This window comes from Xylocopa sonorina, chromosome 8, assembly GCF_050948175.1.
Source record: "Xylocopa sonorina isolate GNS202 chromosome 8, iyXylSono1_principal, whole genome shotgun sequence".
NCBI lineage: Eukaryota > Metazoa > Arthropoda > Insecta > Hymenoptera > Apidae > Xylocopa > Xylocopa sonorina.
Window position 1 is genome coordinate 7,067,585 of NC_135200.1, and position 135,434 is coordinate 7,203,018.

The 135,434-nt window shown below is 47.5% G+C and overlaps 2 protein-coding genes across 4 annotated transcripts; both read right to left on the reverse strand.

Annotated features, from left to right (window-relative positions):
* Positions 1-25,333: 25,333 nt before the first annotated feature.
* On the reverse strand, positions 25,334-30,258 carry LOC143425867 (uncharacterized). The gene is made up of 4 exons (XM_076898917.1): positions 29,934-30,258; positions 29,460-29,606; positions 29,285-29,374; positions 25,334-29,214 (listed from the first exon to the last, which is right to left on the reverse strand). The coding sequence occupies exons 1-4, from the start codon at positions 30,114-30,116 to the stop codon at positions 25,891-25,893; spliced, it is 3,744 nt and encodes a 1,247-aa protein (XP_076755032.1). The 5' UTR covers positions 30,117-30,258; the 3' UTR covers positions 25,334-25,890.
* A 1,109-nt stretch (positions 30,259-31,367) lies between these two features.
* On the reverse strand, positions 31,368-115,145 carry LOC143426178 (ras-related protein Rab-37). Of its 3 annotated transcripts, XM_076899416.1 has the most exons (9): positions 115,127-115,145; positions 108,211-108,325; positions 102,661-102,918; positions 90,420-90,530; positions 36,738-36,848; positions 36,484-36,592; positions 33,315-33,425; positions 32,569-32,710; positions 31,368-32,382 (listed from the first exon to the last, which is right to left on the reverse strand). In XM_076899416.1, the coding sequence occupies exons 2-9, from the start codon at positions 108,271-108,273 to the stop codon at positions 32,265-32,267; spliced, it is 1,023 nt and encodes a 340-aa protein (XP_076755531.1). In that variant the 5' UTR covers positions 108,274-108,325; positions 115,127-115,145; the 3' UTR covers positions 31,368-32,264. The 3 variants fall into 3 exon arrangements, with proteins under 3 accessions (XP_076755531.1, XP_076755532.1, XP_076755533.1); XM_076899417.1 differs by lacking the exons at positions 36,738-36,848; positions 115,127-115,145; XM_076899418.1 differs by lacking the exons at positions 90,420-90,530; positions 102,661-102,918; positions 108,211-108,325; positions 115,127-115,145 and adding exons at positions 38,128-38,762; positions 56,010-56,183.
* Between the last annotated feature and the right edge of the window lie 20,289 nt (positions 115,146-135,434).

Here is a 135,434-nt window from a genome sequence, read left to right on the forward strand (position 1 = left end):
ACTAGTTTTCTCGGTTTCGATCGAGGATTCCTGGAGGAGGACGAAACGGGCGAGACGGACGGCTTCAGCAGAGAGGAGCAGACACCGAGGACCGGATCGCCGTCGCGTGGACTCGAGAGGAGAGGCGATAGAGGGAGAGAGAGAATGAGGACGAGCGAGAGTGAGCGTGAGACTTTTGTAGAGCGTGGATTAGGCGCTTATCAGAGTCGGTTCGGAGTTTCGGTGCGCCTGTGTGCTGAAGCGTGCGCGTGCAACGCGTCCGAGGAGGCGATGAAGCGACAACGACGAAGAAGAGGACGAGGGAGTTGTTCGATGCGACGGGACCTCGCGAACGCGAACTTTGCGAATCGACCGGCGGAGGGTCCGCGTGTACCAAACCGTTCCTCGTCACCATCGGGAACGCGGACGTCTCCGATCGCGATGGCGCTAGGCGTCCGTTCGACGCGTGGCTGCTCCCTGTGTCGCGTTGGACCTGGATCAGCCATCTTGTAGCGGACAGGCTTGCCCGGGCAAGCGTACGATCGCCTGAAATGGAAACGGAGACGGAGAAAAAAAGAGAACGCTTTCTCTGTATCCCCGCGGGTAGAACGATTCGCGTGGATTCGGTTGCGAGAAAGATTTTCGAACGAACGAGGTCGAACGAAGCGCCATGCGGCCACACCTGGGACAGCGAAAAAGCCAAAAAAAAGTGAAACATACGGACACGCACGTGCGTGAGATATTCCACGCACAGGCCAGATTCACGATGCAAAACGGAAACACTCGCTCCCATCCATTTTACCTGGCTGACCCGTACAGATGTACTCGCTCTATACACACGCGCCCATATTCACGGATACACACACAAGTACACGTCCACATTTGTCACGGCCAAAAGACACGGAACGCCCTGGATCACTGGTGGCTCTGGTGACACCCACGATTTGACACGCAGACACAGAGACACGTATGCAAGCATAGACACGCGTCCCCGTCCGAGGGAGAAGGAAAAAGTAAAACACGAAGACAGACACAGAGACACGCGTACACTCGCACGCGACACGTACACCGACACGTAACACGCGCACACGTACACAAGAGGGCGGAGCGTGCGGACACCCTTAATATCGCGCACGACTTCACCAACACGTACACACAGATATTACCAATGAGTAATAATTTATTTTTTCACTGGTATAGTCGGAGAATTGATAATGAATATATCTGTAGAGCCTATGTATTGTATATTCAAGATATGCACTCACTTCGCGGGTTCTCGCGAAACGGTGTAGGGACTGTCCGTAGCCGACTCTGTCGAAGCGTCGACGAACGAGCATCCCGGGTACGCTGAGAGTTGTACACGCACGGAACTTTTCCTGGTATCCTTCTTGTTCATTATTCAAACGGACAGCGCTATCGAGGAATCGAACAGCCATAAAAAAAAAAGAAAGGGAGAAAAGGATAAGAAGCAACGGATACATGTAAAAGAAAAACGTGAAAAACAGAGCAAAAAATAGAAGAACGATCGAGACGTTCGAGGAACCGCGGAAAAGGGATTAAGAGGGGGGGATGTGGTAACACACGGCTGCCGGTGAGGCCCAGGGATTCTTTCTCGATCGAGTCGCAGATGGTGCTCGCGGTTCCATACCGTTCGGAAAACTCGTCCTCGGTACGATTTTACATTTTATTTTTATAATAAATGCAGTAGAGAGTAGGAGAGATAAGAAAAAAAAACGTGAAAAATGTAAAGTAAAGGAGAGGAGAAGAAGGGAGTAGAAGGGAAAAAGGTAGAGTGGCGGCGTGTTCGCTTCGAACGAACGGGAATATGGCCGCGTTGCGTCGCTGCGTCGCCGTGTCAGCCCCGCTGCCATCAACCCCACGGACGCACCCTCTCGACGCGCCGATTTCTCGACTCGCGACTTGACGTGGAACAACGTCCACACCGTGGGGCCCAAAGTTCGCGATGGTCCTCGAACTTTCCTAATTCGAAGCAATCGAGCTCACGGCTCGTCCCGTTGCCAACGACTCGAGCGGATCCACCATTCGCATAACGTACCCGTCGCACAGTAGGTACATACGCGTTTCATCCCCTCTCGCATCGCATTAAGACACGTTATGTTCCACGATATACCTTCACACGAATCGAACGAACGTATATTATAATCTCGCCTCGAAATTTTGTAATTTTTTATTTTTGTAGAAACGAGAACATTTTCATCGCGGTTACACGAGGCTCGTCTCGTTGGCAATTGGCTGGTTTCGCACGCTCCCCCCCAAATCGATTGTCCGACACAGGATATCCCACAGGATGTTTGGCGATCGCTCGCGGTCGAGCGATGTTCGGAAGATGGCGGACAAAGGGCGCGTCGAGTGGGCGATGACAAAGCCGCGACGACGGGGGCTGTGGGAGCAGCGCGCGGCCGGCCGGTTCGCGTTCGCGGGATTAATTAGCCGATCACGTCATTAAAGGCCACTGTTACTGTCCTCGACGGACGGGCGCCGCGCCGTGATTGCGGCCTCGAACACGCCTGCGAGCGTTGATTTGCCACTTGCGTGGCCTCCGCGCTGAGCGACGAAACGGAGAAATGCGACGATGCAACAACCATTTTCCAACGTGAACGCGACAGGTCTGATCAATTATTCGTCGACCCGAGCGACTCGATAAACGGTTAATCAAATTCGATCGATGTTGCTTTTAGAAAACCCTTTTAGCTCAAGCAGTCACTCGATCAGGCAATTAAAATTCTTCCAACGTTGCTTTCAGGAGGACTGTTCGATCAGGATCGCATTTAAAATTTTCCAGCGTGACCAAAGAGTGCACGGAACTTTTTCTCAAAACCGCAGTAATTCTTTTCTATTTCTTTCGATATCAAGGGTAGCTTCGGATCGCTCTGAAACATATCCAAAAAGATAAAAAATCTCCATCCGTGTCGCTTCACGCGAGAGACCTCCAGCTGCGGAATCGAAAAACTCAGCCACTGCGTTCAGCAGTTCAGCGGTGAATCGATGATTTCTCCTTGTGTTCGATCGTCACTCTGGTCTTGATCGCGTCACGCGAGGCCGCGTCCGTCGAGCAGCACGAGAAACGCGCGACAGCAACGATGGCGGAGGTGCCGCGAGCCGCGGGCCGGGCACTAGGTGCTAAAAGTATTAAAAAGTGTTTAATCTTGTCGTAGCGGGACAAACGTACGGAATACGCGCGGCCAGAGACCGTCGACAGGCTCCCGGACAACGCTCGCGAGCAGCCAGAGGGTGTGCAGGAGGGTCGTATGTTTGAAACGGTCGATCAGCACGGTCCAGCGCGTCCTCTCTCCTTTAGACTAGTTTCGATACCTTAGCGTGACTTTGTATCGTGTAAGTGTATAAGTAGCATAATTTTAGGCGTGACTTTCGTCGTTCTTTCGTACGGATTTTTATATAGCCAGTTTTGTATAACGATCGACGCCGGGCAGCAGCTTCCCCTACCGCGGTCGTTCCCGCCTGGATCGCGACCGATCGACCGTCACGGTTTCAATCGGACATCCTCGATACGATCCCCGAGAGCAACGGCGTCTCCGTGTGACGCTGAAACTTCGACGAGCGAAAATTTCCTCCAAGGTGGACGCGAGAAGGTTCTTCGAACTAGTAGAAAATTTCCATTCTCGATGAACTCGCGTGGGTCAGGCGTGTCTCCGCTTCAACTCGACACGTCCACGCGCGCGGGACGCCACCGCGCGAAGCGAGTCGTTTCGCGTGGAATTTAATCGCGAGAGACGTTTGGAGCACGCCTGGATGCGACCCCTGGACGATTCTCGACGACGCCTCGCGTCGAAGAGTGTAGAATAATTGAGAGGAGGAGGTTCGATCGATCGAAGGACCGGCGAACAGGTCGGCAGATTCTCTCTGGTCGCGCGGGGGGTGCTAAAAAAAAAATACAAGTTTTTAACTGCGGAACTAATAAGGGTAGAGACACACGGGGGGTTGAGAGACCGCGGGTAGATAGTGTCGAGAGGGGACATTGCGGGAGATAAAAAAAAAACCAGTACCCTTTAGTAATATCTAAACTTAATTGTAACTATTACAGATACGTACGACTGTGGTAGCTATGCTAGTACCTGCTATTGTTAAAGAGAGAGAGGGAGAGAACGAGCGAGAGAACGAGCGAGAGATATCGTCTGAGAGAGAATGATGAGTCGAGGTTAGGTGGGAGTGATAGTAGTCGCGACTTTCGTGGTTTTGCCGCGTGCCGGAAACGCCGGTAGTCATCTCCATCCGTCTAGAGAGACCCAGACCCGTGGGTCTGCTCTTCGACTGTGGGTAAATCGATCGTGGGTTCATCTACCGCGATGAGAAACAACTTGAACGATGGAAGGCGATCGTGATGGATCGCGATTTCGCCTCGAGACGCCATGGACGACTTGGCCGCAGAGAAAGAGAGAGAGAGAGAGTGAGAGAAAGAGCTCCTCGCGCCGATTATTTTTCTAATCTTTGTAATCGAACGAAAGGGTTGTAAACAGACGAGACCCGCGAGAAATGCTCGACCCAAATCGGATGAAGACCCCGCGGAGTGAAAATGGCTTCTCGTGATTTTTCGCCAGTCGACGCTCTGCCTCGATGGCGTCTCGAGGTCGAGTCGCGGAGGATCGTTTGGTCCTCGTAGTGAAGACGGAACAGTAACGAGGAGAGATAGAAAGAGAGAGAGAGAGAGAGCGTGAGAAAGAGAGAGAAAGAGGGATGAGAAGGGAGGCAAAAGCGGAGCAAGCGTTGCAATAAGTTGCGAATCAAATGTGGATCTCGGCTTGAGACGAGAGGCTCAGCTCAGCTAAGAATCAAACACACATACACGATGTATACTCTTGTAGCAAAACCAAAAAGAAAAAAAAAGGAAGAAGGGAAGAACGACGGGACGGTGATGGATTGCGGACGATCGAGACGAAATGGCGGACGCGTGGTTAGCGCGAGATGGAGGAAGGGTGCGGCGGCGCGTATGCGGATGGACAGTGGAGAGGTGGAATTGGGCCAGTGAAAAAACGGGATGTCGATATATAGAGCATACATTGAGAAACACAAAGCTAGACATATAGTATTATACGATTACAATAAACGATCGTAACGAAACACTTTGTAAGCAAGGAAACAAAAAAAAAAAATTACGCATAGTTTTCCATAATCTGTAATGGATGTATTCGTTAACAGAAAAAAAAAAACAAATATCGAACATGGTGAGTGGTTAAGGTTAAAACACGTACATGCACACACGACACACGACCGTAACACACGTACACAGAATACACACGCTGCGAACCGTTCCAAGCAACTCGGGTACACACGACACACAAGAACTAAACGAAAAAGAACAAAAAAAAAAATAACTTAATAATTAACTAAACACGAAGTAACGTGACGACGTAACAAACGGTAAATCTGTCTTTTTAAAGTATCATGTGTCTATAAACTATAGCGATCGATATTGTCTCTTTAACCGTAAATGGAGAAACAAGTAATCGTGGTAACGTAACTAATGTCATAGCGATAACCGAACACTGCAATATTAGATATAATATATATTCATACATTTATAGAAGGTGAGAGGTAACGTAAAGCGGATGGCGTGGGAAGCGAAATTGTGCGTGGCTCTGGCACACGCGTGACTAAGAAAAAAAAAAAAAAAAGAAAAACAACAACAGCAAAAAAAATAGAAAAAGAAGTGGAACAGAAAAAAATCATTCGAAGCAACGCGAAACGATGTATATCATTATCGGTTCGTACCCTCACTTCTCTTCTTTGTCCAAAGTCGAATGCAACGAAAAAAAAAAGAAGCGAAACGATAACAATAATAAGAAGAAGAACAATGCACGCATCAGTGAGAGAACGATCTGAACAGCAACGGCGTGTGTCAGAGCGGAAGCGAGCAACAACGGTACGATCTCCAGGCACAGTTGAAAAGAGAAAGCCGTTTCATGCTAAAACAGCAAGAGAAAAGCAAAACGATGCTGAATGGTCGAGAACAATATTAATATGCGTTTTGTGTATCGGACACACTCGAAGTGACATGCGCGCACACACACACACACACACGTACAACACACGTACACACTTTTACACGAACACACACACGCACACGACACGCAAAAGAAAGACCCAAAAAAAAAGCTACGGATTATTCTACCAGGTAATGAATTAACAAGAGGATGATCATTAGATTTGTAATTAATTATATATATATTTTTCAATACTTTAACTACTTGCTGAATGTAAACTATATATATACATATAATTATATATTATATATATTATATATATATTATATATACACACACATACCGCGTAGGGCTGTACCTCGGTTACAGCATGGCGAAAAGGGGGCTGACCCGTCGGCTTCCAGTCCCCGACGGGGTCGCAGCTGGAAATCGGAGACGAGAAACAGCGAAACACGAGGGGCATAAATCGATCTCCATTCGGCGAACGAGTGCCGAGGCGAGAAACGAAACGGAACGGGGCGAAATGACATTTTCGACATCGTCGTCGACCGGAAATGGACGGATCAGCCCTCGGCTGCGGGACCGGAGGGCGCGCCATGTTTGACTCCAGGCGGCGTCCCCCGGATAGGAAAGAGGGAGAGATCTAACGGAGAACGGGAGAGAAAGAGGGAGAGAGAGAGAGAAACGTAAAAGAAAAAAAAAGTAACAAGAACCTTTTTGTACCCCACCCAAGTCACACTCTCGATGTGTCGAAATGGTAAAGAAAAACCAAAAAAACAAGCAACTATGTTACTCGTGTAAGTGCATCCTAAATGTAACAGTTACGAAAATGCCCCTTCTCGGAAGCCCCACCCCAGGCCCCAGTCTTCATCGTTTCGTATGTTTAGCTAAAACCAGGGATGTGACAAGCGGCAGAGTGAACGTGAGAAAACGAGAGACAGAGAGAGAGAAAGAGTGAAAGCAGCGCGAGAGTGAGTTTCGTGGACAGAGGAGAGACGAAATGGGAGTGCGTGCGTGTGTACGCGTGAGAGAGAGAGAGAGAGAGTATTTGCTGATCGATCAAGGTGAATTCGGTGAACGCGTGGATCGGCGGCGAAACGAAGCATCCGTGGCAAAAGGGTGAGATCCGTTTCGTCGCGGGCGCGGAAGACGCGCTCCCTTGTTTCTCGACACCCTTGCGCGAACGCGCCGTTATCCTTTCGTTCTGTTTCGCTGACGAATTAGACGCGCGTACCGCGTGAACGGACGCGCGCGCCTTTTACCATTTTTCACGTACGTATGCACGCGTATTCGGTTGTTACTCGGAACGAGTGCGGTTACGACGAGAGAAAGAGAGCGTGCACGGTGACGAGCGGCGGAGGAAACGAGTGTGAGAGGGAGAGAGAGAATGGGGAAACGTGGAAATGGGTGAGCCTGCGTGTGCGAGCAAGACGAACAGCGAGACACTGTGCGCCTATATATGTATATCTGTATATAGGTACTACCTTTTTCACCCGCTATCGTTGTTTCCTTTATACTTCTACTTCTCCTTCTTTTTTTTTTATCGCTATTATTTTACATACTATTACTATTAATTGCATACATTACTACTGTTATTACTACTATTATTACTACTACTACTACTACTATTATTATTATTATTATTATTATTACTATTATTATTATTGTAATCGAGATGTATTTTCTGTTGGCTTTAGATTTTGTTCCTTTATTTTTGTACGAGAACCGTTTTACCTTTACTACGTGTGAGTTATTGTAAGCTATATAAGAACACTTTTTCTTACCGTCGATCCATCTTACAGTTAGTGGATTTATCGATCGCACGGGCGACGCTGATCGTTGACCAGGATCGATCGTCAGGGCGATGGCAATCGTTCGAGGGGTGAATCGTGGGAACCGTCAGCGACGTCCGCGATCTACGTTAGACATTTAAGGTGAACCCTTTTCACGAATCAATATTTTTTTTCTCCTCCTTTTTTTGGTCCTTTTACCTTTTATTTTCACTTTTTTTGATAGTTTGTTATTGTTGTTTTTGTCTTTATTTTTTTTTTTGTATGATATATTTGATTATACCAGCGTGAACCGCTCCTCCAAATAATATAATATATACTGCTATATTATATATATACAATATACATATACATATATATATATTTTTGTTAATAATACAGTGGTTTGATATAACTACAGTGATTATCCTGTTGTAACGGATTTGTTTTCTATATCTCTTTATGGCCCGTGAATGCGTCATTAATATAAAAGAATAAACGAAAAAAAAAGATAGAGGACACGTGCATATATATAAAAATATAAATATATATGTATAGAGCATTATACATACTTATATGAGAAAATATCGATTATATATACATATATATATTATATACATATACATACACTGCTACATTATATTTTGTTTAACGACGAGACAAACCAAAAGAGCAACAAAAAAAAAGCGAAAAAATCTAACAAAAAATAATAAGAATGCGCTACGAACGAAGGATAGAGAGGGAGAGAGAGAGAGAGTGAAGAGAGCAGTGTCACGTTTTAGGCGTGTTACTTGTCTTAATTTAACTCTTTGCACTCTGAAACTTTTTCATACGATCCGTCAGCAAGTTCGACACACACTTTTTATAACGCCTTTATTACGTCTGAATTAAGTATACGTAACGTGTAACAACTAGCATCTACTGTCGTTTCGAGAAGAAAGATGATTAGAAATAATTACCGATTCTTTTATTTCCCCCGTTGTTAATTCGCTTCGTTATGGAATGGACCGAGGAAAGTGAACGGGGTAACGTTATCCGCGATCGAAAGATCGAGTGCAAAGGGTTGAACGTCGGGGGCTGGCGAGGGTGAGACCGGAACGAGCGAGAGAGAGCAGGAGAGTTTGTCGAAGGAAGCGTTTCTTGAAATTTTTCGAGCGTCCGGGCCGAACCCCTCGACCCGAGAAACGCAATTAGGAAATTACGAAACGGCAGGGAGGGTAAAGGGATACGAGTAAATGCACACGCGCATAGACACACGAACTGGTCGATGAACGAACGAACACGCACCGACTAAAACGGTGAGAGAGAAATGCTAAACAGAAACAGGGAACGAGAGCGAACGAAGGGACAGAAGAGAAACCAAAAAACAAAAAATGAAACTCGCGTGTAATATACTTATAATATCATTTTGTAAATTATTTTTTGTATTTTTATATATATATATATATATACATATATATAAATATCGAAGCATACGAGACAAAAAGCGGAACAGTGTTTGTGCGTACGAACCGGAAGAAAGAGGGCGGAGAGAAAGGACGAGTGGAAGAAACGGTGGCGAGTAAACAATAGTCGAAGTCGAACTCCTGGTATGATTGTGAGAATCTTGAAAAATCGAACGACAAGTGAAGAGAAAAAGGAAAAGGGAAAAGAGGCATGATAGACTCTGTGAGGGACGGAATGAAAGAGCGAGAATGGGAGTGAAAGGGTGGCGAGAGAGAACGTGAGTGAAAAATCTCGTAACGCGTTGATAACACTGGCGATACTTAAATCGATCGTTGATCAAGAGGTGAATAGACAAAACGAGAATCGTCCTTTCGTTGATCGAGAGCGGCGCCAGAAAAGATGCTGTTCGTTTAACGAGAGCAACGGTTTAAGAAAGGAGGGAGGGAAGGAGAGAAGCGAAAAAGACGCGTGCGTAAAACTGTGCGCCTGTATTTCAACCTGTTCGTGAAGGAACAAACGTATACACACACAGACACACACACACACACACACACACACCTCACACTAAGAGACACACAATCCCGCAATACATATTATGTTAATTCGTGACACAAGTCCCGAGACGATATGGATTTTTGTTCCCTATTATTTGTACCTTTGTATTGTATTCTGCAGCTTTGTCAATGCTTTGTTTATTACTACTATTACTACTACCACTATCGTTATTCTTATTACATCTTACAGTGATCGTTCTAATTGACGTTATCAACCGCTGTCGCTGTCGGTGTTCCGACGTTACGCCGTGCCGTCGACCTTTAACTCTTTTGTACCGCCATTCTTTGCGTCGCGCGTTAACCCGCGGCGCTTCTCATTTCTATCGCATTATATCCGCCCTTCCGTTTTCGTCCCCCCCCCCCCCCACCACCCCTCTAATTTCCAATTTCGAGATGAGAAAAGACGTGGCGCGGATCGCCTCCAAAGTGAACGACTGTGCGACGACAGTGGAAACCTCGCAGCAACCAGTTTTAGTCGTATTTATGTAGAGCCTCGGAGAAGCAGCAAGCGCGTCGTTAGGTTTATTAATTAAGAGCACCGTGGACGGCTGTGCGCACACAGTCGTTGGGTCAGGCATGGGCCGACTTTCCTCGCCTGGTCCCCGTCGACGTTACCGACCAAGCAGCCTGGGGGACGGATACGTGCGGACATCCCACGGAAGTAGCAAAATGGAGCAAAAGTGGGACGCGCGACGGCTGATCTTCGCCGTGCGAGTACAGTCTCCGGCCTCTCGTTCCAAGTCACGATCGTGTGTCCCGTTACAGTGAAATTTCTGTCCCCGTCCCGTGTCTATCGCGAACGAGCACGAGGGACGAGAAAGGAAAAGAATGATCGAGAGCGCGCGCGATAGTTGCGAGCAATTCGCGTGCAACGATACGGTCGTCCGCGTCGCACTTGTCAACGTAACGATTTCGTAACGACGGACGACTTTTACCCGCCGGAAGCGTGACTTGAACAACGAGACGACCACCGTGCACTCGGGCGTCTGAAACGCGCCAAGTAATTCAGACGACGGCACGGCCCTGTTGTACGACTAATAAAGCGTCCCTGTCACGGAAAATGTGGCAAGTTCGCCCATGCCTGTGTTAGGTGAACGGAAGCGGCACGCGCTTCCGCGGGACGCGTGCGTCGAGCCACGATCACCGGTCGAGGGGGTGAACGCTTCGAGAATGGACCAAGATGGTCGAGAGAAAGAGAGAGAGCGAGAGAGAGAGAGAGAGAGAGAGAGAGAAAGGGAGAATACGGGAAATAAGAGATACGGTGGAGAGAGATCCAGATCTTTTATAATTTTATAGAAAAAAATACTAATATAATAATATATACTCTGTCGATTCTGGGCTAGCCACGGAATCCTGCGGGAAAAAAGACACTAGATCGCTGGTTCCTTTCAATCGAAAGCTTCGATCGAGCTTCGCACGGCGACATCTCGCGATCGCTGAGACGATACTTTGGGGGGACGATCACTCCCTCGACGATCGATCGATCGATCGACGTGTTCATCGTGGCGTTTGAAATGGCCCGCGCAGACTGGGACGTATAATAGATCACGATCACGTTGGTCGTCTGATTGAACGCAGACCAACGGTTAATTAGCGAATCCATCGATGATAAGTACCATCGACTCGTAGATCGTCTGGCGTCGTACAGTCACGAAGAGGAAGAGCCCAGTCTGCGGCAAGCTTGACGAATCGATCGAAGGTGCGCCGTTTCTCGCGGTGTTGCTTCGTGTGTCCCCAGCCCATCGAACGAATTTCGTTTTCACGCGTACAAGACACGAGTGAATGGGGCTAATCCCGAGTAGAGCGCGGAGGATGCGAAAGTGAGAACCGAGAGAGATGAAGAGAGCGTGACGTTTCCTGCTTGCTTGCTTGCTTGCTTGCGTGAGCGTGCGTGCGGTTACGGAGGGAACCGTTTTTCGTTTCTCGCGAGAGGGTGTCCTTTCTTACGATAGTTTCCCGCGCAACTACGGTGGACGAGGGTGGTGCCGATCAATCTCGCCTCCATGGATCCGTGACCCTCTCGACCCGCGCCGCTTTCTCGGGCAGAGTCCAATTTCCCCTTCCGGTGAGAGTTTGGTTGAAGATTGGATGACACATATCTCTCTCGAGGGAACCTTCGACGTCACTGGAACCCGTATCGAAATTAACCTCGAACCATTTCGTTTCGTAACAATTTATCCCGACTAAGTTCAAGGCGTTCCCAGCCGCGCCGGGTAAACGCGTGCGAGGAGTCGATTCGAGTCGACGACCACGAGAATTGACTCGCGAGGAATACCTTCTGCGAATCAATTCGAGCAACCAGCGGATATCGCGTGAATCGTTTAAATTGGACGAAAGAAACGATCGAGACTCTGCCCGCGGCGAACTATTAGACAATTTCCACGCGTATCCTTTGGGTGAAAGAGAATCGAAGAAGAGAGAGAGAGAGAGAGAGAGAGAGAGAGGGAGAGTGAAGGAGAGAAGGAAAGAAGGAAACGGGATTCGAAGGGTGTAGGATCCAGGACGGCGTCGGTGAGGTCAAGGGGAGGGCGCCTGGTATTAGTACACATTAGTTTCTTCGATAGGAGGCGCCCAATTAGTTGTTGGAATTTTGTAGTCTAGGCGATAATTCTCGATATAGAGTTCAATGTTGTCGAGTTTTTATTAGTTGAGCGAGCGAACGCGCGCGATCGTCGTCGGGTACCGGAACGGCGGCCGTGCGAGGCGCGCGGCGGACAGAGAGGCCGCTTCCGGTCGAGCGTGTGGGGTCGAAACGATCGCGGCCATTAAAGCGCTTGCAGTCGATACGCTCGTCGGCACCGGTCGAGTGTGCGTTTCTCCTGGCGAATCGAGCTAACTGTTTGTTCCTAGATCGCTCGACGAAAATTATAGACGTTAATATTATTATCAAATGAATTTAATACGAGTTTAATAATATCGATAACCGATTTAATTTATATATTTACATAAATGATTTCAAATAAAGGATGGTTGTGTCTTTCATGTAAGACGATCTCAAACTTGATCTCTATCTGCGTGCTCAAACGGTCTCGCGCCACGGGAACTCGGGTTTTCTGTTTCTATTCGCGTGGGTCGATGGTAAATCGGTTCAGAGCGGAAACAAGAGTTGTTCGAGCTTACCAAATCTTAGAACGAAGCGATGGACCGCGAAAGTTGACGCGCGTCAAGTCACGGAAACGTACAAGCGATCACTGGACGATCGACTGAAGCCGCTCGTTGGTACTGTCCTCTAGTTTTGATAAATACCTCGGGGAGTGCGACGCGTCCGACAGACACGCTTTGGCACGTTTCTTCCGACAGAAACGATCGTGGCGATGGTTTGTAGAACGCGAGGTCTGTCGGGGCCCGTCGTTTTCCTCTGAAACGATTGAAAATCGCGAGACTCGATTCTGTGAAGCATCGAAGAAGCTTCGAGTTTCTTTCCCTCGAAGAAACGAAGACGGTCAGAGTTGTGCTCGTTGGACGCTCGGTTGTACTCTCGTCGGATCGGTTTCACTTCCGTCTCGACGCGAGTCCAACGAAGCGAAACGATTCAACGAACAGAACTCGGACGCGAACGTGTCGCGGAAACGTATGCGAGAGGCTTTAAACGGTTGCGCACCGGTTGGAAGGACCTTATTCGTTGATATTCGTTTTGATACAACAGCGCAGCATAGATTTGCCGATCTAGACTAGTTTTCTGAACTTTTATAGAAATTTTATACAGACCTCAACGCAGCGTCGGTGTCCTATCCGACTTCGATAAAGCCATACCGTACAGTTCCGAAGGGGGTTCAAGAGAAATCTGACGTTTGGCGAAGCTCGCGTCAGCTCGTCGACGAATTTCGTCGGTGTCGCTCGAGATACGCGCGGTAATCGGAGCGATAGGAGTAACAAACTTCTGCGAATCGGTTCTATACTTTAAACGCAACCAAAAGAACGAACGAAACACGTGTATTCTTCTATTAAGTAAAAACAAACTAACATTAACACCATTGTTTCTGTAATAAACCACTTATTTCAACCTGTGCAACATTTCAATGATAGATACGTTCTCTTGTTCGTACGCTGCTTAACTCTTATCGTCACCGTCTTCTCTGGTCGTGGAGAAAAGAGAAGAAACAAAAAAAAACCGACGAAATTCTCGGATGCGAGTCACGATACTTCCATAAATCGATCGAGAACGAACCACGAGAGCAGCGAGATGTTAAAAACGTTTTCAAGCGAAGGAGTAGAAAAAAGGAACGAGAAAGAATCGAGTCTCGAAGAAAACGATCGAGCGGACCCCGTTCCCCGGCCCGACTTCCGGTTTCCCTCGAGGCCCGTCGACTCGTCTCCGCGGATCGACGAGTGGCCAGGTCCGTTGAAAGGTGTCGCTTCGCGAGTCGAGGTGGAACCTCGAGCCTGGCGAACACTTCCGCGCCTCGTTCGGCACGCGACCAACCGAATCGTATACCAACCCCGCGAGCCGACGGACTTCCGTTCCGCGTCCGCTCGACCTCTCGCTCCCTTCGACGTTAGCGTTGTTTCAATTTTTATCGAGACGTTCGGTTGAGGGGCGGTTGTCGCGTCGGGAAGGGCAAAAACGGAGGCGAGAGAACGAGAGTGGACGAGTGGCGCGGTGTCGGTGTGATTCGCGCGGCGACCGATCGAGGCGATCGTGTACGCGCACGGGGACACGAACGTGCGAGGGATCGAGGATGGAAGCCCGTCGGATCGTTGGGGCGAGCGCGAGGGTGAGGGATAGGCGCGTCCCTGTTGCACGGTCGCTAAAATCCACCACGACGTGTGAAACGTTAGATGAAACCTTTATCTATATATATTTGCCACGATATTCAATACGTGAATGAGTATATCTAGTAAAATAATATTGATATAAATACATAGAGACAAGAGAGAGAAAATGAGTGAGGAAGCGTGAAAGGGAGAGCGCGAGAGAGAAAGCTCGTAGAAGAGAGAGAGAGCGTGTAGTGGGAGAGTGTGCGCGCGCGAACGACCGAAGAGAGAGAAAGTATGGTAATATCATGAAATTATTATTCTTTGTTACTTCTTTATAATTAAAACAATAAAAAAGCTGCTGAATAAAAATGACGCGGGACATTTGTTATTTCCGAGCCAGTTCGGGGGTGGTTCCCGCGTGGACAGCGATCGAGCGACGATAGGGTGTCTATGTTGCAGCAAAACCTTCGACTCTGGGAGCAATATTAAACGGTCTTTAAATATCAACGGTATTAAAATATACAGACTTCTGAACTTTCTAATTTTAAATTAGAATTTTTATTCAATTAGATTTTCTCGATCATTTCTAGAGATAGACTTTTCTTTTATAGATTTTATCGTGTATAATTTATTCGTTATTAATATTATACCGCTATTTTCATACTCGAATCGATGCTATTAACAAGACACTATATTTATATTCTTCTTAAACAATCGAACGCTACGCATTTACCGACGCCAAGATTTACTTTCCTTTTCCACGATTAAACAGAGTTTCCAACTCCCACCCTCAACCCTCCTTCGGTTGCACTAAGATTTCATGACTTCTTCTCCAATCTTGTATCCAATTTGTTTCCTTTTTATTTGTTGCAGAATCAACAGTGAACGCGCGTACACCTGTGTAACGATCGACCGGTAGAATTATACAGAGAGGCGGACATTACGCGAGGGAATAAAATCGCGATGGGTATCCGATGAACGAAGCGCGGGCGGCGTTTCGATCAGATCGGGCGGAAAACGTATCGAGAAATTTATTTGCGTCCGGTTGAAAACACTCGGGACGATACCCGGCCGCATTAATTCACCGGAGATCGGTGCGTGATACGTCTGCAAATGATATTTTCTAGTTAGAACGCGATCGTCCGCCCGTGATACACGTTCGTCGAAATATTTCCCGTTCGCTGTTTATTCGCGCCCCTTTCGCTGTGAACGGGTGGAGGAGTTTCGAGCGGGACGCGCGCGCGACAAAATATTTATTTTCGAGCGTATCGCGATGGGACAACCCCGATTTCCTCGTCCATCGTGCGTTCTCCTTTTTCATCTCGAGAGCTCGCAGCACGGCGCGAGATTTTGTTTTCGTTATTTCGCACGAATTTGTAGCGATGATAACGCGATTCGAATATTTCGCGCTTACTTTCCTTCCTTTTTTTTTTGTTCTTTTATCACGCATGAAAGTGTAAAAGCATCAGATTAATACGTTCTATCGTTAAACGACAATTAAACGCCGCACTTGACTGATCTTATCGGAATAGATAGCGACACCTCGTCGATTCACTTCCGGTCGCTCGTCAGCAGCGACTCGTAACGTCGGATCGAGTGTCGCGATCCACGAACGGTTCGCGTTCTCCGGGGTTTCGCGGCCTCCTCCGCCTCGCCGCGTAAATTCTTTTACGTAACGCGCGCGGGACCTTGAAATTGGAGAACGAGCGCGAGACGCTGGCGAACGCGCGCGCGCCGCTCGAACGTGGAACGTTCGTCGTCTCTATGGTTTCGCGCGTGTTCGACGCGTTACGTAAATCCGATTCCGTCGCAATTGGATTCCTTTGACCGATTTGCGGACGCCCTCGAAGTTTGGCACGCCAGCGGCCACGTTTCAAGCCGCTCGTTCTCATTCCGGTCCCTCTTGGTTCCTCGAGGATCTCGCAAGCTCGCTGCTGGTCTTCAAACGCGTAATCGTCGTTTCGCGACGCGTTCTGTAGTTACGATCGTCTACGATGGCTTCCTTGACCGTAATGACGTTTGTCGCGAGTAATTCGGTACTTTGAGTAACGATTAGACACCCTCTGCGTAGATATCTGTAGTAAGTATGTAAATTTGTCGCAGCACACGTCGTTGCAATTGTAAAAAAGATTGCAAAAATTAAAAATTGCGATTAAACGAATGCTCGTACCTGAATATGTAATAGTATTTACTGAAAGCGATTTATATAGCAAAAAAGAATTTCGCAAAAGAAACTTATTAACGCATAAGCGAATGTACAATAAAGCTCTCGATCTACCATAAATTCTCATTAAATTTGAATAACAAATTCTCGTCGTTGCGCAATTGCGAGCCACAGAAAATTCAATGGACGTTTCTAAAACACGCTCGGCGAAATCGATTCGATAACCCAAACAGCCTCCTCGCGAACGACCGTGCGAGACCCGGCGAGCGTCCGCGTCGCCATTTTATGCGCTCGCCGGTCGACCAGCTGCGAATTCGTTTCACAAACGCAGCGTTGCGAAACGCGATAGAAATCGACGGGATAAAGATATGGTAAATCGATATTAGGTTAACCGACTCGATTTACAGCCCCTGCGATCGTCGTTAACCGCTACGTTAGGCGGTTTCGAAAAGCGAACACGAACCAGGCGCGCCAAACCGTACCGCTCGATAGTCCTCGCCGAGCGCGTCAATTTGTTTCGCTCGCTTCGTGAACTCGCGGGACACGTATCTCCGCCGCGGAGGATTTATGCGGATAATTTCGGAATTTTTAAGACGCCGCGCGTCGATTTATCTCGCCTCCGCCGTGAATTTATACGACGCCAGTCACCGTTTCAGGGAACGGTGGTCTCGACGATTTCTCAGCGCGCCTCGGAGGCAACACCGTGATCGCCGATCGTCGAACGGATCCGCATTGACAGTGCGTTAAAACGGCGACCGTTAGGGAAGCGTCGCGCGCGTGGCGATAAAAGGAAACGCGGAGGTTGGAAACGATCAACGGGAATAATAGTCCACCATAAATCGAGCGCGGCGCAACGGCCAATGGGAAATGATCATGCAATTGCGAGGAGAGACTGAAGTGCCTGTGCATCACGCGGTGATGCATTGAGAGCGAGGTCGTTCAAGTGTCGATCAACAGACACGAAACTGGCTCGACGTGAGCAATTTTAATAGCTGATTCTCTGCTTCTTTTCCCGCGAGTGACAGGTGCGCGGACGACGCGAGTTGATAGTCGTTGTTAAGGAAGACTTTGATACAGTTCCAGCGATTTGCTGCTGCATTCCGCGTTTCATACTTCATCGATACTGAGAACAGTGGATTTTACATCGAACGAAAGTAATAGATTTGTCGTCTTTTCGTCGTCCTGGAAAGTCGAAAGGATATTGAAAAGCACCGTGTAAACCAACAGATTGACACTGATAAAAATGGTTTCTTAAGTCGATTTAAATAATCCCGACCATCGTCCATTCATCTGCGCCGGAATGCTAGAAACCAATGTAACAATCCGCGTAGCTGGGTGTCGAACGAGGATAATTCGATTAGAAGCCGTGTCGACCGTGACCAAGTTTACTGGTCGCGTTATAATTGCCGATCGCATTATCGCGCGTCAGAAAATCTGCGGATGGCGTTGATTTGCTCGGGTCTCGACGCTAATTCAATTTGCCTCGAGGCCAAATCGCGTCGCGACGAATCACCATCGCGAAAACCCGATCCCAAACGTGAACCTTTCCTCGTTGGAATAATCCAAGATCGATATTCGAGTCCGTATTTCGTTTTGAAAAGCCAAAGTAAAAAGGCCAGCTACGATCGACTCGTTTGGTGAAATAAAGAGAGCTCAGCGAGACGATGCGTACGATAGAATTTAAAAAAGAATCGACACGGATCAGTCAGATTTTCAGCCTTAGAACCGCGCCTCGTTCCAATCGGAGCGCCTTAATTGTTGAAAAAGCGCTGCGATCCTTCGAGAAGGATATCGTACCGCAGGTAGTAAGTGCATGTCGCAACGAACGGCGGTTTGTGCCACGGTTGATCAACACTCGCCTTGCCACCGTATCGGATGGCGGCAGAGAAGAGGAGAAAAAAAAGAAAAGGTAGACGCGAGAAAAGCGGGAACGGGATCGAGTTCAGTCGTTCGTGGCAACTTTTCTTCTCGGAGCTCGGTGCTTCAACCGAGGGTGAAAACTCTTGGGAACTGCGGCCGGGATCTTACGCGCGAACACCTTCCTCGTCTCGACTACGAAAGTTTCTTAGGCTAAGCAACCGTGGTGCTCTTAAAAATTTCGTAGGAAACTGTCGTAATTTTCAGTTTCATGGATATTGGGATCCCTCGAATTTTATGAGAGATCGAGACATGGCTGGAGGAAAGTTAAATTCGATATCGAGCCTAATTTTATACAAACATCTACCGAACGTTTACGTTCAGATTCGTTCGGAGGAAATGAGATTAATCGAAAGTATCGACTGCTGACGCAAAACAGGAGTGTCGTTATGTTATCTGGGTATTAAAAAAGCTTGATTATGCTGTCACTTCTGGTCCCGAGCCAGACAAAGGTCGTTACGAAACGCGAAAGCTGCGTGGATGCTAATAAACCGGTCACCTCGGGCGGCCGACATTTTTTCCTTGATTAAATCACCGATCGATCACGCATTTGCATCCCGGCGTCCCTCTGAGTAAACGCCGCCAGCCAGCGGGAAACCTTTCTCGTACACCGGTCGACTCGATAAAAAATTACGTTCCCATCGTCGCTTTATAGACAGCGACGAACGTTTAGACGCGAGGTACGTGCGATTCGCGCGGAGAAACTCCTGTAGCAATGGGGCTTAATTTTGATTGACGTTTAAACGCGAGAACGTCGAACGCTGGACTTAGGCGTAAAGCGCTGTCGACTACTGTCGAACACTGTCGCCTCCTTCAGCCAACAATTTCTAACTACATAATCATATTCCCTCGATGCGCGAGTTAATTTGAATGCAAAAAATATTGGGTTATGACGATTAACCCCTTGCACTCGATACCTTAGAAACTATAGACGCCAACAGAAAATTCCATTCGAATAGAAAACTCGAGAGAAGCCACTTGTTCGTTCGTTTCGTGTAATTTAATTATGCCCAGAGTAACGTGGAAGTATTTATTCGACTTGTCGCCTGTTCGAGCGAACGATTCCATTTTTGCGCCGCGACATTCGTCATCGCGCCTTCATCCTGAAAGGACGAGAGCCCCGATCAGCGGGGATGGCGGGCGTAATCGATTAATTAAACGGCCAAGGCAGCCGCGCGTCGCTCGAGGGTGCCTAATTAATCGAGCAGCCTCGAACAACGCGGCTACACCGTCTTATCGACTGAACCACGGGCCATTGTACCAGAAGCGAACGGTTAAGGCCGGCCAGCAACGCGAAACGAACCGCGTCCCGTGTCGAGCGGGCGTTGATCGATGGATCGTCGATCGAGCGACGCCCCGTTTCCATTCAATCTCGCCTGGTTACGATCGACCGTGACGTAATCGTGGCGTACGAGGCGGTCAGTTGTTCCACGCGTCCAGGAACGCCGCCTTCGATCGCGATTTCGGCGCTCGTTTCCATTGCGCCATTGAATGATCGAGCGTTCATCTCGAGAACCGCGGTTGGGCCAACGATGGCGTTGGTTTCGCTGTCGTAACGCGTTACTACGAGATTTCGGAGGGAGGAACTACGGTGGGACTTTAACGTTTGAAAAAAGAAAGTTTCGTTATTTAGAGCACACTTGCGTACACGGATTACGCGGTCTTGCGAGATGTACCTTTGGCGCGTGAAATTGATAAATTTGTGGCGTACCTACGGGGAACACTGGAATTTTTACTAAGCTCCAGAATGAAATTTTTGTGCTAATTAATGCTGGACCAGCTGGGCTTGAAGAAATGTGCACGATGTACCGCGAAATCTCATCCGTGCATACGAATTCGAGGATGGCCAATGCACGGACGAGTAAACTGGAAAGTGTACTCGACGCAATTCGTAGCGCAGCAAATGTCCGCTCTACCCTAAAAAATGAAACACAAGAGTAGTGAAAAGCGAACCACTCGCGTCTACAATGCCCAAGCACTGGACGTCCGTAGGCGGGATTCACGTCAGCGCGTTAATTAAAATTCGATAGCCGATTAGCACGTAGACGCGTAAAAACAGATGCGACACTGGCAAGGCCAGCCATAGTTTAGGCCTGATTCATAGAGACGTTGCGATCGCGATACGGTCATGGTCAGATCGTTCGAACGGACCGATACGTGTCAATGCCTGGCTCCGCAGCGTTATCGCGAGCGGATCGGTGTGTTGGAAGTTCTGCCCATTATGGGACGGCTGCGTTCCAGCTGTGAGTCAATCTAATTCAATATCCATCAGCCGCTCGGATCGTTGAATTCCGAGTTCCTATTACGAGCCACCACTTTTACTACCCCTCTCTTGATTAAACTTGAACGTGAACGATTTTCCTACGAATTCTCCCTATCTTTAAACTTTCCAGGGATACTCTGTTATCCTTTCGATCAAATAATTAGTAACTATGTTGTATGTTGTTACTCCAATCGCAGACTAAGAGAATCCTTCGTAGCGTGTAACTTTATTCGAAAAGAAGAACTCGTTCACGCGTCAGGTTGCGCGCCATTTGAAACTTCAAAGAGGGCTAATTAATCCCTGATCTGTTATGGCGAGAAACCATTTTTCACTGGTAATTAAACGATCGTACGTGCACGTGTTTATCAGCACGATGGAAAAGGGGATCAGAATCCTGGCAACGTGAGGTACGCAGGCCGAGCTCGACACAGCGATTAGAAACTCCACACGTGTACGGTGGTCGAGCTAGTTAAAAATCCGATCGATGAACAGCCTGTGACCTAACTTTCGCGTGCTGAATAATTAACGTCGTTACAGATACCTGCGCGCCTTTGATTAAAAGGGTATCTAAGTCAGTCGGATGAGGTATCATCGCGAACAATGCAATCAAAGTGACTGACATCTGACAACGCGTTTTACAACGCGAGCGAAAGAATTCTAATTAGCGATTACATATGTAACGTGTGCTCGTTTCCTCTTCGACTTTAACGCTTTTCTTTTTTATCGGGAATCGATGTGAGAATAGAATTCCCCGTTGTAAAGGAAGTTCTCTAGTTTAATTAATCGAGGATGTTTCAATGGAGTACAAGCAAACGTTTAAGGGGTGAAATTTATTTCCTCTTTATTTATACATGTAAAAAATTCCAAATGTTTCTAGTATTTGTACAAGTGATCGAAATGTAGTTAAAATTAACGACGAATCCGAAGCAGAGTCGAAACTAACAGTGTCTTCCTCATTTTCAACCCTTTTACACCGATAAAACCGATAACGTTCAGAGATGGTTGTTGCAACGAAACAAAATTTAATTTACTAGACGAGAACGAAGAAGAGGATTCTGAATGCTTCGCTTTAAAGACTCTGTGGTGATAAAAATTTGTAAGACGGGATAACTGGATGAGAGAGCGGTGAAGTGAATTGATAAAAAATATTGTCTAACCCGTGGTTCGTCGTTGTTACGTGTCTAGCACGTCTGTTACACCATCGTCGAAGCTATCAAACATCTCGCGTACGTTTCGGCTCTGAACATATGCGTGATTGTGTCGCAAGACTAAAATGGATCAGCTCGTGTGACCTTCTAGCTTGCTCCGGTGTCGTTCGTTTCTAGTTAACGACCCAATTTCTCGCTCGACCGGAACGCAGAAGAACGGCATCGGTTAAGAATCGTGAAATCGTCCAAGTAGTGAGTTATCGGCGAAGAATCAACGCCGCGAGTGCACCTCTGGCGCGTGTCCAAGCATCTAAACACTGGAGATGGACTAGGGGTGGCGAGGATTACATGACTCAACATTTCGACTCCGAAAATAATCGATACCGTGCCATATGGCGTAACGCATTTCATTTAGTAGCTAATATCCATTAATTTCGTCCTGGGGGGTTCGATATTTCAATGGCGGTCGCATTCTGTGCCCACTTAGAAGATTGCGCGCACAAATGATTGAAATTAAATTTGCATAAAAGTCTGAGAAACGTTGCGACCTTTCAGTTTACCTCGAGGTATCTCACGGTAACGTGTAAAACTGTTTTCTGCTCTTCTGCGGATTATATTGTAACTGGAATCGTGTATTACAGACACGCGTGATCGTGTTTCTAAAGAAGAGGCTCGGATACTCGGTTCCGTCACAATTTAATTAATTGCGTCGAACACGTAGCGGACGTAAGTTCGAAAATTGAAGACGTTCAACGAGCCGCATCCTGCTTTAGAATTCACAACAGGTGGCCAGCACAAAAAAGTCTTGCAACAATTGGAAGACACTGGCTGCACGTGTGCATCCAGCGTTCACACGTGCGACGCCTCTTTCGACGGTGGAGCCGGGTTCAGAGCCGTGTAAGGAACCCGATCGTTGCACGCGGCTCGGTAATTTAACGGCTATTCGCGTGTCTCTGACACCATAAACGCCTTTGAACAGCTAAGCACTGGAGTAAATCGCGGTTCTTCCGGTACCCGTCAGCAATGACATTACCGCACACGCTTATACATTGCAACGCGTTTATAAACCTAAGGGTTGGACCAAGCAGGCAAAATATCGATGCGACGAGTCGTTTAATATTCTCCATTCCTCCTACATTTAGTAGTTATTGCTACCTACGGATATGTTTCTCGTCTTTCGGAACATACATTACGAAAATACTCGTTCCAAGAAAAAATTAATTTCTGTTTTTTTAGTACAAATAGATTTCTGTTCATATATTGATTTTATGTTTGTGATCCGCACGATTTGAACTTAATATTGTAAAGAGGTGACAATGGGAAATCTGATCATTCCGTTAACGAAATGAAGGAGAAATAATATGGGCGCGTACCAAAGGGGCGCTTAAACCAATGAGGATAGTTATAATGATATAATGTACATACATATATATTTATATAAAATCAACCAGGGCACATGCATGTCTTTATACATCTATACGATCATCATTTTTTACAATCTCGTTTTGAAAAATCCCATGTCAAAATATCCTGTACACTTACGGTTAACAAGAGAAAGGAAGGAAATAACAATTGTCTTCCGCTGTTTCTTGTTCTCTTCGAGGTCTAGACAATTTCAAACGGAAGAAACATTCAACGCATCAAGCATCCTCGTCCTCGCGATCTTCTCCCAGGATCAGTCACACAAGAACACTCCAGGTACAGAAAAATAGATTCTTATTCCTTCGTTACGAATACTAAATTACGTCTGAAAAGTTCCGAACTATCGTAGTTACGTGGAACGATAACTGCGAGAGCGTAATTATCGTTTCGAACATCTGCTGTAAGAAACTTAACGGTAGATGGAATGGTTCAACCTGCGAATTTCTCAGAACAGCACTTCAACGTTTCTATCTCGTCCCCACGAGTTACAAAACACCACCCGTCTCTGGCATTTCGAAATAAAACGGACGCCATCCCGTACATACTGTAACCAAGTGACTGCTATTGTGGTATCGGAGGTATCGGATATAATTTAATTAACCAAGTTCAGCAAACAAGATGAATCATTGTGTACACCTTCTAGATCCACTAGAGGTCCTATCGAAGAAGCCTATATACTTGACAAACGCGTGTCACAGATGCATGAACGTTGTGCAGTTAGAGCAGAGGATCTATATCAGTCTAATCTAAATCAGTCCTAACAGTCGATTCGTCTCCCTTCCACCTTTGGCTACGATAGCAAGAACAGAAAAAAAAGTTAAAAGAGAAACCAAGTCGCTGGACAGAGATTCTAAATTGGACATTTCTTATCCGCAAGACGAGACCTGCCCTGACCAATCGAGCTGTCCATGTCTGGTCCTTGTCTGGTTAGACTCTTTCTCTCTAGGCCAGCAGTTCAATATGGCTGCCATCGGCACGAGGCGGACATGATAACTATTGATAGAGGAGCACTGTACAATCAATATGATTGTTCTTAGGAAAATTTATCGACAGACATCTTTATCGCTTGATGCTGCGGGTGTGGCGCATTTATAAACCTAAACAAACGGCGATCAGCGTAGAAGACTGAAAGGTTAGAAACTGATGAGGCCAGGCGTTGTTTATAGCCCTCTGATGGCCAACACAGGAACTGTTCCAATAGACTCTAGCTGAATTACTCAGCATGATCCGTCAATTATTGTACGCTAACAGGCTTAAGAATAGAAAACAATAATTGATAACGCATGTACGACTTGTGACGCTTTGCCCGTGAACAAGGGCAGCGTCGAGTGAGACTTGGAAAATCGAGGATCTACGATTATTGGTTCTCCCTTTATTGGTTCACTATATGCAAAAAACGCTACAGCTTATACATTGCATATACAAGTATGCGTTTAATAATAAAATCTAAAACAACAGAGTTCTCCATTCCAGCGTCCACGAAAACGATCGTTCCGATAAATTAAAGTGCAAAGTCTGTGCTGTTGGTTCTCACACCCCTCCGATCATTCATCGTCCACGCTCTTTTGTAGCCACCTACACCGCTAGGAATCATGTCAATCCCCTCGACTGCACCGTGCACAGTCCAAATCTTGGGGACGCACAATTTCCCAGTTACCATGTAAATGCATTCGATAGGATCGCAATGAAAACAATCGTCGTTGCTCGATAACGGAAAGAAAAGTAACAGAGAAAAAAGGACACACTGTGTATGCGTGCTTCGTGCTTTCATTCTTCATTGAATGCAATATTCGGATCAACGAGTTTCGAATCGATGGCCCAAGTCAAATAACTTTTCAACCACCTGACAGTAAAGAAGACGTCTCGCAATACCGCTAGAGCCCCGATTGATCGCACTAATTCTCACGTGGATACGCCAACCGCCTAGCTGTGAAAAAGAGTAAGGTAAATCTTGCCGGTCGGTTCGAAACACGTCAGTAAATGAAAGATAATATCGTAATATTCACAACTTTCTTTGCGCGCTCTGTATCAGTGCACGCTGGAAGAGCACTGACATGGCATCGGACAAATCTGCGAATCGTCCTGACAAAAACCACAGTAACTCTGGTAAAAACATCAAACGAAAAAATGTATAGACTATCTGCTTCCCCCATGTCGTAACTTGATTACCTTTCTAATAATAATGCAGTTATTTACAAAGCTCGTCATCTCAAGTCAGGCCGCCATAGACTGTTTCCAAACGGAGAACAAGTCAGCTACCGCGGTAGCTGAAGAGAGATAGCGTCTGTAAAAGTGTACTTGAAACGTTCACACCGAAACAGAAGAACCTCAGAAAACACTAGGTATTCCTTGGATTTTTGCAAACATCATTGCCGTCGTCGTCGTCGTAGTTATCTGGCGAATAGCTAAACATGTGACTCGGTGGTGCGATAAAAAACTGCAGCAGCTTCAACAGCTGTCTGTACAACCAAATATTTATCGTATCGCGCATATTCGATCTGCTTCGGACACCTTATTAGTCTCGCTTGAATCTCTCAAAATTGTTCCAAGGAATGGAACGGCACACGGTTCTATTGATCCTTGCCCTCGTGGAATTTGAAGTAATGTATCTTCATGGCTCTGTTGTTGGGGTACTTGATCTTGCAGCGAGGACAGATCGCGTCCACCGCGCCCTCCACCGTGTACGTGCTCAGGTCCATCTCCCTGTGGAAGTCCTTGGTGTTCTCCGCGTCGTAGACGGTGTTGTGCACCGTGAGCATGTGATTCGACATCGCCGGCTTGCTGAACACGTGTTTGTCGCACAGCGTGCAACTGAATATCATGCTGGTGTGCGACAGTTCGTGGTTCTTCAGGGTGAGGGCGGTAGCGAATACAGCCTTGCAACCGTCTATGGGGCAAGCGAGCTGTGGTACCAGCGGGAACTTGTGCTTCACGGTGAAATGGTGACGTAGATTCGACACACCGGGGAATTTCTTGAAACAGATATTACAGGCGACCCTGCCATCACCGCTGGGCAATGGGATGCACTCGGTGGTCACTTGCTTCGCGGCGTTCCTCATCGCGTTCGACTTGTGCACCAGCTGTTTGTGCTTGTACAGCACGCTCATGTTCGGGAAGAACTTTCTACAGACGTGACACATGACAGACTTCCTGCCCGCGTCCAGTGGGTCTATCACGAACGGCGTTTTCTTCTCCTCCTCTTCCACCTTCAACTTCTTCGGTTTCGGTTCCTCCACGAACGGTTTTCTCGCGTTGTTATACACCACTTGCTGTCGCTGGTTGAATATGTCGCCGTGTAAGTTTAACCTGTGACGCTGCAACGACTGATTGCTGTGGAACACTTTGTGACAAATGGTGCAGAAGGGCTGGTTGGTCTTGGACACCGATTGCAATTTTATAGCAGCGATGGTGGTAGCCTTGTGTAACTTTTTGTGTCTTAATACCGTTTTCCGGGAACTGTACAGTTTCCCACAGACGTCGCACGGGAAACTGAGTTGCCTGCTCTCGCAGAGTATGGGATGAGCCTTGTGCCATTGCATGTGCATGTCTAGCGTCTCTTTGTCAGGGAAAATGTTTGTACAGAGCTCGCACTGGAATTCGTCGCCCGAGAAGTTCTTCTCGGCTTTGTTGCGGGCGCAATGCACATCCCATAAGTGTTTCCTCAGCTCTGTCACGTCGTTGAACTTGTCACTGCAGACTTGGCATTGGAAGTTGCCGTTAGGCTTTACAGGCGGTGAGTTCGGGAAGGATTTCCGAGCTCTGGCGGGTCTGCCTGTGTTCGCATTGAACGTCTCATTGTTCTTGGTGGGCACCAACGGTTTTTGGTCCTCGTCTTTCATGAATCGAGTGCTTAGTCGGGAGTTAGTTCGATTGTGCCAACTCCTGTGTATCTTAAGCGACGGTTCCTCCGCGAATTCCTTGCCACAGATGTCGCACTTGTGGGTACCGCTGTACGATTTCGCGCTATGAACAGAACGGAAGTGGAGATTCAAGTGCGTGCGCAAAATGAAAGTCTTTGGACATTGGGGACACTGCACGGTCCTCGCCTTGGTGTGCTCGTTGGCGACGTGCCGATTGCGTATCTCTTTGCTCTTGAACATTCGCGAGCAGTGGGTACAGGCGACGTGTGCTTTTCCGTATTTATGAATATTTCTTATGTGTCTTTTCAGATTCGCGGTATTCGAGAATATTTTACCGCACATATCGCACTCGTTCTTAGTCGAACCAGGGTCCGAAATGACGCTCGCGTTTACCGAGCTCGAATCCAGCGACTCGTCCTCCACCGTTCTGTACTCTACGCAGGAAATATTCGCGTTCCTTTCGTTCGCGTCTTCTATACCGTGGTCTTTCATGTGAACCTCTAGTGCACCTGCGCTGCTGAACATGCTGCGGCAGATCACACAAGAGTAGATCTTTACCTTCAGATGAAGGTTTCTGTGCTCCGTGAGTTCTGCTCTGGTAGCAAACTCTAGGTTACAGAGTGCACAACTGTACTGCTTGGTGGCCATCAATTTGTTAGCGTTCACTTCAGCTTCGAACGTATCCCAGTCCTTGATAGGCGTCGAAATGCTTTGCGAAGACTTCACAGGATCGCTACGGCGGTCGTGTGATGCCTTCTTAACACGACCCGTACGATGCCCCTCGTGATGCTCTAAATAATCGCTAGGGGACTTGAACTTGGCGCTACATTCGGAACACGCGAACTCTTTCTTTTTATGGTCTTGCGTAATGTGACTGTGGAACTTTTTGAAGACGAGATACGTCATGCCACAGTGAATACACCTGTAGGACGTTCGGACTTCTGGCGCTAAACGCTGACAAAGGTCTCTATGCTTCAGCATATTGGGTCTGTATCTATAGATCATGCCACAAAGATCGCATACGTGATTGTGCGCAGGGTCGCCGTTTTTGTAAGGACGAGGTATACTTGAATTATCGTCGAGCGATTTTTTCACCACCTCCTGCTTCGGAGACGGTAGGGGTGCCATTGGCTTTAGTTTTGGGGGAGATCGCGTCGGAGACACTAGTTCTTCGTACTGTTTATCCGAGTGTTTCGACAGATGACTAAGTAATTGTCTTCTGTCTTGGAGAGAACGCAAGCACATGTTACACGTGAAGTACTTCTCCTCACCTTGCTTCGGTATGACAAGTGCGATTTTCATCGCGCACTCGAACGACGCCCCGCAATGTAGCTTGTACATCGACCGATCTGGGAATTCTGTCAGACACGCGATACACGTGTACGGTCTCAGATCGGGCATATGCTGACGAATATGGCTGAGCGTACTTTTACGATCTGTGAAAGCTTGCTGGCACGAGTAACACGAGAACGTCTTTAGCTGACTGATGATGCTCTGTTGCACTTGTGTCAACGGAGCATCCTTCTCCATGCTCATCAACTCGTCTTCCAAATCTTCGATCAACTCTTCGTCGTCTTGCAGTTCCGACGTGTTAGCAGTGCCATTCTGCTTGTCACTGTGAAATCGTTCCATGTGCTTTGTATAGGAATACTTGGAGTGCAAATTAATTTGGCAGTGTACACATTTTTGTTTGTATACACGCGCACCCCTGAAGTGTGTGTGCGGACCCCTTCTGAACTTTTTCTTACCCGCCGACATAGACGCATTGGACTTTTGAGTGGAGTCTGCCTCCATAACCCTATCCTCTGTGTTCGAAAGAGGATTCAATACCAGTTCACTACCAGTAACAGATTCTATTTCTATAGTGCAGTCTGTGTCGTAGTCTTCTCGAGGTTCAGTTTTCACGGATATATTCATATCCTTTGTAATAGGTGAATGATTTTCTTCTACAGCTATTTCATCATCGCTCATTGACTCCTCGACCTGAACAGTGTTCGCTAAAGGATTTATACTCTCTTCAAGATTAGTAGCTTCCTACAAAATGAGATTCCATTGAATACATCTTCATTTTATATATCCTAATCGAAAGCGTACGGTTACTTACCATGTCCGAATCGTTGGTGGATTCAGAAATGACCTCGATGTTATTTTCATCGAACTCCAGATCAACGGGCTCATCTTTAATGGTCACAACCTACAGCATATTACAGCGATATATCAATTATATAATCCATCACGCTGTACCAAACTCAAACTATCTATAGCCCATTCGTACTTACCATAGGATTCGTTTGTAAATGCTTCTCCAACCATTGATGCAACTTCTCTTGGGAACGAAGACAAGCCTCCTTGTAATTATGCCACCGATTTACATTCTTAACACACTCCCCGCATATTTGCGTCGATAATCTGTCCGTGATCGAAATCTACAAGAGAGACATAACCAATGATAATGCAAATATTTCAACAGTTCATTCGATATCAGTCGTCTTCGGCGGTACAATCGTTATAAAAACGCATCCCGTCGAACATTTGCCGAAAGGACAACACGGGGGAACAATAAAATAGCAACAGAGCTGATGGACTCGATCCAGTCAGTGGTTTCTCACCTCAGACATGATCTGCTACAGACTTAACCTCAAAACACTCTCGTATCGCGCATAAAAACGAACCGCGGCGGGCGCGCAAATAAGCGAAAAGAACGGGACACGGGACAACACGGGATAAGGCGGACGGGATTAGCTAATACGCACCTGTATCGATAGACAAGCTTGTATCTTAGCGGCCAGCGAGACAGAGGTGTCTTGCCCTCCAAAAACTGATGACTTGGGCTCCTCGGCCGAGAGGCAAAGCCTGCACACCTTTTCCATGTTCTCCAACTCCACCACCTCGTCCATCGCGGACGTGCAAGCTCGCGGCCCTTCCTCGCGGGACATCAGCTTGTTGTTTTCCCTGGCAGCGAGAGACACGCTTCCTCAGGAGCAGGTTAGGGACGCAGCGTTTTGTTTGTACGTCGACATTTGAAACTGAGTCCGAGCGGTCCGTTTCGACGCGTTCCCCGCGTCCAAGGAACAGGTTAGAAAGGGCGCGCGCGTCACGCGGCAGTGTAAAGCGGTGCTCCGCGTTCCCGGCCTGATATTTATTTATCAAACGCGTATTATCGCGATTCGCGAGCCCCGAATTAGGGGGACGTGTGTGGTTAACGATAAACGAACAGATGCCTCATCGTGGACGACGGACGAGCGATCGCCGGACGATGTCGAGGCTTTCTGGCGTTAGGATATGAACGTCGACTGAATCTGGGGAACAAGGGGGCGGCGGTGGTAAGTTAAAAGACAATGGTATTATGGTTGGTCGAGTGGTCGTTTATTTTTTATATTTTTATATATATATATATGTACTTTTTTTCAATATACATTTGTGTACGTATGTGTAACGTGTAACTGTTTGTCGTTTTGTACATCTCGATACATTGTACATATATACTGCAGGTAACGTACATGATTGAATCGCGTTTGATTTTCCGTTAGTTACGGACGAACTAGTCGCTTGGTTCAAGCTGCGATCGGCAGAAATCAAGTAACCGGCGTCCCTTAAGTTTCGTAGTATCGTTGGCAAATTATCGACATGCGTTTATAAAAGTAATATACGGTATACAAAGTCGAGATAGTTGAAATGTAAATAGGGTTGATCGAAAATATCGTATCGTGTATAGGACCGCTACATAGAAAATGTTGGAAACCATACGTGGTGACATGACGAACGCGGCCAGTTAGAACAGGCTACACGATTACACGTATACGCGAGTGCCACTTAATCGTGAAAAGAAACTGGGTGTAATTCGAAAAAAATTGATTATGCGCGAGAGTCTTTAACCGATTTTTGATCTAAATAATTGTCATCGTGATTAAAAGTTTTTACGCATAACGAATCCACGTGTATACGTACAGAACAATGCGAAAGTCCTAGACCACGTTCCAACGAAATGGTTTTCTCTATTTTTTTATTACTTTACAGATGAATTTAAGAATAACCACTGTTATCTCAGCAAGATTCGGTTCAGTTTCGAATTTCTTATTAATTTTGTGAACTAAATAGAAAGAATCGTCTGGATCTAAAAAGAGTTTACCTTCGCGTGCAATAATGTCTATAATTTTCCAGCTAAGTATTAATTGATCTATCACTATGAAATTAGTCAGACAAGTGGTTCAAGACTTTCGCACAGCCCTACAACTTCAACATAAACGGTTCAATCAACCATAACTGTGCTAGAAGAAAAAAGCAGCTCAACTAAAATGCATCGAGCGTTTTCGATCCACGTGTTGTATGTATGGCAGCTATGGAATATTTTCGGGAAAGCTCTTCTACAGACGACGGTTATTCTAAAACCACCATTCTACTTGGTACATATCGAGCTTTCGCGCGGTATCTCATTAATTTCTCGATACCAATTCGAATAACGGCTATATTTATTTCTTTTCGTTTCCCTAACACAATGATCGCAAACGGTGTGCAAATTAGGACCATCGAGACATATCCTAAATCTATGTTATACCTCGCGGACCTCTGTCTCGCGTCATCTATTCACATTAATGTACAGCACAGTGTTAACCATCGATAAATAAATTTCTATACACGTATCGTCAACAAGTGTGTCCCGCTGGTCGCATTCAAAAATATCAGCTTCCTTTCCGTGTATACCTATATTATTCGTTTATGCCTCGACGAAATTACCATTCCGGTGGAACGAAACGTTCTTTACGACGTTGAACGATATCCTTGATTTACCCAACTAAAAGCACAGATTTTTGGCGCGTTCCCTCGGACGTGATGGCGCTGCGATCACGCGTCGAGGATCCCGTGCCATTGAAATTAAATGTAGTCGCGAGTGAACCGTAGAAATGGCAAGAAAAATCGATATCCTTTCCCGAATGGAATCTCTAATTAAGTGTTGTATCCAACTATTTTCGCTCGAACGGCCACGACAGCCTCGCACCATTCTCACGGCCAACCATTTCCGGTCCGTGTTCCACCATACACCCGATCTATCGCTCGGAAGTGTGCGCGTAAGACTGACGCGCAATTCAGGTCGTCAGGCAATTGGAGTTGAAGCAGGAATTCCGTTGCGATTGCTGACGAACGTAGTCCTGCACGTTGAACTTCGTCTCGTCCGGGTTGTTGCTCTTCTTCGCCTTCAGATCTCTGAAATCGGACGAAACACTGTATTGGCATCGAAGCAGATCGTTATAAATGTACAAACGTTGCAGCTAATACGTTGCACAGCGTTCCTATTCGAAGCTTCGATCGGTTAGGGTTTTCATATTTTCCCTCTCTCGTTTTTCATTGATCGATAATGCCGCGTGATCGATGGAAAGATTCAGGAGGTACCTGGCAACAGCCAAGAAGGCCAGTTCAACGTTCAGGCCGGTTTTAGCCGAGGTTTCCATAAAGGGTACTTTATACTCTTGCGCCAACCGTTCGCCGTCTTCTCTCTTCACAATTCGTTCGGTTCCGCAGTCGGACTTGTTACCTAAAAAAAACCCAACACTCGTTACAATTTGTTACTTAGTAAGTCGCGGATCCAGATGCTTCTTCAACGCAAACTATTCTAAGATACGATCAGTGAAGTATTAGTAATAGGACGTTTAAGTCGTCACAGATGGCTATCGACTGATCATTAGATATTTTGCTTTAGAAGAGTAAACGTCACATTGTTAATGCGAATTAACAAATTTATCCGTCGCTCGATCCACAAATTCCTCATAACTCAAAAGTTACAATGAATTCTCCCTTCGTTACGAATGAACAAAACTAGTTACACTGTAGTTGTACTCTGAATGATTCAATCTTCAAATAAGAACTCTCGGTAGGAATGTTAGAATCGAGCCAGCGAGCAGTTTTCGATTGACTTTCTTTCGATTCTTTCGAACAATAGCCTACGGAAGCGTTCCCCACGACTTTCTACGAAAGCAAGAAGTTTATCGGAACCCTGTGAAAACCAGTCGACGCGTCAACTTTCTCGAAAAGTGACCAGCCCGGAGATACCGACGATTCATTCGATTTTCTCGTTTCGTTAGCTAGTGCCGCTTTCAGCAGGCAATGCAGGCGTTCCAATGTAAATAATCGAAACTCACCCAGAAGCATGATGACCACGTCCTCGTTCGCGTGTTCCCGGATTTCGCTCAGCCAGGCTCTGATGTTGTCGTAACTCGTCTTGTTCGTCACGTCGTACAGCAATAACAGACCTGAAACCAATAATGATCGTTGTGCAACCGGCCGTGATCCTTATAATTGGTAGACAGGCGGAAACAAAAGTTTCTACGTGACGTTGTCTGCGTTGTTACTGTTGCAACGTCTCTAAGGACCAACCGATCGTTTGTTCTACCGTTTCTTCGTTGAAGAAAACTGAGGAGGAAACCCGACGAGGAAATTTGCATGCCTCAGCTTCGTTATTCTCGTTTGACTGCGCTACAAATGCGTATTATTTAATTGTATTCGTATAAAATTTCCTCGACCACTGATATAGAATGGCATAACGTTTTCTAACAAATTGCGAATGAATCGAAACGTAGGAAAGATAAGCTCCCTTTGTCGCTTTAGACGTAATTCCAAGAATATTATTTCCAATGCGTTCGATTCCCCGAAGAAGATATTCTTTTGTACGAATGATAATTTCGTTCGCGTATTTTTCATGCTGGCATCTCTGTTGGAGTGGAACATCTTCACCGTTTGTCTCATTGTTTAGGCTAAACGTGTATACACACGTGCGTCTGGGTATTATGTAGAATTGTAATACACAGTATTGTTCTCCTCTTGCGTGGTTTATTACAAAGATAATATCTTTGCGAGTCTGTTTCTTATGCAAATATCCCTCCCAGTGTATTCAGTTGCAAAATGATTCTTTCCAATTTACAAACTATTCTTATTTTAATGGGTGACTTAAGGAAGGCTTTGTGCTTAAATTTATGTTGCCTTTAACTCGATCGGGTTATTACAATTAATCGCACAATTAATTAAAATTATTTATTGTTATTTAATTCAGTTGATTAATCTAAATGAATTAAGCAGTTAGCCTTAATTGAATCAGAAGGTTTCAGTCGCGATACTTGTTTGAGATAGGCGTATTAGGGAAAGAGGGGGAATCCCGAATTCCGATAGTCACGCATCGGCACTCATGCGTGAACTAGGGGACATTTTCTGCGTGTCGATCGTCGTTCCAATATATTTCACTTCATCCACAGGGTTAAATTTAACCGTTTTACAAATCTACATGTCACACTCGCGCTAAATCAAAAAGAAAATTCGTAACCTTTTCGTAAAACGCAACGATAAATTTCATCGTCCAGGAAAAACGAGTAAACCAGCGAAATCGTTCGAAGTAAAAAGTGTTCGAGAATAATGTGGGTTGGAAAGATAAGCAAAGGAAGGGAAGAACTTTCCTAAGTCTCGATACAAACGAGAAAGGAGCTTCGTTTTATCCGACGTGAAATAACTTTGGACAAAGCGAACGGGTATTTGCCAGCACTTTCCTTCGCGATTCGACAACATCGCCTTCATGCTCGCCCCACTTTGAATTTCGATCAATTACCGCCGCAAGGAGCGGACGGTGATTTCTTTCGCGAAGGCCGGAAAGGTTGTTTTCCCACGAGCGTTCCGCGCCGCGTTTAAAGATCACAGGCCAAAAGCTCGTGCAATATCTGGCAACGGAGGCGTCCATTGTCGAACTGTCTCCGCGGTGTAATTGTTACACGTCAAGCCTTTTCAACCGTTAAACTATTGTCGCCGTGACGGCGTCTCGCGTTGAAAAGAGGGTTTCGTCGCGCAAACAATGGCCGCCCCCTCGACTGGAGAACGCTACCTTTCCTCCTTGTTCGCCTCCTTTTGCCTCGAATTCGCTCAAGTGGCTTTCCAAAATTAACGTTCTCCATGAATTTCGTACCGTTTCGCCGAACCAGTACCATCGTGAGTGGACGAGAGAAAGGTTGCTGCTAAAGTCAGAGAGGAAGAGAGAGAGAGAGAGAGAGAGAGAGGAAGAAAGAGGGGATCTTGATTGAATTCTATTTTATTCAGTCGGTAGTGAATTTGTTATTCTTCTGAAGTCTTGTTTATAGAGTAACTTTAATATTCGGATGTCAGTGTAACTTTCGTTCCTGCGAGGTTCATGTTGTCTGAGAAAATAACGTTTCCATGGAGGAATGCGTATTTGGGGGTGCATCGAGGAAGTTTGGGATATATGGAAACTTTTGATGTATTGGCGCGTTACTGTTTAAATATTTGAACAGAAGAGGAAAGAATTATTAATGTAAGTTATTATTAATGATTTTTACGTACGTACCGTGAGATCGAAACGAAAATGCTCGACACGGGAATCGAAACTTCTATTTCGCACTTTCCGGCAAAGAAACCGTTTCCATGCACAGTATCTATGCACAGTACAACACAATTTACATAACGCCTAGCCTGTTCAAAGTTCTCGACTTTTTGCCTCACCATTTACCGGTTACGTGAAAAACTTCATAAGCATCTCGATTATCTGGCGCACTGTATCCTTTATATCTACTCTGTATCCAATTTCCTTCACGTTTAACGCGCAAATTAAAATTAAAGGAACGATATTCGACGACAGTTTATCGACGATAACGTTCAAGGAACAGTGTAAAAAGCAGGGTAAATAAAATAAATAAATAACAGACAATAAATCAATGAAAATTACCTAGCAGGTACGATCAAGTTCGTACAATCTCGCGTCATTAGAATTACATCCACGAGATAATCAAAATTGAAGCTCGTCTACCAACACTTGTTGAGCCCTGTCGTTGTAACTAACTCATACTCGTGTCAGACAAACGGCTAATTTATGCCACGCAGTGAATTGTCAGTTATTGTCTGGTATTCCTGTCTCATGCGAGTCTATCCAACCCGTAATTTCGCTATCGTCTTGTCCCATGATTACTGGATGCGAAGCCGTTTGTAAATGCAAGGCTGATTGCGCGCGAGAAACGAAAACACGTCTGTCATGACTTTTAATTCCGCGCTTTATACACGATTCCCGTTGGTGCGTGGCGATCGTGAAAAGAAATTTAATTTATGCATAACTGTTTAAGTTACCATCGCGCGCATTAATTGGCACGTCTAAATGCATGAGATTTAAAAATTCCATTTCGTTTCGATTCAAATTACGTTCGCTATGCTGATCCCTGGAAGCTTTCATCGAATTTTGCTTAACAATTCGACGAGCAATGAATTCGTTCGATCGCTTATGTTACTTTGTGAATAAAGGTAGGAGTAATTAATAACAATTACCGTGAGCATCTCTGTAATAGGCGTGCGTGACACTCCGAAATCTCTCTTGGCCAGCAGTATCCCATATTTGAAGTTTGATAGGCGTATCATCGACAACTACGACTTTATTCTGAAACACACCAATTAATCAATATCTTTCGCTCGATAAATGGTTATCATCGTCTACATTCGATTCGTGACAGTCACTTGGTTTTCGCAACGTTATTGAAAACAAAATGCTTCTCGACACGTTAGAATAGGTACGATATTCTCACCCTAAAATCAATGCCAACGGTGGTTATGTAGTTGCCAGGCAGGAATCTACCGTCCCTGAACCGCGTCAGGAGGCAAGTTTTCCCGACGCCACTGTCGCCAAGTAGCATCACCTATGTTCAGTGAAAATCTTTTGTGAAACATTTATTACTCCTTCGCGAATGTATCCTCCCTTGATACGTTCATTTTCATTATCCATCCAATCTGACTGCAGAAAATTTATACGAGAACTTTACCAAAATTCCTATCACTTTTATGGAATCGGTTAATTTTCTATAAAACCAAACCGCCATGATCATATTCATTAACGCGAGGATACGGTATCGAAACGAACAGAATGGCATAGAAGAACGTCCGTTTCAGCTTTACCAACAAATATTAACTGTTAATCCCAATAATGCAGTCCGGTTTGGCAAACGAAAACCAGTCGCGATCCAGATTCGAAGCGTATCACGCAACGAGTCCGCGTCGAAACGCGTCGGCGAGATCATTTTATTCGTGGAATCCGGGTAAACGAAGAAACGCGTAATTAATGGTGTCCCAGCGATACCGCGGTCGATTAATCAAGTTTGATCTACGATCAAGCAGAAGGCATAATTTCCATTTAGATTGCGGGTTCTACGTAGAGGAAACCACTCGCGCGCAATTAAGAACTGGAAGTGATCGTTTCCGTGCGATCGCAAATCACGCCAGGTAAATCCGGAATTTACTTACGCCGCGCCTTAACCAGAGTGTAAAAGGGCGCCCAGGGACGATACAATTGGTAATTAGGTTCCCCCATCTTAAGAACGCTGGAACTTTCCTAAGGGGATCCCGCGAACGTCGAAAAAAGTATAACTTTACCGCGTTTCTTTCCTCGGTAACTTAGTTAAAACTTCAAAGCTACGAGTTCTGGATTCAAGAAATTAGTTTCTCTTCTTAAATTCATTCCGGCAGTAGGGGCCGAGCTCTTCGAAGTGTCCATTCGTTACTCGTCGCTGCGTTCGCAAACGGAGAGTACGGGTAAAATTGAACTTAGACTCGTCGTTAGCAAACCATTTTGTACTATACATACGCATTACGCACGCGAGACACCAATTTATCAAGTTACAAGCTACACCTAATATACGATAACGATTAAAGTAAGCTTCTAACAACAATCTTCTATCTCTTCGATACTTTCACATTTCTACTCGACACTCTTCTACGCCTCACTCTCCGCGACGTGCGACCAAAAAACAGCGAACATCGCTACGTAGATCCCGCAAAATTCAAATTCCCGCTCGCTCCTCGAATTCCATCGAACAAATCCGATCCCGCGTATATCGCACGGAGACTGTTGCGCGATACCGTTCGATTCGTTTTATCCCGCGCGCAGGCGGGTAATCATAGTATCAGGAGAGAGGGCAGGACCTTGAAAAAGAGCTCGCCCTGTTCGGACGGGGCCTGTTGGCCAGTGAAGTCGACGCTGTCCCGCGAGGACTGCCGCCTGGACGGGCCCGTCGTCTTCTGGGACCGGTTGAGCGGCTGCTGGGACGTGGAGGGGGTAGCCGGGGCCGTGGCCCTCGCCCCACCACCGGGCGCGGCCCCGCTCGACCAATCGAAGCCGACTGGCCCGGATCCCCGTGGCCCGTGACGGCTGCCGCGCTTCGTCACGCCGCGCATTTTCTCCTCCATGGTGCTCATGGGCCCCTGCTACCGGGAGCACCAATTTGCTCTTCTTCTTCTCGGCCACTCCTCGTCGCGCTCGTCGCCGTCTACGTGTCTCGGGTCGTTCCTTCTGCTTCGCGCGGTATCGCCGCTCTGCAGCTCCTCTCTCGTTCGCCCTGGCGGTCACTCAACCCGGGACCAGACCCCGGTAGGGACACGCCGCGTTTCACTTCGCGCCTCTTCTGCGTTACACCGCTTCGCCCGCTCCTTCGCCGATCGACGAACGCCGAGCGAAAGTGCGCGCGACCGATTGGATCGGGTGCCGGCTCTCAGTGGCAGAGGCGCGTAGGCCTCGCTCGAGCTGGACGAACGGGACACGCTGCTCTCTCAGGGGACACCTGGATTGATTCAGAGGATTCTCATGGTTACTGCGCTACCCTAGGATCGCCTACAATCGTCTTTGCGACGCAACGAGAGTCGCGAAAGATACGCATCGGTGTTCGTTTCGTCGGCGAATTTACGCATCGTTTATTTGTTCAGCAACACTTCGCGAACTACAGGGACATTCGTCTTTGAAGAGGTTAGACATGAGAATGTGGAATTATATTTTTGGAAAGAGAAAAATCGTTGACGTAGAACGGTTCTACTTAGGAGAGTCAGTGTATCGTTTGAAAGAGGACTTAGACGTCGCGTCGATACGAAGGGTTCGAGCTGGTAGTTTAGAGAAATAGTTCCCGGGAGCTTGTTCAAGTAATCCCTCGAGTTACATGAATCTCTGCTCGCGTATTTACTTAACCCTATATTCGCGCGTGTAATCGGAGACCTTTACACTGGGATGTGAAAATGGCTTCCCAGCGGCTTTGATGGTCGATACTCCATTAGAATTCTCGAGTAGAACGTATGTTTCGATCGTTGCGCAGCGATTACCAAAATGTTGTAATTCAATCAGAGGCGAGCGTAAACCGCAAGCTGGTATTACATTTCAATATCCAAAGCAAGCTTTGCGCCATGGGATCCGAAGCAAACTTTGCACTACGGGATCCAAAATCGAACATCTATCGCCATGTTTCCACACGGTCCGCGCATGCGAGGCACAAAGGTGTAATTTAGACGCGTGAATTTATCGTTGGAAAGTTTACTCGCTCGAAGATCGTTTCAAGAATAAAAGAAAATAGAATCCGAGAAAATCCACGTAATTATCCGCAAACTTCTGCATGCTAATCGGAACGTAGGCGGGAACGGATACGGCCAATATATACATGTCGTCATTAAGAATGACGGGACGTTATTTATCTGAACATTTAGATAACCGCGTGCATCGTTAACGTCGAGAGAGAAGAACGCAAACGGACACTCGTCAGCATCCTGGGTACGTTAACGCGTCGTGTTGGGGGATCGTTATATACGTGTGTCGTTCGAGAGGGAATAATCGATAAACCCGGGAAAACGGACTGGTTCCATCGGGTAAGCGTAAACGGAACTCGGTACGGGCATAATTCGCGGTGGCCTGAAAGCTTCGTAATTACTAGGCTTGTTACGCGACGGATTGTATAACCGGTCGACACCTATGTTGATCCAGCACGCGCACGCTTACATAAACACCGTACGCTGTTTTAATTAATCCGCGAAACGGGCTCGTTCCTCGTCACGTGAGATATAAACGCGAGTTTAACGATCCTGCCAAATGTTCCGCGGTGTAAACTCGCTTGCTCGCGATCCCGACTTTCCGACGTTTCGTTTTAACGGGTGCTAATTGGCCCCGCGGCTAGTTGCGCGGATAACGAACGCAAACACGATGGCAGCGGGGTGCCACCACATCGTGGATCGAATCGGCTGCACCGATGAATTTAGGGGGTGTTTAGATCGGTTCTCGAGTGTGTTGCTCGTACGTTGTGTCTATTGATAGATTTCGCTAATTGGTTTGGTAATACGCGGTGAATATTGTTGGAACGATTAATTGATATACGTGGAAGCGTTCGTTCGAAGCACGATGTAGGATGAAGTTTATCTTGTTAGTATAGTGTAGTTCAAAGTATATAGGAGTTCGAGAAATCTGAATGTAAAAAAGGTTTTTGATTCTACGAATGATACTGAAGAGTAGCATACAAGCGTATCGATCACCTTTACAAACGTGGGAAGCTTCTCCAATAAATTATCGACCCTCTTCGCGTCCACAGGGACGTTTAAAAAACGCGAAAGTCGCTTAGGACTTGTCCACCGTGTCTATTTTCTTGTATGGTCCTCGTTTCCACCCCTTCCAGCGGCACGATATCTCCGCGGTGGAAATAAAATGACTGTCGTTTAATGAGACGAGTGCTCGTTAAGCGAGTTGTCGCGGAAGGCGTGCGTGCGTTCGTTAGTCGATCGCAAAAATCGACGTTTTCATCCAGAACGATTAAAGCACGGCAATTACCAGCACGTCGCCGGCGCAATTTCGACGCGAAGGCTGCCGGCACGCGTTAATCGAAATGTCTTCCGCAGCGGTTCGAAATTAACCGGTCACGGTGTTACGTATTTCGAGTATCTCGCGGGCAAAGTGCATTCTCCAGTTCGCGAATAACGCGCGGATTCTTCGCCGGGTAAAAGCAAAGTTCGGTTGACGTGTGCGATTACATTTTAAGATTATGCGTCACGGAGTTTCCTCGCGAGATATTAAGTTGGCGAAGAGCGAGCACGCGATGGGCGGTGAACTTTCGTCATTTAGCCTGTGACTAGAGGGTTCACGCGAACGGGACGAAAGAGTGTAGCGTGGATATATTTTAATTTCACGGTGACTGCTTCCACCGATCGAGGGTGGTTACGTAAACTGGATTCTGTGCAGAGACGTTTGAAAATTCGAGCGATCTTAAAAGACTATAGAATCATCTACGAATTCACAACATACTAATTCTGCCACCCCATCTGTCTTGCAGCTTCCACGCACTTTAATCAAACCAAAGAGAGAACGAATGTCATCAGCACGGTACATAATATCCCAATGAAAGTACTCCAAGTTTCCCTTTCAAGCTTAAGAGGTTGAATTTTCTCGTAGGTAGCTTTTAAGGCCACTCGCTTCGAGTTCCCTCCCACGATCCATGGTCGCGGAATCTCCTGCGAACATCTGTGTTTTCGCGTGATTTATCGCGCGTGACAACCCTGAAGACTCGCGTTTCCAGTTTCTCAGCTGCAGAGAGAGAGATAGAGAGAGAGAGAGATTGTAGATGTACAAGAAAAAAAAAAAAGAAACGAAAGAGATAAAATGGAAAACCAGCGGAAAATAATCGGTTCAAGGGCGCGTTCATTCAGTTGGACTCGTAAATGCTCGCTTTCGGATATCGACGATTCCGACGAATTAACACAGGTCCACTCTCTCCCTTGGTTTTTTCAACGGACGTTTATCGAAGCGCACGTTCGCGCGTCCCGATTACTTCCCGTTTCATCGAGCGCGGAATGTTACGGGGAACTCGAAATTGTACCGCACCGAATGGCGATTTTTTTTCTGTTTGACGCTCAGGCTGATTCGATCACGGCAGCTGGTGATTGATTATCGACGAGGCTATTTGAAATGTGACGAAGAGGTTTTGGGTGAGCGAATACTGTTCATTATTGCCTCGATTAATTCGTTTGCGGCCGGACAATTTCTGCGATAACCTAATTTGCGTTTCGAAGTTGACAGAAATTATCTGTTCTCCTAAAGCTTGACGCGAGAACCATCGCAACGCAAAAGTAGAAGAAGTATCCCATAAAATCGCTAATAATAATGTTAGTCTTCCATTGCACGAAGGTGCAACGCGTTCGTCGTTAGGCGACCAAAAAACTGGACGCATTTCTCTCTTCTGGAATAGAGATTCGAAGGTAAATTGGAGGGAATCAGATTAGCTGGTTAGGAGCCAAGTCTGATGGGGATTCCCCGGGGCGATTTCGTTACAAAAACCGAATCGTGATGCAGATACGAGGCTGGCTGGTCCAGCCTACCGCTTTGGGCCCACCCACGCGATACCTGGCGTCAAAAAAGCCCTGCAGGTTCAGACGGAACGGGCCCTGTTGCCAGCGGTCTCTACCCGACTGGTGGCGCCCTGCACAATGCTTTGCCAGTGCCTTACATATAACTAGAAACTGCTTACGTTCGGTTTTATCAATTTTATCTACATTCAAGAGACATTCTCAACTGTTCCACCGACTAATCTTCCAATTAACTTGTTTTAAACTGACGTCTAAACTCGACAACATTTTCTACTTTCAATTGGTAACTTAATTTACCAAGGCTTTCGCTCCGTTATCAGGGTGACTCGAAGACACCCCGGCATTCGATACAAGCGAACGCTCAATCGTAATCTCTTTAATGGAAGGAACGGCCTGGGTAGCCATTATCAAGCGCTGATCATTCATTAACACCTAGGCTTCCCCTCGCGACGGATACATCGCCGCTAATTAAATACACCGTTATCAACAATCGACGAGCGTTCCAATTAGCCGATCCCTTGACACCTCCCCGAAGCTCGAAGCCCAGCCGCGCTCGGAGCCCCTTTCTCGTACCAATCTGTCAATCTCGAGCGCTCAATGGCTCGCGTACAATCGGGAACTCCTCGATCGCCGTGTCTCAATTTCAGACGCTCGCTCCGAAGAGAAAATCGACTCTTCCTCGGTCGCGATTTCACGGATCCGACTCGACGACGATGCCTGTCTGCAATTTTCGTTTACGGGTACCGGAAGGACCTCTGAAGAGGACTCCCTTTGATAATTGCCACGGAGCGTACCGCCGCTTTCACGTTTACGACTTCTCGAGCGGGAGTAGCAGCCGTTTTAAATGGAATATAAAGTCGAGGAGGAGCGTGCCTCATCGACGTTCCAACCGGTGTGTAGTACACTCCCGTTTTGTGGGCAATCCTCGGCTATTGTGCGAGCGCCCTTGGCTTTGCGGCTGGGACATTATCTGCCGCGGAGGCACGGACGGCTTGTCCCCGTTGCGTCACCGCGTTACACGCCGGCGATTTCCTTCTTTCGCCTCGGTTACCTCCGAGGAGTCCCTTTTTCCGTGTCACTGCCGCTGTTTCTCATCCTCTCTCTCTCTTTCTTTCCCTTTCTCTTTCTCTCTACCTCTCTTGTTTGACACGGACGGCTTTATTTTCACCCTTGGTTCCGGCGTTGTCGACGGGTGGTTGAATGCGGCCGCGCTTCTACGAGACTGCAGCGAACTCGATAACAGTATTTTTCAGCGACATCGTTTTATTGCTGGAGAGACTCGTGCGAAACCTCGAACGCTTCGAGAGTATAAAATTAACCAGTGAGATGTAGTTAAGTCTTCGCTACCAGAATCGCTCGATTCGATAGAAGGAAAAACGCGTCTCGTGGAAGTATGCGAGACTAGTCGAAGCAACAAGATACAGAAACGAGCTTACTACGCGCGCACTTCCCGCCGCTGGTTAACATCCGGGTAGCCGCGATACGATCGCGAACAGCCTAGCGTGCGAGTACCATCGCGAATTCGACAAATTGATTAATTGCAACCCGGCCGCGCGTCCGCGAGGACTCGTCGCGTGCTTTCCACCGCAACGCCGCCGTGATACCGGTGTTCGCCGGATGTTGTAAGCGTCCGATGCATCCGACGCGACGCATTAATTAATTACGCGCCTGACCACCCCCGCCCCCACGAATTAACGATCGATCGACCGTACGGGTCGATCAATAATTAATCCCGCGTACAGGTGGGCGTGCTGGCATTCGTCGTATCCGTCGCAGATGGTGGCTGTAATAACGAGCAATCGAGAACGGACGCGCTGCGAGAATTGGCGCTGTTCAGTCGTGATATTTCAATGGAAGGAAGTTCGATTCGCTGCGGATCCTTCCGACTTTCGAGTCTCTGACGCGGCGATACTCGAGGCAGAAACATTGACGACAATTTGAACAAGTTTCCTGCAATTTGAAACAGTTCTACGGTTCGTGTAGTCGTACGAATTGGCATTCTCCGATTCGCTAATTGATTCGCGCAATCTTCTTAGCTTTCGAAACAGTTGCGTAAAAGTGAACATGGAAATGAAAGCTTAGAGTGCGACAAACAATCCTACAGGTCTGAACTAGATGTTTCAAAACGATTCCACGCGATCCTTGATCCTCCATCGTACGCCTGTAAGAAGAAAAAAAAAAGCGCGCGCGTGCAGCCGGATGTCTTTATGTAATCGGGACAAAAACCTCTTGCGCAGGTGAGAGAAGGACATTCAACTCGGCCGATTTTGGTTGAGCCGCGCAATCCTTTCGAGCGTGCGCGCGCGAACGTGATCGTTGGATAGCGATGGAACATAGAATGGTCTAAAATTAACTTCGCACATCAACGACGACGTTCGAGCAATAAACATTAAATAATAACCAACACAGCGCCGATCATTCAGCTGTTACACTTGCACACCTCGGCTCGATATAAAATGTCGCTCATGAATAATTCATATCTTGTGGTATTTTATTGAAGAAACACATCTCTCGGACACAGAATCCCGTGAAATTCGTGAAGCACGAAATTACCTCGTCTTCAACTCGATCGTCTATATCTACGCAACAGTTTTGGGTCATCAAGAGGCTTTCCATTCGTTTCATTCCGCGTGCCTCTCCCCCCACGTCGTTCCTTTGAAGTTGAAACTCCGCGCAATCGAATCCACGCGAAACTGTCAGATACGACAGCCAGCAAAGAAGAATGCATAAAGAGAGTAAAAAGCCTGGGCACGATCAGCGGAACGGAAGGGAAAAAATTCCAGAGGGAGCTTCGAGGAAGAAGTAATAAATCCGTATAGGAGTGGAACGACTTTTTTCTCCCTTCTCGCTCCTTTCGTCTCTTATTTATACTCGTTCGGTCGACGCGTAACTACTGTCGGGGCACGCTCGAGGAAGAGGGATCGGAGAGGGCCGCAGGAAGTCGGAAGGAGGCGTTCAGAAACGAAGGTTGAAGTGGTGCCCCGGAAGGTGAAGTGGTAACCTTGTTGCCACAAAAGAAACCCCGCCCTTGTTACACTCCCTTTGATTCCCTTTGATTCAACGTTCCCGTCGACGAAACATCAGTCGACCATCGTGCTCCGCGGTTAACGAGGCTAATAAAGCCTGGCATACTTTCGAGCAGGCCGTTGGCTGTTTTTCGAAACCCGAGAGAACGGTTCTGTGCCTGTGAAATAGGCGAATAACGCGAGACAATGTTACGAACGTCGTAGAGACGACTCTCGTGGACGTTTAATGTCTGTCAGTCGGTTTTTCGATGGCTTCAAGATCTACGAGACGAACGTGCAGCAATTTTTAAGGTTCTCGTATGTCTGAGACTTTCAAGAATTATTCGGAAGTATATTGAAGGGAAATTATCGTTGAAAAATTAGTTTTTATTAGCACTGATAAGAAATATGAATATTAGTTAGAAGCAAAATGTCATACAAGCGTCGTGGAAGTCATTTATGTCCGGTTTAGATGGAAGGCGTACAGTAAACTGGTAATAGGAACAAAGTGTACGTCTCTCAGACGTCGCGTGCCATCTAATAATTAACGTTCTCGCTTTTAGTAGAAACAATGCCTGCAACGAAGGCTGAAGAATAACGATCGAGCAATACTCAGATGAAGTTTACGCAGCAAACACTGTCTGCCGTTCGATTTGATAGGTCAATCGCGTGCTCGCTCTGCAACCGAGTCTAGGCTTCACGATTTCATTCGACGGCTAGAAATACAACGGGAGAATGCATAGTTCGTAAATTACCTGCGACTTAATAAGTCTGTGACATAGAAAAATTATACTGGTATCTTACTTTCCTGATTCTCTAATCTGGAAATTATGATGTATACTAATTTCCGTTCGCACCAAAGATGGAAACTCCTCGTTAGCTCAGGGCAGCCATTATGAAAATTAATCGCGCCTTTTTGGAGGCCTGTTATTGGCCATTACGAGCGCATCAACGACGCGGTGAAAACGGCTGCTTAATGCGTTTTCCTGGTAGCTCGAACAGAAGGAGGCAGCAGGGTGTTAGGGTCACCGACCAAAGAGGCGTTGACTGACAGAATAGTTCGGGGCTGTTCACTAATTAACATAGTGATTAACGTGGTGATTGCCGGCTGACCACGGCTCGACCTATTTCCGGGATTGCGTGTAACCATTCCCCTTCCTTTAGCCGTGTAACGAGTTTTGAACGCTGAGCACTTACTGTGCATGAAACGAGACCGTCTCCAGTTAAGTACGAAATAGTAAATAAACAGGCGACTTACATAAAATGTTGTCGATGTCGTTAAGAAGATAATCGCAAAAAGAATGATATCACGCGCGTTTAACGTGTTTGCGTTATCGATGTCTTTTACAATTACAAACCTCGAATCATAGTCGATTCCTCTAATGCGATGCGATCAAAAGAACGATAGAAAGTTTGCTCTATTTATAAAAAAAAAAAATTACTTGAATTACTTGAGTACAGTTCTTTCGTACTTTGGTACGAGTATATAACATATAACAACGTTTGAAGAAAGAAAAAGAGGTTCACGCTCAGAGTAACTATGACTATAAAGCTACCATTCATTATCTTGAACGAGATCCTCAACTAGGAGGTTCGATCGGATCAAGACTCGGTAAACATTTCGATATCATCACCGCGTGAACTCAACTTATAAGAGACGAAATGCGGAGAGAGAAACTACTATTGCACATGAAACAACATCATATATAGTATATACTCGAACACACAATTTCATTCAGTGTCAATTCCTGAAATTGAACACATGCTTGAAAAACGCGGGAATCGAACCCGCTCGTTTCCTCATCGTGAAAAGGCACTTATGGCAGCTTGACACGATAGCCACTTCGCCAGAGTAGCGTTAAGAAAGCATACGTTTCATGTATTATTTAACGAAATATATTAATATAATATCAATTTATTATGTCTTTTTTTTTATTAACTTCACGCATATATATTTTGCAATTCACGTGAAACATATTTAAGTTCTAATTGGTAGCATCGCATCGAGGAAGAAGAATATCTCGTTTAGTTACTTTGGGCTCTATCAGATGGCACTGCGAGTCATTTATTAAGTGAAATTGCCCGTGTCAAATTATCCTATACTACTTAAAGACTCTAGTCCTATGTTACTCTAGCTCCTATACTACTAGCAATATTACTAATTCAACAAAATGAGAATAAAATAATAATTATCACAATAATTATCACAACTCAATCCAATAATATTACTCCTAGATAAACTCGAGAAACGATCTAGAATGGATCGTACTTAGCTATTTAAACGGCAACCTTGCATCGTATCAAGAAATTCATTAAAAATGATTGACAGCCATAACGTTGCAAATACAAGTTGTCGTTCGATCTGATTCCTTTTCATTGGTATTCATGGCGAAACGAACTTTTCATTTCCATCGAAGCGCATTCCCACGAATCGAAAGCCGGTGAAATTGATCAAAGGGAAACTTTTTCGTAACGCCGCGGCGTTTTTCATCGCGGTATCGAGGACAGGGTTTAATTAAATTTCAACTAGAGAAAACTCGCTCGCGCGCGTCCATCGTATTCCGAGTTGTCTTCTAATTCATCTTCCGCGGACTGCTTTGTACCTTTCGCAATTAACCAAAGCTCCTTAAGTAAGAGGAATCGTGCGACGGGTAGACCCCGAACAATTAATTTCACGGCACGAAGAAGCCGTTTTAATAGCTGTCGTTATTGTTACGACGTCGTTGGCATTCATTCGGGTTACATTTTTAATCTGGGATCGCGGACGATTCATCACCGCGCAGACTCATCTCTCGTTAGAAGAAAATATTAACTCCGCTATCTGATTATCTCTGCGTCTGCTTTTCGAAATCCGCTTCTGATCTGAATCTTTTTCTTAGAAACGAAGCGAGAGATTGTAAAATGGCGCGAGATGATCTTTTTCTTCTGTATAAATGCGAAAAACGTTTGATTACTATGCGTGGTAAAAGTACGCGTGACTGATTATTGGAGCGAACTCCAATAACTTTTAATCAGCGACGAGCCAGAAATCACAATAATCGACACCGTTATGCGCCAGGGTCAGCTTTCAGCTCGTTATTTCGCCAATTTATCAAACAATTCATCAGCGTTCCGATATCGATGAAATTGCGTTTCGTGATTAACTTCACTGTTCATCGGGACGTATCGCAAAAAGTATCAATATTTCCCCGCGCAATATCGTTTGATGAACGACTTCGACACCGTTTCTTACTTGTCCAATTTTCCACTCGTCAGAAAATTCTGTTCGAGTAAAACTTCTAACTCTTGTTATCGATAATTGCAAAAAGTGATTATTAATTCAGTTTCGATCAACTCGACCGTGCAGATTATCCCAAGTATTCTTCGATCTTCAGCATTGAAATATTTTCAAATAACAACGTTAACGCCTAAAATTATTCTACAGATCGTTATCATAAACATCTGTGAATCTTTTCTGCATCGTTCTCGGTAAATGCACACATCCCCTTTGAAGCCTCTCATTTGTCAGTTCCACAATCGCGACACGAATGCTTAATACCTAAATCGTCGTACGAAAATCCTTCTCTCTGAGAATTGAATCGTTTCAAACCGCTTGACACGAATCCATAAGTAACTTGTACTTTAACAACCCTTTCGAAGGCGACTCGTTTTGAGTGACGCAGTCTCGATGCAAATTTCCCGCAGAATTCAACGCGAATCGATCGAAGGACGCTTGTATTCTCTTTCAAACTAAATGAGAAACAAATAACTTCGATCGAAATAATATTACGTGTCGCAATTTCGTACATCGTAGCGCGAAACCGAAACGGACAGTCGCGACGGCGCCAGGCGATGAATATTCAGGAATTCCGTAACGCTATGCTAATTAGACGCGAAACGAACCGTCTGCCGATCCATAAGTAGCTTGTCGAAACGTTGTTCTACCGACGCAGGAACACGTAAACACGTGGCTGCTCTAGAAGCAATCCCTAATCGAAACTTTGTTCCGCTGCTAATTTATGGAATACGTTACACGCACTGACCAGTGCGAACATTGCCACGATCCGCGAATTGTTCTCCATTTAACGCGCTACCATCGATCTCGATGGAACGCGCGACTCGACGCATCGGCTGTCGGATTTGGTTCACGCGAGAGGTGGATCGAATCGTCGACGGCTCGTCGACGGGTTCTTCCTCTATCGGACGTTATTCGTCTTGGAACGGGGAATTTGGAGCAACGCGAATATCGACGATTCCTCGATCGGCTATGCAGACTTCGAGGGATTCGTTTTTGGAGATGGAAAGATGGATGATGGATTAATAGATCCGTCGAAGGGAAGTTATCGAAGGCATTAGGAATATCAATTGAAGATTAAAGTTATAGCTACTGTGAATCGTTGATGACGAGCTTCTATAGTAACATTCCCAAGTTTCATGGCACATATATACGTCCATTATCGTATGTACGTACGTTACGAAGTGGACTGCGTACATTCCAGGTGTCACGGAATTATTTTCTAATTTTGCATATCTAATCTCGAGTATTTAGGCTTCACGTAGCTATCATATTGTTCTAAACACCTCGGTTCGAAAGGTATCTGACTGGTTAGGAATTGCAAATGCGCGAGCGTTCGAACACCTTCGCGAGCAACCGCGTACCACGAGTCGCGTCTGGCTCCGGTTTAGTAATGGGAACAGCACGTAGTGCCATCGTGGAACCACGGGGCCCCTCGAGGGCCCTTTTTTTTCTCCATAATGTCCACCGATCGCGAGTGGCTGCGACGTAAATGGCCACATGGTCGAAGAGTAACACTTGTTCAAACGCGACGCGCGTGTAAGGATAGTAAAAGCTCGCGACCGCTAATGTTACGGCGCGGCTCGTTGACAATAGCAATTTGTTTAACCGCTTGGTCAACATCGAGGGCACGAAATGGCAATCTACACGACTCGACTTGCTACTAACTTTCGTTGTTATAGTCTTTTCTTTTTTTTTCAAACATGACACACGACGAAGCTGGTGTTCGTTCACGTTATTTCTATTCAGATATGAATATCTCCTTAATCTTTAATTTTTATTTCGAAAATTCATTAATACTTTTCCAACTATATTCGCGATACCATAAACCTCGACTGCGTTCATATTCGTGTTCAACCTTTGTTTAACTGAAACTAACTCGGAAAACAACCGCGTGGAATCTGTTCGCGTTTCGATTAATTAATGAAAACAGCGAAAAGCTCCACGGGTCTGGTAACCGTGGAATATCATCCACGAATCGCGATCTGCGATCGTAGAATCTCGCCTGGAGCTGAAAAAAGTTTCCGCGATGTCCGGCTAATTAGAACGTTGAACGGCTCCATTGCTGGGGCGAATGAAAAACGGGCGAGAAAATCCGGTTGGTCGGTGCGTTATCGTGGAACACGTACAGTGCTCTCCGCACAATGGAATCGGAAGTTGAACGATAATTCGCTCTGTCTCTGCTTTGGTTGTTTCCCGGGGAAATCAGCGGAACAAGGGGCACGCTCGATGTGGGCCGAACCGAGCATTATTCCCGCGGTGGAAAGTTGTTCGCCGCTTTTACGGCCAATTACGCGTTGCGCCCTCGTATCGCCGTCGAAACCGCGTTCTCATCGTCCGTCTTTCAGCCTCGCGACGACGTTTTTCGTCTCGAGTTCGCGCGTCGATGTTTTAAATGCATACGAAATCGACAAATTCCAGAGACTCTCACCGTAGAAGAAGCGACATTCGAATGATATTTACGTTCTCGCGAACAACCCCTTTTCCTATCTTTATATCGTTATTTATATCCGTGCAAGAGTTAATATCGGTTCTGTCAACGCTGAGTAAATACGCCTGCAACGACTCTTTGTTTATGCATCGAAAAAAGTGACATCGTGGTAACAAGATTATGGCACCAAGCTGTACGATATAAAATACCACGGTTTTTATGCCCCCACCCATTCGAACTCGTAAAAACAATAGCTGTAGGGAGGAATAATAAAGTAACTGGGGTGTCGATGGTCCCGCTTTTACGACGGAGGATCGTAAATTTACCTTCTTCTTGGTTTTTCGCCATTTTCCCCAAGAAATTCCATCGAAACGACCGCCTGCAAATATTTACCGTGGATCGGTTCTCTCCTTTCCTGTCCTTCCTTCCTTCCTTCGTTCCCTTTTTTCGAACGTTTCAAAGACGCGGTTACTCTCACACGTAGAAACGTAGGAAAAGCTCTCGCGTCGAATTAAAAAGGACCAGACGGTGGGAAGGACAGAGTCAAGGGTTGATAGATTATAGCGAAACTCTCCAGGACGTTAATCGCGTTAGCAAGATCCTGCAAACGGGTTCGCGATTCAACAATAATGGTCCCGTTCCACCGGAATCCAAGCTAGTCGCACGCGATACTATCGATTTCCTGTTTAGCGGCGAGTGACTTATGAATTTCTGCGAATCCGTTCATAGGAATTTAATTCCGTTCGATGGAAATTCTGGGAAGCCGGAATTCTCTCCAGCTAGTAAATCTCTATTAAGGATTTTCCTATCTTTTTTTCCCCTCCTTCTCTCTCTCTCTCTCTCTTGATCGATGATCATCTCCGCATTATAGAATTCTAATATAGCCAGAATTTTGGTTATTAAATTACGTGCGGAGATAGAATTTAAATATTGACCTGAAACTCGATATTTCATTAAATTCCACGAGCCAGCCTCCAGTATCCAACTATCGGTTCGCACGTAAGAATCTCCCTTTAATAACCAGCGTTATGTCAATGGGGATATTTCTTTAAGCTTTTGAATAAAACATGGAATTGTTTTCCATGAAATCGATGTCGCACAATAAAATATAGAATAGCTTTGCATAAAATCGATGAATCTGGAATATGGTCCGCGCCAACGTGACTCGTATCATAAAAGCAATCTTATGATTGAAAGACGGACAGAAAAACACCATCGAAAACCTAATTATATAAGAGATCGTCTGAAATTGTAAAAAAGGAATTTATGTCGTCTCTCAAAATGACAGTTCGATTTATCAGAGCCCCGAATCACCCGATATTACTCAGCGGGACGTTTAGATAGAGCCACGGTTCCGAGCGAGCATTATCCCCCGCGAACGCTACCCCTTTTTCTCCTCTCCAGATAAACGCGAGGTTTATCGCCGCGCGGTGAGCCTCAATAAATTTGGGCCGGGTCCCTCTTTATCGTTGCTTGATTATCGCGGACTCCGACAACGACTTCCTTCTCCATATTGCGCCACCATTCACCCAGGTCAGTATTTACGTGTCTGCATGCGGGGAAGTCGCTGCGAGAATTAACGACGCGAGCACCCTCCGACCGCGTAGGGGTGCAGATATCGCATAGATTTCAGGGGATCGATGCATCGCGGTGAAAGCGATCCTGGTGTAACGTGGAATTTTTACGACGCGATTGAAAATACGAGAAAGAGCCGTAAAAGCTAGCAACTTCACTATACACGTGCTTCCAGATGGTTAAACTTATAATTGCGAGAGTCACATGTTAATCTCTGTATACGAGTGAACCAGCACTTACTGTCAGTCTATATCATAATTACTATTACGATTGCAATTAGCAAGTTAAAGCCTCGCCATATCCGAGCAAAAATGATCGTACGTACGTCGCGAGGAAGTATGCGTGCCCAACTATACGCGAGCGCGTCTGAGCAGAGGCGAAATCTCGCAGAAACCCCGCGAAGCGGCACAAAGGGGCGCAATTAATGTAGCGAGCGATCGCCGTGGAGGCGAAAAAGTGGAAAACACCGGACGGTGGATTTCATTTGGATTCCGTTCGCGGTCCATTTCCGCTTTTTGCCGCGGGGGGGGACGCGAAATGTCACGTACGCCAGTTAAACGGCACAAAGGTTTCGCTCTTCCCCCCTTTTAGCTCCGCAAAGTATTCCCGCGGATCCTGCGAAATGCGCGCGGCACGTTAAAGAGGAGTGCGCCGAGCGGCGGTCTTGCGCCCGCTCGTTCCACCCGAAGGAGACGATGCTCAACCGGCGAATAAAAAGCGTATAAAGTGCAATGATTAAAGAGCGGAGTTTCCACTTCAGAAAGTTAAATGGGAATACTGCGGGAGAGAGAGAGAGAGAGAGAGATATTTCCGAGCGACAGGTAAAAACGATCCGATCCGCGTAGCGTGTCCAAATGTTTGTCCCAATTAATACAGATGGAAACCACAAGCAAATCGTTGTTATCGACCGATCTAACATTTCATTTTTAATCCCTCCTTTTATATACCCACAACTATTCACGTCCATGGATAAATTTCGAAAATCCTCCCACTGAAACTTGTTGAAAGCGAAACTTTTGCCTTTTCGAGAACGTTTGAACGCGGTGCGACAACTTTTAAAGATAGGAACGCGGACGATTAAAGAAAGTGCTCGAGCAGGATCACCGATCTGAAACGCTCGAGCGAACCCCCTCCCGAGTCATTAACACCCGTCTATTTATTTCCACGAGCGTTGTACGCCCTAAAAATTCGCGGCTCTATTTTTAAAACGCTCGCCTCGACGTGGCGAACCGAGCATGAATATTATATAACAAGTAGATGGAGGGTGTCGATTAATTATAAATCGCGTAATATCGAGCAACGCCTCGGCACGGTGCGCCAGGTCGTCGGTTGACATTAACGACGCAAACACCCTTCGTGGTGCAGCGGCTCAGGGGTGGAAACCGTTTTGATTCCGTTTACGGCACATTAGTCGCCCGCTTTGTCCCGTTCGACGAAGGGTCGCCAGACAGGGAGAAGAAGGCAAGTCTCGCGCGTCTTTCGTCGACGATTCTTACCCGGTTCTCCGTGGAGACGCTTCTTCGAGGTCTTTCTCTCTTTACTCGACGGAAAATCCCTCGCTTCTCGAGCCATTACAAATTAACATTACGTTCCCTTACGTCTTCCGCTAGGAAATTTATAGATAACACTGTGCATAGTACAGAGTTATCATATCGTACTTTCATGTTGCAACATTCTTCATTTCTCACTGGAGACGAGAGTTCTCGTTTTTAGTGGAACTTGTAATATTCAACTTTCAACTATTTCATCCTTTGCCAAACCACATAGAAAATTCACCAAGTGCAATCTGAACTAAGCGGATTCAATCAACCGTCACTGAAAATCGCGTCACTCTATGAAAACTTACGTTCGACGCCGCCATTCGTCGACAAACAGCAAAATGAAACTGAAAACCGCAATATCGCACGCGTGAAAGGTGCACCAGCGTCCCCCCACTTGTCACTGTCCATATTCTATTAATTAACGAGCCCCATTAAATCAATTATTCTAATCAACCAATAAACAACACGTTTATCGAGCGTGCAAATTTTTATTGGCTTCCGGCGAGTTCCAGTTACCCGTAATTATACGCGTATGGCTCTGAAACCGGTACACCAGTCGCGGGTAGATACGAGTTCCCCGTCGACACGCTCGCTATCGGGCTCCTCGCGGCCCACGTGGCGCTGACCCGCGCGTTAACGAATCGCCATTATTCGTTCGCGGCTATCGCGAGCCGAAGGAAACGAGGACGATACCAGCAGGCCCGCGCGCGTACACCTCGTCGGCTGTAAATCATCGCTGGTATCGCGTTCGAGGAGAGAGGCGGAACGACGCCGCGGACGTGGAACGCGAATTTCCAGGATCGCGATTCCTCGTCAACCCCTCGGGTCGAACGTCGCGATAAATCACGCGGCGTTGCTTATTAGGACCGCGGCTAAGTTTCTCGACTCGCGATCGAGCCGTGACGCGATTCATGAGATTTCATCGAACGAGAGACAAATGATGGGATCTCGTGGGTGACATGTTGCGGAGGATTCGACGATGCAAGATGGAACGTTGCCTGGGCGATGATACTTCGTGCTCTGGTCTCGAGTTAAGTTGTACGAAGGGTGTGGTCTCGTGTGGAATCGTGAAAATGATTCGCGTTAAAGGATAACTATGGAGAGTTAGAAGTTCGTCTGAAACGTGGAAAACGTATTGCTCGTATCTTTGCTGGTAAACCGTTAGGAATTAGTTTTCATTTTGGAAGAATCCCGCAGCCATTGTCTACGCCTCCGTAACTTTTCAGCGGCTAGTCCTGTCTGAAATAGAAATAATTGCGGAGGTGCGCGAGCCACTTGGAGACGATGAATTTCTGTGGGCTGACGTGACCCACATAATCGAATAGCCCCGAGATAGGCGTTGATCGTCATCGTATCGCGATAGTAATGCCCGTCATTTATTCGCGGGAACGAAAGAATTATTTCCCAGGCGTAAGTAATTGCGGCAGTTCACAGGGCGACACAATTTCCATTAGAATTTGTTACCTTTATCCATTAGCGTCACTTAGATAGGTCATTAAGCAAAAAATAATTGCTCGGAACATATTGATCGATGACAGAATGTAAAAATACGCGCATATTCCTATCGGGAAGAAATTTCAACGCGAGCAGCCATTAGTCAATGACACGGGTTATAAACGAGGTTCGTTACACCTTGAGCTTTTTAGAATTCGCCAGGACCCGCTCTTATTTTTTTCATGCCGTCGTATTTAACGGGTTGGAACGTAAGAGAAAGCGGGAGAGAGAGAGAGAGAGAGAGAGAGAGAGAGAGAGAAAGAAAGAAAGGGAGTTCCGCGTTGGCTCCAATTAGCCGATCTTTTTCATTTCGATCGTAATTATAACCCTCCGCAACAGGATTAAATTACATCAGAATCGTAGGTGTGCTACCACGTACAAACCGTTCTGTTTCTGCCCGGCGTTATCTCGATTTTCAATTTTCTCACAAAGCCAGCCCCAATTAACTCCTCTTATTCGGTTGAATCGCGACCGTTGTAATCTTTCTCAGCACAGTTTCAGCTAGTTATAACTCCCTACCGCGCCATTATATATTACCTTTCATTTAAAAAAGAGGAAACTGTTCCACTATTTTAATTTCACGTTACTCGACGAAGTTAATTCGTTTTTTTCAATTAATTCATCTCCGCCGCGAGCCGGCCGACGTTATCGTTCTTTTCAACACAAATGAACGCTGCTTGAACCTTTCCACTATCTTGACAGCTGTTGTACACTTCGCTCTTTACTGACAATTATTGCACATCAGATTACACGCACTATTCCTTCTATCGCCCAACTCTAGCACCGTCTGCCTTTTATCGACGCACGAACGCGGCTCTCGACGAACCCTTCCTCCCCGATTCGAACTGCAATTTAATCACCGTTCACCCGGACGCGATAAAGTGTTTTCAAACTTCCGAGATTAAGTCACAGAGGCGTCGCCTCGTTTCGGGCGAACAATTCCACTGGTTGATTATTTCCCGGAAAGCAGCCAGCCGTCCCTCGATTCAACTGCAATTATCCTGCGACTCCACGCGGCGGAATTAAATCTCCGCGGCTCTTTAAACCAGATTACTGCGCGCCATTCTTTCGCGAGCGAAGAACCTCGACACTGCTCGAACCGTAACATATCGACGCTTCCATCTCGTATTCGCACTCGCAAAATTCTGTCAGTGTTGTCACCAGACGCTGCCAGACGCCATTGGTCGCCCTGCAGTATCACGGTTCCCCCCTTATCGTCCGGATCGAGGATCCGAAGATCAAGGACACGGATTGGGCGTTCACACCAGCGAGCGTTCAGCTCGCGCCTCGCCACGCGAAACGAGGAAAACTGCGCGGAAGCGGCGTACGGCGAGGTTTTCCGCGAGTCGCGCGGCAGCACGTGTCCCGATAACGCCGGAGGACGAAAAGCGCCGCGGCGCCACTGATAATCGCGTCGAGCGCGAGGAGCACGGGGAATCGCTTTGTGGCGACTATTTCCAGAGCCGGCGAGGCGGTACGAAGCCGACGGAGAAAGGGAAACCGACGGCGACCGGAGGCAGAGGCGGAGGAGGGCTCCGGCGCACAGGGTTGGCGTCTCAAAAAGGGCGAGGGAAAGCGTATCGGCTTGGAAAATACGTTGCTCGCGCGGCACGACGCGCGTGTCCTACCTCTCTCTCTCTCTATACACCTTTTTCATCCACCCTCCCGTCCTTCCATCCTTTACCAGCTTCATTTTTTCCCGCTTTTTCAGCCCTCGTTTATTTGCATTCCGTCCCGTTTGCTCGTTTTTGTCCCGTCGATTGTTCGAGCGACGTTTTTGGCGAACCCACGCCGCGGTTCGGGTGAAATTCGAAAGGCGAGGGGGACGCGGAGGCGGTCGGGAGCCCTTGGGGTAGCCGTTTGGGATAGCCGATCGGAGGGCCGAAAGTGGGTGCTGCGTGTCGCTGCGCTTGTTGTAACCTCGTCGACGAGCGCAATCGAGCCACTTGATTCGGTGAATGGCCGATACGAAAGGTGAGAACGCGTGTTACGTCGAGGGGTGGTTTCGACGGGACTGAGCGCGGTACTAGGGAGCCTTTAATCGGTCGTTTGTCGGGGTGTGTAAGCGCGTGATTGGTGATCAACGTTTGGTACGCCAGCGGCTACTCGAGTTATATGCATTTTTGCGAATGGCGCGGTTATGTGTAAAATGTAAATTACTTAGTTTCGCGAAATTATTGAAAGTATCTATAGTGCTGCGTTGGATTATTATCGAATCATTTTCACGGTTACTATTTTTTTTTTTTACTACGAATCACGAGTTAAGTCGATTTTGGTTTTATTTAAAATGTCCTTTATCCCGTGTTAACTCGGGGGTAGATTCACGCGAGAACGAGCTTATCTATAAGCCATATTATCGAGTAATATATTATTCTCTTACTAAATCGATTAGGAGTTAAGAAGTATAAGAATTTATGTATCGGCTCTATTCGGGAGTTCATTTTATGACGCTACAAAATCTAGCACAAGTGATATGTTTCCAATCGCCACGAGATTAGATAAATCGAGCAAAAGAATTTGCAACGCAGTAGTCCGCGACTCCATCGTAAAACATTTAATAAACGAAAAAAACTACACTTAGAAAGAAGTATTTACGAATCGTGTTAAACGTACCGTAACCTCAGAATTATAAGTTCCAACAACGCACCCCATAAAACCGTCGAGCGGCACGAAGAACCCAGAGCGCGGTGAAAACATCCTAAACGTTTCTTCTCGCTGGCGTAAAAACGAAATTCATTACCGAGCACGGGGACGGAGGAGTGTAAAATGCGTCGGGGACGGTGGAAAACAGCGGGCAAAATGGCCGACAATCCGACAGGCCAACCGTGGACGAAGGGGTTGAACGCGGCAACGTGATCTCGCATGGTCAATGAAAGCTCGTGAAAAACCTGCAAACGCGCTCGAACGTTCCGCGTTATTTGCTACCCCTTTTTCGTCGCGATTCCGCGTAATTCGCGAGGCAAACGGGACACACGCGAAATCGGGAGTAACGCGCGCGCGGTTTCCGTTCCGTTGGTCGACGATTGTCCCGAGGAAATCCGACTGCTGATATTTCCCAGAATATTCCTTGCTTTTCAGTAGGACGGCCGGACGGGTTTCGCGTTCGTTGTTCGCGGATATTATAAAAAGTTTAATTGGCGAAATTTTTCGAAAACTTCCCTTCGCACTCGTATTTTGTTGGTTTTCAAACACGTCACTGATACAATGTAACAGGTACTTCGTTAGTATAATTGGATTCCTGTATCACGGTGGGATGGTTGGCGGAATAATACAATTTAATTTGCTCTTTCAAATTATGAACGTACCCTCGTATCCCTCTGAAATTGTAAAAATACGTTCGGTTCGATTATTTTATTAAATATTCCTCCATATCGTCCCTGGACTAATCGATATCTATTTTAACCAGCTCTGTGCAAACAGAAACAATCCGTTAGAGTACTTCGCCATCTCGGATATACAAATTCAACCAAACAAGTAGTTAAACCTGGCTGCGATTGAACCAGCGAACGATCTGGGTTAAGTTTCTGTACGAAGGAGCCGCGATTTCGTCCAGCCATTACCCTTCGACCTTAATTGAAAATCGTAGTCGCGTCTCGATCCATCCGGCTGGTTTCCCGCGTCTCACTTTCTGTCTCCCCTCGCATTGAAATTCAACGATCTCAATCTCTCGCGCGTTTCTCGCGTAAACGTCCGAACGCTGACTAATGATTACAGGATCTTGATGTTAATTATCATCGGGACGCGTTGAAATTCGAAACGATTAATCGCGGGGAATATTTTTATGCCCGGCGCTCCCTGAATAATAACAGCTGCAGAGTAAATTACTCGCTTCACGTCTGAGGTACTTCTCTGGCAGCGAAGGGATGGTAACATCCTGTGTACCGCGCCGCGTTAAGCGTTAATAAACGCGAACAAAAACTGGTACGCGCGTCTCAACGTAACGGAATTAACGCCGTCGGGCAGTTACATTTTCCCGGGTAGTTTTCGGTGTTTTTCGCGCGTTTGTCGGCGCGGCGGACGAGTCGTATGTCTGACGGAAGTATAATTAAGCCCGCGAAGGACACGGACGGCAAAGGAGAGTTCAGCGTTGCTCCGCAACGGTGATGAACGTTTCCGTGGTATGAAAAATTCGCGTGAAAGGAGCCGCTCGGAGCAATTAGTTGCTTCGCTTTATTTATATATTATGAATTCCACGATCTCAGATTCTTTCCTGTGTTCCCGACACGGAAACATAATGCAATTTTCCCCTCGTTTCCCTTCGCTATCGTGTTCCGCGCTGATAAAACCAGAACGTCTAACCGGAAAATGAAAGCTTCCTCTTCTACTTTACCTTCTAATGAATTGGCCTTGCGATTGATTACATACAGAACGGAAGCAATTTCGAGAGAAGTCCTTGCTGCCTAAGAAATGAACGTACAATCTTGGAACAAGATATCGATACAGCAGAACTGTATTCAAAGCGTGTCCGTATGGTAGATACTTATTCGAGGAGCGGTCGCAGGTAATTAACTCGACGTAACGGTCCATAAAAGCCGGGAACAGGCCGTATTAAAGTGGCGTTAAAAGATATAAAAAATCGAGAGCGCAACGGGGAATAAAAGGACGGGCAGCTCGCTCGTTAGAAGCCACCCCGAGCTACGTAACCCCCACCGGAAGCGTCCAGCGAAACGTTGTAAAACAGAAAATTCCACATCTCGTTGGCTCGCTCCGCGAAGATTCGCGTCACGCGGGTTTCGTATCGTCCCAGCGCTCGCGTTTCGCACACCATCGCGATCGATTTCACCCGAAATCCCTGCCAGAGCATCGGTTATGCGAACGGACGCGGAAGCGGAACGGAACCAGAGGCGGGGTTCGTTTTTTCGCCCTTCATATTTTATTTCCTCGGGAACGGTCGATCGTTTCGCAGCGTCAGGAAATTCTAGATGCTTGAATTATGATCCCGTTTCACGGTCCCGTGGAACCGCGCCACCCCCCGCGAAATACGTGACGCACGCGGGCCGGATATTTCGGGTCGCTCGACGATCCGACGCGACGTCGTCGTAATTTAATAGACAGGCACACGCGTTTCACCGGGTCGTCCCGTTAATTAATTGCCAGGCCGCGTAATCGTGTCCGTGGGCGATCGCGTAATCGAGACACCGCTGGTGGATTATGAACACGCGCGATTATGCTTTCGCGTCCCCCGGACGTGGTACGCGGCCAGCGGAGGCACAGGGGTGGCATTCATTCTCGACGTGAATACGTGGAACTCTAATTAGAGGGTTGCGGTGATGTGTTGATCGTGCTCACGATATAGCTCCTCGTTTTCGTTTTACTGAGCTACTTAACTGGGTTTGTACGTTGTACAGTGATTATTTTGATAATTCATGGTACGAGTTGTTGGCTTTACGTTTTGCTCTCGTCTAGCCCTTTTAGCGTTGCGTATTTCTAAACACCATGAGGATTATGAAAGATCTTTTTCGTTTCATTAATTTCGACGCACCGCTGTGATATTTCTCCATCTCGCTTTCCTTACTCTTTCATTTAGCTCACGCGAACGATCGCATTTTTCAATATAACCGGTGTTGCCTCTGAACAATAAAATACAACCGAGTTCCCTGCTAATACCGTGCAGGCATATTCCTTTACCCGACTCGCCGGAAGACTGTGCAGTTATGAGCAGCCTTGCCCCTAGAATCTCTGTTATTAGCACGCATAAATTAGTGTTGCAAATTATTGAAATCGCCCTGGGCAACGTGGCTGCTCTCCCAAGAGCTCTATCGATCTCCTTTTCGGTAAATTAAAATCGCAAACAAGATGCAGTATCCTCTGAATGCAAGTTACGCTATTCGCTATCCTCATAGTCGTGCACCATCTTTGTTTAAAGATACACGTTCCAAGAAATACCACCACAAACAGAAAAGTACTCTAAATTACAAATCTCAAATAATTTCAGAATTCCGTCAACTCTCTTGCACTATTAATTAAATAAATTCGATGCTCTTGCAAAATCTAACCCATTCCATCGTCTACAGCACTATTTAATCAACCAAAGAACCACTGCACATCCACCCCAAACAATCATTCTCGCCATCCCTTTCTCTACTCCAGTAACCACCGTTCTCTTTAAAAAAAACCCACATCATTCTCAATACCAACAGTTCGACCCCTCGTCTGGTTCGTCTAATTTAAAATTTTCCGCTGACTCCTTCGCGCGAACCCGTTCCTGGGGAACAAGATCTCGCAGCAGGTACCGCTCGTAAATGTCAACCACCTTGGACGTCAGCTGCTCCGTTTCGTCGGTCGACGGCTTGTCCCTCGAAAGAAAGCCGCGTTCAGAGTTTCTGCATCGACCTGGCGTCTGATCGCGTCTGAGACGCGTCGCCAGGGTGTCTGCACCGGGAGGCGCTCGTAAATCGGCCGGATTGGGTCGAAGGCGAAGTGGCGGGCGGCCATTTGCCCATTTGGATAAGGGGAGAGGTGACTCTTCAACGGCGGAGGAGCGAAAAATGTATGGAGGCGAGTATGGGACGTATCCCTCGGGGAAGCGGCTCGATGGTCCGCAAGGTCGTGGATACGGTGTCCTTATCCTTCTCCATCTTTTGAAGATCAATGACGGATAGCACGATCGAGACGCTTCTTACATTTTTCGAGAAGAGAATTCTGAGAACCAGACTACGTTATCCACTTTCGATGCTTTTCAGCGGAAGAATAGCAGCAATTCCACGTCCCTCGTAAAAAGATTGAAGTTTACTAATATACTAAATTTATTTTCCCATGGTGAAAGATTGAAAGCTTCGAAGACTCGAGTCAGTTTGTCCTAGAAACGCTGGAGGACCGAACTGACCTAAATCTACCCTTGTTTTCCCGCGAGATTCAATTATACGCTCTATCTTATAAAATGGGCGGAGACGGTAGTTAAAAATTTTCTCGATTTCCTTCGTGGCCCTCTTTCGTGGAACGAAGGCTGCAGCGTGACACTAACCGAGGTGGTACGATGCGGTTTCTGTTGCGGGACGGTGTTTGCGTAGCTTGTTGTTGTTCATCGAGTGGCGGACGAACGTGGTGACATGGTAAAGGGTTGCGGTAACTTTGATGCACTTAGAGGTGCACTCGATTGTGGTGTGTCGGTATTTCCTTTGAAATGGGAGCGAAATTAATTTTCAAGTCGTGGACAATCCTACGTGGATCCGATGTTATTCATTCGCTGCGGCCATTCGTCGATCGACGAATGTTCAAACGCCAAACACAATTCAAAGTGACAGAAATTATCTACGACTCGCTATCGTTTCGTAATCCATGCGAGAGTGGAGCGATTCGAAGCTCCCCAGCTATTCGATTCGCAAATAGCCGCGTTTTCAGGGGAGTGGACTTCTATTTACATTTCGAATCCACCCTATTCTTCCGCCGCAAACTTTCTTCGCGTACAAACACGTTCGCGTCGGTTTCCTTAGCTTTGGGGAACACTAACCAAATTGCTTTCGGAGGGACGTTACTTTGGTAGCCAATCACTTAAATCCGGGGAGCAGTGAAAGACCGCCGGGTGCAACCGTGGCAAAACATCCGCGATGCGTTGCTCGTCGAATTAACTTTGCGAATAAATCGCGTTGGGCGAACAACGGAACTATCGGATGAAAAAAGTCTGCAAATTCGGAAATTGAAAAACCGGCGAGCACACGCGAACTTTTAAATTGTACAATTTCTACGTACTCCCAAATGGTTTGTACGAGTGAAAAAAAAAGTAATCTTGCAGGCACTCGTCGCGATACCTCGCGCGCGTTCCCGTTTATTCCCCGATACGAAATAAACGCGGACAGATTCGATAATATTTCCCAGCGTTTCCGGTTTCCCGAACTCGTTCAATGGTACACAAATTTTCCCGGGCGACGCGTCGATCGATCGACCCGCGGTACAGCCGTATAAAATTAAAACGTGCATATTTAATGCCTCGCATAAATGAATCGGGTGAAACAGCGCGCGAGACAACGGGTCAGGAGACAAACCGCGGTAAAATCGAGAACGTTCGCATTTTATATCCGCTGGTACAATTGAGAACGGGATACGAACCACGTTCGAATCCACCTCAGAGAGGACCAGTCCCTAGAACTCGAGCGAAACTCGCTGAACGCGCTTAATTTCCTCGCGAACTTGAGATCGTTGACAATATCTGCCAAAATCCTCTTCCATAGAAATTCGTCGACGAGAGTATGCGAGAGACAGAACGGCAATCGTAGTTGGCGTCGCGACGAGCGTAACGAGTTTCCGCGCACGCGACGGCGTTTGGAAAGTTTTAACGTCCTCGCGGTGGAATCTCGGTTTTCTGACGTTTGAATGGCTGAACCGTTCCACGCGAGTTTCTTCTTATCGACGATGTAACGCGGTAACGTCCCGTGGAAATGGCGAGTGAATTCGCGATGGGCTTCTATTGGAAAGCTCACGTGTCGCGATCGAGGCACGGGCTAGTTTATAGTCTCGAGGCGGGGGACGGTTTCTTAAGAAGCGGCTTGGTTGTCAACGTGTCACCAGCTAGACGACACCACCGCGGGATACGTGTCTGACGTACGATTCACCGGTTTGTCGCGTGATACGCGGCGTTTTCTCTCTTGTCACGGCGCACAAAAGAAGGATAAGAGTATATCCGCTGGTGCATGCGCCTCTCCTTGACTGCGCGCACGAACGGGTAAGGCTTTGTGCACAGCGAGGCCAGGATTCCAGAATTAGGATACGGATTGAAAGGATTGGATTTAATGAAAATCCAATGTTCGATGCTTGAAGGGTGAAATTAACCGGCCAGATAAGCATTGATTTTAGGAAACGATCTACTCTAAATGGCGTGGTTTTTCATCGACGATAATAAGAAGCTATGAGAAGACTCTTTCTCGCAGGAAATTGTCTACAGAAGAAGTTGAACGTGAAACATCTATCTCGCGTCGCTTTGCTGCTGGTTTATCTCGTTCTCTCGCGAAATTGATCCGCGCGAGTTTTAGAGTAGCATCAGCCAACCCTTTGATGATTCCTCGTAGCAGAAATACTCGATGAAGTTGATAGTCAAAGGGAGCCTGCGTGTCTCGTGTCACTCTATTCATTCGTGTTAAATTGCTGGATGAGTAACCGTGGAAATGTTCGCTCTCCATGCGCGATGCCGTGTCCCTTTGACGCTTCGTTGAAATAGAAATACTTGACAAACTCGCGACGTACGTACGCGGAATTTTTCTCGCGTGTTTTAAAGGGATATTCGTTCTGCAAATCGCTTCGACGTCGAGAGCAGACATCGAACTGTTGTCTTGGTAATAATCAGTTACGTGGAATCTCGTGGAGATTTTTGCTAAAGTAAACGATTTCTGGCTAATGATAAAAAGGTAATTGTTAACAGAGCTCGTTGGAATTTGCATATTCATAGGTCCATCGTCTATATATTCGCTTCGAACTACTTTGACGCGACTTTAATCGAGTTCTCCGTATATCGAACGTCTCTTTGAGCTGTACTTGATGAGTATCAAATGACCACTTCAAACATACTGCAGGGCTTCCATCAAAATTCACGAGGCAGAATCCCTAGTTTAATCTCTCCAAACTATTCTGCCGTTAAATTATTTAGAACAGAATGATGCGAAATTTATATAAACACTCGAGTGTAACTAATTCGATTTAAAGCAGATTTTGCGTACGAAACTTCTTAAACGCTTCGCGAGTACGATGAAACACGAGTTACGTCAATTTTCAAGCATTCCACGACTAATAGCACGATCCATCAAAAATATATCGATCCGTGTAACGATTCGTAGAAACGTAAAATTCAATCGAACGATTAACTCGCGAAAAGCCGACCGCTTCCCATTCATCGAGCCATTGTGAACGAGGCCTTAGTCAGCGCGTAGTCAGGCAACGGGAAGTCCTCGCGATAAGGGTTCCAAGGCAACTCCTTTTCCGCGTTCCGCTCCGATTTCGTGGCCCGGATACGTCTGCTAGCGAAGAGGGTAGGTCGCCTTGGCGCGCGTTCGCTATCAAGACAGTTAATTAAACGCCGATTAAAGCCGACGCCTTGACGTAGCTGCCTACGAGAACTGCCTCGCCGCGTAAAGACCTCGATCGACTTTGCATAAATTAACCCCTACCAGAGCCCGCTTAATTGGACGCGTCGCGCTACACTGCCGATAACTATTTCGGCGATGGCCGACCGGATCATCTGCGGAGTTCACGTCATTCCTTAATTAAAACTCGAGATTCGTTCTTTCCTTCGAAAAACATTCGACACTGTTTTAATCTGATTCTTGACCAACGAATAGCTTTTCTATTCGCGAGAGAATCTCGTTTCTTTGTCTCAGAGCTGTCGATCGAATTTTCTTCAAGAGCGCTAATATCCTAGTCGAAACTTTGAGACGATTGAAATTTCCTTTCAAAGTGCGAATCTTTCCAAGAATTTCTCTGACACATTCGCGGAGGTGTCTGATATTATATATTAAATATCACGTGGAGAATGAAACGATTTCTCGTTTTAGTCGATCATGCTTAATTCAGTTCACTCGACGAGCCTCGAAAAGCAAACGGTCGAATGACAACGAGCGCCAGGGACAGCTTTCGAGGCGCAGCCGGCCCCGCGACAATAATTATTTCAGCTAATTACCACGGAATCGAGCCGGGTAACAGGCGTCCGGGTTTACGCGGAGCGTTGAAACGCGTGTAACACACGCGAGCGCGGCGGTAGCGGCAGCAGCACGCGAACGAGCTTGTACCCCGGCTGTTTCCCGTGAAAGTAACCGATGTACCTGTCGATCGAGCCCGTCCCGTCTACCCGCGACACGAATCGACGCCCGATCGCCTTAACCAGCGATATTTCATTATTCCGGCCCGTTCACGACGAGAGGCTGCTTTCTAATCCCTGCATTCCAGCCAGCCGCTCGAATTTTTCTCCCGCGAACCGTTCTGGGACCGTGACACGACCGTTTCTTTCGGCTAATGACGGCGCTTCTGTTCATTTCGAGATGAGACGGGACTACTTGATCGACGACGACGTTGATCGAAACTAAACTTGTTAGCCTCTGTTGTGGTATAAATGTTTCTTTGATCGGACACGATTATATTCGACTTCTGTGGTTTGTAATATTTACAGTGGTATCCGTTTATTGAGAGAATTTCCGAAGATTCCATTTTCGCAAGTTCAGTACATATTTCTTGTGATCTTTCTGTAGATACTTTGTCGACACAGAAGTTTACACGTTCTACTTGAGGAAAGAGCGAGAATTCTACCTACTTTCCTTTACTTTCCTTAATAAAATTATACTAACAGTCGCTCCGTTTGACTGTTCGAAAAATCAACGAGATATTCGAGCGAGAAGTAACAAGGCACACTTTGAAGATCAATCGTGGCTCGTTAAACAATTATCGCACACGTGGAGAATCGAATGAAACAACCGGTTGCCAGCCGCGAATCAACGGATGAGAGGCGCGGGATTAAAAACTCGAGCGGGACAGCTCGTCGACGACCGTGTGACGGGTAACGATCCTCGCAAATCCAGCGTTAAGCCCCGTGGAAACGACGGAACACCCAGAGTCTCCAGTGCCGATAGGCGGCCGCGTCTCGTCCTGGGCGATCTCAATTACGTCCAAGGTGGTAATCCCGATCCAGTGAGTCGATCGACTCTCAATAGCAGCGCATCCCCCCCTGGCGAACCTCGCGACGCTTCTATCCGGTCACGAGCGGACCGTATCCGTTCCGTTCGATTAATCGAGTCGCCTAATGAAATGGTAATTACTCGAAAGTTGAGCCGGTTCTATCGAGCCACGACCGGCTCGGCTGTGTTTCGTCAATCGTTCTCGTGTTAACCAATTAGCGGGCTAATTCGCCGATTTGGGACTGTGCGCCGTCGTGGAAACCCATCGAGCGATGGTTCGAGAGTTGCATTATGGGGTTAAAGGGATCAGGTTCGAGTCTTGGCTCGAGTCGAGCGAAGAACGCGGTTGGTTCGAGACGATCGCGAGGATCGGATGTAAATTGTTAATTTTAGACATTAATTTTAAAATTGATATTGTTTTGGATTATCAAGGGAATTTGCGGTGCATAGAAGAAGAAATTATGGTAGTTTGATTTGCGGTACAGATATTGCAAGGCGAATAATAGTCTTCGAAACGCAATTACTACAGTTCAGAGAGGTCGATTAATTCAGCAGTCTGCCACAAAATTGGTTCTAAATCAGCAATCGTGGTTTACACCATGATAATCTGATCGCCGTCCGCTTGGTTCTCCATTAGAAGGGAATGAATAGTCGAATACTCGCTAAAATTGCTCTAAAACACGTGGAAAAAAATTTCTTTACGAACTCGATGGAAAACTCTAAATGTTTCTTATCAAACAGACCCATCGTTCCATCATACGAGTATCTTCGCTACTCCGTTAGCGATTGGCTCCCAATCAAGAGACGAGAACGTTCATCTCGCTTCGCAAAACCCACCATTTTCTACTCCCGTTTGAAGCTCCGAACCAATCAGTCCGCCAAACGAATTTTATCAGTCGAACATCGAAGTCATCGCCGCTTAATTAATCATATCCAAGCGAGTCAGGAACGACCTCGACGTCGCACGTCGAACTTATATCGGATAATCGATACGTCCTGTCTCTGAACCGGAAAGAATCCGGTCCTGGTTGCACCCGTGGCCGAAAACGCGGGCGTGCACACACCAGTGCACAACCGTTCCGATTTCTTTAACCCTTTGGCGGCCAACTTACGTCGTGGCATATGTGAAACGCTCGACGCCACGTCTCTGAACTTTTGTCAATCCTGCGACACTGCAACTCGAAAAACCAACCACTCTACGATAATAGATATCTGAGGGAAGAATCTTGAAATATTGGAAAATATTGTAGTCTTGTTAGTTTGGAATTATAACTGCGATTGGTCATTAAATAAGAGAGATTATCGGTGATGGTGACAATTAATCGAGTATACCCGTCTCGCGTTGGGGAAAAGTCGCGTTAGATTTCACGGCGAACGAGTAAATGCGTGGTTCTTTGAGAAAGGTGGTGGTTGAAATGGTTGGAACGTTGATAGAGTATCGACGTCGTCTCCAGACTGGGATAAAGATACAGATGGCATGCCAAGATCCTTGCGAACACCTGAGGACACTTTCCAAGCGAGAGACATTGATCGAACGCTTAAATCATTCAGCTGGTTTTTGGTCAGTTTCCGTGCGAGTAAATCGTTGGACGCAACGTCTGAGGTGTTTCCTTTTTTTTCTTTTTTTACGTCCGACCTGATGCAGCTGCTTCTTTCGAATGGTAACGTTACCATTTTTGATAATGTATAACGTGAACGCATCGATGGTTTTTGAATTAATCTTTTTTTTTTAAGAAACTTTGCGGACATTGTCGCGACAGAAAATTGAAATTAAAATCCACATTGTGTAAAAATATTCGATAATAAAACTGTAGCCTTTCTTCGAGCGAAAAACGGCGACAAAATAAAATGCGATTCGCTTCGCTGAAAGAAACGATTGTTTAACGAATGGAACACTTTTATCTACGCGTTATCAAACTCATTGAAGGTGTTTCCGTTTTCTTAACTCCATACACGGAATGGTTTGTATTTTTAACAAAACGCCGGTTCTCGCGTACGTTTCACATTCGATGCAACGCGCTCTGTTCTCTTGCGATACGCTCTAACGAAACGGCCGTTTATAAAAAGCGGGAATATTTTTCGTTCTGTTCAACGCCTCGCTTCGAACGACGAAAAAAGCTGCCTTGAAATAGAAACTTTCCAATGAAAAACCGTTGAGGTAACAACAGTTGCCACTTCCAGTGAAAACAATTCCATCTGTAATGAGAGCTGCTTTGATTTACAAACGATTCGTTGAAACGAGAAGAAATCGTACACCTTCGTTAGCCTGTCAAATGCTTTGTACAACGTGAAACGTACGATGAATCGTGTCGCGTGTAACTAAATAATCTTATCTTTGATTTCCAAATCCCTTCCCACGCGAGAGTAACAACAAAAACTGGATTCAGATTGGTCAAACGTTCTCCAACGCTAACTTTCTACTCGAAAAACACGAACCACCTCGTATCGCGGGATAAGAATCAAGGACTGAGCCAAAGGAAAAACGTAATTGCATCGAAAAATTCCAGCGAAAGAACGAAGCAGACGTTTCACGCGGAGGATTCTTTATCTCACGTCCGCCATCTTCCCGTCCGACAGCGGAGAGCTGATTAGTACAAGTTTGTTCGCCACCGCTGGCCAACTTGTGCTCGGTTAATTCAACTTTGGCAACGTTCTCGAGTCGTTAACGTCCCGTCGTAAATGGTCGGGAACGAGCGAGATCGCCGCACGATTTACGCCCGTCGCGGGGATTATTCGCGAGGTTGCATCGTCCTCCACCCCGCGATGCGAACCTCCGACGAAAATATTTTCGATCGTTACCGCGTCGAAAACACCGGTGTTTTTCTGCTCCACCCGATAAAGGGAGGAAAAACCGGCGGAAGGGGCTGTAGATAAGCGTTTTATGGCTGACCAAACTCTGTGGAAGCCCGAGACCGTTGTCGATCCGCTACACTGCCCAAATTTCGCGTCCCGTTCGCAAGATTCGTTCGATAGGAGGGAAACGGGGTTCTCGAGGGTGAGCTCTGCCCTCTTCGACATTGACGCGAACGTCTGTGAAAAAAATAGGAGAAGCAGATACGCGTGAAAGTGTTCTAATAAAGTTCGAATAAAAATCGTTCGTATGTATACTTTTATACATTAATTAAATACTAATAATCAGAGATCTTTGATACTTATGCGTTGCGATAATTATTTCCCGTAGCGTGTGTCGTACTTCAACGAACTTTTACTTGTTTAGAGACTTTCCTCGTCCCCTTTAATCGAAGCTGCTTTCTAATTTCTTGTTTTAAAATGAAAGTCATTGGTATTGACTTTTAGCGATGGCTCTGACTCGGGACGAAAGAAATGTGTTCCAACGTAACGTCCGTCCCGATCGAACAGTTGCGCCAGGGACAATTAAAATGCATAAATCCACACGGACATTTAAAAAACAGACAGTCGCGAAGCGGGACAAAGGCCCCAGCAATTACGCAGCCTCGCAAAACGAGCAAAAGTTGGTAACGCAATCGTTTAAAAGCAACTTCCATGCAACTCGGAAGTCCCAGGGCCGATGTTTTACAGTCAAACGACGAGCCGTGTCAAAGCGTAGCAGCCTCGAGAGCGAGCGCTCGCAAAATAAACCAGTATCGGTCTGCTTTGAAAAACTTGCGGGAGTTTAAATCGGATTCGCGAGTATCTGTGCGTTAAACGCTCGCGTTCGATCCAGGATGTCGCGAGGAGAGCCTCCCTTTTCGGGAGTTTCAACGCTTCGCGCGGAAATATAACGAGTTCTTAATTGGAAAATGTTGTTCCTCCGTTTCATCGACTTTTAACTAACCTTCTTCGTAAAAATCTCACGTTCCGACTATCGCTCGATAAATTTATAGCTCAAGAAGAGAAAGATATTATTCGAAGCGATTTAAACGTTTCGCAACCGAAACGAAACCAAAATATATATAGAAAATCTTCAAATCGCGTTTATACGGAAGGTAAAATAATTGGGGAACTTCTTTGAACTACCACGGATTATTCTCGCGTCACCAACAGACAGAACAATGTCCCAAAATTGTTTAACTCGCGGAAAACGATCCTCGCGTACCGCGTAACCAAACTGCGCGGCACAAATTCAAACACCACAGCCCGACACTTCTCTCGCGGCTCCCGAGCCGTGCTAAAACCACCTCCGCGCCTTAGCCAAAACCGTAGGGAACCACAGATTCCGTACAAACTACCATCTAAAAACAGAACGGTGACTGGTTCGCGAAACCACCCTCGGGAATTTCTCGCAAAAAGCCACCCCGAATACCACCGCGATCCTTCCACGTATCCAACCGAAAAACTTACGCGTACAAAAACGTAACACCGTATCACAACACTTAGAAAACATCCTCGCGAAACCGCGAAGCAATTAAAATGAAACGGGGTTACCTCGTCAAAGAAACTACCCCTTCCTCTATCTCACCCCCCGTTTGATCTTCGTCAAAGGAAATGAATGCACACAGAAAACGAATACATTTAACATTCACACGAACATCTAGACACCGAATTACACGTTTACGCAGGAGCAACTCACTCGAGGAGAGTACGAAAGAAAAGGGTTGACGATCGTAGAAAGGCGCGCTGCCGCGCGCGGCGCTTGGATCAGACCGACTTGGACAGTTCGGGGAGACTGTCGGCACTGTGACGGCCGTCGAGGGGTTTTCTACCCCCCAGTGCCGCCACCTGAGGCCGCAGGGGGTCCTTCGGGCGCACGGCGCCGCACACGCTCGCAGGAGCCCGCCAGGAGCCTCCGCCGTTTCCATGGCGATCGTGCATGCGCTCGGTACGCCCGACGGGATACGCGCTGGCAACAGGTTTCGCCCTCGTTCGACCGAACGCGGCCAGGCTCCGGGCAACCCCCGGATCAGCACGATCGGGACCGGATGGCCACGTGACGGATGTCCCTCGCTACCTTTGGCGAACGCCTCGCCACTGGGTCAATCGCGACTGACCGCGTATCGCGCGCGTCAAATGTCATACGTTTCACAGGCTGAAATCGAGGCTCTCGGTGTGTCCGAGTTTTGGTTTTTCTCCAACGGAGTTCGTTTTTTACATTATAACTGGCTGATAGTTTAGAAGATAGAATACTTTTTGTCTCGTGATGATTGATGGTCTTTTCGAGAAATATTTTCTGCATTTTTTCATTATTTTTCTGCACGATGATGTTCGTAGTGTTGGGAATTGTGATATTTTTCTAACGTTTGGAATTTTAACGGGATTACAGTAGATAGTATATAAAGAACGGTGAACGTTTTATTTTCAAGAGATAGGGTGGTTTTTGTAGTGTTATTTCGCTTTATGTAAAGCACGCGGGGAACGAATAATATACGAAGATATAGAAAATATCCGAAGCAAAGTGTGCACCATCTATAATGCTTAGAGAGCGAAACAAATTTCTGCGTAAAATCCGAAGCGTAATTTCAGAGCCGAGAAAAATTACACAATTTGTACAAAGCCCTACAACAATAACTCACCTGGCACACACTTTATATCAGCCATTTCCACTGTGTCGAATCAGAGATTCGCAAAAGTGTACTCTTACGTTTAAGTATCCGACAACCACAGCACTTTGCCCGACAGAAATGACTCCAAACCACCCTCGAACGTCGTACACATAACCCATGGTATCTCACGATACGCAGAGGAGTTTCTTTTCATTCTCGCAGCGACCATCACGGATACAGGCTCTCTCGACTTGGTAACGGTGTCTGTGAACAACGAACGAGGTCGAAAGGTTCGAAATCGGCTGTAAAATCGCGGCTAGACGCGTTCCCCGCTCGATAGGCGACGCGTCTTCGAACGCATCCGATCTCTGGCTGGTCTTGCTCGGTTATCGCGGCTCGATCGAGGCTTCGACCTTCTTATCGGACGGTTTCACGGGTTCATCTGCGTACGTGCGCACACGTCGCCCCATTCAACGCGGAGAATAGTCGTCTTACGTAAGAATCTTTGCCAGATAAGCCCTGAATCACTCTTGTCGGACTTTGCATGCTTTGTGCGGCTTCGAGTCGGAGAAGCCGATGCCGTCCACCGTTAAAAGAGATAGATCTCCGTCGCGACGCGTAAAAAGCGACTGTCTGGTAATATAAACGTTGCGTGGGAAATCGGTGGATTCCGTGGGGTACAATTTATCCGTGATATTTATAACGATACGTATCGGCGAGATGTCCAGTTTAGGGTTCGGGTCCACCTTTGGTGGGCCGCGTTCCGCGGACGGACGTGAAATGGAGCGTGAAACGTTCGACTGTTCGTCAACTTTAGATGCCACCAGGTTAGCTGTTTACAGTAAAAATAAAAGAACGGTCTTTATTGCGACGCGGACGGCGAAAATTTTCATCCGCGCGTGCCTCGCGTGCATCCGGTGTATATTTAAAAATTATGGGGCGACCCTCTGCGAACGTTTCAGAAAACTACGCAACGAGGCATTTGTATCTTTAGAACGGGGAATAAATCAAGCTATTTAATGTTACAAAAGTTGAGTAATAACGGGAGTCTGTTCGAAGTGAATAATTTATACGATTAATCCTTCTGATGAGACTGTTCAAAAATTCTGCGGACTTTTTAGAGATACGTATGAAGAGAGAAGAATATTGAAAGGGATAATACATTTTCATGGCGCAGTAACGCATCACTTTATCTCAGTACGACCAGCAAATGAGATCCATATGTTTGCATTTAAACAACTGGATATACCGATTAATTACACGTTTCTCAGAGCAGGCGAGGTTTCCTCGAACTCTGTCGACGTAACGACCAATTATTCCTCGATCTTCACAATGAACCGACGAACTAAATTCATTCGCGCAGAAAATTCTAAAAGCTCTACCCAACATCGTTCCGAACGTTTCATAATGAACACGCGGGGGTGTAACGTTTCCCGGTGGCTAATTACGTCGCATTCGCGTAAAAGTACAGCGTGAATTCCCCGTGGAGTCCATTTAATATGAATCCGGTAGCAAATAGTTGCTTACCGCGGCAACAAAGCCCCGAGTGAGCGTAACCAGAAGTTGAAAATGGAGTTTCCATCGAAAGACTGCGCCGCGGAGGCTCGCGATGCAATTATTCACGAGGCGTTCCGCGCGAACGACCGAAAGGAGCGGCGAAACTCCAAGTGGCCCGAAGCTTCGAATTTCCATAAAAATAAAATACCCCTGGCCCTTTTTACTCGACCGTCGCCAGCTTGTGAAAACATCCAGCTGCACCTTTACTCCGCGAGGTACGCCCCGCTGCGTAATTCGATGAGACCGCGATGCATTCGCGATGGAGCTTCGTTTTGTCGCCCTGTTTCGTTCTTTTCGTTATTCTATCATTTCCCGGACGCGCGTGAATTATTCCGCGTCGCGGGAGGTCGCTAATAAAATTGGCACGCATTTTTAATAAACTACTGGATACTTTATTAGTTGGCGCAACAAAATTCTGCAGGCATATATTAACCCTCAACGAAGGGGGTTGTTTCTTCTCTATCTTTTTGAGGGAATTAAATAAACGTGTACGTCTGTTAAATGTTAGTATACAATCTCCTGTCTAAATAAAACACTCGAGCGACAGGCAATTACCAATTTCCACTTCTTTCGCCGATTAGTCGGAACTTGCAACAGCCGCCGAAAGAAACGGGGGAGAATTAAAATCGCGTTGGCGGGACAAGGGGATCGATAAAGCCGCAAAGAACGGTCGGAAGAAACGAGCCGATGTTTCCGTCCGGCAGGCAAATTGACGAATTGCCCGGAGCCCTCCATGGAAATCGTTCGATCGGGCTTCCACGTTTGGCGTCGAAGAAGTCGTTCACTTTCTTTTCTTTTTCCAACCCCCTCGCGACGCGCCCATGATTTATACGGTCTTCCAGGTACGAGCTTATCTCAGGATAGAAAAAAGGTCATGAATTTTCAGCGGCGATCGCTTTCTCCCACAATTTCCCCCGGAGAGTTCGCGTTTCGACGTTTTCTGCACGAATGGCGGCGGTCGATCCGTCGCCTCGAGGGTGACACCGGTGCGAGGAATCGCTTCTGGGCTTGAAAAAAAAAACGACCAGGCGTTTAACTTGTCCAAGTTTTGACGGCGATCGAGCAGAGCTGCATTTTCTCCGAGGAGCACACTGGTGGATCCTTGTGAAATAAGAGAGATATCGATGTCTGGGAACGACACACGTCGCGGATTTCAAATGGCACGCGACGGAGGGTGGCTCGAGGACGCCGTTGTACTCCGACAAATCGTTCCTCGCGATATTTATTTCAAAAGCGTTTCTTTTCGGTGCACACTGTCTCGAATCTCTATTCGGTTAATCGACACAGCGTTGCGACAAGCGTTTCGAATGGAAGTTAACATTCTTTTCCTCGTTTCTCCGTATAAAATATACTTGGCAATTTTAATATACGGAATTGCAAGAGTATTAAAAGACGAACCGTTCAGGCGATTTTGATAATCATCGTTAAAGGTATCGATCGAGTAGTACGTTCGAAAATGTCTTACCCTCGCGAGCTGAGCACGGTTTTACATCTTTCGGAGTCGTAAATTAAACGAAATCTGATTTAACGAACACGTTCATTCCACACGCGCGTACGCTCTATCGCGCGGACGCTAATGTTACTTTAAACGTGGCTGGCGTAGATCGTTTGATTTTCTAAAACGAACGAATGCTTGTTCCCACCTTGCCGTGGGAAGAATTCCACGGATTCCCGGGGCTCGCGCTTTTTCACCGAATATTTCCGCGGAATACGAGGAACGGCCAAGACGAAATAATTCACCGCGTGTTTTACATACCGCGGACGCTGTCACGTACGTTTTATGCATGCGCGGCGCGTACCAGATTTTAAACGCCGCTCGCAATTAATACGTCGCGAATAAATTTCCAGGCACCGGCCGGTTTTTTTGTCGCCCGCCTCGTCCTCCGATCGGAAAGCTCGCCGAGCGAGTCAGTTTTTCCAGATCGACAGACGCGTGCACTTTATTGAATTGCAAATTCGCTGAAAGCTCTCTAATTTCGCTGAAAGGAGCGTTACAACAACAACGACGACGGAGAATTACACTGATTGTAATTTGATAATCGTAATCAAGCGTTGCTCGCGCGCGATTTCGAAACATGAACGCATCGTCTAAATAAGAGGAGCGTGTTTGACGTAAAATTATATCGAACAGAGATGGTTCGTTTCTAACGATTTTGAAAGGGAAAGTAGTAATTTTTTCTACTGTTTCGAGTGTTTAGAGGTGATATATTTGAAAAGGTGAGAACTTCTGTTCCACATCGTTGAGACGTTGGAATCCTTTCTCAGCGTGACATTTCGAAATCGACGTTTGAATCCGGCGCGTTACGTTACGCGCGCTTTCCTGCGTAATTAAGGATGAAACGAGACCCGAATAATTAAGCGTCCGCGATCTCACGTTTCTTTCGAAACAACAGGAAGCCGACGAAGGAAAGCGTCTCGAATTAATCGAAGTCGCTCGAACTCGCGCAAGTCGGGTGTCTCGAGAGGGAAAACGGATGTGCCACGGCTTTTCTTCTTTCTTTCACTCATTCGCGCGCGAAAGCATTTCATCGCGTGGCCGGGCGCCATTTGATCTGAAACTTTCGGCTGCGGATAAAGTCCTGTACCGGAAGACGATGAGTGGAACTTTCGTTATTAAAACTTCGGCTTCGCCGCGCGGACTGATTAACGAAAATAAAGCTGACCAGTTCGAAAGTGGTTGATTAACAAGAGTATACGCGTAACGGACTCGATCTTCCAGTGAATCGAAAAGAAAAACGGAACAGCATCGTCTCGTGCCTTTCAGCGATCGCAGGAAATTCCTTTTCCTGATAAACAACAGAATCTCTTCTTCGTCCGACGAACGCTTCGATTCTCAACCGGATACGACGGATATTCTAAAAACTGGTCGGCGAGCGTTTTCTGCAAACCGTAAATCGGGAATCGCGAAGTTCAGCGCGGAGCATGATACGTTTAAGGCAGACGGAGCGGAGCGACGTTCCGCGACTTATGAATATTCAACGGTGCAGTCGATATCTCGATCTGATTCGATGGCTGGCCGCGTCCATTATTCAGTCGTGTCCGCGCGAATACAGCTCACGAATAATGCAGGGCGCGTGCGAAATTGGCCACATGGCGGTCAGGGCTTTTTCGAAGACCGACGCTGATTGGGGACGAGACGATCGAGCAACCTCCGCGATTACACTTCAATTAGCCCATCGGTCGACGGGTACTTTGTTACAAACATTCGACGTCCCTAACAATTGCAAAAAAATGAATCCTTTGGAAACTAAAATTCCTTTTACTTTATTAGAAATTCGAGATCGTTCGTTTGCGAAATAATTGAACGAATAAATAGCGATATCGTGTGTACTATAATTTTATAAGCGCATTCTGAGCGGAATTAACGCGCGGTTGAGATGGATTAGCTGGACGAAATTTCAGTGGACAACTGAAATCTACCGAATAAGACTGTATAATGCATGTTTTGTATCTTCATGCATATATATTTATATGCACGTATATATTCATACATATTCATTATTTAAATGCCGAGTTTACCACGGTTATCGAACCGAATATCGTAGTGGAGAACTGAGGGTTGTTCAGTCGAAGTTATATCTATACAGTTACTAGATTCCACCAAAACGATGTTCTATAAATTTGACAGTTTATAGATTACGATACGAAAAGAAATTTCAATTGAAAATGCATTTTATCCTATTTTTGTTTTTTTCAATCAGAATCGGAAAACGTCATTCACTCTCTGATAAAAATTGATCGTGCCCGTGAAACTTGAAGAAAATCGTATTAACCTTTAAAATGAATCGTTCACGAAATTGCAACTTATAATTCGCTAGTGACGTCATTAGCAATTCCCTTTAAAGCTCGAAAGCAGCGTCTCTCGGTCCCGCGCAATTAATTGCAAATAAAATTAGCATGAAATTCTCATTTAAGTTCGATGATGGTGCCTAAACAATTTAAACGTCAGAGGAAAATAATCGCGGAGCGGTGCTTTCGCAATTCGTAGGAGGATTAAAAGTAAAGGCGCGGAAAAGGGAGTGAAAGATCGGTTGGAGAATGCCGGCGAGCGCAAACGCAAATAAGAATTATTCTTGAGCACAGAGAAACCGCTATTATTCGACGCGTCGTATTCAAATTACGCTTTCCCTTTGTCACCTGCTGTTTGGCTACGCGTTTGTCGTTTGACGCACTCGTACCGTCAAAGGAACAGCAATTTCACTGCGATATTAATTGTCGTCTACGCGGGGAATTCCAGATTCGCCGCACGTTTCGTTTGTTCCGCGTTTTCGCGTCGCAAATTGCTTCGCGTTCGCCGTCCCCTCGTCCCGATTAAAATTACTTCGGTTGAAAAAGAAACTCGAGTTCGTCGCTACTGTCGATTACAATTCGAACTTGAGATCGAACGCCAACAAAAATTTCTGTACCTTCCACAACGCTACTTTTTCGATATCAATTAGTATATCCCTTGAAAAATCTAGAAACAGTGGATTTCATTAAAAAAAAAATTCGTCGAGCATAGATTTCCGCGTTCGAGGCACGAAAAACACGAGCGAACGAGCTAATTATCAGTCCGCCTCGCGGCCAACCCCCTTCGCTATCGGCGTGGCAGCCGTAAAATTGCGTCCCACTTCCTGCAACGCGATGCAACGCAACTCGTACTCGTTTCCCGGTTATCGTATCGCGCTTATCTCCCCGTCAGGGTCGAAACCCGCAGATTCTTGTCGTTTCCCTTACATTTCCTCCCACAGCGAACGTCTCGATCTCCGCTCGCTCTCTCCCTCTCCAGCGTCGACTACTCGCCCGTCTCTCTCCCTTTCTACTCCCCGTTACGAAGGCATACCGTGGTCTTTGTTAGCCGACTCCGTGCCTCCTTTCCTCGTCCCTCGCGGTGGATTCCTTTCGTTGCTGGCACGTACGAATTATACCCACACGGAGGGAGAAAGAGAGAGGACTGAGCGGCTAAAGGCTGCTATCGGGCGTCCCACTGCGAGCGAGCCCCGGGGGCCGGAGTTTATTAGCTCAACCCCCGTCTACTGGTGGCTTCGAGCACGCGAAATGCACGAAACAGTACGCGATCGTTCGCTTATGCGCGCGTACTCGCGTGTGCTGCGTTTAGTTACGACACCTAATCGATCAAGTATTCGGAATAACGTGTGAGCAACGAAATTGATACTTTCTTCCGTTTGATTCTTACGTGAAGTTGTTTCTGTTATTCAGAGTATTTTTTTGACTTCGAGGTTTGAAACGATCGTGTCGCGATACATTGTTCTGTAAATGACGACGCGTATGAGAAACATTGGCGGCTTCGCTGAACGTTGGACGTTTGGATGAGAAACATCCAGTGCTGCGCAAATTTAGGTAAATTTGAGTAAAGAGAATCGTCCGATGTAGGAACACGAAAAATAGGAAAATTGCTGACGCCAATTCGCCACTCTCCTTCCACGAAAAAAGACTCAAGGGACACAGAGTGGACTGAACTGGAATTAAAAGAGTCCCAAGGGAGATGAAAAAGGTTGCGAAACGAGATTTGCTCGTTTCACGCGCGCATCGATGCCCTTGCTGGCCCGTTCGAACCACCACCCCGAGGCGCCACTGTTTCCCCGGCGGAACTAGCGGATAGAGAGAAAACACGCCAGGGACGGGTTTCTCTTGGGCAGCAGGTCGTGTGCAAGCCGGGCACTGCCATTACGGGCGGCGGGGCGCGACGGGGGTTTGGCTGGGCAAAAACGTTAGGACGGCAAACGTGGAAAGAGGAAGAGTGGTTATTTGCAGTAACGCTGCCGGTCGGATGACTCGGTTCAGAGCCACCCTCGACCCCGTCGACAGATGTTGGATGTTCCCCTGACACGGGTCCGTCCACGGGCCTCCCACTCGCTTCTTGCGTGCTCTTTTCAAAATGGCAGAGTTGCCGCGCCGTTCAACGATAGAGACACCCGCTGCGATTCGTGCTGGTTTCCGCGAGGACGCGCTCGCAGGGCGCGTCGGCTCGCTGGAGAACGGAAATGGAGGGTTGCTGGTTCAGGCTGCGCGTAAATCGACTTTTTCGTCGAATCGTCTTCAGTATTTCCCCTCGACAGAATTCTTTGCTCGTGTTACCAGCTATCAACCCTTCTATCGACGTACGAACGAATTTAAGATTCCTCTAGGAACGATCCTCTGCTACCAAAAATCGATGTACACTCGTTTCGTCGTTCATTAATTGCACAGAAATGAACGAGATGTTAACCCAAAAGTGAATCGAGGAGGATCGAGACCGCAGCCGCGGAAGCTCTCTCGGTTTCGTTGCTCACCAAGACGGAACGTCGATCGGATAAAAAGCGTCGCGAATCGCGATCGAAAGCGGGGCCCCAGCGGGCTGTCGCCTCGCGAAAGAATTAACGCGTCGCGGTTAATGCACCCGCGGTGCACGCGTCGCCGCACTTCCTCCAATTTTCAATACGGATCCCGTCGCGGAGGCTTACGTAAATTCCCGGTGTGCAAATCCTGCGCCGAGGGTACGGAACGAGCGACGTTACATAAATCGTGGCCAAGTCGGCGCTGCTCGGTTACGAGGGAAAAAAATTATGTAACGTTGATTCACGCGTTGGAAAGTCGCGTAAGTACCGCGGCCTTTTGTCGGATGGTGTCGTATATTATTGCGACACGTTCTTTATTGATCATTGTACTTGCAAACGAGACGGACGGCCGACCTGACGGGACGTCGTCGAGGCGTTTACAAATTGCTCTATTCAATCTGTTACCTATGGATCGATTTGATTGAATTATTCAACTTCGCACGGCGGACGCGGAATTTTTCTCTGCCGCGCTGTCGCGGTTGGGGACGAACAGGATCCTCGATTATTTTAATGAGGAGTCGCATTTTTTGTTTACGTTATATCGAGTAATCATACGTTGCGCGTTGATGAGACTCGGAAAAATTGTCGGCTGCACGAAAAACGAGAGTAAAATGGATGGTGGTCGCCTCGCGGTGATTACAATATGTAAATACGACACATCGACAGGTTTCCTGGATTAACTTGTTCGACGCTACATTCCTTTCGCGCGACCTGTCTCCTTGGATGAGCCTCCACGACAGATTTCTCTGTTAACTTTCTAATTATGCCTATTATTGCATTACTTTCGCACACGTCGTGATTTATATTAAAAATTCTCTCGCGTCGTTCGTTTACAAGAACCAAACAATCATTTTAGATTTGATGCAATGACGATTAATGAGAGACATTCTTTGGCGACTCTCTCACTAAAACGATGGAAAATACTTCTCTCGAATGGTCTTTTTCATGCGTTCGATGTACACTTTGTGCGAGCATGCTTTTTCATTAATATCTCCAATCAGGCTGGTATCTAACCGAACAAAATTCCCTGCAAATTTCATTAATGTCGATACACGCGTATTACGCGTACACGGTACACGTTGCACGGTTTTGCTCGAAAATTTGAAAGCACGTTCACCCTGGCATTCAAGGGGCGGTGAAGGGAAACCTGCGTGCCACGCGCTATTGCAACGCAGGGACACCACTCAAAGGTAAACCATGCTTCATATCCAAATTCTTCGATAAAACAACACGTGCCCTGCACTTGAATACGTGTACTCGCAACGTAACGCGGTTACCTCCAACGGAAAACCAACTGCATTCGAAATTAAAACAAAATTCCCAAATTCTCCCCACCATCCACTACTTAGCTAAACCAACGATCAACTAAAACATTAACTTGATATAACACAAACAGACAGCCCAAAATAATAGTCTACAAAATGGATCATGCGACAACCAATCGTGTAAATCTCTAATCGTTCGACAATCTAATCCCAATTAATGGGATTCCGATTAGAACGTACCAACGTCCCCCTGAGAATTCAACGAACCACTGGCATCCATTAGAGCATCATCAAAGTCACCCCTTAAGCCCACGGAAATCCACCCAGCGTTACTCACCACCCAGTCCTATTTAAAGGCTCGCCTCGAATTTCAGCGGCAGAGCAAACTGCCAGAGCATCGCGCGACCGCGATGCAATTTCATTCGACCGCCGTTTCAGGCGCACCCTTAATTCACGCGCCGCGGCGCGACGCGGCTCGCGCGTAAGCGTAATCCGTATTTATCCAGGCCGGTTTGTAACGAGCGCACCCTCTGCGTCGCACCACGCAGTGGCGTCGTTACGTAAATCAGCGCCTCGATATCGTTTCGACTCGAGAGCGGGCCGACTCGCAGATGGATCGCGAGTCGGTGCCCTCGCGATGAAATATTCATGGCCAGAGAGGGTCATGCCACGCGCGTTAAAGGCAATCAGGGGTGAGATGGATACGGTTACTTTTTGCTAACGGATCGATCGAGAATCGAATTCCGTTCAGATTTTCACTGTTGAAGTTTGAAGAGTTTTTCTTATGGCATTTGCTAGAAATGGAAATTAATAATAAAATATTAAATTGTATATCGCGAGTAGTTTCAAGTATACGCAGTGAATTGTTAAATATCGCAAACATCGCGAACAGAAGTACCATTTTCTCCGTAACGCAACAGTCGAGGAAGACTGGTCTTCAAAGTACCCGCGAAGTCTCGTACGCGTTCGACGAATATATCGCGAGCGTTTCTGCGCGTCGCGTCGTAAAAGGGGTGCTGCACGGTTCGCGAGCGACCGAGAGGGCCACCTTCGCCGGTTAACAGAGGACGTTCGAGGATCGTTGTCGAGGCTGCGGTTTCTGCGGCCGATTCGAGACGGCCTCGGAGTGTTGCTCGAATCGCTTTCGGACCTTTTTGCTTCGGCATGCACGCGGAGCACGCGGCCAGGCCGTTATTCTGGTCACGAACTCGGACTCCCTTTCTCTCTCCTCCGTCTTCTTCCCTCCGCTGTCCCGTTTCTTCGTCCCAGCCTGTCCGGTTATCAATATTTATGTCGATTTGCTTTCATCGGGCCACTGGGACGGCGGTCGAAAAAATCGCCACCCTTCCCAGCCGCGCGACGCCACGATTTTATCACGCGACTTCATCGCTGCTCCTCGACTTTTCTACGATTCTTAGACGACGTCGTTCGTCGAGATCGATCGATTTATTTGTGGAATTCAGCGTTCGATCAACGCAAAAGTACCTGTTTAGCCAATTCCACGCGGTATGCACGCGTTACGCAGAAGATGTCGCGGGACAAACACGCTGCAGGGTATCCCAGACGAGATCAGAACGCGGTACCGTTGGTGCAGGATAGTCAGCGATCTGATTCACCCTTTGTGCATTTTCTACGGGGTAAATATTTGCCTGGGGCTGCACGCGCGCGTTACGTCCCCTCCGCCAGGAGATCGATCCCGGACTTTCAGCAAGAAACCCTCTTTAACGGCATTAATTTCGTAATGGAACGTCGTCGTGGTACAACGATTATTATGTAGATCGGTTTCAACGGCGAATCGGGAGAAATTACGCGCGACACTTTGCATACACGATCACCAGGAAATTTAACGTATCTGGGTTTAATTCGTTTAATTCCATGCATTTGGTATTTTTCAATTTTCAGCAAGAATTCTTGTAAAATAAAAACTGAGATAAACGTGATTATAAGTTTTCAATTAGTCAGACGTTACCATCACACGAATACCATCGAGTACATTTCGCAAGACTTTCTCAGTTCGCGCAATCCTTCAATTTCCCCTCAACTGTGCTAATTTCATATCAATTTTCGTCAATTCCCCAGCAGCGTGTAATCATCGCGGCCCGTTAATCGATCGGCCATTTCGCTCGCAATCGCCGCAATCGTTCCATTAACCCTCTCCCAGGGAAGTGTTAATTAATTGCAGGATCGTCTTCCAAGAACCCCTTCGAAACGCAGTAACAATCATCGTCCGCCCATATCGAGACCCCACCCCATCGTCGCCGGTTGAAATTCCTCCCCGTGCCCGGTTCCCTCTGCGTTTTTCGCCCTTTTTATTGCCCGATTACAGTCGTTCCGCCGCGGGATTCAATCGAGCGGGCTGCCGTCCGCACGATCGATCGTGAACTCCGTTTAATAGCCCCGCACAGGTGCTACCTGGAATTACCTAATAATGGCCCGGTCTGCCGATCGAGTTTTACAAGTTCGTAATTCGCTGGCTGCTCGTGCCGATCGAGACAAGGAACCACGCCGTCCGAGCATGAAAGCGACGGAAATGTCCCGACAGTGGTTACATCTTATTAACCCTGATCCATTTCATTTCTGCCCGCCCCAGAGATTCGTGCCACGTTGCGCAATGAAATTTTCTGAACAGGTTTCCACGATTCTTTCTCGCGCGATTCGATAATGAAACACGAGGGTTCGTAATTTTTCTTCCCTTCTTTTCATGATGTTTAGTATTGTTTCTTGCGGAAGCATAGATGGGGGTTGAAATTGTAGATGTTGAGAGTGATGTTCTATATCGTGAAAGATGGATTTTGACGATTTTTGCGCTTGATAGAATTTAGTTTCTTCCGTTTATATTGAGAGGAGACAGTTCTTGGCGTTGGTACACGTGGGAGGTTCGAATTTTTCACAAAAGATACGACACTTGACCGTCCCAGTCGAGCACGGTCTCGACGCTCTCACGCTCGATCGAACCTCGCTCTATTTTAAAAATGTTGCATTTACGCTCGAGTACTCCTCGCTGGTCGTCGAATCGGCGATATGGTAATACGCGTTAATAACAGTTGTTCGATTATTTTTTATTTCCAATGCGATCGAGCTGACGGTAATACGCCTCGACGCTCGTATCGTTCGTTCCTGCTCGTTGGACGACGATTTTCTAGATGAAGATAAATATTTGAAATGATGAATGAATTAATTTGAATTGATTAAAAAGACTACTTATCGATTGCAACGCGAATTACAGCGATGTTAACATTATCGATCGATTATGTTAGATATCGATCCCGACGATTGCCTCGTTCCTGCTTGTCTCATTTAACGCAATCGTCCATCTCGCCGATTTCTTTCTCCACTTTCACGATCTCAGGCTCTGACGTAAATATTCGACGCGTACGCGGAGGCCGGAAGTTACGGCGCGCCATTACGCAATTGCCAAGCCGAACCAGCGGCGCTTATCTTTCGCTCGTGCTCGATCTGAATCTCATTGACTCGATAATTGCATAATCCGTCGTATCGTCGCGTCTGTCTGGCTGGGAAGCGACTATCTCCTCGCTCGCGGTTGCATAAAGCGTGCTTAAACGTTCATTCATTTTTCCACTGCTCGCAAAATGCAATTTCTACGTGTCTGCTCCCTTGAATCAAATCTTTCGATGCAAATAAATTTTCATTTTGACAGCAACTTCGCTAAATTACACCCAATCACCTTCTAATTCAATTATTTTATCCACTCTCGATTCTTCGATCTGGTGAAGAAGACAAAAATTCAATCGATATCTCCAGTTAATCGTTAGAAAACTGTCCGCCAACGAATCGATCGATCTCCATTAACGAACTATTATTACCTACTCGAAGTAATTAAGTGTCGCAGGGACGATGGCCAGCTCGTTTATCCTGGCAGATCGCGCAAAACGAAACGAATTACACGTACCTGCGCCATCATCGTCCTTTCTCCCCCCCGATTATGCGGATACAAATAGGAAACGCGTTCTACTCGTACGCAGATTAAATTAATTAACTGCTCGCGCGGGGGCAGCGTGCAATCTGCGTAAGGATTTAATTACGGTTGAACTCGGACTCTTGGTGCAGCGGGGGGTGCGGATACGGGGGTGGAGGTCGGATGATTAACTCGAACGTGAATTTGAACCGTGAGTTCATGCCAATTAATTAGCCTTTAACGACGTTTCTACGTCGCCTTGTTATACACGCGTACGCGTAACGCTCGTTGATTACAGGATTTCTCGAAAAACCCGGTGGCTCGTTTCGGACAGGTTCGTGACAACTGGTCGTACACCGTGGCTACGAGCGCGGTCAGTTCTATACGGGAATGGAATTTTTGCTCCTGTTTCCCTGCACTCTCGCGTGCCCCTCGTTATTTAGTCTTAATGTTACGATTGGTAATTGGTGGCTGGTTTAATTGAAGTTTCACGCCCGAGTCCTTGGAGCACGGCGAGTCGAGCGTCAGGGGAGGTTCTCCAGCCGTTCGAGGCGAATATAAATGTAACGCGGATGATTTATAATTCGACAAGTATAACTTTATTCAGATTTGACACGCGTTTCGTAACTCTCTCGGCTAAAATTCTATCTTTTTCATAGCAACGCATAGCCAGCCAACGCGTAACGAAGAATTCCTTCCACCTTTGATATAACCAACTTCTTAAAAGAGAGAGAGAGAGAGAAAGCTAGTCGGAATATATTTGAGACATTTCGCACATTTCTACGAGCATAAATGAAGGAAACAAATGAATCGACAGGAAACGAAGAGAGTAACGATTGATTAATCTCGTGATCGATAGATCGTACAGACGTCGCGGCGTCAGTGAATCGTTTAGGCTCGCCGATCCGCGGAGTACGCGAAACGCTGGTAACGAGACGAAAGTTCCGCGGGAAAGCCACGGGTACGGGACACGGGCATCACGAGATAGACACGTGTTAGAAGAGAAATCTGCGAGCGGAGCGGCTGTCTGATAGAGCAATTTCAACTTTCTCGGCGATACGCCGCGCGCCGTTGCCTGGATAGCTGTCCATCCGCGCCGCGACTGGAAAGTGCGCGAGCAACAGGAATATCGATTTCCTTCGTCTCGAACTTTGTTTCTATTCCTGTTCAATTCGTCGTGGAGCGCGTCCAGGACTCGCGGTTCTCTCGTCCTTTTCCAGGTCGAGCGGTTTATCCAATTCCGTGTGGAACTTCAAGCCGTCCTTCAAACGCAAATTCCCCAAATTCCAATTTACCCTGCCTCTCCTGATTTTCTTACGAAAAAGAACAGCTGTACTTCAAATCTCCCGCGCGAAGTTACGCTTCGCGAAAGTTTCACGGGTACCCCGCGAGTCCTCGCGACAGGACAGAGTGTCCTCGCGATAAAAGCTGACGATTTCTCTTCGATCTTTCATTTATTATTCAGAGCGCGAGATGCGATCGAACGATTATTATTCAATTTCTCGATCTTACAATCGACGATCTTACGTGTAATTGACTTGAGGATAGCAGATTCTAGATCTGTCTTACGAGCGTTCTTAATCAGCGAACGTGAAGCTTCTTCGTCGCCACTCAGCGGTACCGATTTCAGCGAGATACGACTAGGAAACCTGTTAACGATCGAATCTCGCGTCTACTCCCGCGAAACTGGGTAAACGAAAAGCTCCTAGGCGATAATTAGAAGAGATCTCATCAATCCTGCGTGCAGCACTTTCCTCGACGAATGAATATTTATGAGAGATCCCGTTGGCAATTTTCGCTCGTTCCAGGGAAAATTCAATCCGCGACGGGTTCTGTTCCCTCGAAATTTGTCGATATCGGGAAACGACGGTATAAAACTGACGAATCGTTCCCCGGGAAAGGATCTGGAACGTGTACAGGGAGTCGCAGGTCGTCCCCTCTATCCGAGTAATGAGAAAACCATGGAACCGATCAAATTTTCTATTCATTTCTCACGATTTTCCGCGAATGAGGAACGCTATGAATTATTAACTTTCCAGCGGATCGCGAACGCGAAGCTTCCGATCGAATTTGAAATTTATATAGAGTTCCGCGTCGACTCGAAGCTTAAAAAGAGAGAGACCTCGAGAGAACGACGACGATCGCCTCGTTTCGCTCGGCTAGGAGCGTCTATTGTTTGCTCAGTTGCGCGTGCATTATTCGAGACAAAAGATCGGCGCATTTATCGCAGGTGAATTTCGATGGTAATTTATGAGGCGTCGCGTGTTGATTAACCGCGCGGCGTTGAACGTTACTCGACGCGCCGATTGGGAACAAACGATCCGCGGGTACGATCGAATGAATTAAACGGGCTCGATTAATCATCCGGCGAAATTATGGTAAACTCCGTTTCTTCCCATAATGCCGAGCGGTTCTATTTTTTATTTAAGCGCAGCCGTATAACGATAAAATTCCGGTGCCGCTATAAATTACCACTTCCGATCGATTTATCGCCGCGGTGGTAATAAAAATTGCCGATCGCGTAAATATTTTATCGCGTAACTTCCAACCGAGCTACTTAGCAATTTTGCTTAACGAAATCTTCGAGAAAACGTGAAAAAGAAAATCGGATGCGCAGGTAGACAACGAGACAGATGTGTTAAATAAAGTAACGCGTCGTTCGTGTACGCGATATTTCACGGCGAAGTTTCTACTGGAAAAATTGAAGTAATTAAAGATGTTGCCTGTTACAAATTACCAGACGCTGTCTGTAATTAGACCGTAATTAATAGCGGACCCCTACAGCGTTCACCTTTAATGTAGTTCCTTACAACTTTTTAACAAAGCATTTCCGGACGTATGTTTATGTAACAAATTTTTCTTCCTACCCTCTCCTATCCGCGAAACGCACCGACAGTTTTATCGTTCATCTTGGGAGAGCCTTGCCGATGTTTCCCACGATTAAAGGGTTAATAATCCTATTTAGCTAAAACACCTGCTACCATAACATTGCGCTGTTCTTCTCGCGTTAAATTTCACGCTAAACGAACAACGATGTCTTGTTTCATCAGCATCCCCTTGCATCGCGATCTTCCTACAATATCGAAATAACTTTCGTCGCGCTCGCGACGACACGCTGATCCAAAAGAAAAAAAATGAAACACAGACGCGATAATCTTCGAAATGGATGTACTTTGAACCGCTGGACTTTGTTCGCGAGCATCGCGGGCATCTCTTCCCTGGGGAATTAGTTGGGAAAAAGGTGAAATTCCTCGCGGGAATGGCCGAAGAAAGTTGCTGAAGCAGCTCGACGGCGAGGTGACGGACGCCACGGCCGTAAATTGAGCAGCCGCGCGTGTAAACGTCCGCGAGGTAACGCGTAAAAGCGTACTGCGCGCGTCTTCCCTGCTCATGCATAAATGCATCGCGCGCGTCGCCCGGACGGGTGATCCGTGCAACTGTCGCGCGACGTACTGCCAAGCCTGCCATCGCGGCGCTCGTAAAACGCGCGGGCATTTTTCAAATTCTTCCGCGGGCACCGCGATTTCGTCCCGCGCGCGACCAGTAAATTAGCCTGAAATTAATCTCGCGGGACGGGAGACCCTCTCGTCTCGTCCGTTGCTCAACATTCTCTTAGCCGTGCAGGGAGACGTTTCGTATGATGATTTTTACGCGAGACGAACAATCTTCGTCGAAATTCCGCGCGCAATCGCGTCCAAGTGAAGATTATTTGCGAATCGATCGGTGAAACGTGAGAGTGGAAGAGAAAGAGGTAGAGAGAGAGAGAGAGGAAGGTCGAATTAGGGAACGGGAATAAATGAAGGCGGGTAATTGGAGGATATTACGAACGGAATAACGAAGCCACTCGTTGGAGGAAGAAAGTAGAGGTTCGAGTGAAATCGGGAACGGAATTAAATTAATTGGGCGAAGTAAAGACAAGAACGAGAATCTTATTTCAGGGAGCGATCGGGTATTCCTCCGTCATAATTACGAGCGATATCCGTAGAACGCTCTCACGAGGCTCCAGTGCTATTCAAGAATCGGTATCTCTTTACCCGATCAACGAGATACCACTTGGCGAACGTTGAGAAATGAAAACCGTTCCGAGCCTTCCTCTTCCGTCCCGATGGAAACGTGTCAAAAACCAAGTCACTGTTATTCTCCACGAAAATTATTCTATATCGCAATTATTCTACGCCAAGTAATCGTAAAAGACGAAAGCCAGTGCCGTGGAGTCGTTCATTCGTTTCGAGATCGCGTAAGGGAAAACGAAAAAGAAGAAACTTGATTACTCGAAGCTGAACAAAAATATCACAGATCGAATCTCGACGCGAAATTTTTAATATCGCCAGCGAAACGTTCTACATTTTTCAATGTCACAGATCAATCCACATTTCGATCCTCGAATATCGTTCGATATCGACAGCGAAGCCGCCGAATGTTCAATACCTCGGAATAAACCTACATTTCGTTCTCGAAACGCACGTTTAACACCGCGGGAAACTACCTACGCGTGCATATTTCATTCTCGCGAACGTAACGCTGAATCGATAGCAAAGTTTAAACGAGCGTTTCCGCGGGACAATAATAAAATTTCCAGCGAATCCGCGAGATTCGTGGAACAGCGCGAGATCTGCACGCGGGCGGTGTAAATCGAACGGCTCCGCGGCGACTGGCCGTGGTCTGAACAAACAAATAAATATCGAACTGGGGAATCTGGCACGTACCGTGAAACCGATGCCCACGGTGGCTGCGAATTTCCCCGGTTGAAACCGACCTGTGTCGAACTGGACCAACAGGGACGTCTTGCCCACCCCGCTGTCGCCGAGGAGGATCGTCTGCGAACAAAAAAGGGGGTTGCAGTCGCCACTTGACTGCGTATCGACTTCTTATCGGGCGTACGCCACCCCGTGCTCCCAGGTAGGCTATTATCGGAGGCCATTTATCTTCGCGTCGCAATAAAGTCCTTCGAATCGATATTCCAAGGAGGTGATCCTTCGCGTCACCCGCCTCCGCCACCCTTCAGAAAACTTTTCGGTTGGCGCTTCGAAAGAGATCGGTAAAAATTGCGTTTCTATTTGTCATTGGCTGTATGTTATTGGTTTTCTTATTTGTTGAATAATTCGATACTATAGAAAATATGGAACGTTGAAGGTTATTCGAAATAACGATGATTTGCTAATCTCGATTGGAAAAGTGTTTCTCGAAGAAAATTTGGAAACTTAGAAACATTGACGATGCGCGAGAAATATTCGAAATCAATATGAAACGCCATAGAAAACGAACCAAGACTTTTTCTGCATATCCAAATGATTCTCGACTCGAACAACCCCTAATCAGTTCGGGAACGAACTCCAACCTCGGAACTTCCTGTCGCGTCCGCATCCGAGGTAGCCGCAATTAAGAGAAGCGACCGAAAATTACAAATAACAGCCGCAAAGGGCGGCCCCTGCGATTGTTCTCGAAATTACGCGCGGCTCGATTTCACCGTGGACCACGGGCCCGCTGTGTGGTCCCATAAAGGCTGCGGTCGGCAGCCAACCTCGCTGCTTCCTGGGCACAGCGGCCGTGGCTCGATCGCCAACACCTGTAGCCGGCGACGATAATCGTTTGACCTGGCCACGCGGCCGATTATTACGTTACTCGTTCAGACGGCACCTGCTCCGCCACGTATACGCACACCCGTTCGTACAGTAATAACAAGTACCGTCTGCGAAGGGGCTCGACTATCCTGAGAGAAAAGAATTCGCGAAATTCCAACAGTCTCACGAATCCGCCAATTACTTACGCAGTCTAATTACCAACGATTACAAATCGCCACGCGGTCGGCAATTTGTAATATCGCGATATTAACAGCGACGCGGGGAGTAGATGCATCAACGACCGCACAAGTCGCGTACGAATCCAGGCACGAGCGTAAATCGCAGTGGTATCGGCTCCGTGGCCGCGGCCACCGCGTCGTGAAAGGCGCCGCGATGCCATCCGAGCTTCCTCGAGATGAATTACAACGACAGCGAAAATGACCGCCGCGATTTTTCCATCCCGCGTCGCAGAGAGAGATTCCTCCGCGACGTTGACGCCTGACGCGGGTCCCCCCTCGATTTTTTCCCCATTCTTTTCCCCATCGACGGCAGGTCGCGTGTTCGCGGACGAACCGAGGAATGTCGACGAGCCTCGTAAATGGGACTCCGGCTAATTTCCTCTTTGGGCCATTAATCCTGCGTCGCGGCCATTTTCGCGTGCCTCGTCGGTTCCTCGACAAGGAGTGTCCCGTTTACGACCGCGCGACGCTTCTCTGCTCGAGAGCAGGGAAAAATTGGAGGGTTGGAAAATGGTTTTATCGGACGTTCATTGGACATTTCCGAAACGAAACTGCGTTAGCGTCCTGGAGGCACCTGGACGTCGCGAGGCTCCGGGAAGATCGTCGATAAGAGGCGACTCGCCACGTGAGGTAATTTACGCACTTCCTTCTGTTGGAATATTCGATGCGAAGATAGGCTGACGTTCGTCCAACGCGATGGCGTTCGTGTAGAGTAATGGTTCGCGTGGTAAAAACGTGTACGGTGGGACATTCGTTGATCGGTCAGGGAGACGTTGCTGGATTGGAACTTTGTGAAATATTAGACAAGAGAACGCGTCAATGTAAACTTAAGATCGTGAAACGATGCGCTGGAATTTATCGTCGGTCGATGGAAATATTTAATAATTTTTGGTGCGGGTTACTGTGTGTAATTCGTATGCGACGAATCGACGGGATGAAACGCGTATCGTGACGATGAGCGTCGATGAATCGAACGAGATCGCGAAACTCGGTGATGGCACAGCTGGATAATTCGCGCCTCGAAGGAGATCGATGATCGGGAAGGAAGAGGCCGCTTGGAAATGGAAAGGTGGTCATTTCGAGCTCTAGATGCGGAGATAAGCGGTCAGCCGGGCATAGAAGCGAGTATTAAGCCTAATTATCCTGTTAGGAGTATTCACTGTCCAGACAGGAACTCTATAGTACCGCGAGATGTGTACTGTACGCCAATTGCGAGAGAAAGTAACGATGGTCGCGAGGAAATGGCACGGAGTCGAGAGAAACGGCCTTTTAACTTTGATTCGTGTATACGTACGTATGCCTCGACGTTTCAAATGCCTTTCGTGCATTTCTATTTAATCATCCAATTAAACAAACATCTTGACAAAACATGCAGATTATAGGAGCCATTTTTTAATGGAATCTCCATTCGCTAATCGGTACTCTCAACTACCACTTTAATAAATAAAAATACAATTTTCGTATATCGCATAAAAAATCAAACTGATTTATATTCGACATACTTGCGAGTTTCGCTTGACACGGTTCACAAATTAATCACGTTACCAGCAGGATTGACCGTGCACCGCTCTAAACGCTCCAAAGGAAAAAAAAAGAGAAAAGAAACGAAACGAAAAAAAAAGCCACGGTACGGAAGGCTCGTGAGACGAGGAAATTACAGGTTCGCAGGAAGGCGTCCCAGCTGCGAGTCGCGTATCCCCGGGGGTGACGCAGGTGGAAGCGGCCGCTCGTAATGTAATAATTCGCCCCGTGGCACGGGTCAAACGGCGAGTTCCGTTCGCCGCCGCGGCTCTCTTTCCCACAGGTGGCCGCGTCCTCCGCGGGTAAACCGGAGGAAAACGGCGGAGGAAGCGTCGCGAGGACGATTTTTGCGCGCCCGCCCGCCTATGGATGGAAATTTACGACCCGACAGTAAAAGTCTACCCGACTAATTCTGTTACGTTTACGAGCGCCGCGTACGAGACCGGACTGCGGCGATTAGAGTACGCGTTCGCCAGCTTTTCGCGGGGTCACCATCTCGCTGACTCTTCGTTCTCTTTTCTTTCTCGGTTTCCGTTGATTTGGGAAGTCGGAGCGAGAACTCTGACCGTACTCAAATCATACTTCGTGGATTTTGCTCTTTCTTTCACTGCTTTTTAATCTGCTCGTGCGATTTGGATTTTTTACGGTACACACGAAGTTTGGTACGCGTGTCTCTAATTTTTTGCGCGAAGATTGAAATACTTCAGAAGCGATAAAGTAATTTCGAAATGTTTGTAAGGTTTTAGCGTTCCGGGAGGCGCCATTCGTCTCTGTGTCGTTTAACAAACGACGATTCGTTCCTCCGTGGCGGCGAGATAGCTCGCGATTAGACGAAACGAGGACGCGAGGATACGTAAAAGCGACACGGTCGAGCTTTGTCGTAAAAGGCGCGATCGCTCTTGCGCGCGAAACAGGCCACCGAAAGTTCGCCTCGTCCTTTTTTCGTTCACGGTGTATTGGCTCTCCCGCATGACCGACCCTGGTTCGCGCTGTTCGAACACTTTCCGCCCGAAAATTCCCCCGAAAAAGCTGGCTGCTGCCTGCAAGCTTGCCAACGAGAAATCGCGAATCTCGCTTCAACGAACAATCGAATTAATTCAGAGAGCTTTACGCTGACGAATCGTCGAATTTCATTCGACTACCGTTTCACGTTCAAACGATCGTTTCGTTATATATAATATAATATCGAAATTTGAAGATTTTATTGAGAATTTCCTCTTTTCAATTCAAATAACTTCCTAACACGATATACCCAGAAAAACAATCCTTTTATAAACCATTGAAGATTTACGAAGGAATAGACTGGAGTCGGTTGAAATTAACCTTGGATGAAAAATGTCTAATCGTTCGAGCACGTTCGCCGAAAAATCGAACGTCTGAGGAGCCGTATCACCACGTCGCCACTTGTGGAATTCGACCGCGTCTCGAGGGTGAGCCCTGGATGCGCTGTGGGTGAGCTTCGGGTGAACTCTGGGCAAGAGGGAGACAGAAAGGGGGAACGAATGGAAAGGCGAAGGACAGAGGCCGGATAGGAAGGAGAGGAAGGGAAGGGAGGGCAGTGAATTAAGTTTCTCCGCCCCTGAGGCCGACACATTCGCCGACACTCGTCACGACCACCCCCTGGGGGTCCTGCGAATCTTTCAATGGAAATTCTGCGTGAAGGGGACGCCGCCTCGAGGGCCGCCGATCCGAGCACCGCGTTTAGAACCACTTACTTTTTCGTTCGCGTTACAATTTCTTTCGGACGAATTTCGAAAAGGACGCCTGCGATTCTAAGGGTTGCTTTCTGACTACTCGACTGTCGAACGTACGAGTGCCCGTGATCTTCTGGATTACGTGCAATCTCTCTGTTTCTCCTTTCTAATTGCAATCTGTAGCTTGTGGATGCTAATGCGAGTCGCTGTGGACACTGATATGATTTTTTATTTGCAAGCTCTCTCTGTGTTTTGCTCTTTTAATTGCTCTCAACAGCTTGGTTTAGTAATCATTTCGATTCAGGTAAGTAGTGTTTGGTGATCTTCGTGTCGCAAGAGTATCTGCTTCTCTACGACTAACGTATCGCAAGTTACGAGCGTCTTATGCGAACATTTCGAATTCATCCGCCGCGCATGAAGAGACCCAGGTGCACGCGCTTTAACGATTCACCTGAAACTGTGCAAACAATTGTACAGAATTGATCGCGAGCCTCGAAGAGCGGGTAGGGAACGTTCGCGCGTTCATCTTGCAGCGACAAAACGATTCTCGTCGAATTACTCGGAGGCTTCCCGCATCCCGCATGGGGGACACGTCCACCTCGTTTGGTAAAAGCTTTCGTTGATCGCGAAAACAGCTTTGGGCGAGCTCAACGATGCACTTACTGGCCTGTCTCCTTTTCACGGCGTCGAATAACGGCGAACGGATATACGCGTACTGTAAAAGCGGAATATGACGTCGACACTATAAAAGTATGATCGTAAACGCGGTGTTCCGCGAGGACGAGCCGTAAAGATCCTCGCGTGAGATTCGCGAAAAATCTTCGCGAGCCTCTCGCTGCATTCTCTGAACGCCTCGCCGCTTAAACGCGCGACTTTTCGAAGCATAATAAAACGCATCGCGATCGCGAACGCCTCGCGGGGGATCCGCGTTACTTGTATCATTTCCCGTGTTTATTTTTATCGCGAGAAAACGCGATGGAATCGATGAATTGCAAGTTTCGTTGGTAAGAAACGCGTCGAGCTGCGACGCCACGCGTTGCTAATTGTACCTAACTTCGTTAACTAAAACGCATCGTTTCGTCAATTTAATGGAAATTTTCCGTGTATTTGAGATTCATACGTCATCGTTGTGTATACTCAAAGTCTGTCGACGCACGGTCACGTACCAGGCGATCGTTTCGCCGTGGAACGAGTAAAGAAAGGCGTAAAGAAACATATTCGGTTGAAGGCACGGAAGAAAGTTGCGACCCGTTTTATTCGAACGGACGCAATTTATTACAACCTATCCAGTGCAACGTGCCGCTGGCAGACGTTTATTCGATGCCTCGAGAGACGAATGGTCGGGCGTAAAGCGAGCCATTGGCGTTATAAAGTTTCGAAGATACGCGAGGAATACGGTTCTTCGTGGCTGGTCTACGAATTTAAAAAAAAAAGAGAAGAAAGAAATCGAGATGCGACTTGTCGATCGTTGACAAGTGTCGAATGCAAAAAAAATCGACAGATGCGATAAAGGAACCGCGCTTGGTACGCGGATGGATTCGAATCTCATTGAAACCAGGCATCAGGGATGTTAATAATATAATAACGGGGCGCCTGTGATAACGACGAACGCACGAAACGCTGTTCGAGAGTTTCTTAATTGAGTATACGTTGAACTCGCAACAGGCCAGGCGGAATCGCGGCGAGTACGTAATATGCGAAACTTGCATTCCCGATGCTCTCGCGGACTTTTAATCACCGTATTTTCTAATGCAATTAGGAACGAATACCCCATTCAGGGTAAATTTCGTGCTCAGTAAACAGGCGAATAAAGATCGCCGGATTCTTCATTGATAATTGGGCATATCTGAGCTTCAATCGTACAGAAATCTTCACCACTTTGATATTTGTAAAGAATATCCAGGCTGCGAACATTGAAACGACCCAAGCAAAATTGCGCCAGTAAAAACGAAACTACGGATATTTAGAAAATATCCTGTATCCGAGGAAAGTAAAAATTGTGCGAGAAAGACTCCTGGAGGGTCGCGAGAAATGTCTCGCCACCTGTAACCTCGATTTTAATACGATTCGATAGAAATTTCAATGGAAGAGGGGCAAAAGAGGACGCGAGGGCGCTATCGAAAGCGAAAGATCGCGAAGAAACGGAGGAGCGGGAGGGCGATCGAACGTTCTCGGAATGCATTAACGAAAAACTCAATTACGAACGAACAATAAGAAGGATCCGCGGGCGCTTGGCCCGTTTTTTGCGCCGCGCGATAGTCGAACGAAATTATTACTCGGCCGCCGCGTTTCTTCGCCCATTACCAGGGCAAACGAACTTTCTGCCCGCTCGGAATTGCAAATTCCCCGGGTACCTCTTTATGTATTATGGATTCGAGGCCTCCCGATGACCAGCGCCCGATTCGTGAATGAAAATTTAATTGATTCGCCCCTCGCTGGATAAAAATCGGGTTCCGCTTTGATCTCCGCTGGTGACGAACCGATTATTCGTCCACGACATCGACTACAATCGTCCGCTAACGAATCGATCGTCGAGTAAAGAAAACGGGATGCGCACACATCGGTTGACGAACGTTCAATTTACTCGTTGATGATGCACGCGAATGGAAACTAAAAGGAGAAAATCTATCCGAACGTGGACGGAGAAATTGGACGGCGGTGGATTTCTATGGAGAGGAGGAGCACGCTCGGTATACGATCGACGGGCCACTCCGTCTCTCGATCTTTATCGCGTGGAAGTTTATCAATTTACAATTCCCAGGTGAGGGAGGCGGCGCGCGGAATACCAATCGGGCATGGACGCGAAAAACGCGGCTCGAATCCCCGTTTCGCCTGTCGACCAGTCGGCTCTGTTCGAGTTCACGATAAAAGGAGAGTCAACCTTTTCGATCGGGCAACGCCAGGTGAAACGCGGCTGAAAGAAGGACTAACGTGTCCCAGGGACGTTTGCCATTTTTAGGGGCATTGTCGCCGATTCGAGCCGGGCCCCGGCTCCGTTTATAGCGGTAATCGAGTTAACGCGGGCAATTACTGTAATCCGAATTCCCGATCGCTTCTGTCGCTTATATAGCATCTAGCTGGACCGATCCGTCCGATTCTTGCGACCTTTTTTCCTTTCGAGGGAATTACAATTTCTGTATTCGACTTTTGCTCTCGAAAAATTGCTTGCATAAACTCTGGATATCAGGTGAAACTGAATTCTGAAAGAAATGCACGCGTGTCCAACACTGATGCAAATGCATATATATATATGCAAATGTTAATATATTGTCGCACACGTCTGCAGAAACGCGATGCAAATGGCAGCCAAGTTCGCCAATAACCCAATCGGATACGTATCTATCTGCACGCGACATCAGGCTCCAGAAGCAAGTAACACGGGTGCGCTCGTGCAGAGAGGAGAAAAGAAAGAATCCAACGGAAAGCACGTGCGTGTATATATATATGTAAGTGCACGGCAATTCCACGAGCTCGAGGCTCAGATCGCGGGCACCGCTCGACGAGAACTTTCGTCGGCTCGCTCCCGTCTTCCTCCATTACCACGAGGCCGCTAACTCAATTTGTATGCGACTGCGCGAGCCCGCCAAATGCACGGCCGCTTAAGGTCACCGCGGTTTCTCTAGCCGTTCCTCGAGACTGCGGTGCACGCGGAAAAAATCCGCTCGATCCAGCCGCCTCTTTTTCTCCGCGCCTCCTCCTCCTCGCCCACCCCCGCCGCCTCTTTCGAAGGCTGAGGCCGCGGTTACCCCGCGACGCTCTCGAGTAACGAGCTGAACTCGAAGAACGAACGACTCTCTTCGTTGCTCGAGAATCGAGGATTGAAAAATTTCTGGTTTCGAGATCAAAGGAGATTTATTTTCAATGTGTCTTCCAATGAATCGCGTTGATGATTCAATTAAGTATCAAAGTACCATGAAGCATTGAAAGAGAGTTCGAGTACTCGTTGAATCTCTGTGAGTCGAGGATCAGTCGTTAGATCGCGCGATATCGAACGCGTCCATCGTCAGCTCAAGAGCGCCACCCTAATTTCCGCTCGAAAACTCACACCGCGGTACTCGCTGCGCGAAAACAGGGATAGCCAGAGAGGAATCGCGCGCGTGGAAACGCGTAATTTCCCCGTGGATGCTCGAGACTGGCCAGGACTCGACGTTAATGCCGCGACGTATCGAGGAATGGCTTAATCATATTCCGTTGGTAGCGGCGTCCGGCTTACCCGCTCCGACACGGCCAATTGTGCTCTTAATCCGCCCACGCGGCGCGCACTCCGCTCGAGTGCCTATCGTGAATCAGCCTATCGATCGGTGCCGGCGGACACTCCAAGTAATATATACTCGGTCGAAGATGATTCGTTGCTCGAGAGTTCGCTCTTGAATTTAGTGCCCATCACGATGGTCCGTAAACGGGACGTAAATGGACGACGCACGTTCCGCTCGACCGTTTTCTTTTATCAATCGCTCGTTTCGATCGCGCGTCATCGCATCAGAATCAAATCTTCCCTCGCGAATTTCCTTCTCAGATCGCTATTTTAAATTGTCCTTTAAACAATAGCGAGAACAGTAACTTAAAGAAATGACAGAGATAATTATGTTTTACTCGATTGGCTCGTTTAATGGAAATCTATTTTGTTTCAACTGTAAGAAAATCGAATTCCTATTTAAGACAAATGCAAACTGTTTCTTCAGAAGTACTGGAAGTAAAATGGATACGTAAAAAAGGGATTATTTCGCGGAATATATGAATTCTACCATAGTCCACCCTAATACCCGATATCCTCTCAAGGTTCCACTATTCTACCGGAACACACAATAGACCCACGTAATGGCATTACCTATATCGCTCCATTAAACTGTAAGATTAACAGCGTTAGCGAGCCGCGTCCCGAAATACCTGAGGGACCAGCGCAGCGTCGTTCGTCGATTGGAATGACCAAACAAACGGAACAATTGCTATAAAAGAAAAAGAGTATCGGTGGTGAACGCGGGAACTAATTCGTCTGAATGAATTCCGGTGAAACAGACCGGTGACGTTGAATAGAAAGAGGCAAGAAATGGTGAATTCGCGATGTGCACGCGCCTCCTCACCCTTCTCGCCGAAAGATTCGCAACGGTGCAGCCGGTCGCAGCGCAACGAGCTCTTCAATTATCCCTTATAGGAGTGAGTACTCGGTGGAAGAAAACGCGAGGCAAGAACCGGCTCGAGAGACCCGCGGACCCCCTACCGGTTTTACTTCGCCCTACCGATCACTGGAACACTCCCGGCTACTTCCCTCGAATCCTACCGCAGGATAGCCCCTCGTTAATTGCCGTTACATCCTGAAAACGCTTCGCGAATCACGCGGCTCGAACGACGCCGCTCGGTGTGCACCGTGTGTCCCGTGGTAAAAGGGACGGAAGAGGCCTTCTGTTGGGCTACGTAGGATTGCGAGGGGACCGGCCATTTGTTGTTTAGTAGATCGCATTACTTTTTGCTTTTATCTATCAGAATAGCTGGCGACAGATGGAATGCTTCTGGACTTACGTAGGCGATCGGCTGATCGATCGAAAATCGAGCGAAATTAAATCTCGCGTACTATTGGACTCTTATTTTCTCAAATCAACCCCTAGATCTGCCATCGACCTCGAAAATGGAATGATCTGCGTTATCCGTGATCGTCGCGACCAAACGCAGAAGGAATGACCTAGCGTTCTACCACCTCTACGTAACACCGTGAAATCCACCTCAGCGATGGATTCGAAAAATCAATCGACGCGACGGGGATAGGCGCGCAAACTCGTAGATCGGTACGTGGAACGGTATCGATACGGGCGCGGAGAACCGCGGTCGATCCCAGACCGATAAACGCGGGTTTCGTTCGAAACGCGAAACCAGTTCGACGCGAAAGCGTGCAAGAATCAGCGTGCACGTCCCAGAGAGAGACAGAGAGAGAGAGAGAGAGATAGAGAGAGAAAGAGAGAGAGAGAGAGAAAGAGAAGCAAGGTCTGACTAACGATCTCCACCGCGGAACCGATATCTCGCGACTCGAACGAGAGATCTCCTTCGAGGGCCGCCACCGGGGCAGTAACCGTTTCGCTCTGTGTTCGATCGTAAAACGGCGGACACATTGTAATCGGAGGCAAATCGGGATATCGCTTCCGGTCGATCGTAAAATCCCGCCTCTATGCCCCTTTTCTTTCTCTCTCTCTCTCTCTCTTTTTCTCTTGGTCTCTTTTTAACGCTTTCGAGAGAAAGAAAGAGAGAGAGAGAGAGAGAGTGGAAAGGACGAGCAAAGGCGATACCAGCCGTGAGAAATGAGATCTGGCTTGCCGGTTAGATGACTGCTGGGAGAGCCGAGGGTTTTCGCTTTTTTCCCCCTTTTTTTCTTGTTCGAGGTATGCGAGGGAACGAGGATGCGAGGAGACGGTCGGAAAATGGTAATGGAAAAGGAGAACGGCGGAAAGGAAATGGTGCATCCGAGCGACTGCGGATGGTTGTGTTAGACTCGAGATGCGTTCGTTGTTTCGAGACAGAAAGGATACGCGCGTCTTTTTTCCTCGTCCTTCTCCCTTTCTTGCTCGAATCTAAATTTCGAAAGCCTTCGTGCAGATTCTTCAAGCTTCCACTATACCAATGACAAATGCATAAATTTACACAACCCTCACTGTACCACCAAAACCATTCTCGGTAACCAAAAAGAACGTTCCCACAATTTGAACAATATACCAATAACGAGAACAAGAATCACTCGAACGGGACACCCAAAAATGCTTCCCCGAAGTGGTGGAAGATCGATCGAACGCGAAAACTCAAAGAAACCCGCGAGGCTCCTCGGCAAGTGCAAATACAAAAAACCGAGGCAACCGAACGGACGCGGAGGCAGTCGAGAAAGACGAGAGATCGTCGAAGGCGAGGGAACGTGCCGAAGAGAGAGAGAGAGAGAGGCAGCGAACGGGGCCAGGGTTCGACGAAGAGGAAACGAAACGGATCGTGGACTGAGAAGAGAAACAGAGAAAGAGAACGAAGAGCAGAGAGCGAGAAAGAGAGAGAAGACGGCTCAGCCCCGTCGAGAGGGCCGGGAATAAAAGGAAGAAGCCGAAGGAAGGACGCAGGGGATCGTGTCGAGGGCCGTATATACCCGCGGTCCCCGGGCATTCCCGATCATTATTCCGGCGGCTTGCCACGGGGAGGAGGCCCGCCTGTCCTTGGTACGAAGGCATGACTGACCTTGTTGCCGCTACATCCGAGGAACACCGTGTGTCCCATCCATCATGCAAATGAGCCGGTAATGAATATCAAACGACGTTCTTGCGGTGAATATTTTCCACCGGTCGGGTACATGTCGGGAATATCTCCCGTGATATCCACCGAGGAACCATCCCCGTGGACCGTGGACGGGCGAGGACGTAGCGAGACGTCGCGAAGGGACGCGAGATGGGTAATGGATACGGCTGCGTGGGCTCGCAGGATCGCGCGCGGAGGGTTTCGCGGGTAGGAACGTTTTCTTCGAGCAAAGGGTGGATACTTGGAGGCCTGGGTGCTGGTGAGTGGGTTGTTGATAAATCCACGCGAACCCATCGTGGGAGGAATGATTTAGATTGAATTTAATTCTACGGAACGAATAGATGTTTCTCTGCGCGTAAATAGCGTGCCATTTAGAATTGTTCGACGAGCAATTTGTAAGTAGAAATTTGTATGATAAAAGTCTGAGGAATCTGAAAAATCCGTACATCTGAAATCTCGTGAAACCAGCGAAATGTAAAATCTCGAGGACATCCCGGAGATCTTCGACTACAACCCAATACGTGAATCCACTTTCCTCAGGAATCCATTTTCCCTGCGCATCAAAGGAGGCTCGCGTTTCAACGAAATTGGATTCAAATCCACCCTCGATTTTCCACCTGCACGTAACCAACGGTGTCGCGTAACCAACGGTGGCTCGATGGCTGGGAAACTCACCTTGTGCGTCATGTCGATGTCCTCGTCCGCGGTTCGTTGCAGGTTGCACCTCATGCTGTCCGCGTTTCTGGTCGGGTAGCCGTAGTTCTCCGCGAACACCTCCGCTGGCGGCTTGTAATCCCTGTACCCTGTCGGCGAGGGTGTCGCGGCTGAAGGTCGATCGACGGACCCTGGCGTCAGACCGTTCGAAACCGCCATCGAGGTGTCCTCTTCCACCTCGAACACGTCGTCGCTCATGCTGTCGTCGCCTGTCATCACCTGCCGGCGAAAAATCGCACGAGAACGTGAGCGCGCGATCAATTCCCGGATTACTGATGGATCGCGAGCCTCGCGGGTCGACGCGACGATCTCGTCGGAAGCGATCGCTCGGTACCAGCGATCCTGCGACTCGATAAATCGCGTAATGTGGTGATCAGGTTATCGATCGATCGTCGAGGTTAAACTTCGCACTTGATACGAATCGTAAGTCAATTTGATAAATCGTATACAAACCAGAATCGACCAATTCTCTTGCAATTTCAAACATAAATCGACGGCTCACTCTCTGATCCCAAATACTACGATACGTATTATCGAAAAAAGAAAAGTAGAACAAAGTTCTTTCTAAATCGTTGAAGTTTGATACTAGAACTATTCCATCGCAACTGTCCATCGTTCGATCGAAGATCTGCGAATCCAGCTTCAACCCCTGTCCCGTGCGACGAGCCGCCCCTCGCGCAGCACCCGTCGACCACCTTCTCGGACTTCGATTCCAGGCCGCCTCTCGTGGTTACGCGGAATCCACGAGAAGCGACTCGCGGGTGAATCGATTCCCGATCGGAAGACGTACTCCCGCGAGTTGTTGTCCGGTTAATATTTTATTATAATCCGAAGGACGGTCAGGGCGTCGTATATGGCGTAGGAACGGTCCCCGGTTACGGAGAGCGGCCCGCGATAATTCTCAGCGGAACGAGCCACGGCTGTCGCATTATCAAAGCTACCGAGAAAACCAGTTCGCAGAAGCACGAACGAAAGAACGAACGAAGGAACGAACGAACGAACGAACGAACGGACGCACGCACGCACGCACGCACGCACGCACGCATGCACGCACGATGTGCCTGGCCGCGAACGCTGAAATAACTGTCCTTCGATCGGTCGACATCTCCATTGGTACGCGGAGCGGCCTTGCGGCCACTTGAGATGCCAATTAGCGATGGCATTTTGAGATCGCGACTCGCTTCGATTAGCGTTCACCGTGTGTAACGACGCGATACGGTTATTGCTGGATGGGCCGTGTGTTCGTTCGAGCGAAATTTCGGCGGGCGTCTGGTCAACGAAAAGAATCATCGTCCGAGTCGATCCGCTGTCGAGGGTTCTATCGAGGCAAAGATCGTATTTGGCGACGAGCCAAATCGGTGAACTTCCGTTTTACTGGCTCGCTTGGGATATCGTTACGTTATGGTGTCTGTAAATAGAACTTAATTGGATATCATGAAAGTTAAATTGTTCTCAGCTATGTATGGAAGATATGCGAAGGAAAGTAGTTAATGGTTTGCAAGGTTTACTGAATTTTTAGAAAAATATGGATACGTTGCCGCAAGTATGTTGAATCACGTCAATTTAATACAATTATGGATTAGAGTAACTGTGCGTGGATCCAAGAAAAGCCAATCAGAGGGTGGAAAGAAAAAAATTTTAAGTAGTTTTCAAAAAAGAGTATACGTTGTTTCTGAAACATTCATACCAGCGACTTTCGAGCTCGCTGGACGCAGAGGAGAGATTACATCGGATTTCTTCGACGCCTCTACGCGGTCTCGAGAACTGCCATAAATCATGCATGAATCTCGCCTTCAACCGTGCACGTACGGTAGAAACGTATCGGTTCCCCGTACGCTCTGGACACCGTCATAAACAATGGGATAAACGCGCGCGGATTAACAATCTCACGGATGATACGTTTAATATCCACGTGATCGTGATGGAAATTAACGTTGCTCCAATAATTGACCGTCGTTGCCCTCGTTTGAATCTTCAAACGCGATAGTGGACCGCGCTCTGCTCTGTACAATTTCGTTTTAGCGTGATAACAACGTTCAACTGCGCGCTGCTAGTAAATAGTAAGAGGAAAATATATTTGCTCGTTCGCGTAGAAAGAATAATCGTGAAAAATCCACTGTCGAGCGAATAAAGAATCGATATTTCTGTTATAAATTAATAGATATATAAATTCGATGAATACTGAAAATTTAGAAAAATATATATACGCATCATTAAGCATTAGAAATTATTATTATCTCTGTTCTCTGTTACATATTTCAGACACGTTAATCCTCGTCGCTGCGTGCTCCTGTCGCGCTGAACCGCCATATTTACGCATCATTACTATGACACTTGAACGAGTTCCATCGAGAGTATCCTGAATTAAAAAATAAAAGCACAGCTGTGGACTGTTCTCCTCGAGCTTCCTCTAACGTCGACCAGTAAGTCTCTTTTTAAATTACGCGAGCATTTGTTTCTATATTTGTTTACGTGCGTGCTTAGTTAAATCGTTAAACGAATCGCGCTTCGATCGAGCGGCTACGAAAGAGCAGAGATTTCTTCCAGTCACGGTGAAAATTTCATTCCTCCTCGACGAAACACGCGTCCATTTCCTTCCATAGAACAAGAAAAAGCGGGGCGAGAGCGAGCCAAGTCGATAATCAAACCGATACCGATCGCGTCGGGACGATTCGGTGAAAGCACGACCCGCGAGGAGGCTTTCATTCGGCTGGCTCCTAGAAAATTCAATTTCCGCGGCCGAGTACGAGAGGAAACATCGTACGACGCGCGTTCCAACGAATTCGATGTTCCTACGTGTCGCGATAACAGTAACGCCGCCAGATCGCGATTTATTAAAACGTCCCCTGGTCCATCGCGTTCGTAACGCGATAATTGCTCCAACCGCAGCATTGCTACTCATCTTTCTTTAATTAAAAATATCTGTCGACACGTAATCCCTCTGATAACCCTGCAATCGTACTTTCTACCATTTAGTCGTTCAGCGCGCGGAAACAATTTTTGTAACAGTCGAACACAATCGATCGTCCCCTTGATTTCGATGTTAAACAGACACCGTTATTTCTAGCTACCCTCGAAATATATTTGCGCTTCGAGTATACTGGAATCTGATGTTGAAGTCGAGCGTAGAATCGTCGACACGCGAGCCAGGAACGCGACGCTTCGCCCTCCATTTCTTTTCGGGCAGCAGACCGCCCCGTGTCGGCCCGTGTCGGAATCAGGGGTAGTCCCACCCCTAGCCAAGACGAGGAACGCTCGTACCCCATGAATTTATCACGAGCACCGCCGACAGAGGCGAACTACCGACCGTGTAGTCGACGTAAAGCGGAAAATTAGCATCCTCGAGGGAGCACGGAACGGGACGACGCGCGGGACACTCGCGAGAGCAAGCGTCGCGATTTGATTATTCGTACGTAGGTACACGTTAATTGTCCATCTGAACATCCTGATTTGGTTACACAGAAAGTGATGTTTAGTCGCGTTTGGGATACTTTTTAATATACGAAAAAGCTTCCCTGTCTTTCATCGGGGATTTTTAGTAGAATAAATAAATATTCCGATTCTGTTTCACGATTCGACGACGATTTTTGTGCTCGCTAGAGATTTTTCGATATTTGCATTGCAGTTTTGATATCCGCAGATCGAAGGGGCGGGAAACATTGTTGATCGAATTTATTGAAGCGATTAAATTAAATGGACGCGGATCGTTATTGGTTCTGTGCGTTCTACCGGTTTCCTATCGCGTGTTTGATTTCGCCGTTACTAACAATCTGTAAAATATCGGACGGAAAAGCTGCTCGCTGTTTGCTCGCCGGCGATTCAATTCAAAAGTAATCGCTCGCGTTATAATCGATGAGTTCGCTCGAGCTATCCCGAATCCCAATCGAATCTGCGACCACTTTCACGACCAATCGCAACATTGATAAATGGCGAGGATTACTTGAAATCGCTTCGTAAGTCACGGGAAGGCGGACACAAAATTCCCGTTTCGAGACGCAGCCCAAAAAAGACACGCTGGCATAAAATCCAGAAGAGAAGGATAGAAACGAAGAAATGATTTCGCGGCGATGGGGATCTGAAAAAGGAGAAGCGGAGAAGAGAATCGCGCGTACCTTCCGTTCGGATAAATTCCTCGTTATCGCGGGGTATATCGCCGATTGGATCGATCCTCTCTCGATCGACCGATCGGATCGATGCCGATCTATATACGCGCGCGTACACGGCTGTCAGTGCCGTGGAATACTTGCAGCACCGGTTCTCGCGTTGCCCAACGACCCGCGGCCCGGTTCCGCGCGACGATAAACTCGCCCGCGGTAATTGGCTTGCGAAATCACCCCTGGAAACGGGCCGCGACACTTTGAAAAATCCTCCTGGGGATTCGGCCGGCTCGAAACGTCCGCGCGCCGGCGTATTCAGCGCGAAGCGTCTTTAACGGCCGCGCAAAAAAGTAGTCGCGGGCAAGCTTTTAAAGCGTGCACTTGTTTGGACCTCGTCCGCGCGTTTTTTTTTTTTTTGCCGCGTTAAGTAAGTGGGCATTTTTATGCTTTGGGATTAGCTTGACTGGAACGCGCTTCGAGGTTATTGTTTTACACTCCTCTGCGTAGGATTGATTAACCAGTTAACTGTGGAATTTAGTTTCTAAAGATCAGCGCAGGGTGAGGGATTACAAACAAGCAACAACGTGTATACACGTCAAACGCACTTAACTGGTTAAGCATCGAGAAGATTTTAGTATTCCGTTGCGAATCGTTTTTCAGGGGGAGTTGATCGTTTCGTTTTTGAAGCGATATTCGTACCGATTTGGTCGTTGGATGTTTCGTAGTTTCTTCGTTAGAAATTTCAGCACGCTCGGACAATTGTATTAGCGTTCTTTCGATACGGAGCGTAGCATTGAAATTGAACGTATTTAAAACTGATTGCAGGATTGAACGAATTTTATGGTAAAAGGTTCCTCGTTTTACCTGAATCGCCCAACCACCGCCTATATGTTGCGCGATGAATAAATAATTGTACAATTAAAAGACCCTTGATCAAAGCTTTAATGGGCGACGGGACTTCGGAGTCCCCGATTTGAATCGCGATTTCAATATTGATATAATAATATTGCGATCGAATTTGTGGAGCACAAACGTTTCACGGAACCGAATGAATTTACCGAATCACCATCGTTCATAAATCCTGGTGCTAACCAGAGAGTGAGCCAAACACTATCTAACTTCTCTTTTTATTTGCTTTCATATTTTATAACATTTGCCCTTTTCAATGTGAATTTATATTATTTCTACTCTCTCTTTCATAGTTTAATATTTTATTAACCCCATTTTAACCCCTCGCAATTCTATTTCTGGCTAACGTTCAATATTTTATTCCATTCCTTTCCATTTCCAAGAATACAAAACAAATCATCTCCACCTTTTTCTCAAGTATAAAAATCGCCACGAATTATTAACGATAGAGAGGACTCGAAAATTCAAAGACTGTTGAAATATGTACGCACGTACGCATACTTACGGTAAGGGATGCAGAGGCGGGTACGGTGACCACAGTAGGGACGTCACCAGCGCCACCCCTCATTTCGACCCTTTACACGGCCCACCACCCTGTTCAACAGCGTCACATCGGATCTCTGTTAACAGAGAGAGAGAGAGAGGAGAGAGAGCACCGTGAACATGAGTTAGCTTGTAAACTCCTAATTCGATTCGGGGGAAATTCGCGTGGGGTTCGACGCGACAAGCTTTAGACGAGCGCTTCTCGTAAACGTATAACGTAATATCCCCAGTCTGTCGCGACAGCCGCGATGATCCTCCCCATTTGCGCGGGCAAATTATGCCAATATGCCTCGCGGAGGGTGCACGCGACAAAGGGTTGTTTTGCTTTCTCGAGATAAGCTTTCTTAGGGTGAAACGATCTCGTTTGGGACGAGTGAAAGTTGTTGCGCGTGATGTATTTTCATTCTCAACTTCAAAATGAGAGGCGAATCCTTCACATTTTGAGAGCAACCCCTGCTACTAATTTCAGAAATTTCTTAGTACAAAAGATGAAAAAACAGAGTAGGAGGATATTTTTTAATTTTTAATATTTATACTTGCAAATCTTTCACTGTAGCTACGCGAGTGATGAAAAAAAATTGCAATTGGCCCAGCGATCGCGTCGCGAGGACCGTAAATTTGTTTAGCGAGGGACGAGCTCGCAAGTTGGGCGAAACAAACGCGAACGATGGCGACTGTTAATCAGGCTAATGCTGACCATGCGGTTTAACTTCGCCCCATTAATTTGCCCGGCTTCTTTAGGCGGATGCTGGGCGTCGCCATTATCCCGGGGCAATTTGCGCGTTCACATTGGCCACTTCGCCATCGGTAAATAAAATCGCGCGAAAATTACCGCGCTAATTCCCGTAATTGACGCCTCCGTGCAATTATACCGAGAAGGTTAATCTCGTTTGCAAAAATTACCAAGCCTGTTCGATTTCAACCGTACGCGACGCCTTTTTAAAATGCGCAAATATCATTTCTACATTAAACGGAATATATTAATTTCGTTAAATTATACAAATGCTGCTCGTCGAAGAGAAATTTTAATACGAAACGAGCTAATTCGATCAAATTGTCCGCGTCTCGCGCGTCAAACGATTTACCTTTCTATCTGACGTGAACTTTTCTCGTGCGTCGTTTCAATTTTACTAACATTCGATTACGTTGCATTCGCATATACAGGGTACGGAATTCGATTCAATTGAAATTGATTTCTAAAGAAATTTCTATACTTGGAAAGTTAACCTTTAGTCTGGGACAAGTTCCACGGTTGACCTTAATTAAATAGTTGATACTGGTTGAGCTACTTTCAAAAGCCATTAATAAGTCCCATAAATTTTGTAATTAAATAAAGTTACCGTGCAAACAAATACAAGCTATAAACTCGAACTAAAAGTAAGTAAATAAAATGCTCTATTTATACAGACCACCTGGACGCGAGAGATTGCAAAGAGTTGATTCGCCCAAAACACGAGAACGCACAGAAGAAGTACCATTCGCGCGATGAATGCAACTTATCCACCCACGAATTAATACGTCTGTATTTTCAACGCAATCTCGATGGGAATTTCGAATGAAATTCATCTCCACTCGTTCGCGGAAAGCGGAGTCTCGCGTCTTGAAATAGTTCTCGTTCCGAAATGTTCCATCGAAATCAGCGCGCGTTGCATGCACGCCCACGCGATGGTAACTTTCGCAATCTCCCCGGCAGCCACCGGAAAACCGTCGAGTTCGTTTTAAATAAACATCCCCTGGAGCACGGCCCGAAACGAGACAAGTTTATTCAATAATCCGCGGACGTGCTCCAACGTCATTTGTCCGCGCATTCGCTTGCCCGCCATAAATTCTCTTTAGGGACTAATTTCACCGTGCTCCTCGCTCGCAATTCCGACGGTTCTCCAGCAAGTAACGCAGCGTACATACACGTGCAATATCAATCTCTTTTTACCATTCTAAACCCTCAATATGAGCTAACGACAGATAGATCAGGAGATAGGTTCTAAACAAAAGCAAAAAAAAAAAAAGCACTCGTAACCAATACTACATTGGACTACTCTCTACAACTATACATGCACTTCATCCTCCTCTTCGCTACAAATAAGGTATCTCTGTCCTCCACGCGTGGTTCCAGTCTGTCGAACAATCCACAGCACCGTATAGGTTCTGTTCGTCGCAGCAGGAACTGTCTTCCTCAGTCCCTACCGTGTCGAGATACCGTTTCTATCTTCCTCTCACCAACTCTCTCTCTCTCTCTCTCTCTCTCTCTCTCTTTTACCGTTCCATCGTGTCCCTTCTCCGCGACACAATCGTTCTCAGTTCCCCATTTAAGCGCTCGCTTGTTCCTCCTCCTCTTTCTCTCCGCCGCGACGCTCGTAAGAACGTCCTTCTCGGGTCCTCTATTCCTGTCCTCTATTCGAACCAGTCGCTGCTCTTTCAACGGACTTGCGTGCACAGTTTTTTCCTCCGTTCTCGCAGTTCCCTCGCAGAGTATCATACGTACAGCGATCCTTCTGTCTCCGTCCTCGTTCATCCCTCCGCTCAGTGTAGAACCGTCCTCCTTTGGTTCCCTGGAACGACTCGGTTCCCCACTATCGCTGTCGTTCTCGACTCGCGTCACGCGCGTTTCTTTTTTTTTCTTTTCTTTTCTTTTTTCTTTCCCTCTCTCTCTCTCTTTTTCTGGTGCTCTCTCGCTCAGACGAACGATCTTCGTCTCTCTCGTTGTCCCACCGACTCGAATAACTCTTCTCTCCGGTCTCTGTTCGCCCTCGATCCTCGTCCCTCGAGCGGCTGGTCGCGTCCGTTTCTTTCCTTTCCGTTGTTCCCGCGGTGCTCGCTTCTCACACCAGCGCACACGGGAACAGAGGAGCTGAACGGGTTCCGTTGGCGGTCTCTGTTCCACGCTCGCTGCGTAGCCCACCCACCGCAATAAGTTCCACCCGCCCACGTTATACCTCTCACGCACTTCTGCCGCGCGATCATCCGTTGCGAATTGGAAAGCAGCCGCGTCGCTTATCTCGCCGCGGGGATCTCCCCCCGCGCTTCTCGAATCGTGAGAGGAACAGAGACGGAGCGGGGTCGGTTTCCTCTTCCTCCGCGCTCGTGAGAAAGATGGAGGGGAAAAAAACGAAGGAAGCCAGAGTTTTCGTCCGCGCGAAAATCGAACGCGCCCGCCCATCGCCAGCTTTTCGCGAACCTTTCCGAGGTTACCTCGCGACGGGCGCTCGAAGCTAGCCGATAGGTAATTGAAACGATGAACGAGGGAAAGAGCGGATTGTTTGCGAGTTTTCACGCTGAAGAACGCTTCCCGTGGACGCGCGTTTCGTGCGTTGACAGGTTAACGATTTCGATTCGTTTCCTGTCTGAAAGGATTGAAGTTTGTGCTGCGAATGCACCGAATTGAGGGTTTCTCCGTTTGGTTCCAGCTTCGTTGATCGATCGAACCTTCATCGAGGATTCATAATTATACCGCCATTAGAGGGAAATATCAGAATTGGAACGAACGCCTGCTTTTTCCGCACGCGTATCCAACGTGCGGACGGTGCACCGCGTTCATTTGCGTTCATCAATTATTCACCGTTTAATTAATGGATCTGTTTACGTTACATAATAGTCGGCGAATTAATTTATGTGTTTTGACGTATACGGGAGCACGTATCAATTATGCATAATTTATCCTGTCAAAATATTTGAAAATACCCGAGGTAACTTAATGAAAACCTCGATGAAATTCGATTTTGATAACTCGACGTCGGTTTGGATACTAAGGTTAGATATCTACGAGAAGTAGCTGAAATTTTCGAGGAACCTTAAAAGTTCTCGAGAAAACAGAAATTTCTTCAGAAGAATCGAAACTCCAAAAATAAGATCGATCCTACGATTCCCACTCGATCGTTAACGAAGCATCAATTTTCAAACAATCTTAATCCTTATCGAAGAATTAAAAGAAAAATTCCTTCAATTTAATACCCATTACACCCGCGAAGGAGAAGAAAGAAAAAGAAAAAGTTCGAGGAGAGAATAGACCTCAGCCCGTGTTCCAGAAGTCCCCGCCATTGGTCAGATTCGGCTTGGTAATTGCTCGAGAGGATTTTCAGCGCGAACGAGGGTCGATTTGCAAGAGAGATTCCTTTGTCGTCCTTGAACCCACCGCCCAGCGTACTTCCTCGGTCGTTGTTTCCTCGACTTCCACGGCCAGTCAAGCGAATCGTAGTCATGGTCGGTAGCTATATTGTGATCCGTCGTTGAACAAAGGCCCCGCTCATCGACCGCCTGTGAACCTTGACGGAACCGTGACGTTGACGGTCGTCTAGCCCGCGTTCCAATTAAATTAAGACGTGCTCCCGTATCGCGTACGAAACCAATCGGTACGGAACCGCGTACGAGGCCATCTTGTGCCTTTTCGACCACTTTCTTCTGTTGGAGAATAGAAACGACCAGATGGCCCTTGATCGCGTCTTACGTGAGAATTTATAGAGTTCTAATCATCTAGACTAAACTTAAACTGTAAACTTTTGAAAATCGAGATGCACCATGAGTTTCAATTATTTCACTTCCGTTCCTTTGACGGTGAATACGTAGATACGTAGTTGGACGTTGTTTCAGTTTGTTTTACGTTCTCTGGTATACTATAGAAGAGAAGATTGCGAGTTTCATTCACATGGGATCCAAAGAGGAACTCTGATCGACCAATTCCAGTTTCAACTTTCACGAATCGACAGTGCGTTTACGAAAGCGGAGCTCTTTCTGAAAGAACTCGACGCCCTTTCGATTGCACATCGAACGAGCGCGCCTCGAAATCGAGGCTCGTTTAGAAGCGAGGGTCTGAACGCGATCTACTCGAAAACTGGCCTCGCGAAATCATGGCGATCCGGTGGATAACGCGACGCTGCCCTAATGAGAGGCGCACGGCCGGATCGGATAAAGGGCATCGGGGTTCGTGGATCGTCCGTGGATCCCGATGGCACGACCGCACGCCATAAAAGCGCTCCTCTCTATATTTAGCCACGGTTCCCCATATGTTGTTCCCCACCTACGTGCTCGACAGCCACGCTCTCGCGCGTGTTTTAAACGGCCCCGCGCGACCATCGCGCCCTCGCACCCGGTTCCAACCCTCCGCGACGCTTTCCCGCGCCCCAATTTCCGCTCGATCCACTGGAGCCGAGAATGTGTCGTTAATCACGTCCTCGGAACCTTTCTAAGCGACTGCATCCTGAATTATTTAAGAAAATCTATCAAACTATAGCGATAACCATTTGAGATAAAACTTCCCCCGCGATGCGAACAGTAAGAAGCCATCGTATAAGATACATCGTCCTTCGCACGTTTCGAGAGTGTCGCCCAAAAAAGATTTAGATAACAAATCGATTATTGTTGTTCGAAGGCAGCAAAATCGCATCAAGGCTCGCATCGCGTGCAACCGTGTCCAGCTGAAACCATGAATTGCCATGCTCGATGGCGCGACGTAGAATAAGCAGCTCGCGCCTATGGTTTCCTCCTCCTCTGTCATTAATTGCTTTCGATCTTTCATCCGTAGGAGCATCGCGATGTCTGGCGTGAATAATCGCGTTAACGACTCGACACCGTTGACTGACGCGGCCCATTAATCGCCGCCGAGCAAACATTATGCCGTGGCCGCGATTTATTAATTCAGCCGGCCGATCGATCGATCGATCGATCGATCCTCGAGCGTACACGCGACGTTTTAAATAAAGATCGATCGCGGTGGGTTGCGAATTTTTCTTACACGACTCGCGTAACGATCGTACGATCGATCGCCCCGCGAACGTTTCAATCGCTTCCCGCTTTTCATCGATTCGTTCCGCTCGATCCGCCCCGCAGAACCTCTTCGCGTACTGTCACGAGACGATTGGGAACCTCGCGCGAGGGCGAGATCGGTAGGCGTTCAGAGATCGAAATCTAGATTCGTGCGCTGATCGATCGTTCGACTCGTCGGTTCGTCCGTTCGCGACGATCGTTCGAGCTGTGAACCCCGATGAATGGAGATGAATTTAGCTTTCGTGTCGCTGGTTTTAACGCAGCACGGTTACAGAGAATTTGTTTGGAATGGAACCGAGTCGAGGCGATTTCGTTGAATAAAACTCGACGAAACACCGCGAACGATACGTTCCTCGAGGTTACGATTAGAAATAGCACCCGGATGCGTCGTTCGCCGGAGTAATGGCGAAAGTGATAACATCGTTAACGATAATAACCCGTGAGCACGCGAGGAGAACGTCCATGTCGAATTCTGGCTTCGCCGCGTCTCGAATTACCATTTTCTTCAGCAACCGCCGTAGCTGAGGCTACCCAATCGTGGATCGTTGTTTCCCTCTACAAAATACAAATTTCTCGTAACGTTTTAATTGGAAACCGGGGAACAGGTAAGGGAAGGAACCAACGCGCGCTGCTAATTGAGAACGGCGCGATAACCACGCGATACGGCGTTACCAGCGAAATAATTCCAGGGAATATCGAAACGTACGCCGCGGTAATAATGTTTAACGACAAGCTACGTGTTCGCGTAAATGATTATGAGGCTGTCGTGGACGTTTTATAACTAGTGTGACGCGTATGCGGTTGAAAATGAAGTAAAAGAAAAAAAAAGGGAAATGGATATCGAGACGTGTTAACGATTTATGCGCTCGGCTTCTGAATCAGCGATAATTGTGGACAGGAACCGGTACCCGTTTCGACGCGGTTATTTTAATGCGCGTATGCCTGTAATTACAGCCACACTAGACAAACGTATCTCCTCACGCGGTGGAACTGGGTCAGAATTATTATTCCCGATCTTTTATGCAAAAACGAACAACATTCCCATTCGACTCGCCGGCTAACTCACTTACCGTGTCCCTTTCTATGATAGCTACAATTGTTTTAATTACTTAATTACTCACTGGTCGAGCAACACGTGACTCGTTCGACTTCTGTGCGAGCACGAATGGCGGATCGTACTGAATCGCGCGCGCGAGACGTTCGTTTCAATTTCGCCGACGTCCTCGCGTTCGAGAAGTTTAGAAGATTCGTGGAATCGATAACGTGGTATCTCGTTGGACGGAATCCGTTGTTTATAAATTTCTCGTCGCGAAATATGGAATTTTACGAGCCTCCACAGCGGACCTAATCGCGTGCTTTTAAAAGCGTCGTTATTGCGATAGATGGGAATGCGGTAAAGTACTTTGAAACAGTGGCTCGATATCGATTAAATGCCACTTCAAAAGGTTAGCCCGACCTCCATTTTGCGGGCTGTTGATGCGGCCTGGACTGCACTAATATCAAGGTCGTGATTTAGCGGCTACTTGTTTGAAAAATTCGCGGTACCATCTGAAAGGATTTGTTCAATTCTTGAAAATTCTCGTCACATTCTTAGGGATATCGAACTCTATCTTCTCTGAGTTAAGAGAACTTCGAACGAATTTAACGAGACACTGTCTTCAGATTTATTTCCTCAGAGTACCTTTCATCGTGAGATTTAAGAGGAACGAGGCGAAAGAACGAATCTACTTCATAGAATCGATACAAGGAAGACTAAAAAAAATCTACATCCCTAATTTCTCTACCAACACCCAAGTTTCTCTGTACACTGTCTAAGCATCCAAATCGATACGACTCTCCGCAACATCTTCTACGTGTACCAGCACAAACCCGCCACTGCTCGCCTCGAGACGACGCTGTGCATAATCTATCAGCGAGAAGGGAACACTGCACTGTTACTTAAAAGAAAAGAAGAAAAACGCGCGAAAAGGAACAAGCTAGAAACTCAAAAAAAAAACACTGCCGACCCTGTCACAAGCTAAAACACAAGCAACCTCTCTCAGCACCCTCCCTTCGCCCTCCGCGAGGGTCGAACCAGCGCCCGAGGCGTCGACACCGACCACTGACCCACATACGATCCAACCACCCCCCAACCACCCGAAAACGTCAACACCCACCCGACCCGCGGCACTTTCCACCAGCCGCGCGGCCCCAATTCACAATTTCCATTTCACTGGCATATCCCGAAACCGGAAAATCACGCAGGGACACGCTCGCGGACGCACACGCGTCCCCCACCTGGCGACGCGATCCTGTCCCACTCGCTCTCAGCCACGCTGCACAACCCCCGTCTAAGAGAAGCATAGCAACGCGCATCCCCGAATGATCCATTCGATTCGTCGAACCCCATGCGCTCGAACACTTGCGCGCCCGTGTTCGAGTGCAGGTGGTCACTGGCGTGGTGGCGCCTGTCCATGGTCGCCCGTGTGTCTCACCTCTGTCGAAGCTGTGCCCGTCGTTGCGTGCACCCCGTCTGCCCGGCTATCGATCACACGACGCTCCACCCACGAACACCACGACGGGACGCGGCGTGGACTTGGTCGTCGTCGTTCACGTCGCGACGGTATCGCGTGCAGCCTCCGTTGTTGCGATAGGTCGCGGTCCTGCGGTGGTCACGTGACGCGGTTCACCAACGAACGGTTACGGAACCGCGACGGAACCGCGGTGGTTCTTCGAAGTTGTCCCTCGCGTAACGATGGCCAATGTCCGCGCGGTGCAGTTGTCACCGCGTAGCCGTGTGCACGGTTCCGGCAGGAAAGCGAACGCGAGCGTCGAGCAAGGGAACGCGTGTCGCGGAAGGAAAGGAGGACGCACGCAAGCGCAACCGGCCGTCCTAACCTCCACTCGATAAAACGTCCTCGGCTATCTCGGTCTCCCGGTTACGTCAGCGTACGTGTTGCGTCAGCCGGGACGCGTGCGCTCACGTGGTGGCCCACCATGGGCTACGCTCGCGATCTACGCGTTCGCGTGTCACTGGTACACACGCAGACACGGCCTCGATGGTACCATGGGCGCGGGACCACCGGGGGTGGCGATGGTTCACCAGCAGGAGGTGCTGGAGGCTGATGTGGCTCGCGACTGGCCGCGTTGGCCACCGGAATTCTCGGCAGTTGGGGCTGCTTTCTCTCATCCGCTTTCGATTTCGTTCGCCACGTTCCTGGCTGGTGCCGTTTCCATTCGTTGTTTATCATTCGATGTTGCGATGGTGAGTTTGGGAGTCGTCGATGGGCTCACTGTCGGAGGGTGAGTTTATGTAGTTACGGTGATGTAGTTTGCCGCGCGAGTTTCGAGGTTTGTCTTATGGGATCGTGACCCGTGCGATTGTCAGGATGGACGGTGGTGGAAGAGTGCCAGGATCGCTTCGATCGCGGTCTGGTATCGTTGCCGAAGTGAGTACGTGTTTCGAGGGGACGTGTTCGTCTGCTCGAACGGAGTATCGTCCGCGAACTTCGCCACGGTTGTGTAATATAGTTTTAATGAATGGCAGAGGTGACATTGATAAGTAGGGGTTTCGTAACGGCGTGGATGTCGTAAGAATGCCCGTTGAATAATAGCGGCATTGAACTGCGACGGAGCGTTGAACATATGTTACGCAATTATTTATTACACCTGCAACGTCGACGGGACGTTCTGTCGGTGGGATCGATTAATCGTTCGTTCGGCGTCGGAATTCCTAACTGCGGGCAGAAACGTAACGAGAGGTCGGCGGAGGTTGCCAGCCGGATTTCTGAAGTAATCGACGTGCCAAGGGATCTTCCTCGCGCGAGGAACAGGGGAAAAACGTTTGGTAAATGAGTTGCCCAAGTTTAAAGGGAATGATAAATAACCCTCGTCGCAGAGAGTAGCGAGCGGATTTATTTTTGGTGGCGGTACGAGTACGCGAGTTGTTCGAGGCCTGGCTGTCGCTCGTAAAACACGGGGAATGATCCGACGAAAGGGAAAGAGAGCCTAAATATGCAACGCGGACAATCCACTCGCGGTTGAAAGAGAGTTCGCTATGTCGTATGTCGGTCGAACTTGCGCAGAATGTTCGGGAATTTTATGAATGAAAGCTCGCGCTAACGATCGGTCGGACAGGGGGTTGCGATTCAGAGTGGCGGCCTCGTGATCCCTGATTTAGGGTCCCTTGGAAATTACCTCTGAAAACAGAAGATCGTGCACTGTGCCGGTCGCTTTCGCCACTCCGTTTCTGTTCCACGCGAACAGTCGTTTACATTTTGAGCGATACGGGATGCTACGATAACGTTTAAAGCTTCAATGAAGATTGTTCGTGAATACGATTGAAAAATATTATTTGTTATTAATTGTAATGATATATTTATGAGTGATCTATGTACTAGAATCGATGTGACTGTGATCGCATCTATAAAGAGGCATCAGAGTGATTTTAAACGTTGTACGAAGGTTTTAGAACAATTTCAGACGATACTGATGTCTCTTTATATTCGCTGGAATAAAAATGAAAACAATTTTGAAATCTGTAAACGTATTGTGATATAAAGAGATATATTTGTCCACAAACAGCGTAATGAAACTAAAGGGAACGCGAGTTTCTGCCAGTGAACTCGAAGAGAGACGTCCATCGATCGAAGAACCGGCAATGAAGCATGGCCGACCGCGGCATCGATTAACCAATAAATGCCACGATACGGGGTGGCTGAAATGTCGCGCAAACTGTATTGAAACACGAATCAGGATACGGATTGCGTGACTTTTCGACCACCCAGTGTGTGAGACGCGCCGACGACCGCCAGGAGAGCGTTCCACGTGCTCGAGCCGCTTCGCAAATCGCGATCGAATCGGCGTGAGAGAAGTTTCCGCGACTGGACACCAAGCCTGGGAGAGAAAACGCCGGCTGGGACGAAGGAAGTGCGTTCTACGTGCTGAAGATCGCTTTCGCCGATTGCGCTCTGAAGTTCTTGCGCGGTTTCACCGGCGAAGAAGTTTGGACGCGTGAATCTGAGATAATAAAGAGACAGACGGACAGTAACGATGAAAAATCGATACTTTATTCTCTGTGGAATACAAAAAACGATGAAAGAATAATTTTTAAGTTATATAAAACACACTCGTGTAGAATTTTCAGTGTAACGATTGTTTAACATTATTGTTTCTTTCATTTATATATCCATCGTACTTAAGTTCGAACCAATTCCTACAATTCCACAAGAATTTCTGAAAGCCCATTTTTCAAACTCCCCCGCGCTGATACCCGAAAATTATCCAACCACCCCAATCTACACAGCACCAAAACGCGCCATTTTCTAATTACCATTAAGAACAGATCGACAAAAGTCAGATCGATCGATCTCCCCCAAACCCTCTGACTAATTCACTGAAATACGAACTATCGCGTGTCGTATCCTGAAAAGCGAACCTTCGAAAAGTCACCCCTTCGACGCGCGGAGGCAGAGCCCTCGCGTCTGTCCGCGAGATTTCCCGCAACCGCGACGCACCCCTGTCGCGGCCGATAAAATCGCAGCCCCTCGCTTTGGAATTATCAACCCCCGAGTCCGCGCGTCCCGTAACGTAGCCCAAAGGGGCGAAGCGGTCGCGAAGGGGTGGCGAGGCTTGCGTGCGGCTCGTCCCGTTCTGGACGCGTGCGCTTGGGGGTGGAATGGAAAGCTTCCCCTTTGGCGAGGTTCTCAAGCTCGCCACAGGATGGCGTCGAAAGCCAGGAGAGCGTTCGACCCCTGCGAGGGCCAAGGGCGAATCGGCCAATCGAGGAGGCAGTGAGTCCGCAGTTTCTGCAATTCGACGCGTGCCGACCGCCATTTTCGGCCGGCCCTCCCGATCGCTCGCACCCGCCGTCGACCGATGATTAATGACTCGCGCGCCACGGGGCTCTTCCCTTTGATGCGACGCGTCGCGGCGGTTTCGCGTCCGCGACGGACGTCGCACAGCCTCGATTAAGGGAGCAGAAAAGGGTGACTGGTTGTTGGGTGGTGGATTTGTTTTTTTTTTTCAAGGGCGACGGAGAGAGGGGGAGAGTCATTGATTGTTCCGTTGCGGTGCGGTTTGGGAATTGGACGCGGGTGCTTCGTTTGGTGTGGGTCCTGCGGTTTTGGGGTTTGAACGGTTGTTGATTGGATGAGGGGTGGTTTTGACGAGCGCTGGGCCCCTGCTGATATTCGTTCCAGCGCGTTTCTTTGGATGGAACGTGGATGATCGATGGTGTAAACGGTTGGGGCGGCTGTCGACGATGCTCTCTGTTTTAGGTGTTCACCTTTCCGTCGAAGTCGGGATGCTTTCGCGAGAGACTCGATGAGCGTATTCTTTTAGAACGATACACGATCGTTTGCGATGTTGCGCGAATTCTGCGATCCGTCGAGACGAGAGTTCGTCGAAACTGGGTCCTTCGACAGTACTTTTACCAAAATTTACGCGTCCTCGACGTATCTCTCGCTAGAGTTCACTTCCTTCGAAGCACAACGGTGCGCGCCGTTTCCGCAATTTAGCCAGCGCCGAACGCGTGTTCGGCTGCGGCCACCTTTTCATCAGGAAATCGAATTATACTCCCAAATGATGGTTATTAAACAACGGCGATGCGCAACTTCTCTTCGAGACAAACCTCTTAACGGCCGCGGCGTAAAATGTCTTCGAGCCACGCAACTTCGAGTTCCACGGTCCACGGAGCACCGTGCACTTAACGGAACGTTTGAAAATTTAAATAACGGCCCGCTGAAAGTACCGCGGACCGTTCCGACGTGCGTTAACCTGTTATTTCTTAACCTCTAATTAGTCGAGACGTTTCGTCGTCCAACACACGCTCAAAGCGCTATCGACTAACGAAACAAGTGGTCTTTGATAGCTCGGACTATGTGACAGCTGTGGTTATCACGACGTGATAAAATTATTGAACACGCTATCATTTCGCCATCTCTTTTCTCTTGGTAAAATGAATAGTATTAACACAGATTCCGTGGCCTTTTTGTTTAACCGTAAATGGCACATTGTATCTGGAAAAATCAACGTAATACAACCCTTTCATTGATAATACTGCGAGACTTAGCGTACCACGTAAGAATTAGCTGATAAATATAAGCGTGAACGTACGTTGACCCGCAGGTTCATGAAAGCTCCGCTCTGCTGGGACACAGGGGCGTTAGAAATTTATAGACATTGTTAGGAAGCGTACCACAAGTGGTCGCAAGCGAATACAAGTATGTAAATTGGATACAAAGCGGTATGGCCGTCATAAAAAAGTTCCCCATACCAGCGATATAAAACTAGCGCGCGGCCATTATGGTCCCACTTTAAAACGACCGAAAATAGTCAAGCGTGAAGCCTGAAAATTCGTATGCGGCGTCGTTAATCCGCCACCGCGTTCCTGCCTTAATTTCATTTCATTTAATCTAGCTCAGTATAATCTGGCCGTAGAGTCGCGAACGAGACGAGCGAACGAACGTGATCGTGCGAATACGATTCGCAGCGAGTTACGACGAACGGTTCGAACAGAGCGCAGAGCTGTCGAGTTTGAGGAACGCTCGATAAGCACGAACGTATTGATAAGAGACGAGTTTCGAGCGAAAGCGAGTCGTTTCGAAAGAAGAGAGAACGACTTTGTAGAAGAACGCGTTTAAAAAAAACCTGGCTCACGCGTAACGAGTTGGTTTTCGATTCGCGAATGGTAGCCAAGTGGATGGTCGGTTCGACGCTGCACACGCGTGCATCTTCTTCGATTAAGAACGAAGCGAGAAGCGTGTCCACGGTTTCGGAAACGGACGAGGCTGATTCGCGCGCGACGCGGCGTGAATCGGCGGCAAATCAGCCTCGCAGTCGCGTTAATCCGTTCACGTAATCACGCGGCGATTCAGTCGCGGCGGAACAATCAGCGGTATCAGCGCTGCGTCGTCATTATCGTCGCCGAGTAGCATTCGAAGCGTGACGGGTTCCACACATCCGTCGGATATTTTTAACCGCCGTGCTCGATGCGACCTGATAACTCGGCTGTTATCGAGAGTGCCATTGATTTGTTTCGCGTAAGAAACGGCGTTCTTCCAGCCATTTCGAGGCACTTCGAACGAGGAAAATTTGTCTTCTGAACATTCTATTCCATGGTTGTTCGATCAAACTTTCTGATTAACACTCGTCGGATATTTTTAACCGCCGTGCTCGATGCGACCTGATAACTCGTCTATTATCGAAAGTGCCATTGATTTGTTTCGCGTAAGAAACGGCGTTCTTCCAGCCATTTCGAGGCATTTCGAACGAGGAAAATTTCTCTTTCGAACATTCTAATCCATGATTACTCAGTCGAACTTTCTGATTAACACCAGAAAGTTTGATCCTCGCGATTGTACCTTCGACGATGGAATAAAAATGCTTGGAACGATGGTCACCGAAAATGTTAGTCACTCATTACCATAATGTCCAATAACTATACAAGTACATCCGAAAACTCGTCGCTAGCATCGTTCTCCAAGCCCCAACGATCTTCCAGCCGAAACCGCAAGCATCTGACGCCCGCCAACACCCAACGGATCGCCGGTTCCGGTTCCTCGAGAGCCCCAGATTCGACTTCTCCGCGACCCACGCGATTCCTCCGCGTATGCGATCCTGTCTCCGCGGCGGCAGTCAGCGACGACGGCGTCTGCGTGGCGACAGACAAGCTGGGCGTGCCATCTTGCACGTCTGCGTCCGGCTGCCCATGGTATCAGGACAGCACGTCTCGCGAGGAGCGTCGTCCCGCGAGACGAACCGGACGGGACGTGGAACCGAACGAGGAGCAGGAGAGACGCAGCCCAGGGTGAACGCGACCCGAACGTGCGAAGGGTCGAACGAGGAACGCGAGACGAGGAAGGAGGTCTTCTGGAACGAGCGACGAGGACGCGGCGACTCGCGCGGAGCGTCGCGCGACAAGGAGGCTCGCTTTCGATGGAACGCGAGACGGAACGAGGACACCGCTGGCCGCTCCTAATCGCGAATACAAGGTGGACGGACGAAGGGGTAGGCGAATAGGGAGTTCGAGTCGAGGGGAGGCGAGTTTCGGTGGTACCAAACCGGTGCTGCCGCGACGAGGAGAGTGTCACGCTCTCTCTGCCGTGCGTGGAAGAAACGAGGAGAGGGTCGCGGTTCTAGCAAGGCGGCAGGAACGCGAAGGAAGTGGCGCTGGTGCCTTCGTCTGGGAAACGAGTTCGTTCTCTGGCCTCTCTGTCCGGTGCGACACGGCTGACAGGGAGACCGTGGGACTCTGTCTCTCCTTGGGGAGGCAGGAGGTGGCGTTTCGAAGCCTGGATCGAAGCTGCGACGGTATATTCCGTGTGGACTCGAGGAACAGAGAGAAGCACGCTGGCGTTAGATTGGCTCGCGAGTATTCTCCGCTTGATCTCTGAGTATGTCGCTCCGTCTCCAATGTAACGCGGCTGTGAAAGAAGTTATGGAATAAAAAATTAGTTCTCGTAGCTTCGTATCGCGGATACCGCCGCGAGTACGAAGGGAAGCGAGAGTTGATTAAAGCCTGCAAGCAATTAAAAGAGCAATTAAAACGAAAGTTGGCCGATTAAAATTGGGGAAGAATGAAGTTTGCGTGCAAGGCGGGTGGACAGTGGAAAGGAAAGGAATGGACGAACGCGGGGAATGTAGGAATAATTTATACAAATATTTTCATTTAAATGAAAAGAGATGAAACGTAAGAGAGGAGAGAAGCTCTTTCGCCCCTTTTCGTTACCATTTTACGGATTCTCTGTGACCACCGTTCGTTTCGGGTCTTCAAAAGAATATAATGCTCCGAAAATTGCTTTGATAACGTTATTCCATTATGCGATGAAAGGCAGAATTTTTGGAACGCGTTCCACGCTTTCACGGAATAACATAATTAATGAACGCATCGTCCGCCGGACAGAAGTTCGGGACGCTCTCCGCCGTCCGTCGAAAACTGCATTAAACGCCCCGATGGAATATGGGTCGATGCAACGTTATAAAAGCGGCTACATCGCGTTGTTTGCTGTTGCAGGAAGAGGTTTTATGAAATTGCGCTGACCCAGTTTCCCTTGCCTTCCTTGTACACGATTGGATTGAATGGCGTCTCGTGGATTGATCCTAGTTTAATGGGGACAGGTACCGCGTCGCTGGTAGAATCGATGGTTCCGCCTTTTGCTCCGCCAAAGTCCGCTCCAATTTCTTAATTATTACAAATAATTCGACCTGCCGTAGATTTCGAGGATCTGTCCACTTTTTCACACTCGCGTCTCGATTCTTTCAGCGCATTACGATGCAAAAATCAATAGCTTGCAAACTTCCATCGTTAGAAGTGCCTTCTTTGTACGACTTTACACGTTGCAAGCTTCTAAATTGTCTTTGAAAATGAAAGTACTTCCACGAGTAATCGTACAAAACTTTAGCAACAGTTCCTATTATAAATACGAACCTAGCAAACAAACCAAAGACCGCTTCAACAGTGCGCAAAGTCGCAGAAATAGTGTGTTCTTCGAAGTTTCTCTGTACTTACTGTTTTAAGCGTTCTGAGACATTACGCCAAATCGATTCTCGTAAAGGACAAACCATAACGAAACGAAAGGTGAAGTGAATCTCCGCGCTCTTCAACAAGATTCCCCGATTCCAAAAAAAAAGAAAATTCTCGTTGGTTACCCAGGACTAAATTCGAGCGATCTCCAAAAAAAAATGGAAACCCTGTGGTCCCACGCGAAACGACGAATGTTAGCAAGTATCGCGAGGAAGAAGAGAAAGCGGTTCGAAATTCTGAGTCGAGCTGGGCGAGTCGAAAAGTTACGGATAGAGTCGGACGAGAACGGCGGCCGGTTCCATCGGGCGACACCGCCGCGGCGTGTGTCAGTGACCCTGCGGTCGAGGCTGGTGCAGCAGGAAAACGCGAAACCGCCGCGCGGGTAGATATCGATTTGTCTGTGTTCGCTAGGGAAAAAAGTTGGCCGGCCTTCTGACGTTCACCGCCGATATTGCCCGCAGTCCACGCTGACGTGCCATTTACTCACTCGAACAACCTCCTCATGGCCGTTCCACCTCCTCGCCGTGGTGCCTCGCGCGATCGTTCGCTCGTTCCATCTTGGGGAGCCGGTCGCGAGCTCGAGATATTGTATCGGATGCTTCGACGAGTCGGGACGAAAGGACGAAAGTTCGAGATTCGACAAACTTTCAGATCGAATACGAAGACATTGAGCACCATTGGGTACCATTTCGCAATTTTGCTTTCAAGCTATAGGTTACTCGTTAAATGTGTAGACAAATGGTAAGGTTGTTAAAGGTATCTCGTTGACAAACAGAGTCTCTTGTCAAGTGATTATTCGCGTAACATCGTATTAACTGCGAAACATCGTCCCACAATGCACAAAACTAGTATCCTGTCTATAGGAAAGAATTCAAGGACCGCTTAAGGTAGAGTAAATCGATACAGAGGTGACATATATTAGACTACTTGAAATACATCGAACTATAGGACACGTAGCTTAACCTGGAACTACATTGAAACTAAACCAAATTATCCCGGAAACGTTATAGCTAAATTAAATAAACTATAGATCACTTAAAAAAATCAACTCTCGCAACATCCATGGCGCGATCCCACCAACCATACACGTAGAAACTAGAATCCAGAAAACCCAATCCCCAAATTCCTCCGCGCAGAACCAATCAAACACCATTCCAAAACGCCAAACTTCACCTGGCCAGCCACGCGAACCATCGATCCCCTTCCCACAACCCCATTGCTAAGCACCGCCAGTGTCATCCTAGAATTTCTCCGATCCAACCACCGAGCGAGGCAACGTGATCTTCCATCGTGCACCTGACCAAACGGCACGTGGCACCCCGACGCACCCTCTGGCACAGCGTCGAACGAAAACAATTCCACCCCTCGTTCCACCTTTCGTGGCCGTTTCCCGGTGGAAACCGTCCACCCCTGTCCCGCGTTTCCGTCGTGTCCCATAAATCACGGCGCGGGCCGTGTTGCAGCGAGTTGTGGGCGGCCAGGATGGAGGAAGGGTGCCCCTGTCGGTAGGGCCCGGCGGTTGGAGTGGGACCACGTGTGGGACGGGCACCGCGGTGCCCGCGAACCTGGGCTACAGGGGGGGCCGACAGTTAGCGCCAGACGGTCAAAAACTCGCTGGACCGGCTGCCACCGAGGGCACTCCTTTCTTTCCCTTTTTCCGCTCGCCCTTTCGCCGTGCCGCCCGCTTTCTGTGTCCGTTTCTCGTCCGTTTCTCGACGTCCTGCCCCGTGATCGTTTCCCATTTGCGACGCGCGTTCTATTAATCGCGGCCAGACTGCCGTGTCGCTGCGCGAGAAATTGCCACCGCGACTCTGTGGACGAGAAGTCCCCGATCAGTCGGTCGAGAAGTGCTTCGAATAACTTTTGAAAATTGCTACGTAAATCTGGTACGTGTTATATAGGTTTATACAATTTTTGTGAGAAATCACTGATTAGTTGCTTTGACACGCGTCCTATTAATCGCGGCTGAACTGCTGTGTCGCTGCGCGAGAAATTGGCACCGCGACTCTGTGGACCAGAATTCTCTGATCAGTCGAGAAGATAGGTCGAGAAGTGCTTTGAATAATTTTTGAAAATTGCTACGTAAATCTGGTACAATTTTTGTGAGAAATCACTGATTAGTTGCTTCGACTTTTAATAGCTCGTCTATAAATGTCACGATAGGATAGCTTTCTTTATTAAAGTCGAAAGAAGTTGTCAACCGCGATGGATTAATTAATAATGTACTACAATACACTGGAATACAACGCTCCCAAAACTGCGCGCTCCCTATCGAGCAGTCGTTCGAAGGACTTAATTCAATTTGAATAATCGTTCGACAAAAGGAGAGAAAGGGCAAGGGAAAAGGAGATCCTAATGAAGATCCGTGGGAAGCGGCTCCTCCGCGCTTCCATCATTCCCGTCTATGGCGGCATCGGGTCGGCACGATTGAGATTTCTGCGAGCAGGTGGTCCCCCGTAATAAATCGTATTGTAAGCGAACCCCTCGACTAGCCACCTGCGAATCGATATCTCGACCGGCCGGTCCAAGGCGGCTCGCATGCAAATTCGCGGGAATCATGGGAGGAAAGGCACTCTTCCTGTCGCTTCGGCTTCTCGCCACCCTTCCAGCCACTCCCGCGACCTCCTTCCTCCTTCGTCTCCTTTTTCGTCCACCGCAGCTGGGGCGAGAGATCGCTCCAAGGTCGGCTCTACCGTGCTCGATCGAGGAACGATTTTCGATATTGCCACTTTTCGAGGGATATCCTTTTTTTGTTGAAATTTCAGTAGAACGAAGCGAGTAATTACTCGTCGAAGCGGTAGAGAGATCGTTTAAGGGAAACGATGCGAAATTGGGTGTTTTTATTAATAATTGATTATTGTTAGTGCAGTGAATTAATGAACGTGTTAGTTAATCGAGACCTCCATAGCGTTTCGCTTGAATAGGTACACAGAGTTAACTTTTTTATTAGATCCACTATGTCCTCAACGTTTCTCTGATTATCGTCTTAAGATTTGATAAATTTCATTCTTCGAGAATTACCAGAAAAAGTAGGCAATTTAAATGTAACGAAAGCAGTTGTTCTCGTGATTATCGGCACTTGAAGCGCGATATATTATTAAAGGGGGTGGGAGGATCGTGTTCACGCGATCTTGGACGCAACAACTGCCGATGGACATGACGAAAATTAAAGGCACGTTGAGTAATAGCCGTGCTCGGCTGTCCCGTTTCGATTCGATCCTGTCTGACGTCGTTCCACTTGTTGATATTAGGCTCCGTACACATTTGGACATCAGCCACCGAATTAGGGATGACGTTTACGATGAAACCTCTCGATCTCGTGACGTCGACGGTCCATCATACGCGGATCTCCGACGTCGCTGCTGGTCCCCGATAATTTCACCATTATTATTATAGAAGATACGACAAACGGATGCCGCGTGGGCGTTATCGATCATCTTTCACCGCGTACGATAACCATAGGATGCTAGTTTCTTCTTTTAAACAATTTCAAGCAACCCTCGAGTCCCTTTTGTAGAATACAACTATTTTTCAACAATTCTGATGCACTCAGTTCCGAGTCCAAACCCGATATCTCTCGCCACATCGATCACTCGGACAACTCGAAAGGCTTAAAAGTCGCGAGATGCCCGCGAGCCATTTAAAAACCGAAGAATAAATCTCCCACGCGAACCTCTGCACGATACACGACCAATTACCTTGCCTCGATTCGCCCAGCATTCCTACACGGTCTATCAACACGCGAGCTCTTCATCGAACACCACCCCATAACTATTCCCCGTAACGATTCCTTGAACAATCCGCGGAGAGGGAGGCGCGCGCATCCGACTTGATCAGCGGCGGTATTTAATAGCGCGCGTAGATCACGATCGTCAATTACGTCCGTAGGCGGCTGGGCGGCGAGGATAGAGCCGGGCGTCTTAACGCACCGACGTTCCCAAATAATTAATCGTTACGCATCAATCGAACAGGCCGCTCTCTGCGCTCCGCAACGCGACGCGGCCCCGATTAATTGCCGATAAACGCGTTTACCGTGCACGAGCCGGCTGATTAAACCTGCCAGCGGGAATTGATTCCCGCGCGTCGACTCGTCGAGGCCTCTTAAACGGGCCCGAGCTAATTTTCCGGTTTTTACGCGCAAACGACCGACGACGGCCAGCCGGAGTTTTAATGAGACTTGTCGCGGCGGTGCGATATTCTATTTTAGATCGGACGCGGGTCTCTCGCACGTGCGTATCGCCGTATGACTTCGAACCCGGCCGATATATACGGGGAACAAGTGCGACAGAACCGGTGGCTATGCTGTAATCTAATTATTATGTATCTGCACGTTACGCTGGTATTGGCTCTCTGTTTTTAAACCGACGCGGTGAACGTCGACAAGTGGGAATTATCTTGTTCGAGAATAATGTATTTAGAGGGAAACGGATATTTACGTAGGGATCGTTGAACAGCGCTGCATCTTTGTGGACATGTCAGTTCAGATTAGACAGCGTGTTGACGATGTGCACGCTTCGAAGTCTTGCTGTATAGAAATTGTTGAGTTCTGATCGAAGTTATCGCATCGCAAACTTATAACTGATTATAAACCCGTGGAAATCTTGAAGATCGCGAAGACGCGATCTTCGACGGAAGTCGTGGCGCGCTTGCACCCTCTCTTGGGGGTTGCAGAAGACATTGAAGATCGCTCGCGCCATTATCCGCGACCACTTTTGCCCAAGCACGACCAATTAATCCCGCTAGCCGGTGATCCAACGTAAATAACGCGAGGAGCAACGAGCGAAGGGGCAGCCCAGGGATTAAAATAGCGTTCACGGATAACGCGTGTCACGAGTTATTTTTAAACGCGACAGGCGCATTCTTTCCACGGCTGGTCTATCAATAGCCAGGGCCCCGGTAATATCTGCCGCGCGAGCATAATAACGATATTTCAGGCAAAGCGAGTTTGACTTTTAACGCGGCTTGCGAAACCGCGCAACGCGGACCAAGCGCGCGCGTTTCTTTCCTCGTCGCGAAACGGAAAGGTTTACCGCGTTACGGTTCAATCTTGCTCAGAATCGAGTCGATAAAATTGAACGGTGTCGCGCTCGATTGGATTTTAAGATTGAAACACGCGCACACACACCGATACGGTTTCAGTTTTCGCCGATTCACTGTCATTCGTTCGAATTGAATCGCGTGCTTTCACCTTCGCTCTGAATCGCTACCAACTTCCCCTCTTTTTCACCTAAACCTTTCCATTTGTTTATCGATATCCGTTACAATAAAAATTGTCAACGACAAAGACAGAACGCGCGTGGACGTACAGTCTGGGATGGAACGTAAGATTACGCTGGCTGAAGAAGAAAAAGGGGAAACAGAGTCATAGATATTGTTAGTAACGAAGACAGGGACGAGCAAAGATCGAAAAACAGATCCTTTTCACGGTGGCCGTATTGTCCCGCCATCGAGGGGCATAGAACCCGCACTTTTTCGACGTCCGCTGCACGTCGCGCGATTCACGTCGGATAAGCCTCTGAATGGCGGGACGGGCCGAGTCGATGAATCGATTTTTCGGCCGGAGAGGCATCGACGCGGCTGCGACGCGGCATGCGATGCGGCTCAATAATTCATTATTTGAGCAGCCGCCGGAGACAGTGGCCGCCGAAACGATCGCTCCAACGACCATCGGAGACGTTCAATTATTTCCGTTCGCCGCGCGTGGTCCATCGCCTCTTCCGCTCGCGCTTTCCCGACCTTCCGCTATTCTTCTTCAACAGCACTCCACTCGAAGTTACGATCGTTTCATTTGACCGCGTATATCCGTTTTCGACAGAGAAATCCCAACCCTTCTTCTCTTCAGAAACCACCCCTCCTCCTCGTATTCGCGCAAGGTTTCTTCCAAGGCAACAGGAAACACCAGTGCAGACGCGAAAAAGAAGGAACGGGACGCGCGTAACAGCGGGCTCGGTCGCAGCGTCGCGAGGGGCAGTTTAATTGGACTCGTTAGTCCCGATAATCGATGGAGGCTCGCGTCGAGGGCCCGCGGTAACCGTCGACCGTAACGCGTGGACGCCGTTAAGTCGTAGGCGCGTTTACGCTCATCGCTTAACAGGATTTAGCGGACCCTCGCGAAATAAATCCCGGTTATTTCGGTCCTGGATCGCACCTCCGCCGCCTCGTCGCTGCTCCGCTTACAGGGAAACCCGCATAAATTCCCTCGTTAGCCGCAATACGCGCGCGCCTCTCCGTTCCTCTTTTGGACGTTGGCTACGCCTCGCCAGCGGTTGGCACTCGGTTTCGTAGTTAATTCCGAATTATGCTCGCCCGCGTGGAAGAACAATGATATCGGGCCGTGTGTTTATCCCGCGACGAGGTACACCTGCCTCGCTGACCGAATTCACGGAGAATCCGGCGGAAGTTCTGTTTCCACTGTCGCACCGTGGAGAACGGATTAGCGGTTGAGATTTTCTCACGTTTCTAGCGACACTGTTCTTACTGGTCGAGCGATTAATCGTCGTTCTGGAGTCGAGCATGGAAAACGACAGACACGATAAACGATTGAAGAATTAGTTTGAGCGATAAGAAATTTGGCAAATAAATGGAAAAGAGGATTTCGTATAAGTATACTGTCTTCTAATTACCCAGGAAAAGCTGTTTTATCCTAGACGCGAAGATTGTTATCACGGAACCTCGTATTACGAAACAGAAACAAGCAAAATGGAGATGACAGTGGCGCACCTCACACGTGCAAAACGAACGATTCGCGTGGTAGAGGCTAAGGCAATTCCGCACGTATGCTGGCAGACCAAATTGCTCGGTTTGCCGGCCAGCATGCGTTGAATCCCGAATGAGAAGCTTCGTGTCACGAAATGTAAAGCGACGAAGAGCGGGACTTCTTCAGTCGTTACCCGGTAACGTCGATGTTGCTGACAACGCGAGCTGTCCACGTGGTCCCTTCGACTCTCCTGTGTACGGAAACTCGAGTCGCGAACGAATCGCGCGAGTCCTTGTTGCGTTGGCTCATTACTCGTGGAGCAATTCGCAGTACAATTTTCATCGCACCTTGTAAAGCTCGAGCAGCGAACGAACAGATTTCAACACCGTATCAGGGTTAAATCCAATTAAAATTATTCTCCTCGATCGCTTCCGTTCGCAACCGACCCTCAACTACCAAAATCGCAAAGTCACTAAATCAATTAACCGCGCGAGCCAGAACCAAAGTCCTCGCCATAACTCGCCACCCCTGCGAAACCACCGAGAGATCACCGCGCTCAAAATCGCACCCCCCGAAACGAGGTCGACGCGAGTGTCCAAAGACGAGAAGAATCAACGGGCGTCGTTTCGACCGCAGTAATTAAGGATTTTCAGGCGAGAACGGTGGCTAACGAGCTGCTAACGAGCAGCCATGCTACCAAACGATCCGATGGCTCAAAACCGTGCCCCGTTCAAAGCGCGATAAATCATCGCGTTCATCTCTAAGGTGTAGTTCGAGGTATTTTAAAAATTGATGAAACTACGAGGATCATCGCAGATGTTAATCCTGGATCGCCAAACTCCACCCTCGTTCTCTCTTCTTTGGGGTAGTTTCGGAGATTCTCGTTCAAAGTTCGCGTTGGACTCTCTGTTCCTCCCCCGTTGGCCTGTTCACCGACGATCTTTCGCGGTTCAACGACTGCACCCTCTTACTCTTGCTCGTTTTCCCGTTCTTCGCCCCCGCGAAAAGTCGCCCATTGCTCGTTGGTGCGCTGTTTTAATGAGTCGCCTCGCGGGCGACTGTTCCTCCACCCCCTGGCGTAACACTTCCCGTCGCTTTATGACTTTGCTTACTGTAGAATATCATCGTTCCGTGAAGTAGTATAAATAGTTAAAATCGTGAAAAGAAATAGTAAAAATTGAGCATCGTTTCCTTTACTTTCACTACGTCCATGAGCGTGCGCCACTGCTTCCGATCTCAAGATTTATCCTCGAAGCTACTTAAGACTCAGATTATCCGCTAACGTAACGTATAAAAGTAACGAGATGCTACTCCCCGTCTGCTCTGCGCAACTTCCATCGTTCGCGACTTATCGTTTCACTTTGTGTTTAACGCGTAACCGGAAAAGAAGAAGCAAGTTTGTCCAAGCAATCTTCGTAAACAAGGCTTCGAGGTATCCGCGTGGCCGTTCGCTGGACGATCGTGTGCGTCGCGAAGAAACGTCGCCGTGTCGCTCGAGAACAAAGTGACTTCGTTAGATGCAAATCACTTCTGGAACCGTTCCAAGCAACGAACACGAGGTAAAGAGCGCGCGAAGGGGCCGGGAGGGGTATGCAAAGAGGGAGGACGGTGGATGAAAGGCGGTATTTCCGGTGGACAAATTCGTGCGGCGACTGGCGAACGGAATCGTGGGATGCCACGGACGCCTTCGATCCACGGGGTCCATTTCGAAATTGATCACGAGGCTGCCAGTCGACCTGGAATCTACCCGTCGACGGAATCCCCTCCGCTCTGGGACGCTCGAATTCGAGATCCGCGGAGTATGATGGCTGGTAATTGTTAAACGTCGAATTGAACGCGATTTTGGAACGAAACGGACGAAAGATGGCGGATACAAACAATTTTTACGAGTGATTAATGTGATGGCTCTTTTGCTTCGCGTGGAAAATCAGTGAAATTTTGAAATTCTATGGAGAGCGTCGAACAGATGTGTCTATATATATATACATATGTATACTTAAAAATTAGGATTGTTTTCTTTGTATAATTGTAGATTTAGAAAGTTTGTCTCGCGCATTGTAATGGATCGGATAGATCGTAAAAGTTTGGACGTTTTTGCGAAATGTAAAAGTTCGCTTGTTGGGGGGAATGATTAACGATGCCGAAGGAGCACTAATTTTTTGGGAGAAACGCGAGAATTGGCTGGCTTCGGAGTACCGAGAAAGACGAGAAATGTCCAAGGATGGGCCGATACTACTTGATATTCGGACGCCTCGTTTATTAGCGTCGTGGGCCCACGGCTAAGTGGATCTTACTTATTAACGCTGGATACTGGTTTGGTTTCTTTGCTGAGGATGTTTGAAGAGAGGCTCAAGGTTCGTTTTACTCTTTTGTGATCGGAAATCTTTCCTCGTTCGGGATCGATAGCTTCCAGAGCGTGCTCCTATCGATCGAAAGCTAATAACAAGCTGTATTCGTAATAACAAGATCGATAAATAAAGCATACAACAATCTTGACAATTTTCATACAAATAATTACTCGATAAGGAACTCATTATTTAAAATTACTTGGAAATTGTTTTTCGAACACCAAAAAATCGGCACTCGTATGGTATCTTCATGCTACACACAAGCGTATAGCATTCGAAGAACGAAACAAATTTCCTAGTACCACACGATTGCATTTAGAAAAGCAGAAATCTTTGCGAGAACATCCGCCATCGACTTGCAACGCGATGTCAGCCACCGTTTTACCAATTAGCATCGTGAGAACGCATCGATCGGCGAACGAGGCGAACTAAAGCGAGCCCAGACGGTGGTTGGTTAATAACCCGGTCTCCTTCGCCTTGAATTCCTCGTGATCCAACCCCAAAAGGCGGCCTGGCCCGTCAGCCCTGTTGCGTTTTATGTCATTGGGGCTCTCACGGTGGCCAAGAGGGTGGTCCGACACGAGCCGCTCTGTTTATCGACTGTTGCCAGCCGTTTGGCGCCGGCGCTTATATCCCACCCCCCGTTCGAGCCCTTCGTCTATACTACCTCTGCGCCCCTTTCGCTCAAACTGCTGACTCTTGCTGAGAAACTCGCGAGACCGCTTCCTTCTTCAAACTGAATGATCGCGGTCTGGCATTGTCTCCCGGATTCTTTGGGGCTGTGTACTTAGAAGCTTCCAAGAGGGTGGAGAACCGTGGAACTTTCGATTCGATTTTATAATTAGACTAATTAATTCAATTGAATTTCTTCTTTTTGCTTAAGATACTCAGATGCGATTTGGATACTGATTCTTCGACTATTATTCCCAGTTCAGTGTTACATTGTGTTATTGAAAATCTCCAGAAATGCTCCAAAATTATTCCAATTAAAAAGAAAATCTATCTCCATCCCTCGACAAATTTACAAGATAAACCCATCGTGCGAACAATTCTCCAGCCAACTCTGCGCGACGAGAACGCCTAAAAATTTCGTCACGTACGACTGTTACCAACATCCGTCGCCCTTAAAACCGTCCACCCCTGGCGATGTTACGGGTCAGCCGAGACAGCGAAGGGAGAGAGAGTGTGAGTGGGTGCTCGAAGGGAACCCAAGCAGACATCGCCACGGCGAACTCGAGCAAGTTGCTCGAGCGCGAGCCAATATTTACCAGGAGACCATAGACGCGGTGGATTTTCGTCCTTGCCGCGGCAGGATCGTTCCCTCGCGCGTACGGGAAGGATCGCGATGGCTCCCGCGTGTGCGGACGGCGCGGAAGAGGGGCTGGCAGGATACGCGCGGTTTTCGGGACGAAGCCACGGGGTACGCGTGGGAGTGGACGCCCGTCAAGGACAATAGAAGGCTCGTGAAAGGATCAGAGGAACAGGACGCGGTGCTGGTCGGCTCGCACGACGGTGATTTCGTCCGCGAACCTGATTGGTCCGCCGCCGGGTGGATCTTCGATTTACGATGCTGCTGTGCGTCGAATGACACGCGGCTTCCTTCCAGCGCGGCTTTTAATTAACCCTTTGCTCTTCGTTCAATTCGTTCTTTTTTCTTTTATTGTTGGAAGCTTGTTCGTCTTGGGAGAATTTGAAAGCTGTTTCGGGGGTACAAGTGGAATTTTGCTTCGCGTTTGGGATTTTTGGTAGTCCCTTTTGTAGGATGATACTGTGCGTTGAATGATAAATGATGTTCTGAAGACAGTCTTATATTATTACTTGTCTGTCATAATTTTAGTGTGTTTATAGGAATAAATGTACTTTCTCTGTTTTCTTTAACA

Excerpts from the sequence above, each read along its gene's own strand:
- LOC143425867 (XM_076898917.1), bottom strand. The coding sequence starts at position 30,116 with ATGTCCCGCGAGGAAGGGCCGCGAGCTTGCACGTCCGCGATGGACGAG. Across the intron at positions 29,607-29,933 it reads AAGCTTGTCTATCGATACAG|ATTTCGATCACGGACAGATT; the intron begins GTGCGTATTAGC and ends TCTCTCTTGTAG. Across the intron at positions 29,215-29,284 it reads CCACCAACGATTCGGACATG|GAAGCTACTAATCTTGAAGA; the intron begins GTAAGTAACCGT and ends CTCATTTTGTAG.
- LOC143426178 (XM_076899416.1), bottom strand. The coding sequence starts at position 108,273 with ATGAGGGGTGGCGCTGGTGACGTCCCTACTGTGGTCACCGTACCCGCC. Across the intron at positions 32,711-33,314 it reads CGTGGTCATCATGCTTCTGG|GTAACAAGTCCGACTGCGGA; the intron begins GTGAGTTTCGAT and ends GGTTTTTTTTAG. Across the intron at positions 32,383-32,568 it reads GCCTTCTTGGCTGTTGCCAG|AGATCTGAAGGCGAAGAAGA; the intron begins GTACCTCCTGAA and ends GTCCGATTTCAG.